Genomic DNA, 107,757 nt, shown 5'->3' with positions numbered 1-107,757 from the left:
CCTCCATCCCAGCCCCCGCCCTGCCCCATACTGCACCCCCTCCAACCCAGCCCCCACACTGCCCCATCCCAGCCCCTGCCCTACCCCCCACTACCCCCCTCCATCCCAGCCCCAACCCTGCCCACACTGCCCATCCCAGCCCCGCCCTGCCCCATCCATCCCAGCCCCTGCCTTGACCTACACTGCCCCTCTCCATCCCAGCCCCCTCCCTGCCCCACACTGCCCCCTCCCTCCCAGCCCCTGCCCCCACACTGCCCCACATCCCAGCCCCCACACTGCCCCTCCATCTCAGCCCCCTCCCTGCCCCACACTGCTCCCCCCCCAGCCCCTGCCCCACATCCCAGCCCCCACACTGCCCCCTCCATCCCAGCCCCCTCCCTGACCCACACTGCCCCCTCCATACCATACCCAGCCCTGACCCACACTGCCCCCTCCATCCCAGCTCCAGCCCTGACCCACATGCCCCCCTCCATCTCAGACCCTTCTTGACCCACCCTGCCCCTTCCATTCCAGCCCCCACCCTGACCCACATTACCCACTTACTTCACAGCCCCCACACTGCCCCCCTCCATCCCAGCCCCCACCCTGCCATGGGGGCACTGGGATCCCAAGGGAGCCCCAGCCAGGGCTCTGGTCCGGTCCCTGCTGATTGGCTCCATGTCTGGCGCTAGTCTAGGTTCCCAGCCACGCTGGCTCTCGGTGCCCCCCTGTGGCCACTGCCGTGGAGCGTTGTTACCTGGGACGTGGCAGGATGCACCTTGGCTGGGGTAGGGAGGATGGGCACCCGCCTGCCACCGCCCTTCTGCCAGGGACCAGGCGGATGCCACCCCGCACCTCCACCATAGCCCAGCCATGCCGAACCCGCGCTCCCCTCTCCGGAGCACATCGGCTCCTCTCCCGGTCGGGCAGAGGGGGGCGCTGGAGACCAATACCCAGTGCTCCCCACTCCCCGCCCCACCACCAGAACCCAGCACGCCCACCCTGGCGCTCGACGTGATCCGCTGCAATAACTGAAACCCAAGGCGGTCATGTGGTGCTTGAAGCAGTGGGAAGCCTGGGCCGGCGGGTTTAGCTGGCAATATTTAACATCCATGCCCGGGACGCTTTGACTCTCTCGGTGCTGTTCGGCAGGGAAGGCCCAGGGGCCGGACAGTCCCTGGAGAGGGAGATTTAGTTTTTTAAAGGGGGATTCCCCATGGTTTCCCCGGCTCCACCCAGCCATTGCCTCTCGCTGTCACCCCTTCGCTCGAGGGTCCCGGCTGCAAACCTTCCCCCGTCACGTCAGCTCAGCATTAGCACCCCCCTTTCTTCTGCCCTCGGTGTGGAAGCCGTGGGTGCAGGCCCCAGGCCTGGGTGGGTGGTGTCTGCACACTCACTGGTGTCACGACGGCTCGTGACCGGTTGGCGCGGATGGGCAGGGCGGGGCCCTTGAAGAGAAAGGGGCTTTCATGGGGGCTTCAAAACGCCCCCGAGGCTTGGGCTGGTGGGACCCGGGCCGTGACACCGTTCCCTGGCGTGTATTCCTGAAGCGCCCGCACGGGGGCTGCCCTGGCCCCGTGGCCCCTGCAGCCGGCTCCTGCTCTGTCCCCACCCAGCCTGCGTCCCTGCTCTCAGACTGGAGCCGCGGCTGCCCCCGACTCGCGCGCTCGGGGGCTCCCCTCTTTGTGGTTGTTGAATGTTGTAACTTGGTAAAAGAACTTTCTAAATCCGCAGAGCCTGGGTCTGTCCTAGACGTTGCTTCGTGCTGGGCGGGGGCTGAGCCAGCCTCACAGGCTGCACCTGGGGTACAGCGAGAACCCGGCCCAGGGACCCCAAAGGGGGATGGGAGACAAGCCCTCAGGGGAGCCGAAGCACTGGGCCGGGATTCTGCTCTGGGGAAATGTCCCCCCGACTGCAAGCGTGGGCCCCGACTAGAATGGCCCAGACGCCGTGGGGACGGGCACCTCCAAGGCAGTGTAAAGCCAAGGCCACGAAGGAGCTCCTGGCTGAGGGCTGCGGGGGATGCGCAGGGGCGCTCTCCTCGGGGGCTAGCTGGTGGCGGTGGAGAGAACGCCAGCCTGGAGTAATGGGGCTCCGGCTCCTCCCCAGAGCCAGGAGCCAGAACGCCCCCCAGCTGCTCTCCTCAGCTCCAGGTGTCTAGCCCAGCCTGTCCTTGGTCAGGCCCCTCCTGGACAGGCTCAGGGCCGCGCCTGGACCAGTTTGCCCCCACGCACCGTAAGAGCTTTGAGCACAGCCCTCCTTGCCCTGGGCACTGCAGGGAGAACCCGGCCCGCAGCCCATGGGGGCTCAGGGAGGCAAACCAGGCAGGGGTCTGGGGATCGGGGCTGTCTGGGCCAGGTCAGCTGGGCTGTGAAGTGCTGGCACGAGTCTAGGGTCTCTACTCCCCCCCTCCACGGCTGGAGGCTGCTCAGTGGGACCCCGCTGGGGCTGCAGATGCAGGGGGTGGGTGGCTGGTGAAATGCCCCTTGTGAGCCCGAACCCCCCTCCCCTGAGCTCTGACCGGCACCCGTGCCGAGCACACGGTGTTCTCTGCCGGCTGGCAGGGAGCGGCTTAGTGCCCCCAGGCCGCGCCAGCCAGGTGCTTCGGGCCAGTGCTCAGCTGCTATATTGAGCTGCGAGGGTCAGGCACAGTGTGTGACTGTTTGATGGTGCCAGGCTCCTGGGGACTGGGACCCCCCCGACTCAGTGGCCAGGGGGCTGAGTGTGTTTGAGGGTGGGGCCTTGTGTGGCAGATCGGCCCCAGCGGAGCTGTCTGCTCCAGGGGCCCCCCAGAACTGGAGGATCCAGGCTGCGCTGCCCTCCCTGGTCAGCCCCAGCGCTCGGCAGGCAGCTCCGGCTAGAGGTGCCCAGTGAGGATCTGGGGTCTCAGCCGGCCCCTAAATCACATTGGCAGAGCCCCTGCCCTGCTGCTGGAACCCACCCACTGCCCCCTCTGGCCCAGGCTCCCCTCCCCTGCTGGCCCCCACTCCCCTCCCAGTCTCCTGCTGCCCCGTGCTGTGGGAATCACATCACGCCAGGGACTCCCGTGTGCCGGCTTGACCAAGAGCGGTGTGCGGTGGCTGGATCCCATCTGCAGGCCCCTGGGGGGGGATTTCGGAGAGCAGGGGGGCTCTGTGACCCAGTTGATGGAGGCCAAGTGAGAGCCGGTGGCTGGGTGCCAAGGCAAGGTGGATGCTGGCCCCACAGTGTTACCTGTGGCCAGGGTGGTGACCGACGCCGGGAACAGCTCACGTTGAGCAGAAGGTCCCACCTGAGCCTCTGGCTAGGACCCAGCAGGGACCATCCCCACAGGACAGAGGGGAGCAGCCGGGAGCCCGTCCAGGCTGGTGGGACGAAGGGGGCTGCATGGAGGGGAGGGGTTGCCTGGACGGAGATGGGCGACGCCAGAGCCACCCCAGTGAGCCGGGGGCTGGAGCAGGCCCAGTCCGGGAAGCACCTGGGCAACTGGTGGAGCAGAACCCCAGGTGCCCCCGCAGGAGAGAGCCCAGCGGCAGCATGAGCCACATCCTGAGTGTGGCGGGGGTCAGTCCTGGGGGGTGGAGCTGGGGCAAGGCTGAGGGCGGCACACACACAGCACGCAGTATACACACCCAGCACGTGTACACACACCAGCACGCACGCACAGCATACACAGCACACACCCAGAGCACGCACACACCCAGCACGCACGCACAGCATACACAGCACACACCCAGCACGCGCACACAGCATACACAGCAAACACCCACAGCACGCACAGCATACACAGCACACACCCAGAGCACGCACACACCCAGCACGCACGCACAGCATACACAGCACACACCAGAGCACACACAGCATACACAGCACACACCCAGAGCAGCACACACCCAGCACGCACACACAGCATACACAGCACACCAGAGCACGCACACACAGCATACACAGCACACACACATACACACACGGCAGGCACACACCCAGCACATACCCCCCACCCGCAGTCTCTCTCCACTTTCGAACAACTGCCCCCCAACACACACCATCCTATACAACCACCCTGGCACCTGCAGCCTTCTTCCCACACCTCATCCTCAGTGCCGTGGGGCCGAGAGCTGCCGGTTGGGATTGGGCCCCTGGCCTTTGAAGGGCCTGAGTGTCGCCAGCAGTGGGGCTGGCAGGCGCTCCTGGGCCGGCAGGGAGGTGACATGGGGGAGGCTGGAGCTGGAGGACCAAGTATCATCCAGCTGATCCCTGGCAGGTGTATGTCCAACCTGCTCTTAAAAATCTCCAATGACGGAGATTCTTCAGCCTCCCTGGGCAATTTAGTCTGTGCTTAACCACCCTGACCGTGAGGACGTTTTTCCTCCTGACCCTCCTAACCCTCCCTTGCTGCAGTTGAAGCCCCTTGCTGCTTCTCCTGTCCCTCGGAGGTTAAAACAATTTTTTTCCCTCCTCCTTGAACAAACTTTTATGTACTTGAAAAACTGTTCTCATGTCCCTGCTCAGGCCATGTCTACATCTAAAATTTTGCAGCGCTGGTTGTTACAGCTGTATTAGTACAGCTGTATAGGGCCAGCGCTGCAGAGTGGCCACACTTACAGCAACCAGCGGTGCAAGTGGTGTTAGATGTGGCCACACTGCAGCGCTGTGGGCGGCTTCAAGGGGGGTTCCGGACGAGAGGAGCAAACCGGGAAAGGAAACCAGCTTCCCCGCGGTTTGCTCTCTCGGTCCCGGAGCCAGCCAGCAAACCGCAGGGAAGGAGACCTGCTTGCTCGGGGTTCCGGGACCGAGAGAGCAAACCGGGAACGCCGCGGTTTGCTCTCTCGGTCCCGGAGCCACCCAGCAAACCGCAGGGAAGGAGACCCTGCTTGCTCGGGGTTCCGGGACCGAGAGAGCAAACCGGGAACGCCGCGGTTTGCTCTCTCGGTCCCGGAGCCAGCCCAGCAAACCGCAGGGAAGGAGACCTGCTTGCTCGGGTTCCGGGACCGAGAGAGCAAACCGCGGCGAAGCTGGTTTCCTTTCCTGGTTTGCTCTCTCGGTCCTGGAACCCCGAGCAAGCAGGTCTCCTTCCCTGCGGTTTGCTGGGTGGCTCCGGGACCGAGAGAGCAAACCGCGGCGTTCCCGGTTTGCTCTCTCGGTCCCGGAACCCCGAGCAAGCAGGTCTCCTTCCCTGCGGTTTGCTGGGTGGCTCCGGGAACGCGAGAGCAAACCGCAGCGAAGCTGGTCTCCTTTCCCGGTTTGCTCTCTCGGTCCCGGAACCCCGGAGCAAGCAGGTCTCCTTCCCTGCGGTTTGCTGGGTGGCTCCGGGACCGAGAGAGCAAACCGGGAAAGGAAACCAGCTTGATTACCAGAGGCTTCCTCCTTCCACGGAGGTCAAGAAAGCGCTGGTAACTGTCTACATTGGATTACCAGCGCTGGATCACCAGCGCTGGATCCTCTACACCCGAGACAAAACGGGAGTACGGCCAGCGCTGCAAACAGGGAGTTGCAGCGCTGGTGGTGCCCTGCAGATGTGTACACCTTCAAAGTTGCAGCGCTGTAACTCCCTCACCAGCGCTGCAACTTTCTGATGTAGACAAGCCCTCAGTCTGCTCTTCTCCGAACTAAACAAACCCAATGTTTCCAATCTTCCCTCCTAGCTCAGGTTTTCTAGGCCCTTCATCATTTTGTTGCTCTTCTCTGGACTCTCTCCAATTTGTCCACATCCTTCCTGAATGTGGCTCCCAGTCCTGGACACAATGCTCCAGCTGAGGCCGTTATCAGCGCAGGGCAGAGCGGAAGAATCACTTCTCGTGTCTTGCTCACACACCGCTGCTGACGCAGCCCCGAATGAGGTTTGCCCTTTTTCGCAAGGGTTAAATTGACTCATATTTCGCTTGCGATCCCCTCTGACCCCCTCAGCTCCCTTTCGCAGGGACCCCCCAGGCCGTCATGCCCGGTCTGTGCGCACAACTGATTGTTCCTTCCCATGGGGAGCACTTGGCATTTGTCCTTATTGAATTTCAGCCTCTTACTTCAGACCATTTCTCCAGTTTGCCCAGCTCATTTTGAATTTTAATCTCCTCCAAAGCATCTTGCAACCCTCCTGGCTTGGTATTGTCTGTAAGGGGCTCTGTTTGCTATTATCTAACCATCGATGAAGATATTCACCCAAACCGGCCCCAGAAACAGATGGTTCACTGTGACCCACGAGAACCACGCGCTGGGGACGGTTTTTCCAACAGCTCTGCCCCCACTTTAGAAAAGCACCAGTGCGATAGGGTTTCCCTGGTTTGTTTGGGAGGTCCCAGAGCCGGCATCAGAAGCCGTTCTGAAGTCAAGCTCTACCCAAGCTCTCTCCCCACACGCCCCCCATAGTGGTGCGTTAACACGGCCGTTTGCACGGCCTGCGTTGTGACTGTCCCCAGCGCCTGGCATGAGTGTGCAAAGGGCACGGAGTATTTCTGGCTGCTGAGGCCGGGCCCGCTCTGACTCGGCCCTTTATTAATAGCGGCCCCGGCTCGGGTTCCCGCTGCTCTGGTCAGTCAGGCATCCCAGGCGGGCAGCTGCAGAGACGCTCACACCTCCCCCCCCCCGAGCATGGAGCTCCCCTCCCCCGGGCCCTGCACTGGACTTTCCCTGATGAGCCCAATGCTGGGACTGCAGCCTGGAGATAATGGTTGGCGGGGGGCAGGGGGGAAGTTAGCTGGGGCTTGGCTCCACTGGGCCCATTCCAGCATCCTGGTACCTCCCTGCCCAGGCCCCTCCCCAACACAGTCTCCCTTCCCCCCTCTGATAGCTAGTCCTGGAGGGGGGCACTCAGGCCAAGCCCACCACTGTACAGAGCGGGAAACTGAGGCACAGTGCAGGGGAGGTTATCAGCCAGAGGTCCCCAGCAAACCAGGAATGGGACCCAGGAGTCCTGGCCAATGATCCCCTTCTTAGTCCACTAGCCCGTGTGGCCTCTCTCACTAGCCGCCACTCTGCGCCCCATTCTGGGGGCAGGTGGTGAAAGGACGTGGGACGATTGCAGAGGGCGCAGAGTAGAGCCACAGAAGTGAGTCAATGCTGGAGAAAATCGGTGTCAGTAAGCAGCTGAAGGGACCTCGTGGGTCCAGCTCACCCAAAGGAGAATGGATGGTGATTGGATTACCGGGCCGGAGGCCATCCATGGGGAGAAATTCCCAGGCACCCCTGGGCACTCTGAGCTGGTGGGGAAAGGTGGCACGAGAGCCCGGCTGGATGCTGACGCTGGACCAATTCAAATCAGAAACCGGGCACTGGGGGATTCACCCATCTCGGGGGGGTTCCCTGGGCTTTGGGACTCTGGATCCTCACCTGATGCCGCACTCGGGGATACTGCCAGGCAACCTCCCTCTCTCTGGTCTGGCTCCTATTGGGCCCCGGCTCCTCATCCCCACCCCATGGAGAGGACATGCCCAGGGCAGCGGGTGCAGAGCAAGCACAAGGCACCATCTCTTGCGTGGAGCTAATCTGGGGACGCTGCTGCTGGATAGTGTTCAGAGCTGGGCAGCCTGTGATAAGGTCAAAGCTCAGGCTGATCGCTGCAGGGGTCTCCTCACTCTGTACCATGCTGGCCAGGGCTAGGCCCCTCCACAAGCAGCCATCAGGGCCCTGTGCCAGGGCAGGTTACAGGCTCCGTGGGTTGATGGCCTGCTTCAGTGCCACAGGGTGGGAGCCGTGGGTCTGCTGTGGCCTGGACACCCAGCCCCGGGCCTACCTGGGAGGCAGAGTGTCTCTCACAGAGGGGCAGGGGGGTGTTTGCCCCATGGCCGTGGGCAGACTGTGCCCAGGTTCTCCAGCACCTGCTTGGCCACTGGGTCTGATCCTTGCCCTCACAGGGGGGCTCATCTCCCAGCCCCTGGCAGCCACCCAGCCCGCTCGGACCTGGGGCTGGCTGATGTGACACATGCCCTGCGAGCTGAGGGTGCCCCACTATCTGGGGGAGCTCTGGCCTCACGGCAAGGGGATTGGCTGGGCTGTCAGGTGCTCGGCTGGCTGCTCATTTGTTCCGGTTCTTTGCTCGGCTGGCTCGATGGAGCTCAAGCCGGGGGGTCATCTTGGCTCTGAAATACCGACAGGCCATCCCTGGCTCCAGCATCTGCCACCGAGGCGCTCCGTACCCTTGGCAAGCGATCCGTTCCCCTAGCAAAGGCAGCCAGCGGGATGGGTCCCTGTATCGCAGCTGGGGAAACCAAGGCAGAGTGTGTGGGGGACTCACCCAGAGGTGAGGGGCAGAGCGGGGAATAGAACCCAGGTGTCCTGACCCCCACCACCCCCCTGCTTTAATCACCAGACCCCACTCCCCTCCACAAGCCAGGGATAGAACCCAGGCGTCCTGATTCCCCCCCCCCGCTCTAACCACCAGACCCCTGCCCTCCCTTCCACAGGCCAGGGATAGAACCCAGGCGTCCCTGATCCCCCCCCCCCCGCTCTACCACCAGACCCCTGCCCTCCCTTCCACAGGCCAGGGATAGAACCCAGGTGTCCTGACCCCCACAACCTCCCTGCTCTAACCACCAGACCCCAGTCCCCTTCACAAGCCAGGGATAGAACCCAGGCGTCCTGATCCCCACCACCCCTCGCATCATAACCACTAGACCCCATGCCCTCCCTTCCACAGGCCAGGGATAGAACCCAGGAGTCCTGACCCCCACCACCCCCCTGCTCCCAACCACCAGACCCCCTCTCCCTTCCACAAGCTGGGATAGAACCCAGGCATCCTGATCCCCCCCCCCCCCGCTCTAACCACCAGACCCCTGCCCTCCTTCCACAGGCCAGGGATAGAACCCAGGTGTCCTGACCCCACAACCTCCCTGCTCTAACCACCAGACCCCAGTCCCCTTCACAAGCCAGGGATAGAACCCAGGCGTCCTGATCCCCACCACCCCCCCGCTCTAACCACCAGACCCCTGCCCTCCCTTCCACAGGTCAGGGATAGAACTCAGGAGTCCTGACTCCCAGCAAACCGCTGCTCTAACTACTACACTTCACTGCCTCCTGCCCTCAAGCACTGTACAGAACCTGGATAGTTTCCCAATTCTATCCTACCCTATTCCCCCTAGCGACCCCCTGCGGGTGCCTGTAACCAGCCCCCAGCCAGCTCTGGGGCGGGAGTGGCAGAGCAGCCCCAGGCCCCTGCAGTCATGGCACTGGGGGGCCCGCTGCTCTTTGCTGTAGCTGGGCGCACGCTGGCTCTCCATGGGCTGGAAGGTTCCAGGGGCTGGCAGGGAGCTGGGAGATCAGACTGCTGGGTAATGAGACAGGCCAGGGGATGATTCACGGCCTGATCACAGGAGCCGCTTTAAACTCGAGCCTCTGTCTGAGTGAGAAACCGGAACCAACTGGGACACCTGACCCCCGCTGGCTGTCCTACCCACAAGGCAGTGCAGGAGCCGATGCCCCACGCCTGGGCCCCCCACCCTTGCCCTGCGGATGTTTGTTTTCCCTGCTAATGGCCAGGGCTGTCCAGACCCCCTGCTCAGCAATGGCCTGCGCTCCATCTTGTGGCAATGAGTTCCACAGGCCAACTCTGACTTGTGTAAACAAGGGCGTCATTTGCCCCCTCCTCTTCACTTCCTCTCCAAACTAGGGCCTGGGCGTTTCCCTCTCCGGAGCCCTGTCCCTGGACCCCACTCTCTTTGCAGCCCAGGGCGAGCTCTTCGGGCAGGGAGCATCGCAAACTCGGCGTGGTTACACAAGCAAAACACAAGAGGTGAGGGTGGGCTGAGCAGAGACATGAACGGCCGAGGGCAGAGGGAGGCAGGGCTGGGCAGCGGGATTTGAGGAGCAGGAGGGGGCCCTGGGACCAGAAGCAGGGTGCAGAGCTGAGGCTGGGTGGGCAGCGAGGCCAGGGCCACGCGACGAGGGAGGGCAGGCTGCGATGCCAGGGGGCGGGGTGGTAGGCGCAGATGGGGTGACATGCTCCATGGGCGTGCGCTGGCAGCCGGGAGCTGGGCCGGGGCAGGAAGGGAACCACAGGACCTGGTCACGGGAGACTCCTGGGTCCTCCAGCCCTGTTGCGTGATCCCCTTCCCACGTCTCCCCCCCTCCAGCTGCAGGCCGATTCGTTCGTTGGGTTGGCCCCACGGGAGGCTGATCCATGGGGGTGAGAACCCTCCCTCCTGTGGCCAGTTTCAGCTCCCTCCTGGCCCGGTATTTGGTCCTGTGCCGACTCTGTCCTTTAGCTTCACCGGCTCTCCCCGTCCCTGGTGTTTCCCCCTAGCCCTGGCAGGTCCCCTCCCACTCTTCTGTCATGAGCCAGGCCCCCTCAGAGCCCCTGTGCGCCCCATTGCAGCCGGTGCTCCCGAACGCGGCTGAACGGCACTGCACGCAGGATCCCCGGTGACGGCTGGCCGGTGCCTTGTCCGACAGCATGAACCCGGCCCCAGCTTGGCTGGAAATGCCTCCCCAGTGCCCCCGAGGGGCTGCCCCTCAGCCTGTGACCCACTCGCACCAGGTCTCTCTCCTCTTCGGCCACTTCCACCAACACTGGCCACGTGCCGGCGCTGGCCACCCCGCGGGAGGAGCCGTCCGGCTGCCCACCGGCAGGGCCCCGGGGATGCGCAGTGGGGAGGCTTTGGGTTCTGTGCGGCAGAGCTGTGGGGTCTCTTTCACATACACCCCCCAGCCCATCACGGCAGTGTCCAGCTTTACGCAGTCTCTAGGGCGCAGCCGTAGTAAGGAACCAGCCGGAGCAGGAACGAACGGTCCGCAGGGCACCCCTGCCCCTAGGAGCTCGCCCCAGGGCCGACAGGAGGAGCTGGGATGACATGGGGGGGGGGTTCAGACACTCCGCGTCCTTTGTCCCTTGAGGAAACACAGCCTGATACTCTATCCACTCTGACTCAGGCCTGGCTGACCAGGCGGGTTATTTCTAGCCCGGAGAACTGGGTCGAATGCAATCTGCTGTCTCGGGAGCTGTGCTGCCAGCCAAGCCGAGCGCCCGCCACACACCCGCGGCACGTGGGGGATGGCTCCCACTGGGCTCAAACCGGCGCGCGGGAAGAGAGGGGGAAGGGCAGGCCTGAAACGAGAGAAACCTGGGCCAAGCTCAGCGGTGGAGCTGGGCGAACCAGGCAGCGCGGGGCAATCACCACCCGGCGGCACTTCGGGGGAGTTCATGGCCCCTGAGCACCTGAGCGGCTGGGATCCAACCCTCAGCGGCTGGCGGGGAGCAGACACGGGGGCACCTGGGGGCGTGGGGAGCGGGTTTAGGGGACGCACTGGAATGCCGGGTGGGGGTGGGGAGTGGATGTGCCAGTGACATCCTGCCAGCATTCACCTGGGAACGTGAGCACAGGGCTACACCCATTGGGGGTGGGGGAGCCCCACCATGTGACATGGGAACCCCCAGCGCCCGGGATCCCATGGCCAGCCCCAGAGCAAAGGGAACAGGCAGACACATTGTGGTGAAGCCTGGCGGGAGGATCCTTGGCGGGCCGGGGCCATTCCCCCCTGGCAAAGCTGCTGGTTAACGACTCCTGCTTTTCCTGGGCAGCTGGACTTCCGGCCCCATGACCCCGCAAGCCCCGCTAGCAGGCGGGAGTGGCCCTGACGTCCCACGCGGAGCCCTGAGAGAGGGCCGGGCCCATGTGCCCAAGAACCCCAAAGCCTCGAGGTCCCCATGTCCCAGGAGCAGCACTGGTGTTATTAGAGCGTTGCCAGGGGTCTAGGAGATGCTCAGATGCCCCCTGCCACCCTAGGGATTGGCCACCAGCTCCCGTGCCTCCCTCCCTCCCCAGGAAACAGAGTAGCCGCACGGCGTCCGGTCCTCTGTGCTGGGCTGCCCACCCTGTGCCAGTGGCGTGGGAGCTCTTTACCAGGCATGGGAGCCGCTCACCAGGGGCGGGAGCTGTTTACCAGGAGGGAGTGTGGAAGCTGTTTACCCGGCGCGGGAGCTGTTTACCCCCAGGCACGTGCTGTTTACCAGGCCCCATAGCTGTTTACCAGGTGTGGGAGCTGTTTACCCCCGCGTGGGAGCCATTTACAAGGGGCAAGAGTGTGAGCTGTTTACTGGGTGTGGGAGCTGTTTACCCCGCTCGGGAGCTGTTTGCTGGGTGTGGGAGCTGTTCACCCCGCTCGGGAGCTGTTTGCCGGGCGTGGGAGCTGTTTGCCCCACTCAGGAGCTGTTTACCGGGCGTGGGAGCTGTTTGCCCCGCTGGGAGCTGTTTGCTGGGCGTGGGAGCTGTTTGCCCCGCTCGGGAGCCATTTACCAGGGGCAGGAGTGGGAGCTGTTTGCTGGGCGTGGGAGCTGTTCACCCCCGCTCGGGAGCTGTTTGCTGGGTGTGGGAGCTGTTTGCCCCACTCAGGAGCTGTTTACCGGGCGTGGGAGCTGTTTGCTGGGTGTGGGAGCTGTTTACCCCGCTCGGGAGCTGTTTGCTGGGTGTGGGAGCTGTTCACCCCGCTCGGGAGCTGTTTGCTGGGCGTGGGAGCTGTTTGCCCCACTCAGGAGCTGTTTACCGGGTGTGGGAGCTGTTTGCCCCACTTGGGAGCTGTTTGCTGGGCGTGGGAGCTGTTTGCCCCGCTCGGGAGCCATTTACCAGGGGCAGGAGTGGGAGCTGTTTGCTGGGCGTGGGAGCTGTTCACCCTGCTCGGGAGCTGTTTGCTGGGCGTGGGAGCTGTTTACCCCGCTCAGGAGCTGTTTGCTGGGCGTAGGAGCTTTTTACTCCACTCAGGAGCAGTTTGCTGGGCGTGGGAGCTGTTTGCCCCGCTCGGGAGCCATTTACCAGGGGCAGGAGTGGGAGCTGTTTAACAGGTGTGGGAGCTGTTTACCGGGTGTGGGAGCTGTTTACCCCGCTCGGGAGCTGTTTACCGGGCGTGGGAGCTATTTACCCCGCTAGGGAGCTGTTTACTGGGCGTGGGAGGTGTTTGCCCCGCTCGGGAGCTGTTTACCAGGGGCAGGTGTGGGAGCTGTTTAACAGGTGTGGGAGCTGTTTAACAGGTGTGGGAGCTGTTTGCCAGGGGCAGGAGCGTTTACCGGGGCAGGAGTGGGAGCTGTTTAACAGGTGTGGGAGCTGTTTGCCCCGCTCGGGAGCCGTTTACCAGGGGCAGGAGTGGGAGCTGTTTAACAGGTGTGGGAGCTGTTTGCCCTGCTCGGGAGCCGTTTACCAGGGGCAGGAGTGGGAGCTGTTTAACAGGCGTGGGAGCTGTTTACCCCGCTCGGGAGCCGTTTACCAGGGGCAGGAGTGGGAGCTGTTTAACAGGTGTGGGAGCTGTTTGCCCCGCTCGGGAGCCGTTTACCAGGGGCAGGAGTGGGAGCTGTTTAACAGGTGTGGGAGCTGTTTACCCTGCTCGGGAGCTGTTTGCCGGGTGTGGGAGCTGTTTGCCAGGGGCAGGAGCCGTTTACCAGGGGCAGGAGTGGGAGCTGTTTAACAGGCGTGGGAGCTGTTTGCCCCGCTCGGGAGCCGTTTACCAGGGGCAGGAGTGGGAGCTGTTTAACAGGTGTGGGAGCTGTTTGCCCCGCTCGGGAGCCGTTTACCAGGGGCAGGAGTGGGAGCTGTTTAACAGGTGTGGGAGCTGTTTACCCTGCTCGGGAGCTGTTTGCCGGGTGTGGGAGCTGTTTGCCAGGGGCAGGAGCCGTTTACCGGGGCAGGAGTGGGAGCTGTTTAACAGGTGTGGGAGCTGTTTGCCCCGCTCGGGAGCCGTTTACCAGGGGCAGGAGTGGGAGCTGTTTAACAGGCGTGGGAGCTGTTTGCCCCGCTCGGGAGCAGTTTACCAGGGGCAGGAGTGGGAGCTGTTTAACAGGTGTGGGAGCTGTTTGCCCTGCTCGGGAGCCGTTTACCAGGGGCAGGAGTGGGAGCTGTTTAACAGGTGTGGGAGCTGTTTGCCCTGCTCGGGAGCCGTTTACCAGGGGCAGGAGTGGGAGCTGTTTAACAGGTGTGGGAGCTGTTTGCCCTGCTCGGGAGCCGTTTACCAGGGGCAGGAGTGGGAGCTGTTTAACAGGCGTGGGAGCTGTTTGCCCCGCTCGGGAGCCGTTTACCAGGGGCAGGAGTGGGAGCTGTTTAACAGGTGTGGGAGCCGTTTACCGGGTGAGGCCCGGCCGCGCCGTCGGGCCTGAGCCGTCCCATTGCTCAGCCAGCCGGCCAGGACTCCGTGTCACGTCACGCACCTAGCCGCGGGCTCACTGCGACCACACAGCTCATGGGCTATTCTGAGCGGTGCATCATGAGAGAAATATGAAGCTCCGGGCTCCCAGCCCCCTCCCGCGCTCCAGGCCCGTCCCCTCCCCCGCGGCTCGCCAGGGCTTTCCATGAGAGGGCTTTTTCTGAGCGCTGATCACACGCGGCCGCGCTCTAGCACCTTCCACCGGGATCCCCAAGCGCTGGGCGCTCACCGGAATGAATGAAGTCCGACCGCCCACCCACGTGGGGCTGGGATCCCCCCTCCGAGTGACAGATGGGGAAACTGAGGCACAGAGCCACGTGGAGCAAAGCCTTGGGGTGTGCAGCCAGCCGGGGGCCAGAACTCCAGGTGCTCATCTTTGCCCCCCCCCCCCAGGCCCGGCCCCACTTCTTCCTATGGTGCCCCCCAGCGACCGGGGTCCTGCGGCGGTGGGGGGGGGCAGGGACCCCCCCCTTACTCCCCCCATCCCATTGTCTACAAGCAGAGAGGATCCTCCCCTCCCCCTGGTTTGGGGCAGGTTAAAAATAGCAGCCAGATGTCCCCGGCGTCAGTCCGGGGGGGCGGGGGCCGAGCCAATCCCAGCCCCCCGCTATCCTTAGCGCCCAATCGCCGGCCCGGGCGTTATCTCCGCGGGGAGGAAGAGAAAGTTCCTGCTCGGCTCTTACTTGTATATGGTCAGAGCCCGGCATTCCTGGGAGTCCTGCGTCCTGACGCGGGGCCCGGGGGGCGGGAGGCGGCCCCTTAAAACCCCCCGGCGCGGGGCCGCCGCTTCACTGGGGCGCACCCGGGAGCCGCCGGCACAGCCCCACCCGCGACCGCAGCGCGCGGGGCGAGCCCAGGCGTGGGGCAGGGCGCCCTTCCCCCCGAGGCGGCGGAGATGAACAGCCACAGCGGCCCCGAGGCGCCGGCGGCCGGCGAGGAGGCGGAGGAGATGCCGGCCACGGAGAAGGACCTGGCGGAGGACGCGCCCTGGAAGAAGATCCAGCAGAACACGTTCACCCGCTGGTGCAACGAGCACCTGAAGTGCGTGCACAAGCGGCTGGGCGACCTGCAGCGCGACCTGGGCGACGGGCTGCGGCTCATCGCGCTGCTGGAGGTGCTGAGCCAGAAGCGCATGTACCGCAAGTACCACGCGCGCCCCAACTTCCGCCAGATGAAGCTGGAGAACGTGTCGGTGGCGCTGGAGTTCCTGGAGCGGGAGCACATCAGGCTGGTGTCCATCGGTGAGCGGGGGCGGGGGGGCGGGGAGTGTGCCCCTGACACGCCCACTTACCCTGACACACCCACTGACCCCCCCTGCGCCGGGTGTGCCCCTGACACGCCCGCTCACCCTGACACACCCGCTCACCCCCACTGTGCCGAGTGTGCCCCTGACACGCCCGCTCGTGCCCGCTGCGCCGGGTGTGCCCCTGACACGTCCACTCGTGCCCGCTGCGCCGGGTGTGCCCCTGACACGCCCGCTCACCCCACTGTGCCGAGTGTGCCCCTGACACGCCCGCTCACCCCCACTGTGCCGAGTGTGCCCCGGACACGCCCACTCACCCTGACACGCCCACTCACCCCCACTGTGCCGAGTGTGCCCCAGACACGCCCGCTCACCCCCACTGTGCCGAGTGTGCCCCAGACACGCCCGCTCACCCCCACTGTGCCGAGTGTGCCCCTGACACGTCCACTCACTCGTGCCCGCTGCGCCGGGTGTGCCCCTGACACGTCCGCTCGTGCCCGCTGCGCCGGGTGTGCCCCTGACACGTCCGCTCGTGCCCGCTGTGCCGAGTGTGCCCCTGACACGCCCACTCACCCTGACGCCCGCTCACCCCACTGTGCCAAGTGTGCCCCTGACACGCCCGCTCACCCTGACACGCCCACTCACCCCTTCTGTGCCGAGTGTGTCCCTGACACACCCGCTCACCCTGACACATCCGCTCACCCCCTCTGTGCTGAGTGTGTCCCTGACACGCCCACTCACCCTGACACACCCGCTCACCCCCACTGTGCCGAGTGTGCCCCTGACACGCCCACTCACCCTGACACACCCGCTCACCCCTCTGTGCCAAATGTGCCCCTGACACACCTGCTCACCCTGACACACCCGCTCACCCCCTCTGTGCCGAGTGTGCCCCTGACACACCCGCTCACCCCCTCTGTGCCGAGTGTGTCCCTGACATGCTCACTCGTGCCCACTGTGCTGAGTGTGTCCCTGACACACCCACTCACCCTGACACACCTACTGATCTGTGTGTGCCACTGACACATTCACAGCATGTGCCGCTGACACACCCCTTGCACACACTGATCTGCATGTGCCACTGACCCCTCCCCCACATGCTCTGATCTGTGTCAGACACACTCAACCCACTCACCCACACTGATTTATCACACACTCTTCTGTCTCTAACACACACCCTCGCACCCACTGATCTGCATGTGACACTGACACACCTGCTCACGCACAGTGATCTGTGTGCCACTGACACATTCACTTACATCAGGGGTTCTCACACTGGGGGTCAGGACCCTGAGGGGGTCGTAAGGTTATTATGTGGGGTGTCGCAAGCTGTCAGCCTCCACCCCAAACCCTGCTTTGCCGCCAGCATTTAGAATGGTGTTAAGTATATAAACAAGTGTTTTGAATTTATGGCGGGGGGCGGGGGGGGTCGCACTCTGAGACTTGCTGTGTGAAAGGGGTCACCAGTACAAAAGTGTGAGAACCACCGCCTTACACTGATATATATGTGACACTGACACACCTACTCACTCACTGATTTCTCTCACAATGTGTTATCCTTCACATCCACTGATGTGTGTGCCCCTGGCACACGTGCTCACGCACAGTGATCTGTGTGCCCCGACACACTCACTCATCCTGATCTGTGTGTGACACTGATACATTCATACCCCACACCCTCTGGTCTCTGCATGCCACTAGCACACACGCTGATCTCTGTGTGTCACAAATGCCCTTGTTCCCTTTACACACACACAGATCTCTCTCGCACGCTGTGCTCTGTCACTGACACACCCACCGATCTCTGTGGCCCTGACACATACCAATCTTCCCCCTATCCCTTCACATGGTGCTGAGCTGAGCTGATTGGACACAGACACACTGAAGCCGATGGCCCCCTTACACACTCACTTTCTCTCCCCTAGACACACTGCTCACACTGTGCCCTGACCCCCAGCTTTCGCCCCCCATACCAATATCGCACGTACACCCCCCAGGTCTCTCACACTCACACGCACACAGCTGCTGCCTCTCCCTGTTATGTAGTTCACACACACACACACACACACACACACACACACACACACACACACACACACACACACACACACACAGAGCTGCTGCCTCTCCCTGTTATGTAGTTCACTCCCAGGCCAGCCAAGTGCCCTAGCTTGGAGAGGTCAATACTCCCCCAGGTGGCTGATTCTCCTGTGCTGATTTTGTTTGTGTGTGTTTTGGTGGGACAGTGAAAGTCTTGGGGCCCCCTCCCCATACCTGCCTGGCCCTGCCCCCGAGTTTGCCCCAGCAGGCAGGGTAGCGAGGCAGGTGCAGGCAGCAGGAGGCCAGTGTGGGGTCCCTGGCGCTTGCTGCCCGTTGCTGTGTGGGAACTGGCCCAGGGAATGAAGAGGATTAGCTGGGGGGGGACGGGACGGCTGGAGCCACACGGGCAGCAATTCCGAGGGTCCCGGCTCTCACGGCCCCCGCTGGGAACCAGGAGGGACTTGGCTGAAACCCACCGGGCCCCTGGGGGAAAGCTGCCCGGGGCGAGATCAGAAGCAACCCCCCATCTCTGTGCAGGGGGCTCCTGTCCCCCTGGCTACCCCACCCGGCCTGGCGAGGGGCCACAGCTCCTGTGAGGAGGACAGGTGGCACCCAGCTGGGATACAGGCCCAGGGGCTGGGGGCAGACCTGTGCCTGCCCCATCCATTGGGAGGTGGTGCTGTTGGGCAGGGGACATGGGGGCAAAGAGGGGGCAGCAAAGGGAGCTCTCTGGGCAATCTGGGGCATTGATTTGCTCAGCCTTCATAGGAGAGGAGGGAGGGAGTGTTTGGAGCAGCCTGTTTCCCTCCCCCCACCCCCGCACTTGTTCCCTGGCGTCTCTGAGTGTCCCTGTCTGGCTCACAGAGCGAGGGGAAGGGCAGAACTCACAGATCTGACCCACGGGGCTGTTCTGAGATGTGCCTGGGGCTAGCCCCAGCCTCCCGAGCAGAGAGGGGACCTCTTAAAGCATGGGGCGGATCCAGCCCCAGCTCTGGCCCTTGTTGTCTGCCCAGCTCTGGTTCCGTAGGGGGCTCAGCCCTCAAACATGTGGTGTTGCCCTGCGGTGGTTAAACAGCTGCCGCGTCCCACCCCAGAGGCAGCTGCATTCCGGCACGGGGCGAGCGATTCCCCTGGGCCCAGAGCCACTGGGGGGGCAGCAGGCCACTGAGGGTCGGAGGGGCCGTTTGTGAAGCGCCACGGAGCCTCCCCCCGACTCCCTCCCCCCGACTGTCCATTTGTGATTTCATCTCTGCCTGAGCCAGGACAGAGCTTTGGCCCCTTGCCCAGGCCAGACCCACGCCGCCCCGCCTGGCTTCCCTCTCGCTCTGGAAAGTCAGAGGGGGTGGCTGCAGCCTGGCCCGGGCCCCCGCTCAGGTCCCAGCTGGGGCCTGGCTCCAGAGGCGGCCTGGCCCATGGATTGTTCTCCTTCCAGAGTTAACCCTTTGGCATCCAGAACGGGTTCCCTCCCCCGTCCCCCTGCTGAGTGGGAGGCGAGCTCCTGGACACGGGCATTGCTGGGCCAGGGCAGATGTTGCGAGCTCTGGGCAGCTGGGATGGGAGCTAGTGAGAGCAGCCAGAACTGGGCCTGGGGGGCTGCCCGCAGGGTGGGGCCAAGAGCACCTGGGGCTGCGGCAGGGAGCAGCTGTGACAGGGAGGATGGGGCAGTGGGACATGGCAAAGGGGCTGTGGGACCAGAGGAGAGGTGGGAGGTTGACAGCCAGCGGGGGGCAGGGGCTAACCCCGGCTTCCCACGCAGCCCCCGTGGGGCAGGTGAGGCGGGGAGGCCAATGGAAGCGGGGGCTTGACTCCCCTGTTCCCTATCCCGCTGCTCGGCTGCTGCCTTCTGAGCTCGGATCTGCCTCTGGCTAGGGTTGAGCTGGGGACTCCTGGGGGGCTCTTCTCCCCTCCCAGGCTAACTCTGCTGCCCAGGACAACATGTGCCCTGGGGCTGGCTCTCCTGGGTCTCTAGCAGCAGGCTCATGCCCCAGATCCCCTTGGCTCTCCAGGCACTGGCCGGGTTTTCAGCGGCTCTGCTGGGGAGGGCCTGTCCTATTGCAAGGCAAGGGAGCTGGGGCAGCCCTTTGGCAGGGCTGAGTCCCCCAGTCTCTGTCCACCTCCACGCCACATAGAAATCCAGCCTGCTGGGTCTGGTGTGTTCCCAGTGCAGGGCTGGGCTAGCAGGGGGCTGCGGGTCAGGAGTGAGGGGCACCGGCAGAGCTTGGGGGGAGCCTGGGTTTGGGCTAGCAGGCGGCTGTGGGTCTGGAGTGAGGGGCACCGGCAGAGCTGGGGGGAGGAGCCTGGGCCTGGACTAGCATGGGGGCTGTGGGTCTGGAGTGAGGGGCACCGGCAGAGCTTGGGGGGGAGCCTGGGCTTGGGCTAGCAGGCGGCTGTGGGTCTGGAGTGAGGGGCACCGGCAGAGCTTGAGGGGAGCCTGGGCCTGGGCTAGCAAGCGGCTGTGGGTCTGGAGTGAGGGGCACCGGCAGAGCTGGGGGAGGAGCATGGGCCTGGGCTAGCAGGGGGCTGCGGGTCGGGAGTGAGGGGCACCGGCAGAGCTGGGGGGAGGAGCGTGGGCCTGGGCTAGCAGGGGGCTGTGGGTCGGGAGTGAGGGGCACCGGCAGAGCTGGGGGGAGGAGCGTGAGCCTGGGCTAGCAGGGGGCTGCGGGTCGGGAGTGAGGGGCACCGGCAGAGCTGCGGGGAGGAGTGTGGGCCTGGGCTAGCAGGGGGCTGTGGGTCTGGAGTGAGGGGCACCAGCAGAGCTGGGGGGAGGAGCGTGGGCCTGGGCTAGCAGGGGGCTGTGGGTCGGGAGTGAGGGGCACCGGCAGAGCTGGGGGGAGGAGCGTGGGCCTGGGCTAGCAGGGGGCTGCGGGTCGGGAGTGAGGGGCACCGGCAGAGCTGCGGGGAGGAGTGTGGGCCTGGGCTAGCAGGGGGCTGTGAGTCTGGAGTGAGGGGCACCAGCAGAGCTGCGGGGAGGAGTGTGGGCCTGGGCTAGCAGGGGGCTGTGAGTCTGGAGTGAGGGGCACCAGCAGAGCTGGGGGGAGGAGCGTGGGCCTGGGCTAGCAGGGGGCTGTGGGTCGGGAGTGAGGGGCACCGGCAGAGCTGGGGGGAGGAGCGTGGGCCTGGGCTAGCAGGGGGCTGCGGGTCGGGAGTGAGGGGCACTGTTAGAATTTTGCTGTTAGTCTTGAGCCGGGAACTGATTCCCGTGGGGCCCGATCCTGCTCCCAGTGGCCCTGGCAGTGCCCTGTCTCCATGTGGCTGTGGGCCTGCAGGGAGCCCTCGGGGGCTGCTCTGTGGGGTCTGGCGGCACAGGCAGCCCCAGGCTGGAATTCCAGGAATCTCCCCAGCACCTGTCCCGGCTCCGCTCCCTGCCCCATGGCTGGCGAGGCCCCTTAGGCCCAGAGCACTCCCTGGGGCAGCCCCCAGGCCAGGCGCTTTGAATTAGACCCATGGGCCCATCTGGCCTGGAGTCCCGTCCCCACCCCACAGGCCAATCTACCCCCGTGTTCCCCGCTCCCTACCCCACAGGCCCATCTGCCTCAGTGTCCCCTCCCTGCCCCACAGGCCCATCTACCCCAGAGTCTCCCCCCAACCCCACAGGCTCCATCTACCCCTGTGTGTACCCCCCCACTCCTTCGGTGCATCCAGCACAGCATCCCACCCCCTCCCGGCTGTCCCAGGGAGATGGAGCCCTTCTCCCCCCTCCCCTCAGTCAGGGAGGCGCTGGAAGGGGCTGGGCTGGGGGGTGTCTGCAGGCGGCTGACACTGGGGGTTACTGGGGCGCTGAGAGATGGTGGACAGGTGATGGGGCGTGACTGGTTGTGGGGTGTATAAGGTGTAGGGGGTGGGCTGTACGCAGCGTACAGGCAGGGGGTGGGGATGAGATTTGACCCGGGGTGGGCTGTGCCCGTGGGGCAGGGGGCTGGGGGGGTGACTGGTTGTGGGGTTTGTACCTGGTGGGGCAAGGGGCTGGGGGGGTGACTGTCTGTCTGTGGGGTTTGTACCAGGGGTGGGCTGTGCCTGGGAGCGCAGGGGGCTGGCTGTGTGACTGGTTGTGGGGTTTGTACTTGGGGTTGGTTGTGCCTGGGGACACAGGGGGCTGGGGGGGGGTGACTGGTTGTGGGGTCTGTACCCAGGGTGGGCTGTGCCCGGGAGCACAGGGGGCGCAGGGGAGGTGACTGGTTGTGGGGTTTGTACCGGGGTGGGCTGTGCCCAGGGGCACAGGGGGGGTGACTGATTGTGGGGTCTGTACCTAGGGTGGACTGTGCCCAGGGGCACAGGGGGGGTGACTGGCTATGGGGTCTGTACCCAGGGTGGGCTGTACCTGGGGGCACAGGGGTCTGGGGAGGTGACTGGTTGTGGGGTCTGTACCTGGGATGGGCTGTGCCTGGAGGGGCAGGAGGCTGGGGGGAGGTGACTGGTTGTGGGGTTTGTACCCAGGGTGGGTTGTGCCCAGGGGCAGAGAGGGCGCAGGGGGGGTGACTGGTTGTGGGGTTTGTACTCGGGGTGGGCTGTGCCTGGGGAGCAGGGGGCTGGGGGCGTGACTGGTTGTGGGGTTTGTACCCGGGGGGGCAAGAGGTTGTGGGGGGTGACTGGCTGTGGGGTTTGTACCTGGGGTGGGCTGTGCCCGGGGGCACAGGGGGCTGGGGAGGTGACTGGTGGTGGGGTTTGTCCTCGGGGTGGGCTGTGCCTGGGGGGCAGGGGGCTGGGGGAATGACTGGTTGTGGGGTTTGTACCCAGGGTGGGCTGTGCCCGGGGACACATGGGGTTGGGGGGGTGACTGGTTGTGGGGTCTGTACCTGGGATGGGCTGTGCCTGGAGGGGCAGGAGGCTGGGGGGAGGTGACTGGTTGTGGGGTTTGTACCCAGGGTGGGTTGTGCCCAGGGGCAGAGAGGGTGCAGGGGGGGTGACTGGTTGTGGGGTTTTTACTCGGGGTGGGCTGTGCCTGGGGAGCAGGGGGCTGGGGGCGTGACTGGTTGTGGGGTTTGTACCTGGGGGGGCAAGGGGTTGTGGGGGGTGACTGGCTGTGGGGTTTGTACCTGGGGTGGGCTGTGCCCGAGGGCACAGGGGGCTGGGGAGGTGACTGGTGGTGGGGTTTGTGCTCGGGGTGGGCTGTGCCTGGGGGGCAGGGGGCTGGGGGAATGACTGGTTGTGGGGTTTGTACCCAGGGTGGGCTGTGCCCGGGGACACATGGGGTTGGGGGGGTGACTGGTTGTGGGGTTTGTGCCCGGGGTGGGCTGTGGCCGGGGGCACAGGGGGTTGGGGGGGTGACTGGCCTTGGGGTTTGTACCCAGGGTGGGCTGTGCCTGGGGGCACAGGGGGCTGGGGAAGTGACTGGTTGTGGGGTGTGTTCCTGGGGTGGGCTGTGCCCGGGGGGTCAGGGGGCCAGGGGGTGGCCGCGGGAGCATGGCCTGGCTGCCCAGCCTGGGGCCTGGGGGCTTGTTGGGAGCCCCAGGCAGCCGGGGCTCTCAGGCATGTCCTGGGGAGGCTGGGCAGGGAGTGTGGGGCGGGGGGGGGTGCTCTGGGTCTGTCCTCAGGACCGTGGCCCCTGGGGCTGGGAGGGGGTGTAGCCAACACCCTTCCCAGGACAGCCCGTGCCTGGCCGGGGCGGGGGCCCAAGATGGGGCCAGGCGGCAGCTGGTGGGGGAAGGGCCGGGGGGGTCCAGGGGGACATTCTCCGGCTAACCCCGCTGGCTGCTCCCATCGCCGGGACCAGCCAGCTGCCATGAGCAGCTGATCTTGGTCCATCTGCCCCACGCCCAGTGCCCCCCCTTCCCCCGCCCCTGATCCCTCCAGGCCAGGCAGCTCCCCTGCTGCACAGGCCAGGAGCCTGGGAGCTGCCGGGGGGTGGGGGGGCTGTTTGGGGGGAAGCTGGGGTGTGGTGGGGGATGTGGCAATGGGCAGAGAGTGGTTGCCAATGGGGCTGGGGGGGAACAACTGTGGGTGTGGGGTCCCTGGGGACAGGGCAGGAAGAGCAGGGGCGGGGTCACTGGGGAAGGGGTGGGGTCACTGGAGCAGGGGTGAACAGGAGGGGCGGGGTCACTGGGGAAGGGGCGGGGTCACTGGGGCAGGGGTGAACAGTGGGGGTGGGGTCACTGGGGGTGGGGCAGGGACAAATAGGAGGGGTGGGGTCACTGGGGAAGGGGGCAGGGACTGGCTGCTGGGATGGGGTTATGGGGGGGCAGGTGGGGTTACAGCAGTGGGTCAAACAGAGGGACAATTTGGGGCACAACCCATTGGTGAGAGCAATGGGATGGGTCTGTGATATCAGAGGAAACGGCCAATCAGCACATTGCTAACTGGTAGCTGTGACGGGGTCCCCGGGCGATGCTCTGGAACTGCTCCCCACCAAGCCAGGCAGGACTCTGGGGAGCCTCCTCCCCCTTGGAGCAGACTTGTTCAGGGCAAGAAGCTCACATGTCTTCACCTCCTGGGTCTCTCCTTGGAGCATTCAGCATCCTCTGCCCCTCCGTGCGCTTCCCACAGCGAGTCCGCCCCAGCGGGGTCCTGGGGAAGCCACCGGGTCCTGCACCCCACTTCGCAGTCAGACGTGACTCTCAGCCAGCCAGTAACACAGAGGTTTATTCGATGATAGGAACAGGGTCTAAAACAGAGCTTGTAGATACAGCGAACCGGACCCCTCGGCTGGGTCCATTCTGGGGGGCAGTGAGCCAGACCCCCCCACATCTGCACTTCACTCCTCGTCCCCAGCCAGCTCCAGACTAACAACCCCCCCAGCCCCTCCTCTCTGCTCAGCCCCTTTCCCGGGCCAGGAGGTCACCTGATCCCTTTGTCTCCAACACCTTCAGCTGGCACCTTTGCAGAGGGGGGGGCCCAGGCCATCAGTTGCCAGGAGACAGCACCAGGCATTTAGGTGCACTGGCCCCTTGCTCTGCAGCAACCACACCCCCTTATCCCACCACCTAGATACTTAAGAACTGCAGAGGGGACACTGAGGCACCAACACACTATTCAGAGCAAACATTAGGAACATTCCCAGTTGGTCACAGTGGCTCGTTGACATACTGCACTGGGGTTGGTTCTCAAGCACTGGGGGTGCAGTTGAGAGTTTGCAGGTTCTGATGTCCATGCGGGGCCTGGGGAAGGGGATGAATCATCCTGGGGGGTCAGAGGCCCCTCTCCTGGGTAAGGGGCCCGTCCCACACACCAGGGCTGACACCTCCTGACGTGTAAATACCCCCCCCCCCGGCTCCGTCTGTCTGTCCGTCTAGCCGCCCGCCTGCCCCCACCACAGCTCCGTCCACCCATCTGTCCATCCAGCCGCCCACACCCAGTGTGGCTCCGTCCGTCCAGCCGCCCGCCCGCCCCCACCACAGCTCCGTCCACCCATGTGTCCATCCAGCCGCCCACACCCAGTGTGGCTCCGTCCATCCAGCCGCCTGCCCGCCCCCACCACAGCTCCGTCCACCCGTCTGTCCATCCAGCCGCCCGCGCCCACTGTGGCTCCGTCTGTCCGTCCAGCCACCTGCCTCCTCCCACCGTGGTGCTGTCCGTCCAGCCACCTGCCTCCTCCCACCGCAGCGCTGTCCGTCTGTCCTTCCAGCCTCCCGCTCCCACTGCGGTGCCGTCTGTCTGTCTGTCCAGCTGCCCACTCCATCCATCCAGCCCCTTCCCCAGTGACCCCACCCCTGCTGTTTGTCCCCTGGCCGTGCCAGCCAGCCGGCCGTGGTGCCGTGCGAGGGCAGGGCGGCTGTGGCAGACCCCCGGGGCATCGCAGGCAGTGATTGCCGGCAAGGCGGCCCCCCGGCAGGGCGGTAAGGCCAGGCAGCTGCGTGTCCCCCAGCGAACCCCATGGTCCGGGCCTGGGGCGGCCGGCGCAGCTCCTTGCCGGGGCCTGGTGCCGGGAGGGGAGCCCTGCGGGAGGCCCCCTCCGCCCCCAGCTGCGCTCCCAGCCGCCCGCTGGCTCCCTCCAGCGCCGTGGTGAGCTCATCTCTCCGGAGACGGCGGGCTGGGCTGCTCCGCGCTGACCTCAGGCCTCAGCAATGGGGGGGGGTGGCTGGAGCCACGGGGCCAGCAAGCCGAGCTTCCTGCTGGGGCTAGGGCTGTTTTCCCTGCCCGGAGCCCTGGGAAACCTCGCAGCCCCTCGGCCCGGGGACTCAGCGCCTCCTGCTGGCCGAGTGGTGCCGCAAAGCCCTCTGGGGGAGGATGGGGGGTCTGGCCACACCTCCCCCCCAGCTACCTGCCTGGCTCCCTGTCTGAAGGCCCCCTCGCCACGTGTAACTGAGCCTTGTAAACTCGCTACACGCATGGAGCTGGCTTGTTCACAACCTAGCGGGAGCTGGGGGGATACGCCCAGAGGGGGGCCCCTGTGCAGGCTTGGGTCTCCCCCTTGCTCTAGGGGGCTGGGCAGGGGGCAGAGCTTGCAGTGCTGGCGTGAGCACCTGCCAAGCGGGTGACGTGCTGGGATGGTACCAGAAAGGCGGCAGCAGCAGGCTGGGCAGGGAGAGCCGGGCGGGCAGGGGGACTCCACAGCTGGGCGCAGATGTTCGCTGGCTCCAGCCACCGCCCTGTCCTGGGGCGCGTTTCGGGGCCCCCGGACATGCTGTCCTGCTCACCGGCCCCTCCAATCCAGCTACAGAGCTAATGGGCCGCCCGCCGCCCCCTTCCCATCCCCTGTAGGACCAGGGTGCTTCTGGGGGAGGTTGGGGGGATCCTCCCAGTGTGGGGCTGGAAAAGGGGGCTCTGCGTGTTGCCTGCCCCTGGTCCCCAGGGCCTAGACATGGGGGGGGGGTGGTCAGACCAAAGCAGATGTAGCTCAAGGGGGGCTGCCCCCCCCAGGGATTTAAACCCTATGCCCTTAACGCTGGGCTGAGGCAGGGCACCCCCATAACAGCTGGGGGCGTACAGAGCCTCTCATCCCGGGGTGCAGCCATGTCTGGGGAAGGGGGTGGCCGGGTGAGAGCCGGGGGCAGGGACAAGGAGAGCTCAGTGTAGCCCTGAGGGCCCCGGGGCATTGTCTGCTGGGGGGGGGGGCACAAGGACCCAGGACAGTCGTTACACCTCTGCACCTCATCTGCAAGGCAGCACCTGCTTGAGGGGGCACTGGGCTGGGAGTGCCCCTCGCCGAGCCCCTGCCCTGCCGAGCCCCCCACACATCCCCCCAGCCCAGCACCCCCCCGCCAAGCCCCTGCCCCCATCCCCTCAGTCCAGCACCCCCCACTGTGCCCCCCACCCCGCTCCCCCAGCGCTGCTGAACCCCCCCACTTTCCCTCAGCCCAATGCTCCCCACCGAGCCCCTGCCCCTCCCCTCCCCCCCAGCCCAGTGCTCCCCGCTGAGCCCCTCCCCCTCCCCCCAGCCCAACACCCCCCCTGTGCCCCTGCCCTCTCCCCCAGCCCAGCACCCCCCTGCCGAGCCCCCCTGCCCCGCTCCCCTCAGACCAGTGCCCCCCACCTAGCCCCTGCCCCGCTCCCCCCAGCCCTGATGAGCCCCTCCCACTTCCTCCAGCTCAGTGCCCCCCAATCCCCCCGCTTCTCCCAGCCCAGCGCCCCCCATCGAGCCCCCCCAGCCCCGCTGAGCCCCTGCCCCCATCCCCTCAGCCCAGCACCTCCCACTGAGCCCCCCCCCGCTCCCCCAGCCCTGCTGAACCTCCCCACTTCCCCCCAGCCCAACACCGCCGCTGTGCCCCTGCCCTCTCTCCTCAGCCCAGAGTCCCCCACCGAGCCCCTTGTCCTGCTCCCCCCAGCCCAGCCCAGCCCCTGCTGCCAAGCCCCTGCTTTGCCCACATAGCCTCTCCCTGGGACACTGACCCCCCCAGCCAGCCCCGCTCTGATCTCTGCAGGGCTCCCAGCAATAACCACAGGTGGGGGGCGGAGGGGGATGCACGGGTCTTCTCCAAACCCGGGTGCAGGATCGGGCCCTTGCCACTCTGCTCAGACCCCTGGCAACATGGAACAAAGGAGCCAGTTTCTCAGCTCCCCCCCCCCCTGCCAGCTGCTGCCCGGCTGCTGCCCCTTCTGGAGCCAACAGCTGAGCGGCTCCCTTGGGTGGACAAGGGCGGGGGGGGCTTGGGAACAGCAGCTGTTTCCCCCTCCCCCCAGCCCAGCCCCCCTCCGAGCCAGAACTAATCAGGCTTGGAGCTCTGACACTGCGGTTGGGAGGGCCCGGGCGGGGGGCGGTCCCTTGCCCCCCCTCCGCCACTCCATCCTGGCCTGACCCCGCTGCCCCTCCCCGGCGGGGGAGCCCCGGGGGTGGGGGTCCTCCCCGATCTCTCAGACCTGGCCCCTACCCGCCAGAGAGGGACCAGCCCCCCCAGGTTCCCTCAAGGTCAGAGGCTGGCTGGGCAGGACCCCCAGCCTGTGCCAGGGACCCAGCCGCTCTGCGCCCCCACTGCCCCCTCCCCCGCTCTCCACTCCCCCGCCCCCCCCCCCGATCAATGGAGCCTGGCTGGGAACATCTGCAGCCCATTTCCTCCCTGGGCCAAATCCAATCGCTTTTTCCATGTCCGCTGCCCCTCCCCCACCCGCCCGGGGCTGCAGCACAGACCCCCTGCCCCCACCTAGTGTCCTGGTTCCCCTCCCCCACTCACCCCCCTCACCTAGCATCCCGGCTCCCCTCCCCCACCCGCTGGGGGCCGCAGCGCAGAGCCCCCACCCCCGCCTACCATCCTGGCTCCCCTCCCCCACTCACCCACCTCACCTAGCATCCCAGCTCCCCTCCCCCAGAACCCCCCACCCCCACCTAGCATCCTGGCTACTGTCCCCCACTCACCCCCCTCACCTAGCATCCCAGCTCCCCTCCCCCAGAGCCCCCCACCCCCGCCTACCATCCTGGCTACTGTCCCCCACTCACCCCCCTCACCTAGCATCCCGGCTCCCCTCCCCTACCCGCTGGGGGCCGCAGCGCAGAGCCCCCCACCCCCGCCTAGCATCCTGGCTCCCCTCACCCACCTCACCTAGCATCCCAGCTCCCCTCCCCCAGAGCCCCCCACCCCCACCTAGCATCCTGGCTACTGTCCCCCACTCACCCCCCTCACCTAGCATCCCGGCTCCCCTCCCCCACCCGCTGGGGGCCGCAGCGCAGAGCCCCCACCCCCGCCTACCATCCTGGCTCCCCTCCCCCACTCACCCACCTCACCTAGCATCCCAGCTCCCCTCCCCCAGAGCTCCCCACCCCCACCTAGCATCCTGGCTACTGTCCCCAACTCACCCCCCTCACCTAGCATCCCAGCTCCCCTCCCCCAGAGCCCCCCACCCCCGCCTACCATCCTGGCTACTGTCCCCCACTCACCCCCCTCACCTAGCATCCCGGCTCCCCTCCCCCAGAGCCCCCCACCCCCGCCTACCATCCTGGCTCCCCTCCCCCACTCACCCCCCTCACCTAGCATCCCGGCTCCCCTCCCCTACCCGCCCGGGGCCGCAGCGCAGAGCCCCCTGCCCCCACCTAGCGTACTGGTTCCCCTCCCCCACTCGCCCCCCTCACCTAGCATCCCAGCTCCCCTCCCTCACCTGCTGGGGGCCGCAGCACAGAGCCCCCACCCCCGCCTACCATCCTGGCTCCCCTCACCCACCTCACCTAGCATCCCAGCTCCCCTCCCCCAGAACCCCCCACCCCCATCTAGCATCCTGGCTACTGTCCCCCACTCACCCCCCTCACCTAGCATCCCGGCTCCCCTCCCCTACCCGCCCGGGGCCGCAGCGCAGAGCCCCCTGCCCCTGCCTAGCGTCCTGGTTCCCCTCCCCCACCTCCTGGGTTCCATTCCAAGTGGAGTTTAATGGTTGGGGAGTTTGGGGGGGGAGGCAGGACTCCTGGGTTCTGTTCTTGGGTGTGGGAGGGGAGGGGAATTTAATGGTTGGGGAGGTGGGAGGGAGCCAGGATTCCTAGGTTCTGTTCTTGGCTTTTCCACTGAATCACTGTTTTCTCTGGGGGGAGTCAGTCGCTCTGCCTCAGTTTCCCCCTCCCTGTGTGGTTGCACAGCACAGGCCAGTGCTGGCGGGGGGCCATTGTTAGTCTAGGCGAGGAGGGTTTGTGCAGCGATGCTCCCGGGAGCCCAGGCTCTGCTCCACTGGGAGGCTGCTAATGATTTTCAGAGCCACCGAGCCTGGCAGCCCCCCGCCGGTGTCCCCAGCATGTGGAGCTAGTGGCTCCATGGGGCTGAGCATGGGACCAGGCGTAGGACACCCATAGCGGAGCTGGCCCATGAATGTCTCAGACCCACACGCATGTTGGGCCTCCACCTCTGAAATGCAGCCACCTCTGGGGTGAGGTGCAGCTGCTGTGTAACACTCCCAGTGACGGGGGATCTGAGACGGTCCCTCCCTGCCCTGTGGGAGGGCAGAACGTGGCTGGCAGAATTGACAAGTGTCAGGATGGCAGGGTTCACACCCCGCCGCATGGCAGCGGCATCGAGTGGGGGCACCCACGTGGGTATGGCCTGGCCACCAGAGCCCCCGCAGCCCAGCCCAGCTGGGGCCCGGGGCTGGCACAGACCCAGCCTGTGCAGCGCCCAGGAATGGGCCCATCAAGAAATGCTGCTTCCTCCAGCGTTTGCATCTCCCACTGGGCCCAGCTGCCCCCTCAGGCGGGCAGAAGTGCAGGGCCTGCTGGGTGTGTGAAGCAAGCTGGGCCGGCGTTCCCATTCCCCCAGGCAGTGAGGCAATGCTTCCTGGAGGAGCGCTGCCCCCTGCTGGCTGGGAGCGGGACTGGTCAGCTGTGTGTCAGAAGCTCTGTAGCGCTCTGTGCTGGTGGGGATTCTCCCGCAGCTTGGGCTTAGCAGGATGCCTGGTGTGTGGGGCAGGAGGGCAATGGAGTGACAGCATGGCTGGGGGAGAGACCAGAGGTGCAGGGAGAGGGGGGAGGAGCTGCAGTGGGGTGAGGGAGGGGATCAGGCTGGATTGGAGGCATTCAGAGCTCGGCCTGCACTGGGGCACCCCCTGTCCCTGCTGAGTCTGAGGCGTGGGGGGGTCCATTGTTAGCCCCCCCCCCCCGCTCTGCTCTCGGCCTGGCCCCTGCGGCTCCGCCCGGACAGTGTTTATGGAAAGAGTGAGGAGCAGGAAGGGGTGGGTGGGAGCATTGTTCCCTGGGCCCAGGCCTGGCGTGCTGCCAGAGCGCAGGGGAGGGGCACATTGCACCCCGTGAACCCCCTCTGGAGAGTCAGGGGCGGGGAGGCCCCGCTGCCCAGTTTGAGGATCCTGTTGGGGTGGGGGGAGTACTGGCTATGGGGGTCTTTGCCCCTGCCCCCACCCTGAGCAAGTTGCCTCTGGCTCTCCCCCAGAAGCGGGGGCAGGATGGGACAGCAGGGGGCTGCGGGTCAGGAGTGAGGGGCATCTGCCAGCCATGCTCCTGGCGATCCCAGCCCGGTGCCCACGGGGGGCTGCTGATGGCCGTGAGACCCCCCCAGGGGCAGCCGGTGCCCCCTGCCTGACCCCCCTGCCCCACAGACAGTAAAGCCATCGTGGACGGGAACCTGAAGCTGATCCTGGGGCTGATCTGGACGCTGATCCTGCACTACTCCATCTCCATGCCCATGTGGGAGGACGAGGACGAGGAGGATGCCAAGAAGCAGACGCCGAAGCAGCGGCTGCTGGGCTGGATCCAGAACAAGGTGCCCCAGCTGCCCATCACCAACTTCCACCGGGACTGGCAGGACGGCAAAGCCCTGGGCGCCCTGGTGGACAACTGCGCCCCAGGTGAGTGGGTCTCTGGGCCTGGCCCGGACCCCCCCAGACCTGGCCCGGACCCCACGTATCCACCCATACACCCCTGGACCTGCCCTGGACCCCCCAGACTTGCCCCAGAGCCCCCTTATCCACCCATACACCCCTGGACCTGCCCCGGACCCCACAGACCTTACCCAGACCCCTCTTATCCACCCATACGCCCCTGGACCTGACCCAGACCCCTCTTATCCACCCATACACCCCTGGACCTGACCCAGACCCCCCTTATCCACCCATACACCCCCAGACCTGCTCCAGACCCCCCTTATCCACCCATACACCCCTGGACCTGCCCCAGACCCCCCAGACCTGCCCCGGACCACCCTTATCCACCATACACCCCCAGACCTGCTCCAGACCCCCCCTTATCCACCCATACACCCCTGGACCTGCCCCGGACCCCCCAGACCTGCCCCGGACCCCCTTATCCACCCATACACCCCTGGACCTGCTCCGGACTTCCCTTATCCACCCATACACTCCTGGACCTGCCTCAGACCCCCCCAAACCTGCTCCAGAGCCCCCTTATCCACCTATACACCCCTGGACTTGCTCCGGACCCCCCAGACCTGCCCCAGACCCCCCCCCGACCTGCTCCAGACCTCCCTTATCCACCCATACACCTCTGGACCTGCCCCGGACCCCACAGACCTGCCCCGGACCCCCCTTATCCACCCATACACCCCTAGACCTGCTCCAGACCCCCCCTTATCCACCTATACACCCCTGGACCTGCCTCGGACCCCCCATATCCCCTGGACCCCCCATATCTACCTATACACCCCTGGACCTGCCCTGGACCCCCCATATCACCCATATCTCCCAGACCTGCCCCTAACCCTCTGTATCCACCCATACACCCCTGGAACCCCTGGACAAGCGCTGTACCCCCCATAACTGCCCTGTATCACCATACATCCTCTGGACCTTCCCTGTACCCCCCCCCACATCCCGTATCCATCCATACACCCCTGGACCCCCCTGGACCTGCCCTGTACCCCATACCCCCCATACACCCGCTGTACCTGTCTCATACCTGCCCTGTATCCCCCATCTGCCCTGGACCCCCTGGACCTGCCCAGTACCCGCATACCCGTTATACTCTCCACACACCCTCTGCACACCTGTACACCCCTGTATCTGCATTGTGTCACGGGCTCCCCGGACGATACTCTGGAACTGCTCCCCACAAAGCCAGTCAGGACTTTGGGGAGCCTCCTCTCCCTTGGAGCAGACTGTTTTCAGGGCAAGAAGCTCACACGGCTTCACCTCCTGGGTCTCTCCTTGGAGCATTCAGCATCCTCTGCCCCTCCGTGCGCTTCCCACAGCGAGCCCACCCCAGCGGGATCCTGGGGCAGCCACAGGGTCCTGCACCCCCACTTTGCAGTCAGATGTGACTCTCAGGCAGCCAGTAACACAGAGATTTATTAGATGACAGGAACATGGGCTAAAACAGAGCTTGCTGGTACAGAGAACAGGACCCCTGTCTAGTTAGGTCCATCTGGGGCCCCAGGGAGGCCACAGCCCCGCTGGGAGGTCTGAGCCTCCTCAGGGGTCCCCTCCATTTTCCAGCCAGCTTCCAAAAACCCCCACGCCCTCCAGCCCCTCTCTCTGGGCTGTGTCTCTGTCCCGGGCCAGGAGGTCACCTGATCTCTCTGTCTCCGGCACCTTTAGTACCCCTGGCAGGGGGGCAGGGCCTGGCCAGTAGTTGCCAGTGACAGAGGGTCGACCAGAGCTGAGCCCACCCCACAGTATTCAGAGGAAACATGAAAACCAGTCCCACTTCGTCACACCTTGTATGCCCCGTACCCCCCTGTACTCCCCGCACACCCCTTGTATGTCTCTGTACCTGCCCTGTACCCCCCAAACACCCCTGTACCCATCTTGAAGCCCTGTATACCCCGAGACACCCCCGTACACCCTCCCTCTGTACCCACACACTGTGTACTCCTCTATACACCCCTACACACACACACAGCTATGCAAAGCCCCCTATAGCCAGCCCCTGTACAGCCCCTGTTCATCCCAGCTCCAATATCCCACACCGCAAACACCTGCCCCCTACTCCCCATGCAGCCCTCCCAGTACACACAGCCCCCCAGACCCCAGCACCTGTGCACCACACTCAATACACACAACCATGGCCCCCGCAAAAACACAGACCACACAGCAGTGCAAATCCACCCCCCAGACATGTGCCCCACATTTGCTCACAGACGCACCCCCTGGGCTGGCGAGGGGGGAGCCCGCACCACATGGAGGGCGGCTGTGAGCCAGTTCTCTGCCCTTCGCCAGCTCTCGCTGCCCGGGAGCTCTGAGTACCAATTACACCCACCCCCGCCGCTGCTGCATGGCTCAGATGGGGAAACTGAGGCACACATGGGGCCAGGCCTGGCTCTACCTGCTAGGCACTAGGCTGGACAGGAGGGAGGAAGGAGCTGTCCTGAGTCCAGCTGGCGGGGGGGGCGGGCAAAGGAATCTGGCTCTGGTTTGTCTCCCACTCCAAGAGTGGGGCACTCCCATGCCCATAGGGACCCCAGCGAGGATCCAGGAGCCCCTAGACTGGAGCTGGCACAGTGCCAGGGAAGCCCACAATGCCCCATTGTCAGCAGGGCTCCTGGAGAGACGTATCTCTCTGCCAAGGCCGTGCCCGCCCCGCCCACCGGTCTGACTCGGTCTCCCCCGCTCCTTCCCCACAGGCCTGTGTCCGGACTGGGAGACCTGGGACCCCAAGCAGCCCGTGGAGAATGCCCGGGAAGCCATGCAGCAGGCGGACGACTGGCTGGGCGTACCCCAGGTACGGGACCCCCATGCTGTGCGGGGGCCAGACAGGGGACACCCCTGGGCGCTCCAGGGTCATTCTCTGAGCTGGGGCACACCCCCCATGCGGGGACCAGAGAGGGGGCACCTCTGGGCCCTCTGGGGTCATTCTCTGGGCTGGGGCACACCCCCCATGCGGGGGCCAGACGGGGGGCACCCCTGGGCGCTCCAGGGTCATTCTCTGAGCTGGGGCACACCCCCCATGCGGGGACCAGAGAGGGGGCACCTCTGGGCCCTCTGGGGTCATTCTCTGGGCTGGGGCACACCCCCCCATGCGGGGGCCAGACGGGGGGCACCCCTGGGCACTCCAGGGTCATTCTCTGGGCTGGGGTACAGCCTCCGTACGGGGGCCAGATGGGGGCACTCCTGGGCTGTTCTCTACGCTGGGGTACACCCCGCGTGCGGGGGCCAGACGGGGGGCACCCCTGGGCACTCCGGGGTCATTCTCTGGGCTGGGGCACACCCCCCCGTGCAGGTGTCAGACAGGGGTACACCCCTGGGTACTCTGGGGTCATTCTCTGGGCTGGGGTACACCCCCATGCGGGGGCCAGATCGGGTGCTCCAGGATCATTCTCTGGGCTGGGGCACTCTCCCTGTGCGGGGACCAGATGGGGGGCACCCCTGGGTGCTCCAGGGTCATTCTCTGGGCTGGGGCACTCTCCCCGTGCGGGGACCAGATGGGGGGCACCCCTGGGCGCTCCAGGGTCATTCTCTGGGCTGGGGCACACCCCCGTGTGGGGACCAGATGGGGGGCACCCCTGGGTGCTCCAGGGTCATTCTCTGGGCTGGGGCACACCCTCGTGTGGGGACCAGATGGGGAGCACCCCTGGGTGCTCCAGGGTCATTCTCTGGGCTGGGGCACACCCCCGTGTGGGGACCAGATGGGGGGCACCCCTGGGCGCTCCAGGGTCATTCTCTGGGCTGGGGCACATCCTCGTGTGGGGACCAGATGGGGGGCACCCCTGGGTGCTCCAGGGTCATTCTCTGGGCTGGGGCACACCCCCGTGTGGGGACCAGATGGGGGGCACCTCTGGGTGCTCCAGGGTCATTCTCTGGGCTGGGGCACACCCCCGTGCGGGGACCAGACCAGGGGGCATGCCTGGGCTGTTCTCTGGGCTGGGGGCAGGTGAGGAAGCCAGGCATGGGCACAGTCCCCCCCCACTTCCCCCAGCCAGCAGCCCGGGAATCAGTCTCAGGGTACACATGGCAGTGGTGTAGGCAGATTTTCAGGGTAGGGGGAGCAAAATACATAAAAAAAGGCCCCTCCCCTTGGCTCCCCCTCTGGCCACGCCCCCTTGGCTCCCCCCCTCTGGCCACGCCCCCAGACTGGACCCCCCCTCTCCCCCCCGCCTGTCCCCCCGTGGCTCCTCCGGCCCTGGGACATGGGAGAGCTGCCTGTGGGGCTGGGTGGTTCTGGGTGTCACCCCTGCTTTGTTCGGGGCACAGACAGGGCCTGGCCCAGCACTGGGAATGCAACTCGGGGATGGGGGTTGCACTGGCACCTCGGGGTGAAGGGGTTGGCAGCTCCCACTCAGCACCTGGCACGGCCCCCAACACGCCGGTCAGCTGCTCAGAACCCAGTTCTGCCCCCTCATCCCCCCCCGTCAGGGCTAGTGGTCAGGGGAGCCCTGGGGGGCAGCATATTGGGGCTGGGGGCTCTCAGGGGGCTGGGGGTCCTGGGGGGGCATGTTGGGGCTGGAGGATTCTCCGTGGGCAGCGCATAGGGTCTGTGGGCCCAGGGGGGCCAGGGAACCCTGGGGGTGGCATGTCAGGGCTGGGAGGTTTCTCATGGGCTCTGGGAGTGCGTTGGCTCTCGGGGGCAGGAGTGCATTGGGGCAGGAGGATTCTCAGGAGGGGCTGGGGGATCCTGGGGGTCAGCTCTCGGCAGGGGAGTTTTCGTGGGGGGCTGAGGGGCTCTGGGGGTCGGATCTCGGGGCGGGGGTCTCTCGGTGGGGCTGGGGGTTGGCTCTCGGGGGCAGGGCGCGTCGGGGCAGGGTGCTCTCCATGGGGCTGGGGGGGCTCTCGGGGACACGATCTGAGCACAGGCCATGCTCCCTCCCCCCAGGTGATCGCCCCGGAGGAGATCGTGGACCCCGATGTCGACGAACACTCCGTCATGACCTACCTGTCCCAGTTCCCCAAGGCCAAGCTGAAGCCCGGGGCCCCCCTGCGCTCCAAGCAGCTGAACCCCAAGAAGGCCATTGCCTATGGCCCTGGTAGGCCCCCACCCCCATCCGCTGCAGGGACCAGCCTGGGGGGGGGGACCTGGGGCAGGGGTCTCAGCCTTAACAGCTGCCCCATGGCTGCAGGGAGGGGGAGCAGGCACAGCGGGAGGGGAGGGGACAGGATGGGGGCAGGAACTGGGGGAGGGGGAGGGGTAGAAGCGCTCAGGGCAGGGCTGTGGGGGAGCAGCCCCGGCTGGTGCCCCCACCTGAGCCCCTCTGTCCTGGCCCCACAGGGATCGAGCCCCACGGGAACACGGTGCTGAAGCCGGCCCAGTTCACGGTGGAGACCCTGGAGGCAGGGCTGGGTGAGGTGCTGGTCTACATCGAGGACCCCGAGGGACACACCGAGGAGGTAGGGGCTCCTGGAGGTCAGCCTGCCGCTCTTGCACCCCTTACCCAGCGGATTCCCCTGCCCCCTCGTGAGGCCAGGGCACAGAGAGCAGGAGCTCTGAGCAGCAGGGTCTAGTGGGTAGAGCAGGGGGCTGGGAGCCAGGACTCCTGGGTTCTATCCCCGGCTCTGACCCTGATTCCCCGTTTAACTCTCAACGACGTCCTGTACCTCGCTGCTTCTATCTCATCGTTTCTCTGGTGGGCACCATGTGAGTGAGTCGCCCTGGGGCGGAGCTGGGGCCCCCCAGGTGCCCTTGCGGCCCCCGGCGCAGCCTCCACCTCAGCCTCACCTCTGGGCCCTTCCTCCGCAGGCCAAGGTAGTCGCCAACAACGACAAGAAGCGGACGTACTCGGTGACCTACGTGCCCAAGGTGGCCGGGCTGCACAAGGTGAGCTGCCTGCCCGGCCGGAGCCCCCAGCCTGAACCTGCCCTGGGGGGGGCTGGTGCCGCTGGCTGGGCACAGATGGCCCCTCCGCCCAGGGCCACACAGCCCCACACCCAGGTCAATATACACATCAGATCTTACCCACAAGTCACGCTGTTGCCAATCCTTTAGAATCTAAACTCCAAAGGTTTATTCATAAAAGGAAAAAGATAGAGATGAGAGCTAGAACTGGTTAAATGGAATCAATTCCATCCAGTAACGGCAAAGTTCTTAGTTCAGGCTTGTAGCAGTGATGGAGTAAACTGCAGGTTCAGATCAAGTCTCTGGAACATCCCCAGCTGGGATGGGTCAGTCAGTCCTTTGTTCAAAGCTTCAGCTTGTAGCAAAGTCCCTCCAGAGGTAAGAAGCAGGACTGAAGACCAAGTGGAGATGAGGCATCAGCCTTTTATAGCGTCTTCCAGGTGGAGGGACACGGCTCTCCCTTACTGTGGAATTCACAGCAGCGAGATGGAGCTTGGAGTCACATGGGCAAGTCACATGTCCATGCGTGACTCAGTTCTTCACAGGCCTGTGCCGTTGTTGACATGTTCATAGAATATCGGGGTTGGAAGGGACCTCAGGAGGTATCTAGTCCCACCCCGTGCTCAAAGCAGGACCAACCCCAACTAAATCATCCCAGCCAGGGCTTTGTCAGCCTGACCGTAGTTTCAGCATTTCCCAGGAAAGCTCTGATGTGGATTAGAGTCTCCCAAAGTGCATTGTCACTTAGTGTTTCTTGATTGGGCGCTTAACTTGCAAATTCCTTTCTCAAGAAGCTGGCCAGATGCTTTCCTAAGGCTCCTTCGAATCAAATCGCATTGAGATACAAGTCCTGTGCCAATATTCATAACATCAGCCACAATAGCGATACACACACCCAGACAGCGTAATCACAGCCAGCAAATCAGAACCTTTCCAGAGACACCGCACACGACAACCTTTGCACAGTGTTTGCTGCAAATGTGTAACACTGGTTGCAACAATGATCTACATGATTACAGGGTATGTCAGTAACGCCACAGGGGGCTGTTTGCTTGCTCGAGGGGGGGTTCTCCTGCCTTCCTGCCGTATCCCCCCAGAGGTGCCTGCATTCAGAAGTGCTCTGGCAGGATCACAGGCCCTATGCAAACAGCAGCCCAGCCCCCCGTGGTCAGGGGGCTATGCCCCCCACCCCAGTGCCCCCCCGGCCGCGGCTTGCCCCTCGCCCGCTCCTCAGGGCCCAGGATTCACCCAGTGCTCTCTCGGCCCAGGTCACGGTGCTGTTTGCCGGGCAGAACATTGACAAGAGCCCCTTCAACGTCCACGTGGGCATGGCGCTGGGTGATGCCAACAAGGTGACGGCGCGGGGGCCCGGCCTGGAGCCCGTGGGCAACGTGGCCAACAAGCCCACATACTTCGACATCTACACCGCAGGTAGGGGCGCGGGGCGGAGGCCAGGGCCTGGGGGGGCTGGGGGAGCCCTGCCGAGGTCTGGTGCTCACGCTGCCCGTCTGTCCCAGGCGCGGGCACGGGCGACGTGGGCGTGGTCATCGTGGACCCGCAGGGCCGGCGTGACACCGTGGAGGTGGTGCTGGAGGACAAAGGCGACAGCACCTTCCGCTGCACCTACCGGCCCGTACTGGAGGGACCCCACACCATCTGCATCACCTTCGCCGGCACCCAGATCCCCCGGAGCCCCTTCCCCGTCAACATCTCCGAAGGTGAGAGCCCGCCCCGCCCTCTGTGCCAGCCCTGTGCCCCCTGGCCAATGCCCACCCTCTGTGCCAGCCCCGTGCCCCCAGCTGGTGCCCATCCATGGTGCCAGCCCTGCGCCTCCGGCTGGTTCCCACCCTCTGTGCAAACCCCACAGCCTGCTGGGGGGGGGCACTGGCTGACCCCCGCAACCAGCCGGTGAGGCTGTGGCCAGGGCATGGAGGGGACCCTGCTCAGAGAGCGGGGTGGTAGGGCAGCCTCTGCCCCTGCTGGATGCTCTGCGGCACTGTGCCCCGAACAGCCTCTGCCCCCTCTGCTGCAGCCTGGGGGGAGGGGTTCCCCCCCGCCCCCCCCGGCCGGCCAGGAGACACCAGTCCCTGGTACGCAGTGACCCGGAAACTCAGGCAACCTCCCCATCCCGTCAGCCCCGGCCCCACCACGCAAACAGGAATCCCTGACTCACCGCGGCTTCCTCCCGCTACCTGGCCGCCCTGAGACGGCTTCCCCTGCCCGGGGGGGAGCCAGGCCCCCTGATGGTGCCCCTCAGGTCCTGGGCAGCCCAGCTCCAGCCCCACGGGTCAGGAGGGTCCAGCAGCTCCTGGCTGGTCGGATGCCCGCACAACAGGGGTTGTGGGGCCCAGCACCTCCCCAGGAGCAGGGCAGCGAGCCGGGGGTGGGGGTGTCTCTGGGACACTGGCAGGAGCAGGGGAATGGAGCTCCAAGGCTGGGGTAAGCGGGGTGGGCCCTGCGCCCTGCACTGCACCCCTCTGCCCCCAGTGCTCTACATATAGCAGCCCCAGATATTCCCTAGCCTGCCAGGGGTCGAGTGGGGGGCTCCATTCTTCAGATGGGTAAACTGGGGCACAAGGCAAGCCAGGGTTAGGACGCCCTTGCTGCCTGCTGGGAGCAGCCAGCTCTCCCATTGCTCAGTGCCCTTCATTGCGGCTAGCCCTGCCCCCCCATTCCTTCCCCTGGCTTGGTGCCCCCATCCCCCCCAGGCTCGGCCGGTCTGTGTTTGTCTGCCCCCCCGCCCCGTGAGACAGCCCCTGCCCCTTTGCAAGCCGGAGAGAGGGTCCATTTAATCCTCCTCCAGCCCCTGCTCTGGGCCCACAGGCTGCCCAGCCTGGGCACAGACCTCCGGGTGCCCCGGCTGCGCGGGTCTAGGCTTCCTGGGCTGTGAGATCTCCCAGGTGGCACGGCTGGGGACTGCCCACGGCACAGTCCCAGACCCAGGCCAGCAAGGCAGCCGGGCGGCCTGGGTGAGGGGCAGGAGGGTGGCAGCCAGGGGCACCTCCCCACTAAGCTCTCTCTTCTCTGTTCCCACAGCCTGCAGCCCCAACGCCTGCCGGGCCATGGGCCGGGGCCTCCAGCCCAAGGGCGTGCGGGTCAAGGAGGTGGCTGATTTCAAGGTCTACACCAAGGGCGCAGGCAGCGGGAAGCTGAAGGTCATGGTCAAGGGGCCGAGTGAGTGCCGGGCAGGAGGGGGAGCTGTGTGGGGCCCAGCCGGGAGGCGGGAGGAGAGGGCCAGTGCCTGGGAGTGTCACAGGAAAGACCCATCTCTCTCTGTCAGCCTGTCCTCGGGCCAGAGCGCTGGGGAAACTGAGTCACGGGCCGAGTCAGGAGAGCGAGGTGGTGGTGGTGTGTGCATGTCACTGCTGCCCCCTGCTGAACAGAGCATGTCACACTGGCCAGCTCTCTCTAGCTCGGGGTCTCTAGAGCAGAAAGCCCCGGGTTCTGCCACGCAGGCGGCTGGCGACGGGCAGCAGTCCTGCCCCGGGCGCCGCTCAGGCGGGGCTGGGACTCCCTGGCCTGGCTCAGCTCTCACTGCCTTGCCCCTCTCTCTGCAGAAGGCACGGAGGAGCCAGTGAAGGTGCGGGAGGCTGGCGAGGGGGTGTACGAATGTGACTACTACCCCGTGGTGCCTGGCAAATACGTGGTGGCCATCTCCTGGGGTGGCTACAGCATCCCCCGCAGGTAAGGGACTGGCCCGCACCCCTCGCCGGCCTGTGGTGCTTGGGGCTGGGCCAAGACTGGAGCCGTGTCTGGACTAGTGCTGGAGCCTTGCACGCGCGTGTGAAGCGGGAGGAGGCGCTCAGAGCGCCCTGGTGGCACCACTTGCAGATTCCTGCCCAGGGCCGTTCTGTGCTCTCGAGCCGGGGAGCGGCCTGAGCCCTGGCACGCTCGTTACACTAGTGATGTCTCAGTCGCAGAGCAGCAGCCTGGCCGCCCGGGGTCCCCTGGCTCTGACCCTCTGTCTCCTTCGCAGCCCCTTCGAGGTGCAGGTGGCGCCAGAGCCGGGCACCCAGAAAGTCAGGGCCTGGGGCCCAGGCCTGGAGACTGGCATGGTGGGCAAATCAGCCGACTTCGTGGTGGAGGCGATCGGCACTGAAGTGGGGACACTGGGTAAGAGAGCGGGCAGTGGGGTCTGGGGGGAGGGAGGGGTCTGAGGGGAGCAGGCGGTGGGGCCTGGGGGGGCAACAGGTCTGGGGGAGCGGGTGGCAGGACTAGGGGGGCACAAGAGCGGGCAGCGGGGTCCACGGGGGCGACAGGTCTGGGGGAGCGGGTGGCAGGACTAGGGGGGCACAAGAGCGGGCAGCGGGGTCCACGGGGGTGGCAGGACTGGGGGGAGCGGGTGGCAGGACTGGGGGGGGCGAGGAGTCTGGAGGAGCGGGTGGCAGGACTGGGGGGGCGAGGAGTCTGGAGGAGCGGGTGGCAGGACCGGGTGGGGAGGGATCTGGGGAAGGGGGCACGTGGAAGGGATTTGCGAGCTTTCCCCCTCTGCTGGGCTGGGGCAGCGTTTGCCATTGTCCCGGTGCCTCGTGAGCTGCGGGCAGGGGGGTGGCTGCGGCACGGGCAGGAGCCCTGGCCCAGCCACTGACGCTGGCCGGCGGCTCCCTCACAGGCTTCTCCATCGAGGGCCCATCGCAGGCAAAGATCGAGTGCGATGACAAGGGGGATGGGTCGTGTGACGTGCGCTACTGGCCCACGGAGCCCGGTGAATACGCCGTGCACGTCATCTGTGACGACGAGGACATCAAGGACAGCCCCTTCATCGCACACATCAAGCCGGCCACCAACGAGTACTTCCCAGAGAAGGTACAGCCTCCCCTGCCCTGCCCGGCCTCCCCTGCCCTGGCCTCTACCCCTGCCCCTGCCACTTGAGCTGGTGGAGACTCTTCATGAGCTCTGTGCAGTACGGGGCCTATGACACGTCCTCTGCAGCCAGACCTTTCTGCTGCCTGTCTGCTCCCCTACTCTAGCTCGTCCCCTCTCCCCCTGCCTCCCCAGGCATTGGGGTCCCCTCGCCCAGGAGCCTGGCTCAGGGGCAGATCTCAGGAGACAGGTACAGAAGGAATTGTAAAAAGCTTTGGCCAGATGAATGAGTCTGAAATTGACTAAGGAAACTGAGGACAGATCCTCTCGGAGGGCCTTGGCTGGCTGGCTCCATGGGGCGGGGAATGGGGCATACAGCCTTTCTCTTCCAGGGGGCACTGGTTCCGATTCGGCTCCAGGGCAGGGGACTGGCTGGCCCAAGGGGTACAGGACATTTCCCCTCTAGGAGGCACTGTCTCATCACAGAGTAAAGATCATTGCCATCCAATAGCTACATTAGGGCCCTGGTGAAATGAGTTTGAGGGGTCCCAGCCCAGTTCCCAGGGGTCCCAGCCCCCCATTCACCCTGGCAGGGACAGACTCTCTCCCTGCAGCACTGGCGCTCAATGATGGGAGGCTGGGGTTCTCCCTGCCCTGGGGGGTCCCTTCGGGGCAGGGGGCTGCTACCTGGCCCGCGCAGGGCACGGTGCACCCCTCCCAGTCGGGCGTTCCTGGCGGGCTGCCCGGCTGAGTTCTCCCGCTCTCCCGCAACAGGTGAAGGCCTTTGGGCCCGGCCTGGAGCCCACTGGCTGCATCGTGGACAAGCCGGCAGAGTTTACCATCGACGCGCGGGGAGCAGGGAAAGCCGAGCTCAAGATCTATGCCCAGGTAGGAGGGGCCCCAGCAGGGGTCTCAGCACAGGGCACCTTGTTGGGACCAGCCCTGGCAGGGCATCCGGGGCAGGTTCCTCTTTGTGGGCTGCGCTGCACCGTGGGACGCTCTGTGGGAATTTCATTGCTGGTATCAGCTGCTGCTGGAGACCGGGAGACTGGGCTAGATGGGCCCAGGGTCAGGTCTGATGCAGCCAGGGGCAGGGAGACTGGGTTAGCTGAACGTAAGAACGGCCAGACTGGGTCTGACCGGTGGTCCATCCAGCCCTGTATCCTGTCTTCTGACAGTGGCCAATGCCAGGTGCCCCAGAGGGAATTAACAGAACAGGGAATCATCAAGTGATCCATCCCCTGCTGCCCATTCCCAGCTTCTGGCAAACAGAGGCTGGGGACACCATTCCTTCCATCCTGGCTAATAGCCATTGATTGACCTGTCCTCCAGGAATTTATCTAGTTCTTTTTTGAACCCTGTTATAGTCTTGGCCTTCACAACATCCCCTGGCAAGGAGTTCCACAGGTTGACTGTGTGTTGTGTGAAGAAATACTTCCTTTTTTTGTTTTAAACCTGCTGCCTATTAATTTCATTTGGTGACCCCCAGTTCATGTGTTATGGGAAGGAGTAAATAACACTTCCTTATTTACTTTCTCCACACCAGTCATGATTCTATAGACCTCAATCATATCAACCCTTAGACGTCTCTTTTCCAAGCTAAAAAGTCCCAGTCTTATTAATCTCGCCTCATACAGAAGCTGTTCCACACCCCTGATCACTTTTGTTGCCATTTTCTGTAACTTTTTCATTTCTAATATATATTTTCTGAGATGGGGTGACCACATCTGCACGCAGTATTCAAGGTGTGGATGTACTATGGATTTACATAGAGGCAATGTGATATTTTCTGTCTTATTATCTATCCCTTTCTTGATTATTCCCAACATTCTGTTCGCTCTTTGGCTGCCGCTGCACATTGAGTGGATGTTTTCAGAGAACTCTCCACAATGACTCCAAGATCTTTCTTGAGTGGCAACAGCTAATTTAGACCCCATCATTTTGTCTATGTAGTTGGGATCATGTTTTCCAATGTGCAGTACTTTGCATCTGTCAACACCGAATTTCTTCTGCCATTTTGCTGCCCATGTGACGGGATCTCGGGGGTGCAGCCTGGGACTGTGGGACTGTTGTGCCCCCTTAACTCTCCAGCCTGGGCTATCTCTTACTATGCCCTGCTAGTTACCAGCAGCAAACCGCTCCAGGCGCCGTGATCACTCAGCACCACGGTATGTGGCACCCCACACCCCTAGCTAGATTGCATGAATGTTCCTGGAGCCACTCATGAATCACACAGAGAAAGGCACCAGCCAGCACCCCACCCCCCCGCCCCTAGCTCCCAGCCTTGTACCTCAGGAATATACCGTCTTGCACTGCTCAAGGTGAGCTGGGCACATTTATTAATAGGTTCGCCATTTCATCAGTGGAAAGTGGATATACAGCAGCCTTTGCAAAACCTGAGCAGATTTGCCACACACTTACTTCAGGAAAACTCACAGATAAAGATAAAAAAATTAATCACATTTATTGAGTATAAACGGTAGATTTTAAGTGATATTAAGTGATAGGCCAAAAGTCAGAGTTAGTTACCACAAGAAAAGAAAATCTAAGCACGCAGTCTAGACTCTCAACCCTATTAGACTGGGCAACATCTAGATTAAGCAGCTACTCGCCCCACTGGATGAGTCCTTAATATACAGGTTTGTCCCTTAAACCTGGGCCAGTCTCCCCTGCTGGACTCTGCAGGCTTGTGAGTGTCCTTGTTGCTTGCAGCATAGGTGGGGGCGGGAGAGAGGCAAAGCTTGGGGCCAGTGTGTCTGTTTTATACCCTGTCATGGAGTCACCGAGCGATGCTCTGGAACTGCTCCCCACAAAGCCAGTCAGGACTTTGAGGAGCCTCCTCTCCCTTGGAGCAGACTTGTTCAGGGCAAGAAGCTCACACGGCTTCACCTCCTGGGTCTCTCCTTGGAGCATTCAGCATCCTCTGCCCCTCCATGCACTTCCCCTAGCGAGCCCACCCAGGCGGGGTCCTGGGGAAGCCACAGGGTCCTGCATCCCGACTTTGCAGTCAGACGTGACTCTCAGCCAGCCAGTAACACAGAGGTTTATTTGATGATAGGAACAGGGTCTAAAACAGAGCTTGTAGGTACCACGAACCAGACCCCTCGGCCGGGGCCATTCTGGGGGGCAGTGAGCCAGACTCCCACGTCTGCACTTCACTCCTCGTCCCCAGCCAGCTCCAGACTAACAACCCCTCCCAGCCCCTCCTGTCTGCTCAGCTCCTTTCCCGGGCCAGGAGGTCACCTGATCCCTTTGTCTCCAACACCTTCAGCTGGCACCTTTGCAGAGGAGGGGCCCAGGCCATCAGCTGCCAGGAGACAGAGGATCAGGCATTTAGGTGCACTGGCCCTTTGCTGTGCCAGATACTTAAGAACTGCCAAGGGGACACTGAGGCACCAACACAGTATTCAGAGAAAACATTAAGACCATTCCCAGTTCGTCACATACCCTCAGTCCATGTGCTTGGGGAGCACAAGTCCAGGCCTGTCTGGGGGTATTGCTGAGTCTCCAGGCCAGGCTGAGCAATTCCCCTGGTGTGGCCTCATACAGATGAGCCACTGATTTGTAGCTCCTTTGCTGGACAATAGCTGGTGGTGTCTGTCCAGCACCCGCCCGGGCGCTGGTTACTGTCTTTGTCATTGTCTCTGTGTAGCTAGTATCTGGGCGCCTCCCAAACCCACAGCATATTTTAGTGAAAACCATGTAACAGGCATTGATGACATACCATAGGTGTAGGCAACCTCAGTAGAAAGCCAGAGGGTTTTCCCAACTTGGACTAATTTGAACTTCAATCCCAGCGTATCTTCTGTTTTTTCCAAGACATACAGGGTTTTTTTAGACTCTTGTTGAAAAAAGAGTATGATGAAGACATTACATTTGTGGCTTTTTGAAGACTTTGCAGCTCGTACTAGGGCTAGTTGAGTAGATCATAGAATCACAGAAGTGTAGGACTGGAAGGGACCTCGTCTAGTCTCGTCCTCTGCACTCAAGGCAGGACAAGTATTATCTTGACCGGGGTAGGCAACCTATGGCACGGGTGCCGAAGGCGGCACGCAAGCTGATTGTCAGTGGCACTCTCACTGTCCTCGTCCTGGCCACTCGTCTGGGGGGCTCTGCATTTTAATTTAATTTTAAATGAAACTTCTTAAACATTTTAAAAAACCTTATTTCCTTTACATACAACAATAGTTTAGTTCTATATTATAGACTTCTAGAAAGAGACCTGAAAACATTCCAATGTATGACTGGCATGCGAAACCTTAAATCAGAGTGAATAAATGAAGACTCGGCACAGCACTTCTGGAAAGTGATCTACATAATTAGATGGAACAATGGGTTTCAGCAGATCAGAACCTTTCCCCTGATACCTCACTTGGCATGTTTTATATGCAAGATCACAGTTATATCTAAACAATGAATATGGGAGTCCAGGGCACTCCCGCAGGGTATAGAGTGTCACAGCCCAGTCACCCAGTTTGGTGAGATCCCGCTGTATCTCTTCACAGTTTCCTTTGGACTTAACTAGCTTGAATAGTTTTGTGTTGTATGCACATTTTGCCATCTCACCGTTTACCCCTTTTTCCAGATCATTTATGAATATGTTAAAGAGCACTAGTCCCAGTACAGACCCCTGGGGGACCCCACTCCTCTCTCCATTCTGAAAACTGAGCATTTATTTCTACCCTTTGTTTTCTGTCTTTTAACCACTTACTGACCCATGAGAGAACCTCCCCTCTTCTCCCATGACAGCTGACTTTGCTCAAGAGCCTTTACTTTGTCAAAGACTTTCTGAAAATCTACGTACACTATATCCACTGGATCCCCCTTGTCCACCTGCTTGTTGACCCCCTCAGAGAATTATAGTAGATTGATGAGGCATGATTTCCCCCTACAAAAACCATGTTGACTCTTCCTCACACAAATCATGTTCATCTATAGTTTCAACCAGTTTGCCCAGTACTGAAGTCAGGCTTACCAGCCTGTAATTGCCAGGATCACCTCTGGAGCCCTTTTTAAAAATTGGTGTCACGTTAACTGTCCTCCAGTCATTGGGTACAGAGGCTGATTTCAATGACAGGTTACAAACCACAGTTAGTAGTTCTGCAGTTTCATATTTCAGAACTCTTGGGTGATACCATCGGGTCCTGGTGACTTATTACTGTTTAGTTTATCAATTTGTTCCAAAACCTCCTCTAATGACACCTCAGTGTGGGACAGTTCCTCAGATCTGTCCCCTACAAAGCATGTCTCAGGTGTGGGAATCTCCCTCACAGCCTCTGCAGTGAAGACTGATGCAAAGAATTCGTTTAGTTTCTCTGCAATGACCTCGAGTGCTCCCTTAGCATCTTGATCCTCCAGGGACCCCACTGGTTCTTTAACAGGCTTCCTGTTTCTGATGTAGGTAAAAAATGTTTTGCTGTTAGTTTGAGTCTTTGGCTAGTTGCTCTTCCAATTCTTTTTTGACCTTCGTAATTATACTCAGCCACTTGACTTGCTCCTTTCTGTTTTCCTCGGTAGGATTTAACTGCCAATTTTTAAAGGATGCTTTTTGCCTCTGCCACTTTTACACTGCTGTTTAGCCACAGTGGCACTTTTTAGGTTCCCTTCCTATGTTTCTTTCAATCTGAGGTATTGTCAGGGAGTGTGGGGGAGTCAGGGCCCTGCACCCCCCACTTCCTGCGATTCACCGTGACTCTCAGCCAGCCAGTAGAGCAGGAGGTTTCTTAGACGACAGGACACAGTCCCAAGCAGGGCTTGTAGGTGCAATCAGGATCCCTCAGCCGGGTCCCTCTGGGGGGCGAGGAGCTTAGACCCCAGACTTGGGGTTCCCTGTCTCTTCCCAGCCAGCCCAAACTGAAACCAAAAACCCCTCCAGCAGGCTCTCTCCCGCTCCTTCCCTCCCCCTCTCCCTTTGTCCAGGTGTCAACACTCTCCACCCCCTGCCTGGCTCAGGTACCGTCCCTCACCTAAAGTCACCCCTGCTCTCCCGTCCCCCATGCAGACAGTCCCAGTAAAACCAGAGACGGTCCCAGGTCACTCCGCCCCGCTCCCTGCTGTGTCACAGGTAACATTTCATGTGAGTGAATATTAGGGTGTTTTTGAAAAGTTCTCATTTCCCTTTGGGGGCTGTTACCTTTTCATTTCCACTCAACTCGCTTCCTCACTTCTGTGTAGTTCCCCGGTCTAAGGTTAAATGCTGGGCTGGCTTCTTTCGTGTGACCCCCCCAGCCCCCCCCAGGATGTTGAATTTAATTACACTGTGGTCGCTACTACCAGACCCTGTGCTCTACTCAGGATTAACTCAAGCGTTGCCTCTCCTCTGGGTGGTTCTAGGGCCAGCTGCTCCATTTATTTGAGGTGTCATGAAGCTTTCTCTCTGCATCCCGTCCTGAGGTGTCGTGTACCCAGGCAGTATGGGGAGAGTTGAAATCCCCCATTGTTACTGAGTTTTCTATTTTTATAGCTTCTCTAATCCCCCTGAGCATTTCACAGCCACTGTCGCCGCCCTGCTCAGGCGGTCGGGAGCATGTCCCCCCTGCGATACTCCTGTTATTCCAGCCTGAAATGTCCATCCAGACGGTCCATGGGACAGTTCGATTCCTTTGCAGTTTTTACTATGAAATGATAAAATCTTTACTGGAAAATCAGTTGGGCCCATGGTGGGAAGCAGCAGGCAGGCAGGATGCTGGGCTGGACGGGCCCGTGGCTGGAAGTGACAGGTGGGCGGGTGGGTTACTGGGCCGGACAGGCCCGTGGTGGGAAGTGACAGGCTGGAGGGCAGGATGCCAGGCCGGACGGGCCCATGGTGGGAAGCGGCAGGCGGGCAGGTGGGATGCCAGGCTGGATGGGCCCGTGGTGGGAAGCGGCAGGTGGGCGGGCGGGATGCCAGGCTGGACGGACCCGTGATGGGAAGCAGCAGGCGGGATGCCGGGCCTGACGGGCCCGTGCTGGGAAGCGGCAGACGGGCAGGCGGGATGCTGGGCCGGACGGGCCCATGGTGGGAAGCGGCGGGCGGGCGGGATGCCGGGCTGGACGGGCCCGTGGTGGGAAGCAGCAGGCGGGCGGGTGGGATGCCGGGCCGGACGGGCCCGTGATGGGAAGCAGCAGGCGGGATGCCGGGCTGGACGGGCCCGTGGTGGGAAGTGGCGGGCGGGCGGGATGCCGGGCCGGACGGGCCTGTGGTGAGAAGCGGCGGGCGGGCGGGATGCCGGGCCGGACGGGCCCGTGGTGGGAAGCGCCGGGCGGGCGGGATGCCGGGCCGGACGGGCCCGTGGTGGGAAGCGCCGGGCGGGCGGGTGGAATGCCGGGCCGGACGGGCCCGTGCTGGGAAGCGGCAGACGGGCAGGCGGGATGCCGGGCCGGACGGGCCCGTGGTGGGAAGCGGCGGGCGGGCGGGATGCTGGGCCGGACGGGCCCGTGGTGGGAAGCGGCGGGTGGGCGGGATGCTGGGCCGGACGGGCCCGTGGTGGGAAGCGCCGGGCGGGCGGGTGGAATGCCGGGCCTGACGGGCCCGTGCTGGGAAGCGGCAGACGGGCAGGCGGGATGCCGGGCCGGATGGGCCCGTGGTGGGAAGCGGCGGGTGGGCGGGATGCTGGGCCGGACGGGCCCGTGGTGGGAAGCGCCGGGCGGGCAGGTGGAATGCCAGGCCGGACAGGCCCATGATCTGGTCTGAGTTAGACTGGCCATAAATCCAATCCAACGGGAGGAATCCCCCAGAGCATGTGGCACTAGCAGGTTGTGAGCCAGAGCCCCGTCCTGTGCGGACCAGGTTGCACAGGGGGAAGCAGATGATCCTCCGGGGAGCAGGAGGGGCGGCTGTCTCTGGCCCGCAGGGTGGTCACACAGCCTGGGGCAGGAGTGACCTTTGCCGTCTGGTGCCCACCGCGCAGCTGAGCTCCCATTTCTGCTCGCAGGACGCCGAGGGCTTCCCCATCGACATCAAGATCAAGGACAACGGTGACAACACCTTCCACTGCGTCTATGTGCCCACCAAGCCCATCAAACACACCATCATCATCTCCTGGGGTGGGGTGAACGTCCCCAAGAGCCCCTTCCGAGTGAGTACCCCCGCCTCTCGCTGGACCTGCGGTGGGGGACTGCGCGGACGCCGGTGCCCACTGGCTGGATGCCCGGCCCTGCTCCTAGAGGAGTGACGAGGCAATGGCAGAGCGCTGAGGGGGCTCCGGATTCAGAGGGGATCCCAGGCCCTCACATGGCTTGGAGACACCCCCTTCCCGGTGGTGTCCCAAAGGAGCTGGCCCGGGCGTCCTGCCCAGCCCATCAAGGATGGAGAGGCCCCCTCTGGGTGTGGGGTGGGGCCCCCCGGCTAGCCAGAGCCCATGGACACGCACGTTGCTCCTGGCAGGTGACTGTGGGCGAGGGCAGCCACCCAGACAAGGTGAAGGTGTACGGCCCCGGCGTGGAGAAGACTGGGCTCAAGGCCAACGAACCCACCTACTTCACCGTGGACTGCAGCGAGGCCGGGCAAGGTAGGACCGGCCAAGGGGCCGCGGGACATCCCTGCCCCTCCCTGGGGGCACTAGCTTTGCTCAGGGCACCACAGCCAGGGCTGCCAGCCGACAGCTTTTGGGGGCCCAAGTGTGCAGCGAGCGGGATGGATCTCAGCCCAGTCTTGAGCGGGACGGGCAAACCACTAGCACAAATGCCACCGGGTCTGTGGGGCCTGGGCTGGGCAGCTTGGCTGAGGGGCCGCGGGCTACATGGGGCACAGAGAGTGAGCTGTCCCTTGCCCGCTTAGGGTCTCTTGGGGCAGGCCTAGGGGGCGATGGGGGCTGCTTGTGTCCTCCAGCCAGGGCTAGAGAGCAAGTTTCCCCACTGCAGGCTGGCCCCCCTGCCCTGGGGCTCAGCCGGCCCAGCCCCCCCACTAGGCCCCCTGCGGGCTGGCCCAGACCCCACCGACCAGCACCCTGTGTGCCAGCCACCCTGCCCCAGGGCTCAGCCAACCCAGCCCCCCACGACCAGTGCCCTGCGGGCCCTCCCCCTGTCCCGGGGGTGCAGCCGGCCCAGCCCCCGCTGATCAGCACCCTGTGGGCCAGCCCCCCTGCCCCTGGGCTCAGCTGGCCCAGGCCCCCATGACCAGCGCCCTGTGGGCCAGCCCCTCCCCCACGGTGGGTCTGGCTCCCTTGTGACGAGGGCTGCCCCGGCTGTGTTGCAGGGGACGTGAGCATCGGGATCAAGTGCGCCCCAGGTGTGGTGGGGCCGGTGGAGGCTGACATCGAATTCGACATCATCAAGAATGACAACGATACATTCACAGTGAAGTACACGCCACCAGGCGCCGGGCGGTACACCATCATGGTGCTCTTCGCCAACCAGGTATGGGCTGGCATCGGGCAGTTCGCCAACATGGTGCTCTTCGCCAACTAGGTATGGGCTGGCATCGGGCGGTACGCCATCATGGTGCTCTTCGCCAACCAGGTATCGGCTGGCGCCGGGCATTACACCATCATGGTGCTCTTCGCCAACCAGGTATGGGCTGGCATCGGGCGGTACGCCATCATGGTGCTCTTCGCCAACCAGGTACAGGCTGGTGCCGGGCAGTACGCCATCATGGTGCTCTTCGCCAACCAGGTATGGGCTGGCGCCGGGCAGTACACCATCCTGGTGCTCTTCGCCAACCAGGTATGGGCTGGCGCCGGGCGTTGCACCATCATGGTGCTCTTCGCCAACCAGGTACGGGCTGGCGCCAGGCATTACACCATCCTGGTGCTCTTCGCCAGCCAGGTATGGGCTGGCACTGGGCGTTATGCCATCATGGTGCTCTTTGCCAACCGGGCATGGGCTGGCACCGGGCAGTAAATCATCCTGGTGCTCTTCGCCAGCCAGGTATGGACTGGTGCTGGTCATTGCACCATCATGGTGCTCTTTGCCAACTTATGGACTGGCGTTGGTCGCTACACCATCCTAGTGCTCTTCGCCAGCCAGGTATGGACTGGTGCTGGGCCCAGGGCAGCAGAATGGTGCATGGGGCCATCTCAGGGGGGCTCAGACCAGCCTCCCGAAGCCACCGTTGTCCCCAGGTGTCCCCCAGGGGAGCAGCTCAAGGGGCTCTGTAGGGGGCTCCCTGTGACCTCTCACCCTGGCACTGGGGATCCTGGGAGGGACCTGCCGTTGGCTGCATGTGCTGCTCTCCCAGGCTAAGGAGGAGTCCCGAGAGGAGAGGGATGGGAGCCCTGGGGCCAGCACAGAGCCCATGCCCGGGAGCGTCTGTGTGGCTGGAGGGGCCTGGCCAGGGCAGCTCTGGGACCCATGGCTGCGAATTCACGTCCCCACTGGCAGACCCAGCCCAGGTGCTGCGTCCCGCCCCAGAGGGGGGCAGCATGTTGGAGCCGGCGGGCAATTGCTGGGCAGGCGGGGGGCTCCAGGAGGAGAGAATCATAGAATCATAGAAGATCAGGATTGGAGGGGACCTCAGGAGGTCTCTAGTCCAACCACCTGCTCCAAGCAGGACCAATCCCCAACTAAATCATCCCAGCCAGGCCTTTGTCAAGCCTGACCTTAAACACCTCTAAGGAAGGAGATTCCACGACCTCCCTAGGTAACCCATTCCAGCGCTTCACCACCCTCCTAGTGAAAAAGGTTTTCCTAATATCCAACCTAAACCTCCCCCACTGCAACTTGAGACCATTGCTCCTTGTGGTATCTGCCACCACTGAGAACAGTCTAGAGCCATCCTCTTTGGAGCCCCCTTTCAGGTAGTTGAAAGCAGCTATCAAATCCCCCCTCATTTTCCTCTTCTGCAGACAAAAGAATCCCAGTTCCCTCAGCCTCTCCATCATTTTTCTTGCCCTCTGCTGGACTCTCCAATTTTTCCACATCCTTCTTGTAGTGTGGGGCCCAAAACTGGACACAGTCTCCAGATGAGGCCTCACCAATGTCGAATAGAGGGGAATGATCACATCCCTCAATCTGCTGGCAATGCCCCTACTTATACAGCCCAAAATGCCATTAGCCTTCTTGGCAACAAGGGCACATTGCAGACTCATATCCAGCTTCTCGTCCACTATAACCCCTAGGTCCTTTTCTGCAGAACTGCTGCCTAGTCATTCAGTCCCTAGTTTATAACAGTGAATGGGATTCTTCTGTCCTAAGTGCAGGACTCTGCACTTGTCCTTGGTGAACCTCATCAGGTTTCTTTTGGCCCAATCCTCTAATTTGTCTAGGTCCCTCTGTATCCTAGCCCTACCCTCCAGTGTATCTGCCTCTCCTCCAAGTTTAGTGTCATCTGCAAACTTGCTGAGGGTGGATTCCACACCATCCTCCAGATCATTAATGAAGATATTGAACAAAACCAGCCCAAGGACCGACCCCTGGGGCACTCCACTTGATACCGGCTGCCAACTAGACATGGAGCTATTGATCACTACCCGTTGAGCCTGACGATCTAGCCAGCTTTCTATCCACCTTGTAGTCTGTTCATCCAGCCCATACTTCTTTAACCTGCTGGCAAGATACTCTGGGAGACTGTGTCAAAAGCTTTGCTAAAGTCAAGGAATAACACACCCACTGCTTTCCCCTCAGCCACAGAGCCAGTTGTCTCCTCATAGAAGGCAATTAGGTTAGTCAGGCATGACTTGCCCTTGGTGAATCCATGCTGAGAGGCCGGAGGGTCTCCCGCTGCCTGGCCCTCTGGGGGATCCTGGCCCCCCAGCTGTGGGTTCCAGCCGGTCCCTGCCAGCAGGGCACCCCTCTCACCCCTCTCGCTCTCCTGTGTCCCCCAGGAAATCCCCACCAGCCCCTTCCGCATCAAAGTGGACCCGTCCCACGACGCCAGCAAGGTGAAGGCTGAGGGGCCCGGGCTGAGCAGGACAGGTGAGGGCGTGTCCGTGTGCTGGGAGGCTGCAGTGCTACCCCAGCCAGGGGCTGTGCCCCCCTCAGGCTGGCAGCCCCCACTGAGCAGTGTGGGGCCTGCACAGCACCCAGATGGGAGACCTCTGAAGAGAACTCGGGATGTTGGAGGGAGGGGGCAGGGGCTCGGTGGGGGGTGCTGTGCTGGGGAGTGGGGGCTCAGTGGGGGCCCCGTGCAGGGGGGCGGGGCTCAGCCGGGGGTGCCGTGCTGGGGGAGCAGGCGGGGGCTCGGCGGGGGAGCAGGGGCAGGGGCTCGGCGGAGGGCGCCGTGCTGGGGTGGGAAGCAGGGTGAGGGCTTGGCGGGGGGTGCCGTGCTGGGGGGGAGGTGCGGGAGCTCGATGGGGCGCCGTGCAGGGGGGGCAGTGGGCGGGGGCTCGGCGGGGCACACTGTGTGGTGGGCAGGTGCAGGGTGCTGGGGGAAGCTGGGCTGCAGGATGCTGACCGGCCCCTCGCTCTCCTTCCTGCCAGGAGTGGAGGTCGGGAAACCCACGCACTTCACCGTCTTCACCAAGGGTGCCGGCAAGGCCACGCTGGATGTGCAGTTCGCTGGGGCGGCCAAGGGCCCAGCCGTGCGGGACTTTGAGATCATCGATAACCACGACTACTCCTACACCGTCAAGTACACCGCCCTGCAGCAGGTGAGAGGTCGGGACGTGCGCCAGCTGGGCAGTGTCCCCGCCAGGGCTGGGCATCGCCCCCCTGCACACGCGCCAGCCAGGCAGTGCCCCCTGCCAGGGCTGGGCATCGCCCCCCTGCACACGTGCCAGCCAGCCAGTGCCCTCTGCCAGGGCTGGGTATCGCCCCTGCACATTAGCCAGCCGGGAAGTGCCCCCTGCTAGGGCTGGACATCGCCCCTGCACATGCGCCAGCTGGGCAGTGCCCCCTGCCAGGACTGGGCTCTGCACACACGCCAGCCGGGCAGTGCCTCCTTCCAGGGCCGGGCATCGCCCCTGCATATGCGCCAGCCGGGCAGTGCCCCCTGCCAGGACTGGGAAATACCCCCCTGCACATATGCCAGCAGGGCACCGCCTCCTCCAGGGCTGGGCATCACCCCCTCACACGTGCCAGCTGGGAACTGCCCCCTGCACACTCACAGCTGGGGTTTGTGGCTCCCTGCCGGGCACTGCTTCCACCTGTTCCCTGACTCAGTTGCTCTCTCCGCGCAGGGCAATCTGGCCGTGACGGTGACGTACGGGGGGGACCCCGTGCCCAAGAGTCCCTTTACTGTCAGCGTGGCCCCTCCCCTGGACCTCAGCAAGGTCAAAGTGCAGGGTCTCAGCAACAGTGAGTGTGGGCAGGGCCGTGGGGCACGGGGGATGGGCGGGAAGGGCTGGAAAATGCCGGGGCGACAGTTGATCGGGGTGCGGGAGGAGTGGGCCGAGATGGAGGTGGAACAGCGATGTGCGGCAGGCGAGGGGCTGGCACCATGGGGCGCAGTGGGCGAGGGGGTGACTCTGTGGGGCATCTTGGGCGAGTGGCAGGCACAGTGGGCGAGGGGCTGGCACCGCGGGGCGTGGCGGACAATGGGGTGGCACCGTGAAGCGTGGCGGGCAAGGGGCTGCCATGGTGGAGCGAGGTAGCGGCACCGCGGGGCGTGGTGGGCAAGGGGGTGGCACCGTTGAGCGTGGCGGGCGAGGGGCTGCCATGGTGGAGCAAGGTAGCGGCACCAAGGGGCATGGCAGGTGAGGGGCTGGCACCGTGGGGCGTGGCAGGCGAGGGGCTGCCATGGTGGGGCGGCTCTGTTGCCCTGACGCTCTCACCCTGCAGAGGTGGACGTGGGCCGGGACCAGGAGTTCGCGGTGAACACCCGTGGCGCCGGGGGCCAGGGCCAGGTGGATGTGAAGATCACCTCGCCCTCCCGCCGGCCCATCCCCTGCAAGGTGGAGACCGGCACCACCAGCGACATCCACAGCGTCAAGTACATGCCCCCTGAGGAGGGGCCCTACAAGGTGGACGTGGCCTACGATGGGCACCCTGTGCCGGGCAGCCCTTTCTCCGTCGAGGGGGTGATGCCGCCAGACCCGTCCAAGGTGAGCGGTGGGGGCTGCCTGCGGGCTGGGCACCATCTCCTGTCGCCCTGTGACCCCCGGAGGGAGCAGTGTGCCATGGGTGGAGCTGCTCCATGCCCAGCCTCTCGGGGTCACCCCGGCTGCCCTGCCTGCCAGATCTGCTCTGGGGCTGGGGCATGTTCATGGTGCCCCCCAGCTCCCCGCTCCACTCCAGGGGGCTGCACTCCTGGCTCTCACAGACCGGAGCGATGACACGGTCCAGCGCACGGCAGTGAGGAATTGACCCCTCTGCTCTGGTGCCAGGCAGAGAGCGGGCATTCAGGACACAGGAGGGTGTTGCCTGGCTATGGAGATGCCAGGCAGTGTCCCGGGCTCAGGGGCCAGGGTGGAGAGCTGGGCCTGATGGGGTCCTTCCCAGCCTGCTCCCTGGAGCAGGATCCGGGATCATGGTCTGCCCCTGCCCAGCCAGGCCGGGGTACCCCCTGTGCCATGCAGGGAGGCAGATCCCCGACCGGGAGCGAATCTCCTCCCGTGGCCAGAGGGGAGAGGAGACGTTGCTGGCAGCTGCCCCCGAGGCTGTTCCTGCCCAGCTGATGTGGGGCCGCTCCCGTTTCAGGTGTGTGCCTACGGGCCGGGCCTGGAGGGCGGCTTCGTGGGCAAGCCGGCCCCCTTTGCCATCGACACCAAGGGCGCAGGCACGGGCGGGCTGGGTCTGACCGTGGAGGGCCCATGTGAGGCCAAGATCGAGTGCCAGGACAACGGGGACGGGTCGTGCTCTGTGTCCTACCTGCCGACAGAGCCGGGCGAGTACTCCATCAACATCCTCTTTGCCGAGGCCCACATCCCCGGCTCGCCCTTCAAGGCCAACATCCAGCCGCTCTTCGACCCCAGCAAGGTGACGGCCAGCGGGCCGGGGCTGGAGCGTGGCACGGCGGGTGAGACCGCCACCTTCGTGGTGGACTGCTCCAAGGCGGGCGAGGCCGCGCTCACCATCGAGATCGTCTCCGAGGCGGGGGTCAAGGCCGAGGTGGTGATCCAGAACAACCGCGACGGCACCTACACCATCACCTACAGCCCCGCCTTCCCCGGCACCTACACCATCACCATCAAGTACGGCGGGCACCCTGTGCCCAAGTTCCCCGCCCGCGTCAACGTCCAGCCCGCCGTCGACACCAGTGCCGTCAAGGTCTTCGGGCCCGGCGTGGAGCCGCGAGGTGAGGGCCCCCACTGGCTGTCCCTGGTCACCCGTCTACCAGTCTAGCTATCCCCAGACACCCTGTATCTAGCAGTCTGTCCCCAGACACCCCCTTCTATCTGTCTGTCTGTCCCCAGACACCCCTGTCTACCTGTCTGTCTGTCTGTCCATCCCTGTATCTGTCCCTCTCTCCATCCCTGTATACACCTGTCTCTATCTGCCCCACATGCCCCTCTATCCGTCGCCACACACGCACACCTCTCCCCCTCTGGCCCCATACCCCTCTCCCGTATGTCCCCATACCTGCCCTCTAGGTGTGGCCAGGCTGACCTGCTCCCTCCTGCAGGAGGCTGCCTGAGTCCTTTCTCAGGCGCCGCTGCTGGGCTCTAGGGTGGGATGGGGGCCCCGGAGACCCATTGCCAGGGAAGCGGGTTCCACCGAATGCCCTGGCGGGTGACACCTTGGCCAAGATGCTGGCAGCTGATTGGCACAGCCTGGGCTCAGTGCTCCCATAGGCCGGTGCGGCTCTCTCTGGGGGGCAGCAGTGGCCCCAGGCTGGCGCTCACTGCCCGCTCTCTCTGCCAGGCGTCCTGCGCGAGGTCACCACCGAGTTCACCGTGGACGCCCGCTCGCTCACCAAGACGGGTGGCAGCCACATCAAGGCGCGTGTCATTAATCCTTCGGGTGCCAAGACAGAAACCTACCTCACAGACAATGGCGACGGGACCTACCGCGTCCAGTACACAGCCTACGAGGAGGGTAAGGAGCCCTGCCCTCTGCCAGCCTCTCCCAGCCAGGGCCACCCACAGCTCCACGTCTGAGCTTGGCTGTCCCCGCCCCAAAGCTGGTAGTAGCTGCCGCCCGCCCCCATATAGGCCCAGGGTCAGGGTAATTATCCCCAGCTCAGAGGGGGAAACTGAGGCACACAGAGAGGTGTCATGCTATGAATTAGTCGGAGCTGGGAAGGCTGGGACGCCGTGGCCGAGCCCTGCGGGGGATGATTTATCGATGGGACATAGGGAACAGGTGCCCTGGGCCGGGCAGGTGGGGGGGCAGGGGCGGTCTGGTGCCCTGCCAGCTCTCCTGAGGCTGTGACTGTTGTTAGAGCTGCCAGGTGAGCTCTGGCCCAGGCAGGGGCCCCGGGGGCACCCGTCGCCTGGGAGCTGGGTCCATGGCCCGACACTGACGGGAGGAGGCTGTGATGGATTTGGGGGTTCCTGAAGGAGGATTTCACTGGGCTGGGGCAGGTCCCAGCACAGCTGTTGGGGATGCCTGGGCTGGAGAGGAAGGACTCCATGTCAAACCTGGCTGGGTTTCTCCAGCTCCAAAATCCCAGTGCAGTCTAGGGGAACAGCACCCGTTGGGAACAGAGGGCTGTCATGCCTCCCTGCCCCCCAGTTGGCATTGCAGGCATGTTGGGGGGGGGCTTCCTGACCCCTGTGTGGGGCTGGTGGGGGGCGGGGGCAGCTCCTGACCCCTCCTCGCCCCGTCTGGCGCACCAGGCCTGCACAGGGTGGAGGTGACGTATGACGAGGTACCGGTGCCCAAGAGCCCGTTCCGCGTGGCCGTCGCCGAGGGCTGCGAGCCCAGCCGTGTGCGCGCCTACGGCCCCGGCCTGGAGGGGGGACTGGTGAACAAGTCCAACCGCTTCACCGTGGAGACCAGGTACCGTCCCCTGTCCTGCCGGGATCCGCCGGGGATAGGGGAGACCAGGGAGCCGCCGCAGTCAGCCCAGGCCAGGGGTGGAGGACGGATGCTGGTGGGTGGCTCCCCGGATCCCGTTCCCACACCGCTCCCTGTCCCGTGAGGTGGGCGGCTCCTGTGGGGTGAAAGCCCCGAAAGGGGACGAGCACGGCCCTGCGGGAAGGAAGACCCCGTTCTGGCACTGCTGGCCGGGACATGGCCAGGCCCCGGAGGGTCTGGCTGGGGATTCTGGGTAACAGCACGGGGCCAGGACAGACGCTTACTAAATGCTTCCACTCCGATCAACCTGTGGAGCTCCCTGCCACAAGAAGCCAAGAGCTGAGCAGGATGCTAGCAAGGCCATGCCATGCGTGGGGCTAATGGCCCCCTCCCAGCTCAGAGCAGCCGCACCGGAGGTAACTGAGGGCTGGCAGCAAGGAGGGGGCTCCCCAGGGCAGATCACCCCGTATGCTGCCTTTGGCATCAGCTGCTCCTGGCCAGAGCGCCCCTTCAGCCCCCTGACCTAGGAGCTCTGCACTGGGGGACCAGGCCCCAGATCCCCTCCCCACATCCCCCCATGGCCGAGGTGGAGCTGGATTTTCTGGGTGGTTGGTGGGGGCTCTAACTGGCCCTGGCCTCTCTTGGCAGGGGCGCTGGCACTGGTGGGCTGGGCCTGGCCATCGAAGGGCCCTCGGAGGCCAAAATGTCCTGCAAGGACAACAAGGACGGCAGCTGCAGTGTGGAGTACATCCCATTCACGGCCGGCGACTACGACGTCAACATCACCTTCGGGGGGCGCCCCATCCCAGGTAGGGGCTGCAGCCAGGGGCATGGCCAGGCTGGGCCGGGGGGAGGGTCACTGGGATGGGGGATGGGGGTGGGGTCATGATGCTCTGGAACTGCCCCCTATGAAGCCAGGCAGGATTCTGGGGGAGTCTCCTCTTTGGGAGCAGACTGGCTCCAGGGCAGGAAGCTCCCACGGCTTCACCTTCCTGGGTCTGACCCCGGAGCATTCAGCATCCCCTGCCCCTCCGTGCGCTTCCCCCAGCGAGTCCGTCCAGAGTGACTTTCAGCCAAATCCATCCTGGGGGAGGGGAGCCCAGAGCCAGGGTTCTGCCCTCCCCGTGCCCCAAGCCAGCCAAGACTGACTCGCTTCCAGCTGCCCGGCCCCTGCCCTGCCTGTTGCTCCTCCTCTGGCCTTTGTCTCGTTTCCCGGGGCAAGAGTCACCTGGTCACATTCCCCTCCTGGATCTCAGGGTACGAAGAGGCGGCCATAGCATCCATGCAGGCAGCTGCAGCTACCCCCACAAAGGTCACCCGCGCGTATTCCCATTGCATTGGTGCAATAGGCAGGGAAACTGAGGCACACACAGCATTCATGCAAAACATAAGACTCACATACGACACAATGGGAAAATCCCCACTTCATCACAGTCACAGCCAGGTTGGGCCGGGCGACAGGGGAATAGGGTCACTGAGCAGGGGAGCTGGGGTTGCAGCTGGGCTGAGGGGCTGGGGTCATGTCCTCGTCCTGCCATGTGCACCTTGGGCTGGAGTGCAGCAGGGTGGCTTGGCAGGAGCTGGCCAGGGGTGTGTCTGGGTTGGCTGGGTGCAGCGCAGGAGCTGGTGGGGGGCACCGGGCTGGCTGGGCCTGTGGCTCTGGTCCGGGGAAGAGGGGGTGACAGGTTCGATCACAGAAACCCTCTTGTGAACTGCCACCTGATGTGCTGAGACTACCTCTGAGCCCATTTTCCCTGGCAGCTTGGGGCTGCAGGACGCTGCCTGGTTGAGCCAGACACGCCAGCCTGCTGCAGCCCAGACCCAGGTCTGAACCACATCCCCAAAAACTGCAGACTTAACTGAAAACCGCTTAGAAAGTGCTCCTGTCTCTAGCACCCAGATACCCAGTTCCCAATGGGATCCAACCCCCAAATAAATCTGTTTTACTCTGTATAAAGCTCATAAACTGTCCGCCCTCTCTAACGCTGCATGAGAGATACACATAGCTGTTTGCTCCCCCAGGAATTGATTACTTGCTGTGGGTTAATTAATAAGTAAAAAGTGATTTTATTAAGTATAAAAAGTAGGAATTAAGTGGTTCCAAGTAATAACAGACAGAACAAAGTAAATCACCAAGCAAAATAAAACAAAAACAGGCAAGTCTAAGCCTAATAGATGAAGAAACTAGTTACAGTAAATCTCACGCTCAGAGATGTTCCAATCAGCTTCTTTCACAGACTAGCCTCCTCCCTAGTCTGGGCCCGACCCTTTCCCTGGTACAGCCCTTGTTCCAGCTCAGGTGGCAGCTCGGGGATTTCTCATGACCGCAGCCCTTTGTTCTGGTCCACCCCCTTATATACCTTTGGCGCAAGGCGGGAATCCTTTGTCTCCGGGTCCCCACCCCTCCTTCTAAATGGAAAAGCACCAGGTTTAAGCTGGATTCCAGCACCGAGTGACATGGTCACATGTCCTGCCAGACCCCAAGCCTCCAGTCCCCCAGCCTGACCCACAGGAAGGCTGCGTGCAGACAGAGCCACCCACAGTCAGTTGTCCTGGCTGATGGGAGCCATCAAGATTCCAAACCAGCATTAATGGCCCACACTTTGCATAGTCACAATAGGCCCTCAGAGTTATATTTCATGTTCCTAGTTTCAGATACGAGCGTGGTACATTTATACAAACAGGATGATCACACTCACTAGATTATAAGCTTTGTAATGATACCTTACAAGAGACCTTTTGCATGAAGCATATTCCAGTGACATTATATTCACACTCATTAGCACATTTTCATAACATCATATGGAGTGCAATGTCCCAGGGGGCACTGGGCTGGCTGGGCCCCCGGCTCTGGTCCGGGGCAGGGGGCACCGGGCTGGCTGGGCCCCCGGCTCTGGTCTGGGGAAGGGGGCACCGAACTGGCTGGGCCCCCAGCTCTGCTCTGGGGAAGGGGGCCCCCGGCTCTGGTCTGGGGAAGGGGGCACTGGGCTGCCTGGGCCCCCGGCTCTGGTCTGGGGAAGGGGGCCCCCAGCTCTGGTCCGGGGAAGGGGGCACCGGGCTGGCTGCTGTGATGGTTCGTGGCGGGGCTGGCAGCCCCTGGACTATGGGGTCCGTTCCCCATGCGGGGGTGACGTCCCGTGAAGTTAGTGCAGGCCAGGCTCCCTGCCACACCCTGGGTGCTGGGGTCTGGCTGCCCCTGGTTGGTGACTGCCCCTCCCCCCACAGGGAGCCCCTTCCAAGTGCCCGTGAAGGACGTGGTGGATCCCAGCAAGGTGAAGTGCTCGGGCCCTGGGCTGGGGGCTGGCGTCCGTGCCCGCGTCCCCCAGACCTTCACCGTCGACTGCAGCAAGGCCGGGCTGGCGCCCCTGGAAGTGATGGTCCTCGGACCCTCAGGTACCTGGAGCAGAGCCCTGGGCTGTGCCCCCCACAGCCGGGCAGTGCCAGGCCGGGCGCAGGGTGGGAATGGGGCATCAAAGACTCTGGGGATGGCTCGTAGGGGGATGGGATTCTCATGGGGTGGGGGATGGGGTGGCTCGTAGGGCTGGGGGATGGGTCAGTTTGGGGGATGGGACGGCTTGTAGGGGGTTGGGATTCTCATGGGGTGGCTCGTAGGGGTGGGGGATGGGTCAGTTTGGGGGATGAGATGGCTTGTAGGGGGTTGGGATTCTCATGGGGTGGCTCGTAGGGCTGGGGGATGGGTCAGTTTGGGGGATGGGACGGCTTGTAGGGGGTTGGGATTCTCATGGAGTGGCTCATAGGGGTGGGGGATGGGTCAGTTTGGGGGATGGGATGGCTTGTAGGGGGTTGGGATTCTCATGGGGTGCCTCGTAGGGGGTGGGGGATGGGATGGCTTGTAGGGTGATTGGATTCTCATGGGGTGGGGGATGGGGTGGCTCGTAGGGGTGGGGGATGGGTCAGTTTGGGGGATGGGATGGCTTGTAGGGGGTTGGGATTCTCATGGGGTGGCTCGTAGGGGTGGGGGATGGGTCAGTTTGGGGGATGGGATGGCTTGTAGGGGGTTGGGATTCTCATGGGGTGGCTCGTAGGGGTGGGGGATGGGTCAGTTTGGGGGATGGGATGGCTTGTAGGGGGTTGGGATTCTCATGGGGTGGCTCGTAGGGGGTGGGGGATGGGATGGCTTGTAGGGTGATTGGATTCTCATGAGGTGGGGGATGGGTGGCTCGTAGGGGTGGGGGATGGGTCAGTTTGGGGGTGGGATGGCTTGTAGGGGGTTGGGATTCTCATGGGGTGGGGATGGGGTTTCTCATAGGGCTAGTGTCAGGGGATGGGATGGCTCATGGGGAGAGGAGGCTTGGGGCAGCCCCTCCTACCTAGAGGTCCCCTCCCCATGCCCCCACAGCAGGGCTCTGAGAGGGTGGTACCTGTGGGGGGGGCACTCCCCTCTCGCCCACCCTGAGCCCGCCGGGCTGTGCCCCCTGTGCCGCAGGCCTGGCCGAGCCGGTGGACGTGCGGGATAACGGGGATGGCACCCACAAAGTGAACTACACCCCGGCCAGCGACGGACCCTACACCGTGGCCGTCAAATACGCCGACCAGGAGGTGCCACGCAGGTGAGCCGGGCAGGGGGGCTAGCGTGTGCGGGGGTTGCTATGGGGGGGCACAAGGCCGAAGTCCAATGGCTGCTGGGGCCTGGCTGGCCGGACAGCTGGCCGGATGCAGGGGGCTGGGGCAGGCTCTGGAGAAGGTCAGATTGAGTCCTAACCAGCCCGGAGTCCCAGGCTCGGGGCTCTGGCCCTGCTGGGAACGGAGCCAGGCAGGACTCCGGGGCCGGGTCTCCCCACACGGCCACTCTCTGCAGGGCAAGGAGCCTCCTCCACTTCGGCGCTTCCTGGGTCTGAGCTCGGAGCATTCAGCCCCCTGCTCCCCCGTGAGCTTCCCACAGTGAGTCCACGGGGCTGGGACGCCTGGGGCAGCCTCACCCACCCCCACAGGGGCCCTGCACCCCCACTCCACAGCCAGCCCTGACTCCCGGCCAGCGTGGGACACAGGAGGTTTCTGTCCATTGCCAGGACACAGAGTATCGGCCATTCTCTGTGGCCAGGCAGCCAGTTGGCATCACACCTGCCCTCTAGGGGTCTCTGCACCGATCACACACACTTGTCCTACCACCTAGACACTTCAGTAACACATGGGGAAACTGAGGCACAGTCTTCAGCACAAACATAAGAACATTCTCACTTAGTCACACAAACAGCCCTGCCATGCAGATCCCCAGCCCAGTTGCACCAGGGCTGCCCGGGGGGGGGGGCAAGTGAGACAATTTGCCCCGGGCCCCGCAGGGGCCCCCATGAGAGTTTTTCAGGGGCCCTGGGGGTCCTTCACTCGCTCCGGGGCCCCCAGAAAACTCTCACGGGGCACGGGGCCCCAGAGCTGCTTCTGCTCTGAGTCTTCGGTGGCAATTCGGCGGAGGGGCGGTCCTTCTCCCCCGGGACCTGCCACCAAAGTGCTCTGAAGACCCGCGGTAGGGGACCCTTCTGCCCCGGGACCTGCCGCCAAAGACCCCAGGCCCCCGAATCCTCTGGACAGCCCTGAGTTGCGCCTGTCCCTCAACCCGCCCCTCCTGCTGAGTGCTCCCAGAGGCAGACATATGAGACAGCCGTGCCCTGGCCAGTCCTGGCCTGACACCCGCTGAAGGCTCCATGTACACGTGGCCCTCGCCCGCCCCAGTAGCAGCAGCCTCCAGCTTGGGCTGGGACGTTGCCCCGGCTTAGGGCTGCCAGCTGGGCTGCTAGAACCAGCCCCCCAGGGCCTTGGGGCCCTGGCACCTCCCTGGGCAGGCCAGTGTAGGGGGGTGAGGGACCCCTCCAGACCCAGAGGCCCAGCCCGGTGGGCTCCTGGTACCAGCACGGCAGCAGGGCCAGGATCCTGCCCATGCCCCTGGGGCTCGGGCAGGGCCACCAAGTGCCAGTGCATGGAATGGGTCCGGGCTTGGGGGGCGGGTTCCCCCTCCGATCGGTGCTGGCCTGGCCCAGCTCTGACTCCGGCCTGTCCACTTCCAGCCCATTTAAGATCAAGGCGCTGCCGGCTCACGATGCCAGCAAGGTGCGGGCCAGCGGGCCAGGCCTCAGTGCTGCGGGCATCCCTGCCAGCCTGCCTGTGGAGTTCACCATTGACGCGCGGGACGCCGGCGAGGGGCTACTCACCGTGCAGATCCTGGTGAGTGCTGGCATGGCTCTGGGGTGATCTGCAAGTGGGGGCTGGGCGGCCCAGGGCTCTGGTGTGGGGGTACCGGGCTGCGGGGCCCATGGCTCTGATGGGGAGGATGCTGGGCTGGGGGGCCCATGGCTCTGATGGGGGGTACCGGGCTGGGGGTCCATGGTTGTGATTCGGGGTACCGGGCTGGGGAGCCCAGGGCTCTGATGAGGGGTACCAGGCTGGAGGTCCATGGTTGTGATTGGGGGGTACTGGGCTGGGGAGCCCATGGCTCTGATGGGGGGGTACCGGCTTGGGGGGCCCATGGCTCTGATGGGGGGTACCGGGCTGGGGGTCCATGGTTGTGATTGGGGGGTACCGGGCTGGGGAGCCCAGGGCTCTGATGAGGGGTACCAGGCTGGAGGTCCATGGTTGTGATTGGGGGGTACTGGGCTGGGGAGCCCATGGCTCTGATGGGGGGGTACCGGCTTGGGGAGCCCATGGCTCTGATGAGGGGTACCGGGCTGGGTGATGGGGGGGTACCGGGCTGGGGGGCCCATGGCAGTGATGGGGGAACGTCCCTGAGCACTAGCCCCCTTGGGGGTGGAAGGGGATGCCCAGGCCAGGCTCTGCCCACTGCCCTGGGCTGGGGAGCTGAGTGGCTGTGACCCGTCTGTGCCCGGGCAGGATCCCGAGGGCAAGCCCAAGAAAGCCAACATCCGGGACAACGGGGACGGCACCTACACGGTGTCCTACGTGCCCGACCTGACGGGGCGCTACACCATCACCATCAAGTATGGGGGCGACGAGATCCCCTTCTCGCCCTTCCGCACCCTGGCACAGCCCAGCGGCGACGCCAGCAAGTGCCTGGTCACAGGTGAGTCCTGCCCCACGCGGCGCCTGGCCTCTGCCCCACGCACCCCCTGGCCTCCGCCCCCGCAGCCCCCGGACTCCACCCCCCGCGCCCTCTGGCCTCCACCCCAGCAGCCCCTGGACTCTGCCCCATGCGCCCTCTGGCCTCTGCGCCCCCAGACACCACCACATGTGGTCCCCGGCCCCTGCCCCACACGCCCTCCAGCCCCCCCAAAGCAGCCCCTGGCCCCTGCCCCATGTGCCCTCTGGCCTCTGCCCCACGTTTCCTCTAGCCTCCACCCCCACAGTCCCTGGACTCCGCCCCACGCGCCCTCTGGCCTCCGTCCCCACGGCCCCCGGACTCTGCCCCACGTGCCCTCTGGCCACCGCGCCCCCAGACTCCACTACACATGGTCCCTGGCCCCTGCCCCACGTGCACTCCAGCCCCTGCCCCATGCAGCCTCCGGACTCCACACCAAGCAGCCTCCTACCCCCCCCAGGCTCCCAGACTCTGCCCCACGTGGCCTCCAGCATCCCCGTCCCATGTGGCCTCCGACCCCTGCCCTACATGGCCTCCAGCCCCCGTGGCCTCCAGCCACCGCCCTACATGGCCTCCGCTCCATGCGGCCTCCATGGCCTCTGGCGCCCCCATGTGGCTTCCGGCCCCCCTCCTGCCTCACACGACCTCCAGTCCCGTCCCCCCACCCACGGCCTCTGCCCCTTACTCCCGACCCTCAGCCCCCGCCCCTGTCCCCGGGCCTGTCCGGCCATGTTCTCACAGGTTTTCCCTCTCTCTCTTTGCAGTGTCCATTGGGGGCCATGGATTGGGTGAGTCCTGCTGTGGGCGGCTCTGGCCATTGGGAGCTGTGGGGGTGACCCCGGACCGACCCCCCCCCCATTCCTGCACAGCCGGGTGTCAGGGAGTGTGGGGGAGTCAGGGCCCTGCACCCCCTCTTCCTGCGACTCCCCGTCACTCTCAGCCAGCCAGTAGAGCAGGAGGTTTCTTAGACAACAGGACACAGTCCCAAGCAGGGCTTGTAGGTGCAATCAGGACCCCTCAGCCGGGTCCCTCTGGGGGGCGAGGAGCTAAGACCCCAGACTTGGGGTTCCCTGTCTCTTCCCAGCCAACCCAAACTGAAACCCCCTCCAGCCCCTCCTTTCTGGCCTTTGTCTCTCCTGGGCCAGGAGGTCACTTGATCTTTGTTCACCTTTAGCCACCCCCTTGCAGGGGGAAGGGCCCCGGCCATTTGTTGCCAGGAGACAAGAGCATCGGCAGTTTATGCAAGCTGGAGACTTAAGAAAGGCATAGGGGAAACTGAGGCACACACACAGTATTCAGAGGAAACATTAAGAACAGTCCCACTTCGTCACAGCAGGCTAAGCAGGGCAATGCGGCTGGATGCCTGGGCCTCTGCGGGCTGGTTTGAGCCGACTTCTAGGGCGTTGGCTGCCTGGGGTGGGACTTGAACCCCAGACAGGCTCAGCTCCCTTGGACTGGGCAGGTGGGGTTGGTTTTGGCAGGGCTGGTGCCATCCCTGCCTGTGGGCACAGCCCTGGCACCTGTCCCCCCTCGCTGACCATACCCCTCTGCCCCACAGGCGCCTGCTTGGGCCCCACCATCCAGATTGGGGAGGAGACGGTGATCACGGTGGACGCCAAGGCAGCGGGCAAGGGCAAGGTGACGTGCAAGGTGTCCACGCCGGACGGAGCCGAGCTAGATGTGGACGTGGTGGAGAACCATGACGGCACCTTCGATATCTACTACACGGCGCCCAAGCCGGGCAAATACGTCATCACCATCCGCTTCGGGGGCGAGCTCATCCCCAACAGCCCCTTCCACGTGCTGGTGGGTCTGGCTGCGGGTGGGGAGACCTACGGGGAAACCCGGGGGCTGGGAGTCCTGCTGGGACCATCGGGATCAGCGCTGGCCCCAGTGCGGCACTAGGGGGCACTGTGCTGCAGGGAGAGGGGGCTCAGCGGGGGGTGTACACCCCTTGTCAGTGCCACAGGGTGACACTAGGGGGCGCTGTGCTGCAGCCCAGGGGGCTCGGGATGGGGTGTACGCCCTTTGCAGGGCCGCAGGTGGCACTAGGGGGCGCTGTGCTGCAGGGACAGGAGGCTCAGCGGGGGGTGTACGCCCTTTGCAGGGCCGCAGGTGGCACTAGGGGCGCTGTGCTGCAGGGACAGGGGGCTCGGGATGGGGTGTACGCCCTTTGCAGGGCCGCAGGGTGACACTAGGGGGCGCTGTGCTGCCCGAGCTGCCATCATTCAGCATGGAGGGACCCTGGGTGTTCCAGGACCCCGGCCGGGGCGCTGCAGCAGAGCCCTGCCTTAGCTGCGGGGACCCTTCCTCACTGGACGCTGTTGCTGCAGGGCTGTTAGCCAGCTGCCGCGTCCCACCCCAGAGGTGGCTGCATTTCAGTGCCGGGCGAGCGACCCCTGCGCCTGGGCTGTGGGATCCTGTGGGGCACCCCCCAGCAGCGTGGCTACGAGCTGTGGAGCCGACATGGCCACCCACATTAACCTATTCCTTGCCTCCTGCCAGGCGTGCGAGACCATCCCCCACATCGAGGAGCCGTGCGACACGCTCCAGTTGCACCAGCCCTTCTCTCCGCACCAGGCTGGCGGCTCCCCGGCACGCTGGGTACCAGGAGCTCCTCTCGGCCCTGCTGCCTCTCTCTGCCCTGTCCTGCTGCCTCTCCCCCTTCTCTGCCCTCGCCCTCAGCAGGGCACACGCCAGCCCCTCCCTCGTAGGTGCCCGTGCATCTGCCCACGGGCAGATCCCCTGGGTGCCCAGTGCACCATGTCCGTGCAGAGCTGGCGCCAATGCTTGTCTCACACTTGGGGTTTAGGGGCCGTGGGATGAGGGCCCCCCCCCAAAGCTCTGGGTGCAGTGATTCCCCCCACACAATGAGCTCCACCCAGCTGGGGTACCTGCGCCCTCATGCCCCCCTTCTCTTGCAGCTCTGTCTCCCATGGGCCCGTGCGGGGCCCTGGGCCTGTCGCTCTCTGCTCCTTTCCTGCTCCGCCTCGGGCACCCTGCCTCCCATGCCAATGCTCTCTCTCTCTCTCTCTGCCCCCTCCCTCCACCCTGCCAGGCCACGGACCAGCCCGTCGTGCCCGCCGAGAGCTTGGACTCCATGCTGCGGCCCTTCAACCTCGTCATCCCCCTCACCGTGCAGAAAGGGGAGATCACCGGTACGGGTGGGGGGAGCCTGGCACCAGGGCACCAGCCAGGGCTGGGCAGCATGCGGCCTCCATCCCAGTTCCACACTGGGCAGGGCGGGACGGCACTGTGTGGGGAGAGATCAGGGGGGTGGAGTGGGTGGGAGGGAGAGGAGTTGGGGGGGTTGGGGGTGAGAGCTCAAGAGGGTTGAAGGGAGGGGGTGGGGTGAGAGCTGAAAGCTGGGGCGTGTGGGGGGGTAGAGTGAGGGGTGGGAGAGCTTGGTGGGGTTGGTGGGTGATGGTAGGAGTGGAGAGTTCAGGGGGTAGGAGCAGGGGTGAAGCGGGTAGGGATGGGAGAGCTTGGGGTGGAGCAGGTGTTGAGGTGGGAGAGCTATGGGGGGCTGGAGGGAGGGGGTAGGGGTGGGAGAATCCGGGGGGTAGTAGCAGGGGGAGAGCTCGGGGGGATGGAGGGAGAGGGTAGGGTGGAGGGTCCAGGGGGATAGTAGCAGGGGGAGAGCTCGGGGGATGGAGCAGGTAGGGGTGGTAGAGCTTGGGGGGCTGGAGGGAGAGGGGGGGGTGGAGGGTCCAGGGGGATAGTAGCAGGGGGAGAGCTCGGGGGGGTGGAGCGGGTAGGGGTGGGAGAGCTCGGGGGGGGTGGAGCAGGTAGGGGTGGTAGAGCTTGGGTGCGGAGCATGTAGGGATGGGAGAGGTTGGGGGGCTGGAGGGAGGGAGTGGGGTGGAGGGTCTGGGGGGGTAGTGGCTAGGGGAGAGCTCGGGGGATGGAGCAGGTAGGGGTGGGGGAGCTCGGGTGCGGAGCAGGTGGGGGTGGGAGAGCTCGGGGGGCAGAGCGGGTAGGGGTGGGAGAGCTCGGGGGGCGGAGCAGGGGGTGGGAGGCCTGGGGCAGTGCCCGGGCAGGCGGAAGGTGCCTGTTGACGGTGCCACCCCCACCCCCCAGGCGAGGTGCGCATGCCCTCGGGGAAGACGGCCCGGCCCAGCATCACGGATAACAAGGACGGGACGGTGACCGTGCGGTTTGCACCGGTGGAAAAGGGGCTGCACGAGATGGACATCAAATACGACGGCAACCACATCCCCGGTGAGCGCCGGCCCCCCCAGCTGGGGGCCCTGGGACCCGCCCGGCCACGGCTCCTGGGGGGTGGGGGAACAGGTCCCAATGGAGGTGATGGGAGCGCCCTGCCCCCAGCCCTGCCCCTTGTGGCCGGGACGGGCTGCTCCCAACAGGGCCTTGCCCTGTGTGCCAGGGGCAGGGGGTCCCATGGGGAGAAGGGCCCAGAGAGCCCTGGGGCCCCCGTCAGCCCCCAGATGATCTCTGGGGCCCTTCCCAGCCCCCAGATGATCCCCCCTGGTGCCATGTTCCCCATGGCCCCTTCCTCCCCTGCCTGATGTGGCCAGAGGGGGGCCCAGGCCCCACTCCCAAGCTCTGCCCCCTCCCTGGAGCCACCCCCCCCAGCACCAGCCCAGTTCGCAGGAGCCGGCCCCCGATGGGGCTGAGAGCCCAGGCCTGGTGTGAGGCCAAGCGACCCCCGCCCCCCTGGAGCCGGCCAGTCTGGGGTCCCCAGGGCTCAGCGCCGGCCTCTCCTGCCGGGCCTGGCCCAGCCCCTGGGGCCAAGACCCCAGGACCCCCCTGCAAGCCCCCAGCCTCCTCCCTGCCCCCCAGGACCTCCCCACACACCCCACCGGCCCCCAGTCACGGTGCCCCTGCCTGCCCCTCCCCAGGGAGCCCCCTGCAGTTCTACGTGGACGCCATCCACACCCGCCACGTCAGCGCCTACGGGCCCGGCCTGAGCCACGGCATGGTCAACAGGCCGGCCACCTTCACCATCGTCACCAAGGGCGCCGGCGAAGGTACGGGGGTGGGGGTCTGGGGGGGAAGGGAGGGGGCAGGCAGGGGAAGGTTGGTGGGGGGCTGGGGGACTGGTCAGGGGAGGGGAGGGGGCAGGCAGGGGATGGTTGGTGGGGGACTGGGGGACTGGTCGGGGGAAGGGAGGGGGCAGGCAGGGGAAGGTTGGTGGGGGGCTGGGGGACTGGTCGGGGGAAGGGAGGGGGCAGGCAGGGGAAGGTTGGTGGGGGGCAGGGGGACTGGTCGGGGGAAGGGAGGGGGCAGGCAGGGGAAGGTTGGTGGGGGGCTGGGGGACTGGGAGGGGGCAGGCAGGGGAAGGTTGGTGGGGGGTTGGGGGACTGGTCGGGGGAAGGGAGGGGGCAGGCAGGGGAAGGTTGGTGGGGGGCTGGGGGACTGGGAGGGGGCAGGCAGGGGAAGGTTGGTGGGGGGCTGGGGGACTGGTTGGGGGAAGGGAGGGGGCAGGCAGGGGAAGGTTGGTGGGGGGCTGGGGGACTGGGAGGGGGAAGGGAGGGGGCAGGCAGGGGAAGGTTGGTGGGGGGCTGGGGGACTGGTCTGGGAGAAGGAAGGGGGCAGGCAGGGGACGGTTGGTGGGGGGTTCGGGGACTGGGAGGGGGAAGGGAGGGGGCAGGCAGGGGAAGGTTGGTGGGGGGTTTGGGGACTGGGAGGGGGAAGGGAGGGGGCAGGCAGGGGAAGGCTGGTGGGGGGCTGGGGGACTGGTCGGGGGAAGGGAGGGGGCAGGCAGGGGAAGGTTGGTTGGGGGTTCGGGGACTGGGAGGGGGCAGGCAGGGGAAGGTTGGTGGGGGGCTGGGGGACTGGTCGGGGGAAGGGAGGGGGCAGGCAGGGGAAGGCTGGTGGGGGGCTGGGGGAGACGGGCGGGGAAGGTGGGCGGCAGGGCAGGCTGGGGGGGAACGCGGGGGGCCGTGCTCACGTCACCCCTGACGGCCGGCTCCCCAGGGGGGCTGTCGCTGGCCGTCGAGGGCCCGTCCAAGGCCGAGATCACCTGCAAAGACAACAAGGACGGGACCTGCACCGTGTCCTACCTGCCCACCGCGCCCGGCGACTACAGCGTCATCGTCCGCTTCGACGACCAGCACGTCCCGGGGAGCCCCTTCACCGCCAAGATCACTGGTGAGCCCCCAGCCAGCTCCCGCCACCCTGCCGGACCCCCCAGCTCTTCTCCCACTGCCCCCAGCCAGCTCCTGCCACCCTGCCGGACCCCCCAGCTCTTCTCCCACTGCCCCCAGCCAGCTCCTGCCACCCTGCCGGACCCCCCAGCTCTTCTCCCACTGCCCCCAGCCAGCTCCCGCCACCCTGCCGGACCCCCCAGCTCTCCCCCCCTGCCCCCAGCCAGCTCCCGCCACCCTGCCGGACCCCCCAGCTCTCCCTCCCCTGCCCCAGCCAGCTCCCGCCACCCTGCCGGACCCCCCAGCTCTTCTCCCACTGCCCCCAGCCAGCTCCCGCCACCCTGCCGGACCCCCCAGCTCTCCTCCCACTGCCCCCAGCCAGCTCCCGCCACCCTGCCGGACCCCCCAGCTCTCCTCCCACTGCTCCCAGCCAGCTTCCGCCACCCTGCCGGACCCCCCAGCTCTCCTCCCACTGCCCCCAGCCAGCTCCCGCCACCCTGCCGGACCCCCCAGCTCTCCTCCCACTGCCCCCAGCCAGCTCCCGCCACCCTGCCAGACCTCCCAGCTCTCTCCCCCCTGCACCCAGGACCCCCGCCACTCCGCTGGGCCCCCACCTGCCCCCTTGCAGCTCCCAAAACCTCCATCACCCCGACGGACCCTCACCTGCCCCCAGGCAGCCTCCGGAGCCCCAGCCTGTCCCCGGACCCCTCGCCACCCTGACGGATCCTCACCTGCCCCCAGGCAGCCCGCGGAGCCCCTGCCACCTCGACGGACCCCCACCTGCCCCCAACCAGCCCCAGGGCCCCTGCCACCCTGACCGACCCCCACCTGCCCCCAGCCAGCTCCTGGGGCTCCCATCATCCTGACAAACCCCCACCTGCCCCCAGCCTGCCCCCGGGACCCCCGCCACTCTGAGGGACCCCACACAGCCCCCAGGACCACCACATGCCCCTGCCCGGCCTCTGCCCCCTGCAATGGGCCCCTCCTCATGGCCAAGCTGTGCCCCCCCATCTCTTCCCCTGGCCGTGCCCCCCAGTAACAGCCCCCCACCCCACCCACAGGGGACGACTCCATGCGGACGTCCCAGCTCAACGTGGGCACCTCCACCGACGTGTCGCTGAAGATCAGCGAGAGCGACCTGAGCCTGCTGACGGCCTCCATCCGGGCGCCCTCCGGCCACGAGGAGCCCTGCCTGCTCAAGAGACTGCCCAACCGGCACATCGGTACAGCACCGGGGCAGGGCCGGCTGGGCCCGTGGCTCTGGGTGGCAGGGGGGGGCACCGGGCCGGCTGGGCCCGCGACTCTGGGTGGCGGGAGGGGAGAGGCACCGGGCCGGCTGGGCCCGCGACTCTGGGTGGCGAGGGAGGGGTACCGGGCTTGCTGGCAGTTCCCATCGCCGAGGGCACTGACCTACCCGTCTCCCCCAGGCATCTCGTTCACCCCCAAGGAGGTGGGAGAGCACGTGGTGAGCGTGCGGAAGAGCGGGAAGCACGTCTCCAACAGCCCCTTCAAGATCCTGGTGGGGCAGTCGGAGATCGGCGACGCCAGCAAAGTGAAGGTGTGGGGCCAGGGGCTGGTGGAGGGGCGCACCTTCGAGGTGTCTGAGTTCATCGTGGACACCCGCACCGCAGGTGAGGCTCATGCACGAAGCCGGGGGTGGCCGGGGGGCTCCTGGGCTCGGGGGGACGTCCTAACCCAGGGGGTCTCAAACTGGGGGTCGGGACCCCTGAGGGGGTCGCGAGGTTATTATATGGGGGTCGTGAGCCGTCAGCCTCCACCCCAATCCCCGCTTTGCCTCTAGCCTTTAGAATGGTGTTCAATATATTGAAAAGTGTTTGTAATGTATAAGGGGGGGGTCACACTCAGAGACTTGCTACATTAAAGGGATCCCCAATACGAAAGTTTGAGAACCACTGTCCTAACCAGAGAGGGGTGTGGATCTGCCACCGTGGGGTCCCAGACGCTGTGCTGGTGAGCAGGGTGCCCACTGGGGGGGCTCCGACAGGCACTGGGGGGGTCCCAGGAGCAGTGCTGGTGGGCAGTGTGCCCACTGGGGAGTCTCCGGCTGGCACTGGGGGGGTTCCAGGCTCTGTGCTGGTGAGCAGCGTGCCCGGTGGGGGGCTCCGGCTGGCACTGGGGGGGTTCCAGGCTCTGTGCTGGCGAGCAGCGTGCCCGGTTAGGGGTTCTGGCTGGCACTGGGGGGGTTCCAGGTGCTGTGCTGGCGAGCAGCGTGCCCGGTTGGGGGCTCTGGCTGGCACTGGGGGGGTTCCAGGCTCTGTGCTGGCGAGCAGCGTGCCCGGTGGGGGGCTCCGGCTGGCACTGGGGGGGTTCCAGGCTCTGTGCTGGCGAGCAGTGTGCCCGGTGGGGGGCTCTGGCTGGCACTGCGGGGGTTCCAGGCTCTGTGCTGGCGAGCAGCATGCACGGTGGGGGGCTCTGGCTGGCGCTGTGGGGGTTCCAGGCGCCGTGCTGGCGGGCAGCGTGCCCGGTGGGGGGCTCCGGCTGGCGCTGTGGGTGTCCCAGGTGCCGTGCTGGCGGGCAGCGTGCCCGGTGGGGGGCTCCGGCTGGTGCTGGGGGGGTCCCAGGCGCCGTGCTGGCGGGCAGCGTGCCTGGTGGGGGGCTCTGGCTGGTGCTGGGGGTGTCCCAGGCGCCTTGCTGGCGGGCAGCGTGCCCGGTGGGGGGCTCCGGCTGGCACTGGGGGTGTCCCAGGCGCCGTGCTGGCGGGCAGTGTGCCTGGTTGGGGGGCTCCGGCTGGTGCGGTGCCCACGACGCTCACACTCATTCGCCCCCAGGCTACGGCGGGCTGGGTCTGTCCATCGAGGGGCCCAGCAAGGTGGACATTAACTGCGAGGACGTGGAGGACGGCACCTGCAAGGTGACCTACTGCCCCACCGAGCCCGGGAACTACATCATCAACATCAAGTTCGCCGACAAGCACGTGCCAGGTGCCGGGGGCATGGCCAGGGCGCAGCCGGGCTGGCAGAGACTGGCCCCCGGGGACGGCAGCCTGCCAAGGGCAATGTGTCTCAGTGGGGGGGTTCTCTCCTGGGTTCTCTCCCCAGCTCTGGGAGAGGAGTGGTGCCTAGTGGTTAGATCCGGGGGCTGGGAGTCAGGACTCCTGAGTCCTATCCCCAGCTGTGCTGCTGAAGGCAGAGAAGCAGCCCAGGTGGCTCCTGGTCATTAAGGGAGAAGCGTTGGTGCCTCGGTTTCCCCTTAGCCCAGGGGGTGCTGGCACCAAGCCCCAAGGGGAAGTTGTTTGGAAGTGCAGGGGGCTGCGTTGTGTCATTCTCCCCCGAGGCGCCATGGGGTGGGGTGGGGAGCCAGGGGTGGGGCAGGGGGCGCGGCTGACTGGCGTGTCCATGTGCAGGGAGCCCCTTCACCGTGAAGGTGACGGGCGAGGGGCGCATGAAGGAGAGCATCACCCGCCGGCGCCAGGCGCCCTCCATCGCCAGCATCGGCAGCACCTGCGACCTCAACCTCAAGATCCCAGGTACAGCCAGGGGGGGCTCTGCTCCCAGCCTGGGGGACACGCCCAGCCCCATGCTGCTGGGCAGGACTGAACACATGGCGGGGGCTGCCTGCCCAACCAGGCCCCCAGCAGGAAGGCTGAGCCCTGTGGATGGGGAGCCAGGACTGGGAGCCATTTGCAGCCCTCGGGGGGCTCAGGGCTAGGGGGTGAAAAGGACGGGAAGGGCCCTTCCCCGGCAGTGGGATGCTGCTGGCTCTGGGGAGGAGCAGGCACCACGGGGGCAGGGAGGTCCCTTCCCCGGCAGTGGGATGCGGCTGGCTCTGGGGAGGAGCAGGCACCACGGGGGCGGGGAGGGCCCTTCCCCGGCAGTGGGATGCTGCTGGCTCTGGGGAGGAGCAGGCACCACGGGGGTGGGGAGGGCCCTTCCCCGGCAGTGGGATGCTGCTGGCGCTGGGGAGGAGCAGGCACAGCGGGGGCAGGGAGGGCCCTTCCCCGGCAGTGGGATGCGGCTGGCTCTGGGGAGGAGCAGGCACCACGGGGGCGGGGAGGGCCCTTCCCCGGCAGTGGGATGCTGCTGGCTCTGGGGAGGAGCAGGCACCGCGGGGGCGGGGAGGTCCCTTCCCCGGCAGTGGGATGCGGCTGGCTCTGGGGAGGAGCAGGCACCACGGGGGCAGGGAGGGCCCTTCCCCGGCAGTGGGATGCGGCTGGCTCTGGGGAGGAGCAGGCACTGCGGGGGCAGGTGGTGGGCCGGGCCCATGGGGAGCTGGGGGCAGGGGGCCCCGTCTCTGATTTCCACCCCCCCGTGCTGTGCAGGAAACTGGTTCCAGATGGTGTCGGCGCAGGAGCGGCTCACGCGCACCTTCACGCGCAGCAGCCACACCTACACGCGGACCGAGCGGACCGAGATCAGCAAGACGCGGGGCGGCGAGACCACGCGGGAGGTGCGGGTGGAGGAGTCCACGCAGGTCGGCGGGGCCCCCTTCCACAACGTCTTCGGCGACTTCCTGGGCCGCGAGAGCCTCGGCTCCTTCGGCAGCATCGCCCGCGCCCCGGAGGGTGTGTGCCTGGCACGGGGGGAAAGTGAGGGGATGGACATGTGTGTGCTTTGTCCATGGGCAGCAGCCTGGCTGGGGGGGGGTGTCCTGCCCTTGGAGGCACGGGGGGAGGAGCCTGCGCCCCGTCATGCACAGGGCAGCTGGAGCTCGTCCCTCGCTCTGGCGTGGCAGGTGGTGCGAATGGGGCCGTGTGCGGCGTCTCACAGGCACATTGAGTTTGCACATGTGTCTCGCACAAACGTGCCCAGGCGTGCGACCCACGAGGGGATGCCCTCCCCTCACAATCAGTGCTGGCCCCAATGCCCCAGGGTGGCACCAGGGGACACTGTGCTGCTGGCCCCATCTCTGGCCATTGGCACCTGCTGGGTCTTTGCCTCATGGGGGTGTTAGCCCTGGTACCCTGCCCAGATCCCAGGGCAGGCAACTCCATGCCCACTCTGTGCCCGTTCAGCACAGGACCCTCCTTCCCTTCCTGTCCCAAACTGCCTGGGGGAGGGGGCACCCCCCAAGCGTGGCGGGGAGAGCGGTCAGGGCTGTGGCTCCATCCCGTGGCGTAGTGTGGGGGTGTCAGGCAGGCAGTGCCTCACCCCAGAGGTGGCTGCATGGCAGTGCTGGTGGCAGGGGGAGCGCCGCAGGGCTGAGATTGGCTGACGGCCCCCCTGTCTCTTGTTGCCCAGGCGAGGCGGGCGCCCCGACTATGACGGCCCAGGTGACCAGCCCGTCGGGGCAGACGGCCGACGCGGAGATCATCGAGGGCGAGGACAGCGCCTACAGCGTGCGCTTCGTGCCCCAGGAGATGGGTGCCCACACTGTCCACGTCAAGTACCGCGGGCAGCATGTGCCGGGAAGCCCCTTCCAGTTCACCGTGGGGCCCATGGGCGAGGGGGGCGCCCACAAGGTGCGGGCTGGGGGCACCGGCCTGGAGAGGGCCGTCGCTGGAGTGCCAGGTAGTGGGGCCTACGCTGAGTGGGCACCAGAGCCCACATGGCTGGAGGGAAACATGGGGCATTGGGGGACAGGGGGGAGAGATTGGAGGCTTGGGGATTGGGATGGGGGGCTCGGGCATTTGGGGGTGACTGGGGCGTTGGGGGGGTGGCTCAGGGAGTGGGGGCAGCTCGGGCATTTGGTGGTGGCTCAGGGAAGGTGCCAGCTGTGGTGCTTGGGGATGGCTGGGGTGTTGGGGGGGGGTGGCTCAAGGATAGGGAGCAGCTGGGGCATTTGGAGGTGGCTCGGGGTGGGGCATTGGGGACAGCTGGGGAACCGGGGGGTGGCTGGGGTGCCGGAGTGTGGGGCACTCAGGGTCCAAGCCCGCCTCTGACAGCACGTTCTGCCCCCAGCCGAGTTCAGCATCTGGACACGGGAGGCAGGCGCCGGGGGCCTCTCCATCGCCATCGAGGGGCCCAGCAAGGCCGAGATCGCCTTCGAGGACCGCAAGGACGGCTCCTGCGGTGTCTCCTACATCGTGCAGGAGCCAGGTGGGTGTGCGAGGCCAGGCCCCGGCTCCTCGCTGCCCCGCCAGCCCCCCGTCTGCCTCGCTGTCCTCCGTAGCCTGGGCCAGTGCCGCCCATGGGTTGGGCCCCTCGTATCCCATTGTGGGGCGGCTGGGGGTCAGGGCCGGCGGTGCGAAGGCAGCCAATCGGTGGGCTCCATCCCCTCCACATCGTTCCCAAGCATCCCCTCACGGCCATGGAGGACCCTGCACGTCCCCACAGCCCCAATCTCCTGGCAGCTTTCAGGGGCAAAGGAGCCTTCCCCCAACAGATCAGGTTGCCCCTTTCTACCCCCAGTCCCCCTCTGCCTGCGGGGCCCCTTGAACCTGGCCTGGCCAGCTCTGCGGGTCCCTCAGGGCGGGGGCTTCAGGCCTGGGAGCTGCAGGGACTCGGTGCCCCTGGAGCCAGCCCCCAATCCCTGCTCCCGTCATGGTGCCAGCCTTGGGCCCATGGCATCCAGCACAGCTCGGCAGCCTGCCCTTTGGAGCTGTGCCGGTGCCCCGGGCTGCCAGGCCAGAGCCTGACCCGTGCCACTGGCTCTGCTCCCCAGGGGACTACGAGGTGTCCATCAAGTTCAACGAGGAGCACGTCCCTGACAGCCCCTTCGTGGTGCCGGTGGCCTCGCTCTCCGACGATGCCCGCAGGCTGACGGTGACCAGCCTCCAGGTACCACGCAGCCGGCCTGGCAGGGGGGAGGGTGTTCGGTGCCGGGGCCAGCGCACGCGGTGCTGGCACCAGAGGGACGCAAACCACAATCCCACCAGCGTCCCTCAACCTTAACCCGCAATCCCCTGCTAGCCCAGCCTTGGAATCCCCCTCCCAGCTCTGCCGGTGCCCCTCAATCCTGACCCACAGCTGGGGTGATTGCAGTGGGGCTGTGGTCCCGGCAGCCTAGGAAGACCCCAGAACCACGACCATGTGCCCCTCTGGTCTGGGAGGGGCGGATTTAGCAGAGTGCAGGGCTTTGACGTGCCCACTGCTGCGGGTCTCCCCCTGCCCCCTCCGTGCTGGGGGGTGATGGTCCCAACCTGGGTTAACCCAAGGCTCCACCGACCTCCTCCCGGGAACCGGCCCCTGCTGCTCCCAGTGCCGCCCAGGCCTTGGCTTCACCCCCCTTTGCCATCGCAGGAGACGGGGTTAAAGGTCAACCAGCCAGCGTCCTTCGCGGTGCAGCTCAACGGGGCGCGGGGCGTGATCGACGCCAAGGTGCACACGCCCTCGGGCATGGTGGAGGAGTGCTACATCTCGGAGCTGGACAGCGGTGAGGGCACCCAGCCTCAGACCAGGGGCGCGGGTCAGGCCATGGGCAGGAGGAGGTGCCCGGGGCTGGCCACATGGGTGATTGCACCCAAGCTCCGGGCGGGGAGTGATTTTGCCACATGGGGGCCTGGAAACTCAGAAGACGCAGAGCCATAACTGGCCTGAGGGTGGCACCGTCAGAGTCAGAGCAAGCAGCCTTGGCAGCCTGTGCCGGCCGGGTGCGTTCCTCAGGGCCCCTAAGCCTCGTGTGGGCTGGGCAGGCGCCGGGGAGGGGCCAGGCCGAGCTCTCTAAGCCCTGCTGTCCCCACAGATAAATCCACCATCCGGTTCATCCCACGCGAGAACGGCGTGCACTCCATCGATGTCAAGTTCAACGGGCGCCATATCCCGGGCAGCCCCTTCAAGATCCGCGTGGGGGAGCAGAGCCAGGCTGGGGACCCAGGCCTCGTCTCCGCGTACGGCCCGGGCCTGGAGGGTGGCATCACAGGTAGGGGTGCCCAGCCCCCTCCCAAGCCCACGCCCGGCTGCTCTCCGTGGGGCGGCAGGGGCTTGGCACTGCCTGGTGCCCTTGTGCCCATCCTGGCGCCGCTGGAGAGGAGCTACCATGCCATGTCCTCGGACGTGGGAGGGGATCCAGGCACCGGAGCTGGTGCCCGAGCCAGGCAGCGCCAGCACTTGGATGGGAGCCCACCAAGGAAATCCAGTGGGCTGTGAGTTGGGTCGGGGAAGGGGACGCTCTGCTCTGGGCTGCCCCCCACCAATGCGGGGGCACTTGGCGGGCTTTGCCCATCTCTCTCCTGACACCCAGAGGTGTAACCCTCAGAGGTTGGCATCTCCCTCTTGTGGTCACCTGTGATCCCATGGCCCTCAATGTCCCCAGCTCTGCTTAGCCTCTGGCGCTGCAGCCCCCTGCCCCCCTGGTGCAGAGGATCCCTGCTCCTGGCGCCCAGGGGCTAGGTCCGGCAGGCCCTGCCCCCTAACCCCCGTCCCTTCCCAGGCGTGTCCTCGGAGTTCTTCGTCAACACGGTGAACGCCGGCTCGGGCGCTCTGGCTGTAACTATCGACGGCCCCTCCAAGGTGAAGCTGGACTGCCAGGAGTGCCCTGAGGGCCACAGGGTCACCTACACGCCCATGGCGCCCGGCAGCTACCTCATATCCATCAAGTATGGTGGCCCCCAGCACATCGTGGGCAGCCCCTTCAAAGCCAAGGTCACAGGTACAGCCATGGGGGGGGATGGAACCTGGCCATGCATGGGGAGGGGGGCGGAGCCTGGCTATGCATGGGGAGGGGGCGGAGCCTGGCTATGCATGAGGAGGGGGGCGGAGCCTGGCCAAGTATGGTGCGGGGACAGGGTCCCAGCCATGCCAGTGGCTGGGGGGCAGAGGAGGATCCTGGTCAGGCTGGAGGCAGCCCTCCCCGGCCTCTCATGAGAGGCAGGTGTGGGGCACAGGCAGCAGGGGCTGGCTGGCTAGAGGCTATGGGCCAGAAGGGGGTCACCATGTGTGTGGGGGTGGTTGGTTACATGTCCCCCTGCCCCTCTCCAGGGCCACGTCTCTCCGGCGGCCACAGCCTCCATGAGACCTCCACCGTCCTGGTGGAGACGGTCACCAAGTCCTCATCCTCCGTGGGCAGCAGCTTCAGCTCCATGCCAAAGTTCTCCTCCGACGCCAGCAAGGTGGTGGCCCGGGGGCCCGGGCTCACCAAGGCCTTCGTGGGCCAGAAGAACAACTTTACCGTGGACTGCAGCAAGGCGGGTATGGGAGGGGCGGGGCCTGGCCACAAGGGGTGGGCCTGGTGGGGAGGGGTGGGGCTTAATGGGGAGGGGAAGAGCCTGTCCAGCAGGGGGCGGGATTGGTGGGTCACATGGCTGGGGGACGGGCGCTAACATGGGGTGCAGGAGGTAACTCAGCAACCAGGTCTCCTTCAGCACTGCTGGGGGTCAGCGTGAGCCCCCAAGAGCCGGGGGGTGGGCGTATGGGGGGAGCACTGGCTGCCCAGTTTCCATGAGGTTTCGGGTGCTGGGCCCCCCCCCGGGACGCTGTCTCCTCCTCACCCCCGCCGCGCTGTCTGCCCCCCGCAGGCACCAACATGCTGATGGTGGGCGTGCACGGCCCCAAGACGCCCTGCGAGGAGGTGTACGTCAAGCACGTGGGGAACCGGGTCTACAACGTCACCTACACCGTCAAGGAGAAGGGGGACTACGTCCTCATCCTCAAATGGGGCGACGAGGGCGTGCCAGGCAGCCCCTACCAGGTTACCGTGCCCTAGCCAGGAGCCAGCACCCAGAGCTGCGGCGCCTCCCCCGGGCACGGCAAGGCGCCCACCCCCTTCCCCTCCTCACACACACACGCTTCCGCCCCCCAGGCCGGTGCCCCCCCAACTCCGTCCCGCCCGCAGGTGAAGAGCCAACAGCCACGGACTCCACTGTCCTGCCCTGCACCAAGGACTGTTCTTGCCAAATGGCGCCCGCCTGCTACCCACAATGCTCCTCTGCAAGGGCGCCCACCAGCTACCCACAATGCTCTTCTGTGGGACCGTGATGCGGGCACTGGGCTGCACAAAAGGAAGAGAGGAACTTTTTATAGTAGTTTTTCATCACTTCCTCTCTCGCTTTCCTCCAGTACTAGCCTCGCTGGAGGGGCAGAGGGCACGGCCAGGGTGCAGACCGGGCACATATGGGACAGAGGGCATGGCCAGGGTGCAGACTGGGCATAGGTGGGCAGGAGGGCTTGGCATGGGTGCAAAAGGGGTGGAGGGCATGGCAGGGGTGCAGACCGGGCCCATATGGGGCAGAGGGCAGGGCTAGGGATGTAGATGGGTGGAGGGATGGCTGGGCACAGACTGGCAGAGGACATGGCCCAGAGCGAAGGGCATGACAGAGGGCAAATGAGGTTGGAGACGGGCTAGGTTTGAGCTTAAAAGGGGGGGGACGTGGCAGGGGCAGGAAGCCGCTTTCCCAGATTGGGGCCCCGGTTATATGCGGACGAGGGGCGAGCTGCTGCCGTGGGGGAGGGGGTCGACGTGCACCGCAGGGCCTCTCTCTCCACTCTGAGCGAGCAGCCCAGCCCTGAGGCCCAAGGGAGGGGTGGGCGGGGGGATGCCCCCGCAAGACATACCAGCCCAGGTCTGGGGCCCTGGGGGGAGATTGAGGGGCCCCTGCCCCACAGGTGCTGAGATGAGCTAGGCCGCAGGAAGGGTCTGAGGGCCGCTCGGTGAGCCCAGGGCAGCAGGCTGTGGAGCCGGTGCCAGGGAGGGGAAAACCAAGTGGGCGGTGATGCCCGCCACCCCCCGGGCCGGAGCCCACTGGCCCCACGCACACAGCCCAGAGCGCCAAGCCCTAGGGAAGGGGGGAGCTCCCAAGGTGCTGGGGGCCTGGTAGGTGTCTGCTCATCTCCTGCCCTTGGCCAATGCCCGCTGTGCCCTTTGCCCCTCCTTGGCCTCTGGCGCTGCCCCCTGCCTCCCTGAGCTGCTCAGTGTCTGACTCCTGATGCTTTTTGAAAAAAACACCCCCAGCCCCCCCCAGGTGCCCGGCCCAGATGTGCGGTGCGAGGGGAGCCCCTGGCACTCCTGCTCCTTCTCTGCCGAGCACCGGGGCCGCCCACCCTGTCAGGGAAATAAAGTGACTTGCTACGGTGCCCCATGCTGCTGTGTGTGTGTCCTGCGCCGTGGGGCTGTGATGGGGCGACGGGAAAGGCCCCCATCCCACCCACTCTCCAGCACCAGGGCTGCCTCTGTGGTCTGGGGCCGTTGCTCCCCAGTGCCAGGTATTCCCGATCCTGTGCCAAGTCTTACCCACCCAGCAGGGCCCCCCAGTGCTCTGGCACCTACTGAGCTGAGGGGCAGGCCTCCTCCTGTGTAACATTAGCCCCCGGCTGGTGCATCCCCTCCCTTCCCTGCCATCCCCCCCTCGATTCTCCGTGAGTGGGGCTGGCCTGGCCACCCACTGCCCCAGCTGCACTGCGCCCCCCAAGGATGGGGCAGCCAGCTGGGCCTTGCCAGGGGATCCCGGGTAGAGATGGAAGGCCGAGAGCCTGTGGCACAAACAGTGGGTGCAGCGGGTGCAGGCCAGGGCCAAAAAGTGGTGCCCTGCTTGTGGGGCTGGCTGGGGATGGATCCCCCTAGAGGGGCCAGCAGCCAACCCCCATGGTGCCCCTAATGTGGGGCCTGGCTGTGGGCCCTAAACACAGGACCAGGCTACCCAGAGCCCAAATAACGGGCTGGGCTACTCTGGATTAGCTGGGTCCCCCACCCTATGGAGCCAGAGCTGGGGAGCAGCCAGGCTGGTTGCCCCATGGCTGGCACCGTTCGGTACAGTGTGGCCCAGCTGGTGAGGGGAGAGAAGAGCCAGACAGGTGCCTCTGTAGCATGATGGTGTCACGGGGTCCCCGGGCGATGCTCTGGAACTGCTCCCCACAAAGCCAGGCGGGACTTTGGGGAGCCTCCTCTCCCTTGGAGCAGACTTGTTCAGGGCAAGAAGCTCACATGGCTTCACCTCCTGGGTCTCTCCTTGGAGCATTCAGCATCCTCTGCCCCTCCGTGCGCTTCCCACAGCGAGTCCGCCCCAGCGGGGTCCTGGGGAAGCCACAGGGTTCTGCACCCCCACTTTGCAGTCAGACGTGACTCTCAGCCAGCCAGTAACACAGAGGTTTATTCGTGACAGGAACAGGGTCTAAAACAGAGCTTGTAGATACAGCGAACCAGACCCCTCAGCCGGGTCCATTCTCGGGGGCAGTGAGCCAGACCCCTACACCTGCCCTCAGCCAGCTCCAGACTAACAACTCCTCCAGCCCCTCCTGTCTGCCAAGTTCCTTTCCTGGGCCAGGAGGTCACCTGATCTCTTTGTCTCCAACACCTTCAGCTGGCACCTTTGCAGGGGAGGGGCCCAGGCCAGCAGTTGCTAGGAGACAGAGTGTCAGGCATTTAGGTGCACTGGCCCCTTGCTCTGCCAGATACTTAAGAACTGCCATGGGGACACTGAGGCACCAACACAGTATTCAGAGAAAACATTAAGAACATTCCTAGTGCATCACAGATGGCATCACTGCATCTCTCCCCGTCTGCCAGGGTCAGGCCTCCTGCTCCACATGCTGCCAGGTGTTGCTGCCACCCTGGGCATTGCGGGTGCGCCAGGCTCCTGGGCAGCGCTCTCCCTGGGGGTTTGCCAGCCAGGGCGCCCAGAACAGAATGATGCCATGGGGCCCAGAACCAGGCCTGGCTTGGCACTGAACAAAGGAGGCTCTGCAAATGTCCCCCTGGGTGGCTGAGCATCAACACCTCATGCACCATGGCACACGTGGGCCTGGCACTATCTGAGCTTGGGGAGGGGAGGAGTTAGAGCAGGGTGCTGGGAGCCAGAACTCCTGGGTTCTAGCCCCAGGTCTGGGAGGGGAGTGATGTCTAGTGGTTAGAGCAGGGGGCTTGGGAGCCAGGACTCCCAGGCTGTTTGCCAGCATTGGCAAATATAGTGCCCATCTTTAAAACAGAGGAGGAGAACCCCGGGAAGTACAGGCCAGTTAGCCTCACCTCAGTCCCTGGCAAAATCATGGAGCAGGTCCTCAAGGAATCAATTCTGAGGCACTTAGAGGAGAGGAAGGTGATCAGGAACAGTCAGCCTGGATTCACCAAGTCATACCTGACTGCCTTCTGTGATGGGATAACTGGCTCTGTGGATATGGGGAAAGTGGTGGAGGTGATAAATCTTGACTTTAGCAAAGCTTTTGACACAGTCTCCTACAGTATCTTGCCAGCAAGTTCAAGTATGGGCTGGATGAATGGACTACAAGGTGGATAGAAACCTGGCTAGATTGTCAGGCTCAACGGGTGGTGATCAATAACTCCAAGTCTAGTTAGCAGCTGGTATCAGAGTGCCCCACGGGTCGGTCCTGGGGCCGGTTTTATTCAACATCTTTATCAATGATCTGGCTGATGGGATGAATTGCACCCTCAGCAAGGTTGTAGATGACACTAAGCTGGGGGGAGAGGTAGATACGCTGGAGGGTAGGGATAGGATGTAGAGTGACCTAGACAAATTAGAGGACTGGGCCAAAAGAAACCTGATGAGGTTCACCAAGGAGAAGTGCAGAGTCCTGCACTTAGGACAGAAGAATCCCATGCACTGTTACAGACTAGGGACTGAATGACTAGGCAGCAGTTCTGCAGAAAAGGACCTAGGGGTTACAGTGGACGAGAAGCTGGATCTGAGTCAGCAGTGTGCCCTTGTTGCCAAGAAGGCTAACGGCATTTTGGGCTACATTAATAGGAGCATTGCCAGCAGATTGAGGGACATGATCATTCCCCTCTATTCAGCTCTGCTGAGGCCACATCTGGAGTATTGCATCCAGTTTTGGTTGCCCCACTACAGGAGGAATGTGGACATATTGGAGAGAGTCCAGCGAAGTGCAACGAAAATGATGAGGGGACTGGAGCACATGACTGATGGGGAGAGGCTGAGGGAACTGGGATTGTTTAGTCTGCAGAAGAGAAGAATGAGGGGGATTTGATAGCTGCTTTCAACTACCTGAAAGGGGGCTCTAAAGAGGATGGATCTAGACTGTTCTCAATGGTAGCGGATGACAGAACAAGGAGTAATGGTCTCAAGCTGCAGTGGGGGAGGTCTAGGTTGGATATTAGGAAACACTATTTCACTAGGAGGGTGGGGAAGCACTGAAACGGGTTCCCTAGGGAGGTGGTGGAATCTCCTTCCTTAGAGGTGTTTAAGGTCAGGCTTGACAAAGCCCTGGCTGGGATGATTTAGTTGGGGTTGGTCCTGCTTTGAGCATGGGCTGGACTAGAACCTCCTGAGGTCCCTTCCAACCCTGATACTCTATGACTCCTGGGTCCTATCCCTGGCTCTGGAAGGGGAGTGGGGTCTGTCGTGGACCCACATGGTCGGTGCTCCGTCCCCAGCTTTGGCTCAGTCTCTGGGAGGAGCCCGTCAGTGGGGCAGACCCCCAAGGAGGCTGGCTCAGGCTGATCGCCGCGGTCGGTCTCCCTGCGCCCTGAGGCTGGGTCTGCACAGTGAGTCCCCACGCGGGAGCCATGCGCCTCGCCCGGCAGCCGCGCTGGGTTTCGTTGGCAGCTGGCGCCGGCCCAGGAGCCTTCAGGGCAGCCCAGAGCCCAGCCAGGCGCAGGGAGCCCCAGCCTCCGGTCTGAGCGCCAGGGTCCGAGCCCAGCCCAGACCCGTCCCTGCGGCCAGGCGGGGGCACTGCGGGCATGTCCAGCGCACAGCACCCCTCCCGGCCCCTCCCCCGCTGGGAACAACGCAGCGCCCAGGGAAACTGAGGCACGGACAGGCTTCGTGAGCAGTACAAGTCCCGCTTCGTCACGTGGTCTGGGGTGAAAGGGGGCCCGGGCTCCTGGGTTCTCTCGGGGCGGGGGGTGTCACAGCCAGCAGCACCCCTGCGCATGCGCAGAACCGCTCCGCCGGGCTCCGAGCGGTCGGCGCGAGGTGCGCATGCTCGGCATGGCGGGGCGGGGAGCCCGCCGCGCACGCGCAGAGGGGGCTGCAGGGGCAGGCCGCGCATGCGCCGGGGGTCTAAGCGGCGCCCGGCAGCCGGCGGCGGAGCAGCGCCATGGCCGGGCGGGGGAAGCTGATCGCGGTGCTGGGGGACGAGGACACGGTGACGGGCTTCCTGCTGGGCGGCGTGGGCGAGCTCAACAAGCACCGCAAGCCCAACTTCCTGGTGGTGGAGAAGGACACGAGCCTGACCGAGATCGAGGAGACCTTCCGGTGCGCGGGGGGGGCCGGGCGAGACCAGCGGGGCGCCGGGGGGGGCGGCCGGGCGAGACCAGCGGGGCGCCGGGGGGGGGCGGCCGGGCGAGACCAGCGGGGCGCGGGGGGGCCGCCGGGCGAGACCAGCGGGGCGCGGGGGGGCCGCCGGGCGAAACCAGCGGGGCGCGGGGGGGGGCCGGGCGAGACCAGCGGGGCGCGGGGGGGGCCGCCGGGCGAGACCAGCGGGGCGCGGGGGGGGGCGGCCGGGCGAGACCAGCGGGGGGCGGCGGCCGGGCGAGACCACCGGGGCGCGGGGGGGGGCGGCCGGGCGAGACCAGCGGGGGGCGGCGGCCGGGCGAGACCAGCGGGGCGCGGGGGCTGAACCTGGAGCTGCGGGGGACCCAGGCGTCCGACTCTGCCTATCCAATGGAGGGAGCAGGTGTTGGGGCGGGGGGGGGAGTTGATGGCTCTGGGAGGATGGGGGGAGGTGCTGGCTGGGGGGGGCAGTTGATGGCTCTGGGAGGATGGGGGGTGGTGCTGGCTGGGGGGGGCAGTTGATGGCTCTGGGAGGATTGGGGGGGGTAGAGGTGCTGGCTGGGAGGGGGGGGCAGTTGATGGCTCTGGGAGGGTGGGGGGGGTAGAGGTGCTGGCTGGGAGGGGGCAGTTGATTGCTCTGGGAGGATGGGGGGGCAGGTGCTGGCTGGGGGGGGCAGTTGATGGCTCTGGGAGGATTGGGGGGGTAGAGGTGCTGGCTGGGAGGGGGGGGCAGTTGATGGCTCTGGGAGGGTGGGGGGGGGTAGAGGTGCTGGCTGGGAGGGGGCAGTTGATTGCTCTGGGAGGATGGGGGGGCAGGTGCTGGCTGGGGGGGGCAGTTGATGGCTCTGGGAGGATTGGGGGGGTAGAGGTGCTGGCTGGGAGGGGGGGGCAGTTGATGGCTCTGGGGGGGGGGTAGAGGTGCTGGCTGGGAGGGGGCAGTTGACGGCTCCGGGAGGATTGGGGGGGGAGGTGCTGGCTGGGGGGGGCAGTTGATGGCTCTGGGAGGATTGGGGGGGGAGAGGTGCTGGCTGGGAGGGAGACAGTTGATGGCTCTGGGAGGATGGGGGGGGTAGAGGTGCTGGCTGGGAGGGGGGGCAGTTGATTGCTCTGGGAGGATGGGGGGGCAGGTGCTGGCTGGGGGGGGCAGTTGATGGCTCTGGGAGGATTGGGGGGGTAGAGGTGCTGGCTGGGAGGGGGGGGCAGTTGATGGCTCTGGGAGGGTGGGGGGGGTAGAGGTGCTGGCTGGGAGGGGGGGGCAGTTGATGGCTCTGGGAGGATTGGGGGGGGAGGTGCTGGCTGGGGGGGGCAGTTGATGGCTCTGGGAGGATTGGGGGGGGAGAGGTGCTGGCTGGGAGGGAGACAGTTGATGGCTCTGGGAGGATGGGGGGGGTAGAGGTGCTGGCTGGGAGGGGGGGCAGTTGATGGCTCCGGGAGGATTGGGGGGGGTAGAGGTGCTGGCTGGGAGGGGGGGGCAGTTGATGGCTCTGGGAGGGTGGGGGGGGTAGAGGTGCTGGCTGGGAGGGGGCAGTTGATGGCTCTGGGAGGATTGAGGGGGCAGGTGCTGGCTCAGGGGGTGTCTGTTCCCCCCCGTGAAGGCCCCCCCACCCATCCCTGCTTCCCCCGCAGGAGCTTCCTGGCCCGCGAGGACATCGGCATCATCCTGATCAACCAGTTCATCGCGGAGCTGATCCGGCACGTGCTGGACGGGCACACCCGCTCGCTGCCCGCCGTGCTGGAGATCCCCTCCAAGGAGCACCCCTATGACGCCGCCAGGGACTCCATCCTGCGCCGCGCCCGGGGCATGTTCACCGCCGAGGACCTGCGCTAGGGGCCGCGCTGCCTGCACTGCCCAGCCGCCCGGCTCCCTCCCTCCTCAGCCCACCTGTCCCCGGGGGAGTGGCTGCTGCTGCAGTAGTTCTGGGTGATGAAAAGCATCTGCCTCCCTCCTCTACCCCCCCCCCAGTGAACTGTGGCCAGGCCCAGCCTGGCTCCCCGGCGGGGGGTCAAAGAGGGTGCCAGAGCTGGCCCGTGCCCTTTGCTTGGCCGCACCCCTCTTGTTTCCCAGGGCCTCGGCTCCCCCTGCCCTCCGTGTGCTGCCGGCTCCGTCTCGTCTATGTTCCTGTGATGGTTGAGCTGTTACATTAAAGCAGAGAAGCCCCCCTGGTTCCTGTGCTCTGTGCAGACACCCCCCCAAGGTGCTGTGCCCTAAAGCCCCCATTGGGGCAGAGAGCCAGCAGGAAGGGAGCACAGCTGGAGGACGGGGGGTTAAAACTGAGCCAGGCAGAGGAGCTGCCCTGTGCTGGGCTCCCTGCCTGTTCAGGACTGTTCCAGCCACCCCCAGCCAGCCAGGGCCGGTCCCAGCCCTGCTCCCTGGCTCTGCACTGGCGCTTTCCTGCTTCTAGGAGCTCACCGGTCACTTGGAGATGGGTGTGTGTGCAGTACTAACTTCCCCCCCCCCCCCCCCCCCCGTCAGACCTGCCCCCTTCTCTGTGTGCACCTGCCCTTGGCGGGAGCTGGGAGGAGGCTGCCAGCTCTCAGCCGTCACCGGGCTGCCAGCAAAGCTCCTCTCCAGGCAAGTGCTGCCTTGTCCCTGGCTGGGGGGGCTGCTTATGAGCCTGTCCCGTGACCCTGAAAGGGGAAGTGCCTTTGACTCACCCACATGCGACTGAGGAGTCGGCAGCTTCTTCATCCTCGGGACCAGCCCCAGGCCTGGTGGCCCTGATTCAGGCCAGCCTGGCTCGTGGCCCTGATTCACGCCAGCCTGGCTCATGGCCCTGACCTAGGCCAGCGGAGGGACGTGCAGCAACCTGACAGCAGTCTCGCTTGGTGCCTGCTGCACAGGGGGCTCCCCTGCTGAGGCTGCCATGGCCCCAGAGCCCCAGGCTGTGGCATGGTGGCTGGGCCGGTAACTGACTGGTGTGTGGTGCCCTCTGCCTGTCCAGGCTGCCAGCCCTGAATCCATGGGGGCAGGCGCTGGCTGGGGAGCTCAATGGCTGGTGAATCTGCTGCTCCTAAACATGGGCAGGAGACTGAAGATAGGTGCTACTGTCTCCTTCCCTTCCCCATGGGGCCCAGGGAAGCTGCAGGCTGCTCCTCTCCCTGCGCTGGCTGCTTCCTGCCTCCCACGTTCAGTTTGGCCGTGTCCCGGCTGGCTGCAATGCTGGGCAGAGCCCTGAGTGGAGGAGCTGCCCTGTGACAGCTCCAGCCAGCCGGGGTCGGTCACAGCCTGGGTCTGAGCCTGCCCTCCTGCCTGCTGGCAGCTCTGTCTCTGTCCCCTGCACAGAGCGTGACAGACCCAGTGGGACCCTGCTGCTGCCAGCAGAACTGGAGGGGGGGATGTGCTGAGCCGTGCAGGCTGGAGGGAGAGTTGTGGAGGTCCTGGGGCTTGTTAACCAGCCCACTGCACCCGGGGTGCTGGGAGCTGGCCCGGAGCTTCCAGTCTGTACTACATGGTGCCCACGTGGCAGGTGGGCGCTAGAGCGGCCGGGGCAGCTGAGCCAGGAGGCCACTGAGCTGGGGCCAGCATGGCCGGGGATCAGCGATCGGCTCGGTGTCACAGCTCGGGGGCAGGCCTGGTTTATCCAGCTAGCTGGGCTGGCTCTAGCCAAGCTGCCATAGGAATGAGGGTGGGGCTGGGCTCTGTCCTGGAAGCGGAGGGCAGGTGAGCTGATCACAATGGGTTTCTGGGGCTGCCCTCAGATGGGTGCTGCTAGGGGAGGCTGGCAGCCTGCCCCCTCCAGGGTCCCTCTGCTCCTTGCTCCCTGGACAGGCTGGGAGGAGCCCAGGTGTTCTCTAGGGGGCATTGCCCACCAGCCAGACCTTAGAGTCGTTGAGTCCTCGCTTTCCCCACAGCCTGGTGCCGGAAGCCTCGGCCCAGAGTGTCGGCACAGAGCCTTCCCCAGCCCTAGGTGCCAGCCTGGGGCATCCGGCAGGTGCTGCTCTGTGGGACTTGATGTGAGCCAGGGAGGACCCCTCTGCTCCCTTCCTATGAGCCGTGGGGGGCCTGTCTGTGCTCCGGCCCCCACCTGACCCCCCCATTTCACTGCCCAGCATGTGGGGCACGCAGGCTTGGGGCTTTGCCCAGTCTATGAGGCTGGAGGGCAGCCCAGGTGGGTGACAGTGGGTTAGTTGCTCCCCTCCCTGGGGCTGAGGGGATCCCCTCCCTGTGGGGAAAAAGCCCCTCCAGCCAGCTGCTGTCACCCTGATTTCTTACTGCACCCCCCTCCCCCCATGCTGCTCCCTCTGAGCCCTGGCCTAAGCTTCCTACATGTCACTGGGCTGCCCTCTGCCCAGCTGGCAGAGCCTTTGGGCAACCCTTAACCCTCCGCACAGCTTGCTTCCTGCCAGCCTCAGGCTGCCCCTAATAGAGCAATGGGTCCTGCCACAAATACCCGCAGCCAGGCACTGACCTGCCCAATTTAAATCTGTGGCAGAGCTGGGAACCCAGGAGTCCTGGCTGCTAGTGCCCACCCCAGGCACAGCACCTGCCCCCTGGGGTTGGCATCCATTGGCCGGTGTCATTTGCCCTGGGTCCCTCTGCAAGTCCTTGAGGGGGCAATATTCTAGTGGCCACAAGTACAAGCCCAGGTTTAATCCATTGGGGCTTGTCATGGAGTCCCCGGGCGATGCTCTGGAACTGCTCCCCACAAAGCCAGGCAGGACTTTGGGGAGCCGGACCCTTGGAGCATTCAGCATCCTCTGCCCCTCCGTGCGCTTCCCACAGCGAGTCTGCCCCAGCGGAGTCCTGGGGAAGCCAGAGGGTCCTGCATCCCGACTTTGCAGTCAGACGTGACTCTCAGCCAGCCAGTAACACAGAGGTTTATTCGATGATGGGAACAGGGTCTAAAACAGAGCTTGTAGGTACCACAAACCGGACCCCTTGGCCAGGTCCATTCTGGGGGGCAACGAGCCAGACCCCCACATCTGCCCTCACTTCCCGTCCCCAGCCAGCTCCAGACTGAAACCCCCTCCTGTCTGCCAAGTTCCTTTCCTGGACCAGCAGGTCACCTGATCTCTTTGTCTCCAACACCTTCAGCTGGCACCTTTGCAGAGGAGGGGCCCAGGCCATCAGTTGCCAGGAGACAGAGTGTCAGGCATTTAGGTGCACTGGCCCCTTGCTCTGCAGCAACCATACCCCCTTATCCCACCACCTAGATACTTAAGAACTGCAGAGGGGACACTGAGGCACCAACTGTCACAGAGTGGGGGAGTCAGGGCCCTGCACCCCCAGCTTCCTGCCATTCACCAGGACTCTCAGCCAGCCAGTAACAGAAGGGTTATTTAGACAACAGGAACACAGTCCAAAACACGTCTTGCAGGCACAGACAGCAGGACCCTCCCCCTCCCAGTTAGGTCCATCTTGGGGTCCCAGGAGCACCACAGCCCCCTTGGGGGGTCAGAGCCCTGTCTGCACTTCCCTCCATTCCCCAGCCACCTCCTGAAAACTCCTCTCCCAGCCTTTGTTCAGCTTCCCGGGCAGAGGTGTCACCTGGCCTCTACCCCCTTCCTGGCTTCTCATGTTACATGCTCAGGTCTCCTCCCTCCAGCTAGTCCCCCATCCCCCAGTGCAGACTGTCCTCCCCGGCCAACACCCCCCACCCAGCATTCACAGCCCCCAGTAAGAACCGTCCCAGTTCGTCTCACCAACTATTCAGAGAAAAGCCCAGGAGTCCTTGTGGCACCTTAGAGACCAGCACGTTTATTTCAGCCTGAGCGTTGGGCTACAGCTCACTTGGTGGGCTGCACAGAATGGGACTTCTAGCGAGGAGATATTGACACAACATGAAAAGGGGGAAGCAGCCAAACCAACTGTAAGAGGCCGGGCTGTCCTCAGCAGGAGAAAAACCCTTCCCAGTGATAACTGAGATGACCTACAGGAGGTGTGAGGAGAATTTAACACAGGGAAATAGAATCAATCAGTGTAATGACTCAACCAATCCCAGTTGGTCACAGGGCCCCCCATCCCTCCCCTAGGAAGGGGCTGGGCTTTGCATCAGGCGCTGCAGGTCGAGGAGGAGGGGTGAAATGACGCTGCCTCTGGTGGGACACAACTGAGAGTGTCAATTCAGGGCAGATCGCTCAGAGCAGGGCAGTCACAGCCCCCGGCTGGGGTTTCTCTGCACACCCAGGCAAACCAAACCAGCCGGCCAGAGAGGACTTTGGTCTCACCCCACTGGCTAACCACAAGTCACACCAGCAAATCCCTCAGACACTCCAGTTTCCCAGTATCACCATCAGGGCTGCTCGTCATGGGGACGAATGGTTATAAAAACCAACACCCCAGTACAAGAAAAAAGGTTCCCCCAAGGACCAAGCCCCAGGCCCAGGTCAAATGGTAACTTAGATCGTATCCAAATACACATCAGATGCATAGACTGGAACATACAGTAAGAAGATACAGATACACATACAGAGAAGGGGAAAAGGTGGGAGTTACCCAACCAACTCTGAGGCTAATTAATTAAGATGAGCTACCATCTGCAGGAGGAAAACAAACTTTTGTAGTGATAAGGTAATTAACTCTTCCAGGCCCTGTGTCACCTTCAATGAGATATTATATTGCTGTGATGAAGTGGGAGGGGGGCTCTGGGCTGGAGGGGGGGCAGGCAGAGCCCACCTGGATGCAGGGGGACTGGGATGTGCTGGGCTGAGGGAGGCCAGGCCTGAGGGCTGGAGAGTTCCCTGTGCTGGGTTCAGACGCTCGATAACCCTCCTGTGTTACGCTGGCTGCGAGTGGCTCCGGGCTAGAGAACAGAGCGGCATTATTCCCTCTGGGAGTGGAGGCCCCAGGGATCCAGAGCAAGGGGGCTCCCTGAGGGGGCCCACAGCAGAGACAGGGGTGCTAAGGCTCTGAGTGGTGCAGCTCAGGAGGTGGAGGGGCCTGACCCTGGGAGAGAGTGGACCCCCCCAGGAAGGGCTGTCACACTAAAGGGGGTTTCCCCCCATGGACCTCATGGGGCCAAGAGTGGGCATGATCTGTGAGTCCGTGACAACTACATTCATAACGTCATGGGGGGGTGACTCCCAGAGCAGCCCCCTCCTTTCGCATCAGCACAAGTACAGCTCTGGCCCATCCGATCCTGGGGGCAGCTGGTTGTCCCCCCCAAGCACCGAGGGGGCAGAGGTGCCACAGGGACAGGCAGCATGTGAGCAGCAATGCCCAGCCTCAGTGCTCCCTGGGCTGGCCAGCAGGGGCCGCAGGCAGCCGTGGGGATGGAGGGCTCCCTGGGGGGGCTGCTCCGGGTGAGATTCAGACGTCCCTGCCTTGGAGCCATGGCTGGGGCCCCGGAGCAGAGCAGCTGGGTCAGTGCCAGGCAGCCCCTTGCCCCCTGGCCTCTGTGAGCTCAGGGGTGTGATGCAGCTGCCATGGCAACACAGCTGACAATAGTACCAGCTGCCCGTGGGCTGGGACGGGGGCAGCAGGGACGGGACCCGAGCCCCGGACTTGTGCCCACAGGGTGCCCGTGGGGCGCAGCTCAGCCTTGCCACAGGGAGGCACCCTGCAGCACTCCAGCCCGGGGCAGGAGCCGGGGGGCGGCTGAGCGCAGGGAGCTTGGGGGCAGCCGGCTGGTGCCACTATGGCGCGGCAGCTGAACGTGGACACGCTGCAGCAGGACTTCTGGAAGGAGGAGTATCTCAAGGAGCTGATGCTCCGCTTCCGCTGGCACCAGCGCTATGGGGCATCCGTCAAGGCCAGGCAGGAGCAGCTGCGCCAGCGGCGGCAGGCCACCAAGGTGCCACTCAAGCTGCCCGTCCTCCCGTCTCCGGCACCCGGGCCCCCGGCCGAGCAGCCACCCGAGGAGCCCGCTGGGGCCGCCGGGGGCACCCAGGAGGGGGAGATGAAGCCCGTGGCGCCAGAGGTGCGGCAGCTGCTGTACCAGGGTGTCTCCCAGGACGGCGAGGGCCGGCGGCGCTACCTGACCCGCCGCACGGCCTGCGCGCCCGAGGAGAAGTACTACACCCCCGTCACCACCAACTTCGTCTACGGCTGGCAGATGGGTGAGCCAGGGCGGCGGGCGCTGGGGGGCAGAGCCCTGCCCGTGACTCAAGTCTGTGCCCATAGGGCCCTCTCGCCCCATAGCCCGGGACCGCACTGGTGTAGGGGGTGCAGCGGAGGCAGAGCTGCAGGTTCCACTAGGTGGCGCTCTCCCCTGGGGCAGTACCTCCAGAATGGCTCCATGACGCCGGTTGTGACCTCGCAGCAGGCTGGGCCAATCAGCACAGCCGGCCTGTGCTCATTTGCATACTGCAAATCTCTAGTGGCAGCAACTTGCTGTTTGCCAGGGGTTCCCCCCCAGGTGGGGACACCTGTCTGGCACAGGGGGGGTTGTACTAATAGTGCAATCACGTGTGTGTGTGTGGGGGGGGGAAGTGCTGCCCTCTGCTGGATGGAATGAGATCTCCTTCTGCTGTGTGTCATAGGCCCTATAGTGTGGGGATGTGATGGAGATTCCCCACTGGCTCAAGAGGCAGGGTCGTAGTTTTTGGCCAGGAGGCTCTAGTGCTGAAGGGGCCTGGCATGCAGCCCAGCACCAGCTGTGACAACCCTCGAGTGAACCCCTTCCCACCAGGCTCTCAGCGTTTGCAGCTGATGCCAGGTCTCGAAGGGCCATGGCCATCACCATGTCCCCTCGGCCTTCACATTCGCCACACTTCCCTCCCGGGGGAGGCCTCCCTGCTGGATTGGCCCAACAGCTTCCCCCAGCTGCCCTGCAAGCCAGCTCCTCTGTCCACGGCGGCCTCATGCCACAACCCTGGACCAGGGCACCAGGACTTGGGGTTAAAGCCGGAGTCCCCTCCTGGCTCACCGGGCACACAGTGCGGGTGCTGAGCCTTGGGCAGGGCAGTGTCACCGCTCTGGAGTGTCAGGGGATCCCCCTCCGAGATATTGGGACCCTGGCACTGCTGGGGGGAAAGGTTGGCAATGAGTCAGTTCTGGGGTGGGGGTCTGGGGTTCTAATAGGCCCCCCCACAGCTCACCCCCCGCTTGTGTCTCTGCCCAGGGAAAGTCAGCAAAGTCTACGTGCCCCCGTCACCCAAGTGCCGCATTGAGAGCTTCTTCCGCAAGAACGGGGCCTTCTCGCTGCTGGACCCGCGTGACGTGGCCATGTGAGAGCCGGGCCCCCCGCCACGGGGCTCTGGGCCTGGGGCCGGGCCAGTCCCCCCCACCCCTGGACCACCCTGGCTGCTTGGGGCACTGGGCTTTCCTAACATGACTGCCTGGTGCTGCCCCCACTGGCTCTGAGCATCCTTCAGCCACCCGGCCAGGCACTAACCAAACGTAGGGCCCGGGGGCCTCCCCTTTAACTGCCGCCATGGCAGCTGGGCCTGGCCCCCGGCTCTGGCAGGGCCCAAGCCTGCTTGGCCATTGCCTAGCCTGCCAGGCCCCCTCGGAGCAAGGTCGGGGCTCTGGGAGTGGCACCTGGCGAGGGGCGGGCTGGCACCAGGATGGCACCCTGGGCCCAGGGTGGGCACAGGAGGCCAGCAGGGCCTGGCGCGTCCTTCATGGTAACAGCCCAGGGCCCGGGGAAGGTGGACGGTGGGTGACTTTATTGTGGGCCATGCCAGGCTGGGCTGCATGTGGGCAGAGCCATTGCATAGCCCTGCGGGCTCCTCTCCATGCCAGGGGACTCCCCTGCCCAGCCAGTGTCGCCATCCACTGGGGCTCTCTGGTGGCTGCCCACCGTCCGCACCTGCAGCCCCTCGCCCTCTTGGTGGGGACCCTCCCGAGAGCGAACATGGGAAGGGGACCGTAGCCCCACAGCACCCCTGAGCCTGCTCTCCAGCCCCTGGGAATGGCCCCTTCCCTGTGCCCTAGCCCCACCGTGCCTAGGGTGACTAGGGACAGACCGGGCCAGCCCTGCACACACCCGGCCGTGGTGTCTGCCCCACCTCAGTCAACGCCCGCAGTGGCTGGGCAGCGACTGTGGGGCTTGGCCGTGGGGCCTGCAGCAGGTGCTGGGGGGGGGCGGTGGCTCTGGCTTCCTGGACTCCCCAGGCACTCGGGGCTCTGGCACTGCTCTCGGGGGGCCCCACAGGACCCTGGGGCAGTGTGGCATCCCTCAGGGTGCTCTCACCAGGGCAAGCCCCCTTGGCTACAGCGCCTGCTGGGTCTGACCTTGGAGCATTCAGCCTGCCTGGGGCAGCCTCACCCACCCTCAGCGGGGCCCTGCACCCCCACTCCGCAGCCAGCCGTGACTCCCAGCCAGTGTGGGGCACAGGAGGGTTATTAGTGGTCAGGAACAGCGCAGAACAGAGCTCTGTTTGCACAGAAAGCAGGAACCTGCAGCAAAGTCCATCTTGGAGGGAAGGAGGGGGAGCGCCCTGGACTCTCCCCAAGTCCCAAACCCGGAGAGTGTCCTGGGGCCCCCACCCCCGTCATGCCCAGTTGCCCCTCCTCCATCCTTTGTTGTCTTTCCGGGAAAACCGGTCACCTGGACACCTCTGGGCCAGCTGGCTTCTTGCCCCAGCTGCTAAGTCACAGAATGTCTGGCCAGTCACACCTGAGACCCAGCACTTAGGTAACGGTGCCACACACCGGGGAAACTGAGGCATACACTATTCATACAACACATCACACAAATCCCCCACTTCGTCACAGGCCCCCTGCCAACGCCCAGCTGGGAGCGAGGGGAGGGAGCTGCCTCTCTTCGCGTGCCCACCCATGCTCAGGCCTGCCCGGCCCGGCTCAGGTCACTGTCGTCCTCGCCCGGTGCCACCAGTGGCTCCAAGAGCTCCTGGAAACTCAGCGTGTTCCTGTAGAGAGACCAGCGTGGGTCAGTGTAGGGCTGGAGAGCCTGGTCCGAGTTTGGGCCAGCATGGGGGAGGGGCAGCCAGCCCTGGGCCAGCCTGGGGAAGGGGCGGCCAGGCCAGCGGGGGCAGGGTAATGGGGGGGTTGTGGTTGGACAGTCTGGCCCAGAGTTGGGGCAAGCAAGGGGGCACCCTGGGGCCAGAATGAGCCTGGGGGGAGGGAGGCAGGACAGCCAGCACAGGGGTGGGATGGGCCATGCCAGAGCTGGGGGTCTCGACCCTCTGCCCCAATCCGCACTCCCCTCCTGCCCATTGCCCCCAGGCCGAGATGCTGGGATGGGCATGGCAGGGACCCCAGCCCTGCCTTGGAGCAGCCAGTGGGCTGAAGCGAGAGCCAAGACACCAGGGCAACCCCCAGCTGCCGGTTCCCCGGCCCCGCACTGCAGGCCTGCTCCTCTGCCTGCCCCCCGGCCCCCCCGCTCCCCACAGACACCTGCCTGTGGCGCCTGGCCTGCAGGCCATGTGTCCGCTCCCTCTTCACCTGCTCCAGGTGCTGCTTCAGCGCCTCCCTCTGCTGCGCCCGGGCCTCCTGCCAGGGGAACGGGCCAGGCTGAGCCAATCCTGCCCGGGCTCCGGCCCTGCCCAGCCTGCCCCCCAGGCACCGCCAGCTGCCCCCCCGGCCGGCCAAGGGCCTAGAGCATGGAGGAGCAGAGCCCCAGAGAGCGCGGGGCAGGGGGGCTGGCCACCTCCGTGAGCCCCAGGCAGGCCCCTGCCCTGTCCCAGCAGCCACCTGCCCCACCTAGGGAGGTGCCAGCATCTGCCTCCGCTGGTGTATCTATGCACCGACCGCCCCCCCACGCCGGGCTGGATCCCACCCCTCACCCCTGGTGATCACCTCCCCCTAGACCCACAATAGGCTGGATTCTACCCCCCCACAACCTGGGGTGTTCGCCTCCCTCCGGCCCCATGCTGGGCTGGATCCCACCCCCCACCTCCTGGGGTGATCACCTCCCCCCGGCCCCACGCTGGGCTGGATCCCACCCCCCCAACCCTGGTGATCACCCACCCCGGACCCACACCGGGCTGGATCCCACCCCCCAACCTGGGGTGATTGCCTCCCCTGACCCCACATCGGGCTGGATCCCAACCCCTGGGGTGATCACCTCCCCCCGGACCCACACCGGGCTGGATCCCACTCCCCACCCCCTGGGGTGATCACCTCCCCTCAGCCCCACGCTGGGCTGGATCCCACCCCCCAACCCTGGTGATCACCTCCCCCCGGACACACACCAGGCTGGATCCCACTCCCCACCCCCTGGGGTGATCACCTCCCCCTGACCCCACACCAGGCTAGATCCCAGCCCCCCAACCTGGGGTGATCACCTCCCCCCAACCTCACGCCAGGCTGGATCTCACCCCCAACCCCTGGTGAGCACCTCCCCCTGACCCCACACTGGGCTGGATCCCACCCCCACTCCCCCAGGGTGATCACCTCCCCCTGGGCCCTGCGCTGGCTGGACCCCCCTTGGGCAGCAGACGGGCCCTTACCTGCAGTTGAGGCTCCGCAGGGGGCTGGGGTCTCCCCGGAAGAGTCTCCACTGACCTCTGCCTGGCGATGGACAGTCGCTCCTGGAACTGGGGGGAGAAAGGGGAAGGCTTGAACCCGAGCCTGAGAGAGCCCGGGGAGGGGGCAGCGCTGGGGCACTTGGTGAGGGCCCATCCTGCTGGGTGAGGAGTGGCCCCTTCTCCAGGGGCACAGCGCGGCTGTGCCAGCCCTGCCTGGGGAGCTCCTGGGTCCTGGCACTGCCAGCAGCAGGGGGGTAGGGGGCAGGGGACCGGAGCCACCACGGGGCTGGAGAAAGCGTCCGGAGGCCAGAGTGGGACCCAGTTGTGCCCCAGCTGCAGACAGGCCAGGGTAGAGCACTCCGTGCCGTGTGGGGTGCCAGCCTGCCCCGGAGACGCACCCCCAGCCTGGCCCAGTCTGTGCCTCGAGGCTCCCATCCTCCCTCCAGGGCAGTGCCAGGGGGCAGCCAAGCCCTGGGGCGTCTGGGTGGGCACTCTGACCTCCATGCCCCAGGGGCCGGGCCCAGAACGGAGTGACATGCCCCAGCCTCACCCCCAGGGAGACAGGCCCCCCCATCCCCTGGGGCGCCCCGACAGGCACTCAGACCCCCACGCCCCAGGGGCCGGGCCCAGAAGGGAGTGACACGCCCCAGCCTCACCCCCAGGGAGACAGGCCCCCCCATCCCCTGGGGTGCCCCGACAGGCACTCGGATCCCCACGCCCCAGAGCCCGGGCCCAGAAGGGAGTGACACGCCCCAGCCTCACCCCCAGGGAGACAGGCCCCCCCATCCCCTGGGGTGCCCCAACAGGCACACGGACCCCTACGCCCCAGGGCCCGGGCCCAGAAAGGAGTGACATGCCCCAGCCTCACCCCCAGGGGGTCAGGCCCCCCCATCCCCTGGAGCGCCCCAACAGGCACTCTGACCCCCACGCCCCAGGGGCCAGGCCCAGAAGGGAGTGACACGCCCCAGCCTCACCTTCAGGGGGGCAGGCCCCACTCCCCGAGCAGGGCCCAGGCGCAGGGTGATCCCTGGCAGCCCAGCCCCCAGCCTCACCCCCGGGGGCCCCACCCCCCCCAGCAGGGCCCACGCACGGGGTGATCCCTGGCAGCCCAGCCCCCAGCCTCACCCCCGGCGGCCCCACCCCCCCCAGCAGGGCCCACGCACGGGGTGATCCCTGGCAGCCCAGCCCCCAGCCTCACCCCCGGGGGGCAGGCCCCACCCCCCGAGCAGGGCCCACGCGCAGGGTGATCCCTGGCAGCCCAGCCCCCAGCCTCACCCCCGGCGGCCCCACCCCCCCAGCAGGGCCCACGCGCGGGGTGATCCCTGGCAGCCCAGCCCCCAGCCTCACCCCCGGGGGGCAGGCCCCACCCCCCCGAGCAGGGCCCACGCGTGGGGTGATCCCTGGCAGCCCAGCCCCCAGCCTCACGCCCGGGGGGCAGGCCCCACCCCCCCAGCAGGGCCCACGCGCGGGGTGATCCCTGGCAGCCCAGCCCCCAGCCTCACCCCCGGGGGGCAGGCCCCACCCCCCCGAGCAGGGCCCACGCGTGGGGTGATCCCTGGCAGCCCAGCCCCCAGCCTCACGCCCGGGGGGCAGGCCCCACCCCCCCAGCAGGGCCCACGCGCGGGGTGATCCCTGGCAGCCCAGCCCCCAGCCTCACCCCCGGCGGCGCCACCCCCCCCCAGCAGGGCCCACGCGCGGGGTGATCCCTGGCAGCCCAGCCCCCAGCCTCACCCCCGGGGGGCAGGCCCCACCCCCCCCAGCAGGGCCCACGCGCGGGGTGATCCCTGGCAGCCCAGCCCCCAGCCTCACCCCCGGGGGGCAGGCCCCACCCCCCCAGCAGGGCCCAGGCGCGGGGTGATCCCTGGCAGCCCAGCCCCCAGCCTCACCCCCGGGGGGCAGGCCCCACCCCCCCAGCAGGGCCCACGCGCGGGGTGATCCCTGGCAGCCCAGCCCCCAGCCTCACCCCCGGGGGGCAGGCCCCACCCCCCCAGCAGGGCCCAGGCGCGGGGTGATCCCTGGCAGCCCAGCCCCCAGCCTCACCCCCGGGGGGCAGGCCCCACCCCCCCAGCAGGGCCCACGCGCGGGGTGATCCCTGGCAGCCCAGCCCCCCACCTCACCCGCAGCAGCTGCCGCTCCTTGTCCCGCTGCTGCTTGCGCCCCCCCTCCAGCTGCAGCTCCGCCAGCCTGCGCACGGCCTCCTGCTGCTCCCTCCTGGAGGGGCGGATAAAGGCCTTCTCCCGGCGCAGGGGGCTGCCCCACGGCCAGCCCCACGGGGCGGGCAGGCTGGGCTGCAATGGCACCAGAGGCGTTAGGGATGGGGGCACCAGGGGGCCTGGCCAGCTGAGCGAGCCACCCCTCCCCCCCATGTGCCCCTCCCCCAACGGGTGACCCCTGAGTGCAGCCCAACCCCCAGGGCTTCCCAGGCTGCACCCCCCCCATCCCCATCCTGGCCCATGGGCCTGTGCAGGTGGCACCATGAATGGGCACCACACTAACCCTGCAGTGCCCAGGCCAGGGAAGATGGGCGTTTGGGCTGGCACCAAACCATGACTCTACAGGGCTGGGATGTGGATAGCGGGCACAGGATGGGCCCATGCCAGGCTCAGCCATGGGGGGGTGAGAAGCAGCACCGTTCACTCCCCAGTGGCTGGGCCGAGCCCCTCCCGGCTGGCAGTGCCCGCTCTGGTGGGGGGCGGCTGCGTACCCCTCCTGTCTCCAGGGCAGGCTCCAGCAGCAGCTCCCCGCACTCAGGGCCCAGGTCTGCTCACCTCGGGTCGGGGGGCTTCAGGCAGGGGGTGCAGGGCTGCAGCGCTGTGGGGAACACCAGATCTCTGAGCAGCTTTCCCACCCCAGCCACCCACCCCTGCCCCCAGGCATGGGGCACCCCTAACCTATGGCACTGGCCACCCCCCCCTCCCCACCATGGCCACACCCCCTCTCCTGCCTGGCATGGGCCCCCCCAGCCCATGGCACAGGCCATGTCCTCTCCCCACCATGGGCCCTGAGTCCATCCCCTGCCCCCAGGCTGCCCTCCCCGCTGCCCCTCCTTACCCAGCATGGCCCCATGGATTCCCCTTCACACTCGCCGTGCTGGGCCCTCCAGCCGGGGCTCGCCCTACAGCCTCCAGCGCCGAGGGCTGCCTGATCCCATGCCGGGGCACCCCAGGGGCTCTGGCCAGGACGCCCGGGGCTGAGTGGGGAAGGCCCAGTGCCTTCCGCTGGCTCCAGAAGCTGATGGGCCTGTGGCTTCCGCTGGGCAGCACCCTGGGCCGGCAGCACCTCCCCACCCCACTGCACGGGCTCCTGGGGCTGAAACACCTCCTGGTTCCCGTGACGGGCTCGCTGGGCCTGCATCTCCTGGGGCCCACAAGCCACAAGCCCCCTCTGCAGCATCCCCTGGCCCTGCCAGGGCTCCATCACCATTGGGGCAGGGCCCTGGGTCTCCACCCTCTCCTGTTCCTCCAGCGGTTCAGTAACATCTGGCTTCTTCATCTCCACAGGCTCAGCGGCTCCCGGCTCCCTCAGCTGCACCCCACAGGGCGGCAGGGCTGCTGGATCCCTCCACGGGGTGTCCCGGAGCTGGAGGCTCACTGGCCCTCTAGCCCCCTGGGCTGCCTGCTCCCTTCGTTCCAGTGGCTGCAGGGCCTCCGGCTCCTGCTGCGGGGACACCTGGGGCTCCTCAGTCTCTGGCTCCCGCTGCAGGGACACCTGGGGCTCCTCAGTCTCCAGCTCCTGCTGCAGGGACACCTGGGGCTCCTCAGTCTCTGTCTCCTGCTGCGGGGACACTTGGGGCTCCTCAGTCTCCGTCTCCCGCTGCAGGGACACCTGGGGCTCCTCAGTCTCCGTCTCCCGCTGCGGGGACACCTGGGGCTCCTCAGTCTCTGGCTCCTGCTGTAGGGACACCCGGGGCTCCTCAGTCTCCGGCTCCAGGGGCTCCAGCACCCGGCACTGAGCAGGCTCCACCTCCAGCAGTGGAGCTCCCCAAGGCTGGGCCACCTCTGGTCCTATCAGTGCCCGGGGCAGAGGAACCTGTGGTCCCCCAAGTTCCCGGGGCCCAAGAGCCTCCCTCAGCCGCACTCCCTGGGGCTGACAGGCCCCTGGTCCCCATCCCTTCAACTGAGAGACCTGGGGAGCCCCTTGTCCCTTCAGCGCCTGGAGCTTTGCAGTGTCCCGGGGCTGGAGTGGCCCCAGCGGAGTTTCATGGAGCTGTGGGACGTGTGGCCTGCCCAGCTCCCGGGGCTGGATCACTTCGGGGTCCCCCTGCAGGCACCCCTGGGCCTGGAGCAGCCCCAGCTCGAGCCGGGTGGCCAATCCCGGCAGCATTGGCTGGAGTTGAGGGGCCGGCAGCTCCTCCCCATGCAGCGTCCCCAGGGCCTGGACGCTCCCTGGCCCCAGCACCCTTGGACCCTGGGTATGAACCCTGGGGGGGTCCCTCAGCACAGCTCCCTGGGGCTGAGGGGCTCCTGAGGGCTCCATCGGTTGAGCCACCTGGGCCCCCCACGGCTCTGGCTCGCTCTGGGGAGTGTCCCAGGGCAGAAGTGGCTCTGCCACCCTCAGACCCTGGTGCATGGGGCCCGCTGGCTCCCTCCCTTCCTGGGCCCACCCTTGCTCTGTCTGCAGAGATCCCTGAGGCTGGAGGGGTTCTGGGGGGCCCCTCACTTCTTGGGCTGCAGAGGCCTTGGGCTTTGGCTGAAGCTGACTGGCCTGTGCCTCCCTCCATCCCTGGGACTCCAGGCCTTGTGGGGTGCTAAGTTCTGACTGCGGAGCCCCCCGGATCCAATGGGACCTCGGCGCCTGCTGTCCTTGGGGCTCCCTCAGCAGAAACTCCTGGGACCAAGGAACCCCCAGGGACTCAGGAGCCCCTGGCTCCCTTTGCAGCCTCCCTTGGGCCTGCCAGGTCTCCAGGTGCCTCTGTGGGGGCTCAGGGGGGTCCAGCCCCACCAGCTGCCTGGGCTGAAGGACCAGTGGCTCCCTGTGTTTGAGGGGCTCAAGAGCTGCTGGGTCCCCTTGTGGGGTCCCCTGGGCCTGAAGGGGCCCCTGCTCCCTGTGTGGGCACCCCTGGGGCCCCTGTTCTCCAGGTGGACACCTCTGGGGCCCCTGCTTTCCATGTGGGCACACCTGGGGTTCTGGCTTCCCATGTAGGTGCCCCTGGGGCTCCTGCTCCCTGTGTGGGCGCCCCTGGGATTCCTGGGTCCTGTGTGGGCACCCCTGGGGTTCCTGCTCCCCCTGTGGGTGCCCTTGGGGCCCCTGCTCCCCATGTGGGCTCCCCTGGGGTTCCTGGGCCCCATGTGGGCGCCCCTGGGGCCCCTGCTCCCCGTGTGGGTGCCCCTGGGGTTCCTGGGCCCTGGGCTTCCCCTGGTCCTGGGCCTCGAGGGCCTGTGGATCTTGAGGCTCATGAGCCGCCAGTTCTGCCTGTGGAGCCCCCTGGAGCTGACAGGCCCCTGGCACCCTCTGTCCTGGGTGCTTGAGGGCCTCGGGCTCCCTCTGTAGCCCCCGCAGGGCCGTCGGTGGAGACCCCCGCGGCTGCCAGGTCTCCAGCTCCCCCTGTTCCTGGGCCTCTGGCACCGTCTGTGGAGCTCCCTGTGGCCGAAGCGTGTGCAGCTTGTTCTGGGCCAAGAGGAGCCGCTGTCCCCTCTGGGGGGGTCCCAAGGCCTCCAGCCGACTCCACTCATAGGGCTGCAGGGTCCCTGTTTCCCTCTGTGGCAACTCCCAGGTGGGAAGGGCCCCTGGCTCGGTGCACGGCATCTCCTGGGGCTTAGACGAGACACAGTCAGGCATTATAGACCCTGTATGGACCCCAAACCCCACGAGACACCCCCAAGGCCCGGTGATAAACCCACTGCCCTGCCTGGGGCTGCTGGGGCCCCTGGACCCCCTCCACCCATGGGGAGCCCTGCCCTGGAGCAGCATGGGGAGGGGGGGTTCAGGCCTGGGGCGACAACTGGCGGGAGGGGGCTAGGCTGGACACAGCGCCTCCTGGTGGCTGCCCTGATGGTGCCTAGCACAGGACACGGGGTGCCCGTGCGAGCTGGGTGGGAGCCAGGCCGGTGCTGCGCTGGGCCGACAGGAGCCTGGGTTCTGCTGCCTGGGCTGGCTTGTCACCTGTGCAGCCCCTGGCCCTGGTCACACAGGCGCTGTCCCGAGCCGCCTGCCCAACACCAGCGGGGTCACCCTGCGTGGGCATCGTGCCAGGCCGGGACATGGCTGCTGGCTCTGCTGCAGGTGACCCCCCACCCCCGCAGCACCCTGGGAACGAGGCTGCAACGCGCCCCATTCACGTGCACACAGCTGGCTCCGGCGCCGCCCCGGGCTGCCACCCCTTTGCCCGCTGAGTGCCAGGGGGGCCCCCCCTGGCTCACGCCCTGAGTCCAGTGGGAGCTGGGCTGCACCGCTGCTGGGTCTGGGCCTGTCAGGATGGAGGATGCAGCCTGTGATGAAAGGAAACAGGGAGTAAGGGAGCCGGTCAAGGGGGCCGTATCGCTGCTGTGTGGCTTGGCAGGAGGGGCGGGGACAGTCATTAAACATCGGGCTGTTCGGGGGGGGGCAAGGGCTCCATCACCCCCTCCAGCCCTGAGGGACCCGATGCTCGGCGACAGGGGCTGGGGGGGAGTGTCCCAGCTGAGAGTCCATGGCTGGGGCCCACTAATGGAGCTGGACTGTTAGGGGGGTCAGGTGAGCCCCTCTAGCCCCAGCTTCAGCCTTGCTGTAAAGCCCAACCCCCTCCTCGTCTCCCTCGGCAGCATGCCCCCCCCCACATTGCTCCCCAGGCTGATAGATCCTCAGTGTCGAGGCTCCTGGGACCGAACAGTCAGGTTAAGGGGGGGGAGCAGGGCTTGTCCCCCTGAGCCGATGGGGCAGGGTCTGCTCTCTGGGGGCTCGCACTCCGCCCCCCCCCAAAATGCGGCAGGGTCCACACTTGAGCTACCCATTGCCAGCACTGCCAGGCTGCCGACCCCAGAGGGCACAGTGCCCACAGTGGGTATTAATTGCGCAGGTTCTTCTGGGCAACTCCCCCCCCACGGCCTCACAGACCCCCACTAGCTGCTGAGGGGCTCTACCTATGGGGGCAGGGGACCGCCAAGCGGGGTGCGGGGAGCAGGGAGCCAGCCCGTGCCTCAGCCCCGGCTCCGGGGAAGGAAGTCCCAGAGCGCGCCAGCCCCATGGGGATCCCTCTGTCAAAACCAGCCAGTGCCTGGCGCCACCAGATCTGCCCCCCTTCTCTGGGCACGCCGGGCCATGGCACAGAGACAGCGGGATCCGCCATGGCCCGACGTCCCCTGTCTGGCATGGCCACTGGAGCGTCCCTACAGCAGCTACCCACCCTGCATCCCGTGGCTCCGCGACCACCCCCGCCACCCTCCATGCTGTGCCCAGCCCCCCAATGGCACTGCACTGTGCCCAGCCCCCTCGCATGGCACTGCACTGTGCCCATCCCCCCAATGGCACTGCACTGTGCCCAGCCCCCTCGCACGGCACTGCACTGTGAACAGCCCTCCCCCCCCGCATGGCACCGCACTGTGCCTGGCACCCTGCACCCACTCCCCGTGCCAGCGGGGCTGTCCAGCCCAGAGCATGGTGCCAGGCAGAGCGGCAAGGGGGGACCCACCTGTACCCAGGAGAGCCTCTGACAGCGAGACAGGGCTGGGCAGGCCGGGGCGGGGGCGGGGAATCTTCGGGCTGTGGCTGGACCCCCGCCCGGCTCCTACCTGTGCAGCTTCGCCCCACAGATCCTCTTCTCCGTCCGCCCGGCTGGGCACCGCTCGCCACCCCGTCTCCAGCCTGGGCCCGGCCAGCACCTCCCGCCAAGATGCCACCTGGCCGGGCTCCGAGGCCCAGATCCTTTCCAAGGAGGGGCCAGGTTAGGGGCTCCATCCTGCCCGGCCTGGGCCCCCCGGACGCGCTCACACTCGCCCTCCTGGGGGGGTGCAGCAGTGCCGTGGGGCATGGGGGGCAGTGAGAGCCAGGCCAGGAGTCTCCCCCAGTGAAAGGCATGAGGCTTCCCCCTCCCTGTGGGGCTTCCCCCCAGCACTGCGGCTGCTGCCTGGGCAGAGGTGTGGGACTGGCCTCGCCCCACCTGGCCATGAAGCTGGAGGAGACACAAGGAACCCTCTAGGTTGCTACTGAAAGAACAGACACCCACAGGCGACCAGGGCACCAGGACACCCCCAGAGCAGAGCGTGGCCTCCTGTGGGGCCAGTGCCCCACAGACACCCTGCCTGGGGTCAGGACCACAGGTCCATCTGGCCCTGCTTCCCACCCCCTGGCCTGGATCGGGCCCCTCCGTCCCAGCGTCCCGCCCCCTGTCCCAGATCAGGTCCATCCAGCCCCACGTCCCACCTTCTGCCCCAGGTTGGGCCCATCCAGCCCCGCATCCCACCCCCTGGCCTGGATCGGGTCTGTCTGGTCTGGCATCATCCCCCCTGCCCTGGGTTGGGCCTGTCCCACCCCCTGACCCGGATCGGGCCCCTCCGGCCCCACCTCCTGCCCCCCCCTCAGATAGGGCCCGTCCGGCCCCGCGTCCCACCCCCTATCCCAGATCAGGCCCGTCCGGCCCCGCATCCTGCCCTCTGACCCGGATCAGGCCCGTCCGGACCCGCATCCCACCCCTTGCCCTGGGTTGGGCCCGTCCCGCTCCCTGCCCCGGATCGGGTCCGTCCAGCCCCGCGTCCCGCCCTCTGCCCCAGATCAGGGCCCTCAGGCCCCGCGTCCCACCTTCTGCCCCGGATCGGGCCCATCTGGCCCCAGCTTCCACCCCATTGTGGGTTCCCCTGGGCCCTGACTCGGTGCCAGGGGCTTTGGGGCCGAGAAGGTGCCAGTGTCCGGGGGCCTGGCTTCCCGCAGGCG

General features: G+C 65.5%; 3 protein-coding genes across 4 annotated transcripts; all 3 read left to right on the top strand.

Moving 5' to 3' along the window:
- The first annotated feature begins 14,897 nt into the window (after positions 1 to 14,897).
- FLNC (filamin C) lies at positions 14,898 to 82,486 on the top strand. 2 transcript variants are annotated; one of them, XM_030582426.1, is made up of 48 exons: positions 14,898 to 15,311; positions 30,746 to 30,994; positions 33,724 to 33,821; positions 35,910 to 36,060; positions 36,303 to 36,421; positions 36,771 to 36,848; positions 38,135 to 38,297; positions 38,384 to 38,584; positions 39,903 to 40,040; positions 40,424 to 40,550; positions 40,843 to 40,979; positions 41,479 to 41,672; positions 42,444 to 42,557; positions 49,583 to 49,726; positions 50,035 to 50,158; positions 50,845 to 51,005; positions 53,411 to 53,501; positions 54,006 to 54,175; positions 54,704 to 54,821; positions 55,305 to 55,567; positions 56,163 to 56,760; positions 57,327 to 57,500; positions 58,244 to 58,406; positions 59,073 to 59,233; positions 61,650 to 61,817; positions 62,872 to 62,995; positions 64,445 to 64,601; positions 65,265 to 65,454; positions 66,234 to 66,257; positions 67,028 to 67,275; positions 67,975 to 68,073; positions 68,528 to 68,627; positions 69,550 to 69,690; positions 70,332 to 70,460; positions 71,410 to 71,583; positions 72,641 to 72,802; positions 73,007 to 73,210; positions 74,369 to 74,521; positions 74,944 to 75,066; positions 75,859 to 76,101; positions 76,778 to 77,047; positions 77,438 to 77,575; positions 78,141 to 78,256; positions 78,719 to 78,851; positions 79,161 to 79,337; positions 79,848 to 80,066; positions 80,396 to 80,605; positions 80,932 to 82,486. In XM_030582426.1, the coding sequence occupies exons 1-48, from the start codon at positions 14,966 to 14,968 to the stop codon at positions 81,117 to 81,119; spliced, it is 8,172 nt and encodes a 2,723-aa protein (XP_030438286.1). In that variant the 5' UTR covers positions 14,898 to 14,965; the 3' UTR covers positions 81,120 to 82,486. The 2 variants fall into 2 exon arrangements, with proteins under 2 accessions (XP_030438286.1, XP_030438365.1); XM_030582505.1 differs by lacking the exon at positions 67,975 to 68,073 and having other exon boundaries at positions 14,899 to 15,311.
- A 3,886-nt stretch (positions 82,487 to 86,372) lies between these two features.
- On the top strand, positions 86,373 to 88,761 carry ATP6V1F (ATPase H+ transporting V1 subunit F). The gene is made up of 2 exons (XM_030582310.1): positions 86,373 to 86,580; positions 88,225 to 88,761. The coding sequence occupies exons 1-2, from the start codon at positions 86,423 to 86,425 to the stop codon at positions 88,424 to 88,426; spliced, it is 360 nt and encodes a 119-aa protein (XP_030438170.1). The 5' UTR covers positions 86,373 to 86,422; the 3' UTR covers positions 88,427 to 88,761.
- A 5,414-nt stretch (positions 88,762 to 94,175) lies between these two features.
- ATP6V1FNB (ATP6V1F neighbor) lies at positions 94,176 to 95,710 on the top strand. The gene is made up of 2 exons (XM_030549852.1): positions 94,176 to 94,596; positions 95,601 to 95,710. The coding sequence occupies exons 1-2, from the start codon at positions 94,176 to 94,178 to the stop codon at positions 95,708 to 95,710; spliced, it is 531 nt and encodes a 176-aa protein (XP_030405712.1).
- Positions 95,711 to 107,757: the final 12,047 nt, after the last annotated feature.

Source organism: Gopherus evgoodei, chromosome 1 (assembly GCF_007399415.2).
Source record: "Gopherus evgoodei ecotype Sinaloan lineage chromosome 1, rGopEvg1_v1.p, whole genome shotgun sequence".
NCBI classification, from domain to species: Eukaryota; Metazoa; Chordata; order Testudines; family Testudinidae; genus Gopherus; species Gopherus evgoodei.
Note: the sequence above shows the minus strand (reverse complement) of the source record. Positions and strands in the feature narration are given on the sequence as shown.

Excerpts from the sequence above, each read along its gene's own strand:
- FLNC (XM_030582426.1), top strand. The coding sequence starts at position 14,966 with ATGAACAGCCACAGCGGCCCCGAGGCGCCGGCGGCCGGCGAGGAGGCG. Across the intron at positions 73,211-74,368 it reads CGTGGACACCCGCACCGCAG|GCTACGGCGGGCTGGGTCTG; the intron begins GTGAGGCTCATG and ends ATTCGCCCCCAG. Across the intron at positions 80,606-80,931 it reads CGTGGACTGCAGCAAGGCGG|GCACCAACATGCTGATGGTG; the intron begins GTATGGGAGGGG and ends TGCCCCCCGCAG.
- ATP6V1F (XM_030582310.1), top strand. The coding sequence starts at position 86,423 with ATGGCCGGGCGGGGGAAGCTGATCGCGGTGCTGGGGGACGAGGACACG. Across the intron at positions 86,581-88,224 it reads GAGATCGAGGAGACCTTCCG|GAGCTTCCTGGCCCGCGAGG; the intron begins GTGCGCGGGGGG and ends CTTCCCCCGCAG.
- ATP6V1FNB (XM_030549852.1), top strand. The coding sequence starts at position 94,176 with ATGGCGCGGCAGCTGAACGTGGACACGCTGCAGCAGGACTTCTGGAAG. Across the intron at positions 94,597-95,600 it reads CGTCTACGGCTGGCAGATGG|GGAAAGTCAGCAAAGTCTAC; the intron begins GTGAGCCAGGGC and ends GTCTCTGCCCAG.